The sequence below is a fragment of the Manis javanica genome, chromosome 3, assembly GCF_040802235.1.
Source record: "Manis javanica isolate MJ-LG chromosome 3, MJ_LKY, whole genome shotgun sequence".
NCBI classification, from domain to species: domain Eukaryota; kingdom Metazoa; phylum Chordata; class Mammalia; order Pholidota; family Manidae; genus Manis; species Manis javanica.
The window spans coordinates 171,276,405-171,420,583 of NC_133158.1; the positions used below are offsets into that span (position 1 = coordinate 171,276,405).

General features: G+C 45.6%; 2 protein-coding genes across 5 annotated transcripts; both read left to right on the forward strand.

Annotated features, from left to right (window-relative positions):
- The first annotated feature begins 15,950 nt into the window (after positions 1–15,950).
- Positions 15,951–29,442, forward strand: LOC140848283 (transmembrane protein 108-like). The gene is given in 5 exon segments (XM_073230494.1): positions 15,951–17,246; positions 17,248–17,578; positions 17,581–17,838; positions 23,175–23,326; positions 28,149–29,442. Coding segments are annotated over 5 exon segments (2,160 nt in total). The 3' UTR covers positions 28,272–29,442.
- Positions 29,443–32,194: 2,752 nt separating this feature from the next.
- On the forward strand, positions 32,195–90,398 carry LOC118973275 (phakinin). Of its 4 annotated transcripts, none has more exons than XM_073232402.1 (7): positions 32,204–32,735; positions 60,560–60,642; positions 65,777–65,933; positions 66,931–67,092; positions 81,320–81,469; positions 87,904–88,124; positions 90,138–90,398. In XM_073232402.1, the coding sequence occupies exons 1-7, from the start codon at positions 32,247–32,249 to the stop codon at positions 90,139–90,141; spliced, it is 1,266 nt and encodes a 421-aa protein (XP_073088503.1). In that variant the 5' UTR covers positions 32,204–32,246; the 3' UTR covers positions 90,142–90,398. The 4 variants fall into 4 exon arrangements, with proteins under 4 accessions (XP_073088504.1, XP_073088503.1, XP_073088501.1 ...); XM_073232400.1 differs by lacking the exon at positions 90,138–90,398 and adding an exon at positions 89,316–90,131; XM_073232401.1 differs by lacking the exon at positions 90,138–90,398 and adding an exon at positions 89,316–90,131 and having other exon boundaries at positions 81,341–81,469.
- Positions 90,399–144,179: the final 53,781 nt, after the last annotated feature.

The window sequence follows — 144,179 nt, forward strand, 5'->3', positions numbered from 1 at the left end:
AGAGCTCTTCATACACAGTCCGTCACAACGCATTGCCCACACGTGTGTAGGGAGCCAGCCAACCAGGGCCAGGTGAGAGTCCTGGCCACAGGAACCTTCGCTTTCTTCACATCCTAAAGGTCCTATTCTCACTGAGGAGCCTCCTGGACCAGACCCCAAGCTGCAGGACTTCAGGCTCTGGGAGAGTAATTTTTATTGCATTAACAAGAACCAAGCACTTGGCGAGAGCCTGGGCTTCACTGGGGCATGCTGAGTCCCTTCACAGGGCTGCCCTACCAGCTGCCCCGACAGGAAGTCCTGTTCGTCCTGCTTCCTGCCCGCTCTCATGAAAACCTTCCAAGAGGATACGCCTTGAACCAGGAAGACAAAGCTGGGGCTTGTCTCTGTAAAACCCAAATCTCACCCAACCCTTTAGAACTTTGAAAGAAATGAAGGCTGATTTGCGGAGGTAATCAGGAATGGAAGTGCAGTGATGGGCACAGATGTGGGGGAAGGTCTTGGGGAGGCTCTGCAGGAAGTGGGTTCCAGCTCCGCTTCCCCTGCCTCATTCTGGCCTATGGGGTGTGCGTTCATTTGAACCGGTTAATGTTAACCACTGAGACCAAGTGAACACACACACACACATGCACCCTGAACTGCCACGTCACAGGACTCACATCATTTATTGCTTCCTTTTGTTGACATTGTCATCAAAGAAATAAGCTTCTATAGTTTTGTGGTCAACATTCAGCTACAAATAAATGTATGAAGTTATTTATTCTTCCATTCTCACGTTTTTCAGAAAACACTCTGTTCCTCATACGGGTCAGACAGTGAACTGGGTTCCAGGGCTCCAGAAGTTCGCGAAGCCCTCTGGCAGCTTTCAGTTCAGACGGAGAAACCTATAGAGAAGACACTGGCCATTTCCATTCAGGGAGATGGGGGCTGGAGTAAAGGTTAGGCTTAGAAGTCACAGGCACATGAGGAGGGACTCCTAACAAACTTAACTAATTTGCCAAAGGTCTCACAACTAGGTTAACAGAGCCAAAGTCGAAACTGAATCGTGCTGACCTCAGCCCCATGCCTCCCCACATACCCTGCCTGAAGGCCTGTGTGGCGAGAAGGCCCCCAGTGTGAATGGGAACAGAGTGCCCTGGGAGCACTGGGCAGGAAGCCACCGATTCTGTCCAGAAATATGGAGGGATCTTGAGCTTGTCAAGACAGAGTGACAGTGAAGTTGGGTCTTTAGAGACGGATGCTTCATCGTCTGGCATGAAAGGATCATGGGCAGAAATTGTGGTGAGGATGGAGGTATCCACACGTGGCACCTTAGATGGGGTCTCTGTTTCAGGAGCAGGGCAGTCCAGCCCCACGCTGATTACGCGTAAGCTGTGATGTCGTGCAGCCTGCTCCCTGGTTCAAGAAAGTTGTGACTGTTACATTACATGGGGGACCCTGACCCCTCAGCTGGAATTTGAACACGTTTAAAAACTGTGTTCAGGCTGTTCATCTCCCTGACCATTTCACCTCCACACTTCACACTTTGACTCTGAATGCAATATGTTATAAGGTGAGAATCCGAGGGAATAAAGATGGATGTGGCAATAGTCATGGAACTTTTTTTCCCTTTCTCTTGCTCTAAGTAGGCTCCAAAACATATCAGTAGGTAGGTTAAATCAGAATTTACCCCCTAGGTTAGGATAGACCTGAGGAGCCAGAGCCAGTATTAGGGCAGGGAGGGCCAAGGCCCCTGGCCCCAACCCCCATCCTGCCTGCTCACCCCCCATCTGGGGACACATGACCTCATACCAGGGTCTGGGAAAGTTGCCTGCAAACCTCCCTCCATCTATATCTGCTTCTAGGACCCACCCCATGGACTGTCCCTCACAATGTCCCTTGTGTCTGACCTTAAGGGAACATTTTTTAAAATAGCTTTTAAATTTTAGAATCGTTTTAAACTCACAGAAAAGTTGCAAGAGTTCCTCTATACCCTGCACGCAGTTTTCTGTTAGTAACATCTTACATTACAATAGTACGTCTCTCACAGTTTGGGAAACAATATTGACACATTATTATTAACTGAAGTCCACGCTTCAGATTTCCTTCATTTTTCCCTAATGCCATTTTTCGGTTCCAGGATGCTGTCCAGGGCACCGCATTGCATTTAGTCGTCGTGTCTCCGTCAGTGTCTGTTGTCTGTGACAGTTTCCCAGACTTCCCTTGTTTTGATGACCTTGACAGTTGTGGGGACTGGTAGATATTTTGTAAAATGTCCCCAGTTGGGAATTTTCAGGTGTTTTCTTTAGGACCAGGCTGGAACCACAGGTCTGGGGAACGGGAACAGCAGAGGTAAAGTTCTGCTTTACAACGAGGGTGCTTACGATCCCCATGACTTCACCGTTGCTGGCTTCTCCACTGTAAAGCATGGGACATTTTTTATGAGCCTTTTCTTTTAGTTTGGGGAAATACAGGGCAGTCCGAACTGGTGCATTTGTGTTCTTCCCCGTGATATCAGCAGGATACTCCCTGAATATTAATGATCCTGTTATTTTGTTAGAAGCTGAGTTGCCCTTTTCATCCATCTAATTCTGACTCTCATTTTCGTGTGGGGAGTCCTGGGAGAACCCCTTTGGTGTGAGGACTTGTGCCCTGTCATAGCTTTCTTCCCATCCAGAATGGCAGCTCCCTGAAGGGAAGGGTCATACTTCCCTCTGTGGTGGACCTGCCACCTCCACTGTGCTCCGTCTGCCCCCACGACTGCAGAGTGCGTGTGGGCCAGGAGGCTGCCCGGCACTCTCAGTACGTGTCTGTTCCTGTGTTCCTCTGGGGGAACTTGTAGCTGTAGGTCAGAGGAGTCATGTTGCTATAGAAAGAGGCCAGAATTAAGATGTTGCCCTTCCCTGGAGTCTGGGCAGGAGAGGAGAGTGAGGTGCCCAGGTCAGAACCAGCCTGCTGAGGTCCAGCACGGAAACACTCCCATGTTTAAATCCAAAATGGTCCCTGGAAGAGTTTTAATTTCACTTCTAATAGATGGTATTCCAGTCACAGCTGCTCCCTAACAAAACACCCCAAAACTCAGTGCCTGAAAACAAGGGTAATCATTCATTTGCCCCACCTCTGTAGCTCGGGCAGGATCACTAATCTCTGCCCCACCGAGACTCAGCAGACAGAACCTGGTGACCTGGAAATTCCCCTCCCAGGATGGCTTCCTCCTGCGGCTAGCAAGCCGGGGCTGGTGGCATCTGAGAGTTCAGCTGGGACCCAGGGCCAAGGGCCCCAAGTCCTTCCCATGGGCCCTTCAGTGGGCTCCTTGGGCTTCCTCCCGGCATGGTGGCAGGCCTCTGAGAGTGAGCGCCCAGGTGTAAGGACTAGGAAGCAGCCACACCACCTCTTATGGCCTGATCTCAGGAATCAGGCAGCCTTACTTCTGCCACAGTCACAACTTCACCACATTCAAGGGCACGGAACAGAGACCTCACCTCTCAGTAGGAGTGCCATCGTCACATTCAGCAAGAATGAGTGGGTAGGGATGGTATTGCACTGGTTATTTTCAGAAAGTAAAATCTGCCACAGCTGGCTAGTGAGTTTTTTAGGAGGGTTTCTTATTCTTCAGTAAATATTTACCCTAGCCAGGTGCTGGACTGGCTGTGGGGATATAACACTGCACGAGACACAGTCCCTGCCCTCTGGCAGCTTAGGATTCAGACAGAGAAATGTACAGAGAAGATGCTGGCCATTTCCATCTGGGGAGCTGGGGGCTAGAGTATGGGTTAGGCTTGGAAGTTACAGAACATGAGGAGGGACTCCTCACAAAGTCTTCAAGACCCAGGAGGATTCTAGATGGACAATGACCCAAGTGGAGCCGAATGACTTTGGCTAAGAAGCTAAAGCTGAAGAGAAAAGGCAGGAGAGTCACCCCAAATGTTGCTGCCTTTGGGGAATGTTTAATTTTCTTAATGTGGTCATCACAGCTGTTACTATTGTTATGTCATTGCTTGTCTTCATAAAGCATTCTTTTGCTCACATAGGACACTTTTCTGGACCAAAAATCTCTCAGCCCCTGGGGTCTCAAGCAGCTAAGGCCAGAGACGCCCGGGTTAAAATCCTGGTCTTGCTACATGGTAGCTGTTTGACCTTAGAGAAGTAACTTAACCATTTGTTAGCATGGAGAAGGTGGGGGATTCAGGCTGTGTGTGTGCACATATGTGTGTATGCATGCGTGTGTGCTCACACATGTGCATGTAATTCTATGTTAGGAAGCTGTGGTCTATCAGTCTCCCAGAACATCAGCACAAGGTGACTTCATGAGACCACAGGTGTGTCTGGGTACCTGGGCTCCATTGCATATGGTTTTCTTGCTTGCACATACAGATTGTCCTCTGGGAAATAATTCCCATGGACCTCATCAGTCCCGCTGTGATCTCCAGATATTTCTGGATCCCACCAGGTAATGGCCTCCAGTAGCTTTAAGCACTAAGCAGAACCTTCTGTCCTTTAACCCTGCAATTGGAGGCATGTCCCCAGCACAACTTGATGGAAGGGAACGTTTGGAACGTGGCTGCCTGGAAAGAGGGCAGCAGCAAAGATTTGCACCCAAAACTCCTCAGCTTCATAAAGAAGCCAAGACCACAGGCGTGAGTCACCTCTTAAGAACAGCTGTGTCCAGCTCACCCTGAAGCCAGTGATGCACCTTCACTTCTGAGGGAGACCACACTTGGAAGAATGAGGAGTTCATGTTTGATCTTTAGAATAAAAGGGAACATTGGTGTTCAGAGGGTGGCCCACACTAGCATACTGGGCCCCAGTGATGTGAAGAGAGCGCTGCGGGTGTGGAGCGCGGGCAGGGTGGGCGGGGCAGGGAGCGGCCCTAGTGCTGTGCAGCCGCGTGGCCTGGGTTAACTATTTCACTTTGGTAGGCCTCAGCCTTCTCATCTGTCAGGTGAAGGAGTCAAACACCAGAGTGTCCTAACCGCCCTTCCAGTTAAAGGGCAGTAATCCTGAAATTAGAAAAGGCAAGATGGTAGCTTATTGCCCCTGTGAAAAGCAGACTCCCAGATGTGCCCTGGACATTGCTTCCTTTTATTGTTGAAGTACCAGATACAGAAGTAAATCCCCAAGTGTCCCGGTCATCTGTTGCTGCAAAACACACCACCCCAAAACAGTGGCTTAAGGCATGAACAATCGTTCACTCTGTTCGTGAGTGCTAAGGGTTGCCTGGGCTCAGGTAGGCGGCTTTCTCCCGGGGACTCCTCTGCAGTTGCAGTCCCACCATGGCTGGGCCGGGTCATCTCCGAGGCTTCACCCTCATGTCGGATGCCTGGCTGGGGCTGGAGCAGTGGGGGCTTCTAGGGCCTTCCTCTCGCTCTCTGTGTGGTCTCTCCCCAGGGTGGCCACATGGCCACTGGACTTCCCACATGGGGCTGAATCCTCAGGAGGAAGCTGCAGAAGCTGTGTGACCTTTTCTGCCCTGGTCTGGAAATCATGTAGTGTCACTTCTGGCCCATTCTGTTCCTCAAGGAGATCACAGAGGCCCCCCAGGCTCAAGGGGAGGGGAAGAGACTGCCTGGTGGAAGGAGTGTCAGGGAACATGCAGATGCAGTTGTCCATCACACCAAGCATCAGCGCCCTCTTAGCATTAAGGGATGGCTTAGGGACTTCTCAGACCCCTGTGATTCTGATGCAAGGGTTTCAAGGCAATGGAGAAAATATTTGGCAGCAGAAACCTACTTTAAAGGGGAAGAAACTTCTACTCAGAAGAAGATACTTAAAATCACAAGGAAAATGAGATAAAGTTCTGTTCATATCACAGAAAATTTATCTATGTAACAAGTATGTCTTGTGTGAGTGTAAGCAATTTTAAGAGAAAAAGAATGCAATTAATTAATTAAGCAAACAACAGTATACATGAGATGCCAGAACTGCGGAAGAGGAGAGAATTAAGGCAGGGATTTCCAGCCCTTTTATGGTACTACCACAAAACCCCATTACCTGCAAAATAAAGTAAATTAACTGGCCTGTTAAAAGAACACCAAATGGGTGTCATATGGAGCCCTGAAAGGGAAGGAGAAGCAAACAGGCAAGAAAGGAAAAAGTCAAAGACCAATAATAGAAAATCAATTCCCCAAAATTGTGGACCGTTGCTTTGAAGGTACAGAACAGCCTGGGGAAGGGGGGGACAGCCTGATCTGTGAGGGAAAGTGGCCAGCAGCATCAGGCGCTGGAGCCAAGCTGTCAGGGTCAGGCCAAAGCTGTGTGAAGGGAGGCCCGCTCCTGACCTGTCTGTGCTGCAGTCCCTCCGTTACAGCAGCTAGCTAATAACAGTATGAGCCTTGTGGGGTTCTGATGAGGGTTGACTGTGTCCAGAGGGATTTAGCCCTGAGGGCAGTGTGGTCTCCAGGAAGCACTCAGTCATGCTGGCCACTTCTCTCCCCACCAGTCCCCTCCTTGCCCAGGCCGGATGTCAATGCCATGCCCAGTGTGGACTGTGGGCAGCCAACATGCCTTGCCAGTGGGTTTCAACCCCCAACAAGTTCGCTGTGGATTCAGTGCAACCAAAGAAGTGACACTAGAGCGTTTCTTTTTGGTGAAACAATTTCTTACCTGGCTTGTTCTCCGGCGGTAGGTTGAGCTCTAGCGTCTCTGCCTCTGCCCAGAGCACTGGGCCGAGCTCTCTATATAGCGCAATAATAGCTCATTGCCTACAGGTGTGGAAGCGGTAGGCTAGCAACAGGCCAGTTACATCATCAGGTGGTTTAAGTTCAGCGAGGATCCTGGCCATAGGAAGCCCAACTTCCCCACACTCCACCCTCCAGGATTCTCAAATCACAGTCCATACCCTCTCAATCTTCCGCAATGGTCCCTGTGCAAGAAAGCTGGAGCTGTAACCAGATTCCACAGTAGCAACAGAGGATAACAGCAACTCAGAGATAATAACAAAAATTAAGGAACAACAAGATTTTGATACAGGTAACAAAAATTATAATAATCTTTAAGCCAGAGGAAGTTCCCAATGCACAAAGACTTTAGGGGAGATAAGACACATGTTTTAATGACACCAACATAGGCAAATCTTGTCCACCAGGTAGGATGCATGCAAGAGAGTGGTCCTGTGATGGGACTGCAGCAGGAAGGGGGTCCCTTCCAGGTCTAGTATACCATACTATTATTCCTTTTCCTGTGGGGGTTACTGAAGGTTCTATATATAGTGCTACTGGAGGTGCATGCACTGGCCAGAATGATAAAACAAAACTCCGCAGTAAGATGCTCCTACCTTCTGGCCATTCAGGATATACTACTATGATCTTTGATGGCCACTCTGCTGTTATTCCAGGAACACACCGGAGGCCAGCTTCCAGGCCTTGTCCCCAAGGTGCCAGGAGAGCCAGCCATCATTGGTCCATGTGTCAAAGGGTCTAAGGCCACATCCACTCAATGTAGTCTCCCAGGTTCATTGCACTTGGTGGTGCAGAAGATATTACACTGGGGGCCAAACCTCAGTTTCAGTGATTCTTTCTTGGTTTGTACTTGCAGTTGTATAAGGAAGGCAGCCGTATGTGTTAACATGTCTATGGGGCTCAGGGCTCCGTTTCGGGGTCTCTCATTCAAACACCATAGCATGGTCCATAGGTGGACTGACCATACACTCAGACTATTGGTGTCTGACTTCAGTCTGGATTTTAACAAGCTATTGTGCCTACCTATCATGCCTGCTGCAGTAGGATTGTATGGCACATGAAACTTCCATTTGATTCTCAGCTGTCGCACCCATTCTTGCAGTGTATGTCCAGTAAAATGGGTGCCCTGATCACATTCAATTACCTGTTGTCAGCCTTCAGCATCAAAGAGATGCTCCAGGCCTCTTTTGGTCATCTCCTGGTCTGCACAATGGGTAGGAAAAGCAACCAGAAGTCCAGTAGCTGTGTCCACATAAGTCATCGTGTACCGATATCCTTCTGACACAGGCAGAGGCCAAATATAGTCTATCTGCCACCTGACGAGAGGTATAGGCCCCTTAGCTATTGTCCCATGTTGCTGTGGAACTCGGTGTAAGTCCCTTTTGGAGCACACGACACACTCCTGCCGGGCTCTATTAACTTCTTCAAAGGTCACGGCAAGCCCCACTGACGGGCTACAACCCACACTATCTTTTTCCCCACATGCAACAAACGCTGATGTAACCATTGGGCTACATCAAAGGCAGGCTTTCCTTCTAACCAATATATCTGGGCCAATTTATCTGCTTCATCATTTCCTGGGGATGCCAGTGGCAAACGACCTGGTATTCTGTAATTATTTTAGTCTGACCCCAGGTCCATAAGTCTTGCCACAATTCTTGCCCCTAAAGGGATTGGTGATCAACCAGCCAGATGGCATGGTACTGGGTTGATAGCCACAGTGTCAAGTCCTGATAGACAGCCTAGCTGTCAGTGCAGACAACTAAAGGGAAGGGCTCCTGGCTGATCACAAGCCACATGGCCCAGAACTCTGCCCATTGGCTGCTGCTCTTCCCTCCACAATCTTCCATCCATATTATCTCAGTCTTAGGATGGAAAGCTATGGTCCTCCACTTTGGGGGCTGCCCACGGCTGGAGCCATCTGTGTACCATGCATCTTTGGGTATAGGGGCTCTTCCCTCCCTATAGGGACTCTCTGCTACTAATGGTTCGACAGCAAGTTCTTCCTGCTTTTCACTAGTGTGTGTCACTGGCCCCAATAAGTGTTGGAGTTCTTCACTCAAGGGGCTACTAGAGAGGGCACTCCGCTGCTATAGGTGTCACCTCACTTGGCCAGTGTGAGCATTTGTGCCACACCACTCCTTGGCTTTTGGGTCCAGTCTCATACCCACCTCAAGATGGGATAGGTGGTTATTACCTTTACTATGGCCATTCCAGTGATGGGTTCTGTAGCCAACAAGGCATGATACACAGCAGCCAGTTGTTTTTCTTTGAAAGTGTATGATACCTCTGCCCCTTTTCAGACCTGTGACCAAAATCCAATAGGTTTGCAAGTTTGTTCAAGCCGCTGCCAGGGTCCCCAGCCATAACCGTCTTCAGTCACATGAACATCCAGCTCACAAGGCCTTGATGGGTCTGTCACACTCAAGGCCTACATGGCTTTGACTGCCCATTTTGCTGTAGTAAAGGCAGATGCACATGTCTCATCCTGCTTCTACCTGATGCCCTTTCATACCAACCAGTATAAGGGTTTCAGAATCTGTGCCAAGTGCAGGATAAACACTCTCCAGTAGCCTAGAAGACTCAGAAACTCCTGTAGTAATGTTACAGTTGCGGGAGTAGGAAAGGCCTGGACTTTATATATAACTGCTTCTGGTATAACTTTGGTCTTATCCAACCAGACAACCCCCAAGAATTTGACAAACAAACCAGGTCCCTGAATCTTGGTACTGTTCACAGCCCATCCTCTCTCCTGTGAATGTTGCAGCAGTCTAGGTACTGCAGCTTCTAGATCTGAAAGAGAAATGGGCGTGAGCATGACATCATCAATATAATGGTACAGCCACACCATTGGTGGTTTCTCCCATGTAGCCAAGTCCTGGGCTACAAGTCCATGATAGATGGTGGGGCTGTGGAGATATCCCTGTGGAAGGATGGTGAAAGTCCATTGCTGTCCTTCCCATGTAAAGGCAAACTGTTCCTGACTTTCCTGCTCAATGTCAATAGAAAAGAAGGCATTAACAAGATCTACCACATAATGGTATGTTCCTAGTTCATGGCTGAAGGTATCCATCAAGCCTGCAATAGAGGAGACAGCAGCATGCATAGGGGGTGTGACTTTATTCAGTTCTCTGTAATCCAGTCATACGCCAGGAGCCATCTGGCTTTTTTACTGGCCACACTGGGGAATTGAAAGGACTATGGGTGGGCTTTATAACACCTACCTTTTCCAGCTCCTGGAGAATTTCTCCAATCTCCTTATGCCCTCCAAGTAGTTTGTATTGTTTGGTATTAGTCACCCACTGAGGCACAGGCAAAGCTATGGGTGAGTGCCTTAGCATGTGCCCTCAGAACTGCCTTCACCACAGGTACTCTCAGTCTGAACTCACCTGCAGTGGTCTGCAGCCATAGACCCCGCAGGATATCAATCCCCACAATATACTCAGGGATTGGAGATATATACACAGTATACTCTTTTGGGGGTAGATGCCCTATTTCCAAAGGGCTTTGGGCTTTGTTTCACTCTGATAGCCTTACCCCCATATCCATCTATTATAGTGGGGGTCCTGGGGAACCACTCAGGGTTACCATGAATCAGTGAACATTCAGCCCCTGTGTCCACCAGATCCAGGACACGTTGTTTGTTCACTGGGAACCAATGGATAGCTATTCTACATGTGGCCTCCAGTTCCCCCATGGTCCCTAAGGGCAGATACTTTGACCTTCCTGGCAGTCAAACCATGTTCCCCAGTCATCTTCCTGTGCGGGCTCAGGTGTGGTTGGCTCGCTCTCCAGCAGGAAGTCTTGCAAACACACAGGCTGGACTCATGGCTCTGTCTCTGACCTCTGCCTCTTTGGTCTTAGTGGCTGGAACTGCAGCTCTGGTTTCCATTGTTGCCATACCTCCAGTAAGATCCTATTGGACTTCCCATCTAATTTCCTTTCATCTGCTCCTGCCCATATTAAATAAACCCACACCTGGGTCCTCGTAACATTTTATACAGCCCTTTAAATTCTTCTTGTGAATAGAAGACCTTATTTCTTACCATGTTCTCATTGCTTCAGCCTCTCCTAAATCTGCTACTGTATGTGTTACCTCGCTTATGGGATGCCCTAACTGAGGGGAGGAATGGCCAATAGAGACCCAAAGAGGGATGTGGGAGCCATTTAAAGCACAGTATTTCTCATCCCAGTAGTGAAAATCTCTTCATCTTGACCATAATTCTCTGGACTATAGATAGCATTTCTTATGCCTAGCTTTCGTAACACCTGTTGGAGCTCAGGATACATCTGCCATCTAACAGGAGAGGATGGTAGATCACCCTGATTGGGCCACACAGCACAAAGTGCAGCCAAAAACCAGTCAAGGAGGGAGTGACTCCCTTGGGTCTGATTTGCATTTTGTAATCACTGCCTCAAGGCAGGCTTTACTGTCAGGGAAGGCAGCTTTCCCATCTCTGAACCCGACAGAACAATTCCATCCACCCCTAAGTCCCACAGACGCAGGAGCCAAGCTGATATTGACTCCAAGGGCTTCTGCCTAAATGGGAGCCCAAATCCTCCAGCTCAGCCTGAGTATAGCAGTGGACCATAGAGTGCTCCACGACCAGGGGAGGGGGCTGCTCCTCTCCGTGGAGAGCTCTCAGCTGCTGAGTCTTTATGTTCTTTACAACCACTGGGTGTGCTTTCAATACAAGAGGGGTCTGTGCTTCCAGCACCACCACTTCATCCTTCCTCAGGGCCTCCATTTCTGGGGCTGATGGCACCTTTCTATCCCCTCCCCCGAATGCCTCCTCTGCTACAACCTTTACCTTTTCTACGGTGCCTCACAGCAATGCTACCTCAGTCTTCAGCAGCTCTCTTACCTTCACCTCAATGCTTCGCAGCTGGTGTTCTTGTGCCACCTCCACCTGTGCTTCCCTTAGGAGTTGGTCTTTTTCCTTGATAGCTTTTTTCTACTTCAGAACACCTGGCAGTGCTGCCGTCTCCTTCTGTAACGAATCTTTTACCTCTTCAACAGCACCTCATTGCCAGCATTCTCGTGCTGCCTCCTCTCGCATCAGTGCCATTTCCTTCTTCAGGGAGTCCACAGAAGTTTGCAGCTCACATTCTCCTGCTGCCATTTCTTGAGTCTTTTTCAGGAACATGTCCTTCTCTTCTGTAGACTTTTTAATACTGTGAGAAGCAGCCAATCCACAGTCCCCACTGCCTCACAGGCACTCTCTCTCAAAAGACCTACTTACTTTACCAAGGGCCACCCCTACTTCCTCACATATCACCTCCACTTGCCTTCAGTCCTGGGGTGGGGCACAGCCCTCCATGAGGCAAGCCACCTCAGACCACATACCCATTGGGGGGCAATCCACTCTCCCCATTCACAGGGGCAACCCGCTGAAGCACCCCTCCCATAAGGGCAGCCTGTCTTTTTCCTTGGTCAACAATGAATCCTGCCGACTTCGCCAATTGTCTTGCCAGTGTGTTTCAGCCCCCAGCAAGTTCGCTATGGATTCAGTGTGACCAAAGAAATGACAGTAGAACGTTTCTTTGGAGGTGAAAGAGTTTATTACCCGGCTTGTTCTCCTGGTGGTAGGCCAAGCACTAGTGTGTCTGCCTCCGCCCAGAGCACTGGGCCGACCTCTCTATACAGGGCAATAATAGCTTATTGCCTAAAGGTGTGGAAGTGGTAGCCTGGCAAAAGGCCAGTTACATCATCAGGTTGTCTACCTTCAGTGAGGATCCTGGCCATAGGAACCCCACTTACCCACAGAACCAAATAACCAGGAGGAGGGTCTTTCCCTCCCTTGGGTTCTGGGCTCATGCAGGCATTGGAATCTAGGGAGGAGGAGGCCTCCCTGTGACATCTGGACACCCAGCAATCTGTGGGTTTTCAACCCCAACACTTGTCCTTATTCCAACACACTAAAAATAAGTTCCACATTTAAAGCATGTCAAGCTTAATTTTAGTTTTAGTCTCTCTTACATATTTGGAATTAGAGCCTCCAGAGGCCATTATGCAGATCTATTCAAATGAGATGCAAAGAAGCAGTAGCCCCAGATTGTGGGGAGGGGAGTGAGCAGGCCAGCAGGCACAAAGGGCCTTGAATGAAAATTTCCATGTTAGGGGATCCCGGGTTGAAGGCCTGCTTGCACAGTTATTGTGACAGTGTGTATCTCTTGCATTCAAGGGACTGAATTAACCATTTGTGCCAGGAGGACAGGTACACTCTTGTCTGATTTCTACAGTGAAGGTGACAGGTTGAAGGGGTTGGCAGTGCAATGCTGTAGCAGTTTTTATGATACAAATGAAAAGTCGTTTTGAAATAATGGCTCTGGTCCTGGCTGTGTCCTCAACCAGCTGTGTGTTCTCAGCCAAGTCACATCACCCCTTCCATTACCCCTCATGTGAAATGAGGGCATTGGATTGACTTACCTGGAGAGCCCTCTCACAGTGGCGACTAAATGTCTTCCTCCAGGTGAAAACCCTTTGCCCACAGGATCCAATCATTGTACCAAAGGTTTACTCAGAAGTCCAAAGAAGAAAGGGCTGAGAGGTGCTTTAAAAGTCCTTCCAGAGGGAAAAATAACTTTGGGGGAGGCTTTCCAAAGAAAAGAAAGGCAGCCCTGGTAGAGGCAGACACACTACGTCCTACAGCAAGGCTTGTGGTCACACGCTAGCCAGCTGGGAGGACGTTAGCCCCTGGCTGCTAATAGCAGGAAGTCAGGAGACTTCCTTTCCCTAAGTATTTTAAAGACCAGGATGCCTGAGCCCTCTGCCTTTGGAGCTACAAAAGCTCTTCTGAAACAAGCCCTTCTCCCACCCCCTGGCCTGCTGCTGGGGCCAGTCGCAGTCTCTCTAAAGGCTCTGTGCCGCTCTCGATGCTGTGGCCTTGGTCACTGATCTCTGATTGTATCAGGTGCATCTGGTGCTTCACCCCAGGAATCCTCTGGGCCCTGAATTTTAACTCCAGCTGTCACAGCAGCCACCAGCTGGGCACACGCATAGCGGGCGTGGCTGCTGGTAAGGAAATGCTCTTCTCACACCGACAAGGTGAGGTGCGGTCTGCTCCACTCCTCAGAGGTCCACAGCGAGTTTCAGTTGCCCACTCTGATCAGCTCATAACCTGCCCTCTAACTGATTTTCCCTGTTCCACTCATCTCAGACCCCATGGCTGTCCACTCAGATCACTTCCCAAAATAGACTATCTGCACAGGCCTTAGTACCTGCCTCTTGTTTCCCTGGGAGAATCTCTAATGTTAAGACCCTGGTCTGAGCCCAGGCTGCCTTAACAAAGTACTACAGACTGGGGAGGAAAGAACAGAAGGTTATTCTCTCACAGCTCTGGAGGCTGGAAGTCCAAGATGAAGGTTCTGGCAAGACTGGTTTCTCCTGAGGCCTCTCTGCTTGGCTTGCAGATGGCTGACTTCCGGCTGTTCTGCAGCTTCCCTCTGTGCACAGGCGCCTCTGGGGTCTCTCCACGTGTCCTGATCTCCTCTTCTTATAAAGACACCAGTCCTATTGGATTAGGGCCCACCCTAATGGCCTCATTTTAACTTAATCACCTCTTTAAAGGCTCTGTCTCAAATACAGTCACATTCTGAGGTGCAGGGGGCTAGGGCTTCAACATACAGATTTGGGGGGAACACAATTCAGCCTATAACAGCACCGGTACTGAACCAATGCATTTGTGAGCCAAACAGAGGCTTGTTAGAGGATGTCCCTCAAAATATCAGAGGTCACGACCACCAGCCCTAGGAAGAGATTGTCCCTGTGGTGGTAAATTGCGGGAGAGGGCTTGGAATAACGCCTGAACCCGTGGAGCACAGCGGCACATTGTCTGCTCTGAGGATGCAGCGTCCCCTCCTTTTCTTCCTTCTGCATTACTGATGGTAGTTGATGAGGAAAAGCATATTTTGGATACAGCTCAGGTTTTATATTTCTGCTCCTGTGGGCCTTTGAACATGTTACTTAATCTCTCTGAGCTTCAGTTTCTTACCCCACCAAATGGTTGCGATGATTAAATCAAGCGTGAAAGACTGGGCCAAGCAGGTGCTCAGTAAACAGGTTTGACTTGAATAAACAGAGCACCCTGTTGATGTATGATCTGGATCACAAATGAAAGATTAGAAAAATAGGTTGCTTAGGGCAAATCGTTTGTCCCAGGGATCATGGGTTCTGTCATCTCTGTTCCATCTACTGTCCCCCAGGCTGCCTCCACCCACTAGTTTACAAGTGCTGCATGAGGGGGATGGGCCACTCCAGGACCCCACCCCATACTTACTTTGGACATGGTGATCCACAGCCTTGTTTCAAACACATTCCAGGAGACAATCTGCTTCCAGAAGCTCAGCAGGGCCCCTGCCTCCCCTGTCTGCAGCTTCACTGACTGCCCCAGACACTTCGGAATCACTGTCAGGGGCCCTGCTTTGGAATCTGGTCAGGGAAGGAGGCGCCCAGAGAGTTAGCAGGTAGAGACAGGTCGCTACTATTGTCTGGGCAGTTAGCAGGGCTGAAGGGAGGGCATGCGAGTGACCAAGACAGGATTCATATGAACAAGGAGGAGTTCAGAGGTCAGAGTCAGGCCTGAGAGGTCTGTCAGGCCATCCTTTGCAGTGGAAACCAGCTCCTCCCAGCCCATGTGTTAAACAGGGGTGGCCAGGCTTCTAGTCTATAATCTGAAAAGATCCTACATCTCACATTTATATGAGGTATTATTTTTAAAGATAGGCACATGCTGTTGCAATTAACACATATTTGGAAGTAGTTTTAAATGTATAGGTTTTTGTCCTTGTGCATTTTCTTAGTGAACCAAAACATACACAACTGACCGTCATGCAAAATCCGTGCCTTTCTTCTCATGCATTAAAGGGCTACTCCTCCTCAAAAGGCTGGGGCCTCCCCAGTGATTTTCCACAAAGTTCAGACCCGTGGGCACCATGGGAAAAGCAGTCCCCACTGACAACCGTCATGAAGCCAGCTGGCATTGTGGAGCCCATCTTCTCTTCCAGGCTCTGTGCTAAGTGCCTCTGGGCACTGGTCTGGTCCCCCTCTGGAGCCCTGTCCCCTGCTGCCTGTCCCTCTCCAGTAGCACTGGGACATCTCTGCCTTGTTTTAATATTGTTGTGGGTCTGTGCCAGCTCACCCAGGCCCGAGGCTGCCCTGGGAGTGTTTGTGTTCTCCAGGGTTGGGGAGAGGGTAGACCCTCCTTAATCATTTGGTGAGTGGGCCTGAATGGACAGAGGCTGTCCGTTTGTACCTGTGTCTAGTTCGTAAGTGGAAGATGCAGAAGGGCCTGGGAGATGGTCAGCTCTGCCCACCTAAGCCTGTCTCATTTGGCTCAGGGGGGTTCACACAGAGCTGCCAGCTTCCCTGAGATCCAGCTGGCCTTGAGCACCCCCTGGCTGCAGGGGGACAGCAGGCGCCCAGGGGCTGCAAGCTTTCCTCCCAGGCCCAGCCCCAGCCTGTTCCGGGGAGCTGCCCTTGGGCAGGCACTGCTGGGATTCCCGACCCCTTGGGAGAGGGTGGGCCTGGCCGGCTTAGCTGGCTCTGGCTGCCCCGGGGCGAGGGTCTCTCCCCAGCAGCGCCAGGTGGGACCCCCAGACCCTGAGTCTGGTGAGGGCCGAGGAGGCCGTGTGGGCCTCAGGGATGCCCCTGTCGTGTCCTTTGAGTCCCCGGAGCTTTGCAGTTTCAAGGCAAGGGACATCCCGGCTCTGTGCCGCGCCTCAGGCATTTCAGCGCTCCTCTCTGTCTCCCTCTCAGGCTTCCTCCTGACCTTGGCACTGACCGAAGCTCTGGTATTTGCCGCCCCGGAATCATCTCCCAGAAAACCTCCTCAGGTCCTCCCCTCAGGCACCACCCCGGGCACCATGGCGACAGCACCTCTCGGCTCTTCCAGACACTCATCCGCGGCGGCCGGCCCCACCTCGGCAGGGACACGGAGCTCCCAGCCCAATGGATCCGCCTCCCGGGCAGCGGCCCCCACGGCAGTAACCCCGCAGCCAGACGGACGCCCTCCCACACACAGCGTCTCCGCTATCCTGGCGACAGCAGCCGCCCCCCGTTCTGAAGGCCCCCTTACCACAGGGCCACTTCCTGCCTCCTTGGCACCCACATCCTCCCGCTCAGAGAGCCGTCCCCCAGGGGAGGCTGTGCCCCCTGTCCTGGTGACAAAGCCCGCAGGAGCCACGAGCCGCACCACCACAACGCCCACCCGGGCTACCACACGCAGGCCGCCTCGGCCCCCCGGCTCTTCCCGAAAGGGGGCCAGCGGACCATCTCGCTCTGTCCTGCCTGTACCCAGTGGCCACTCTGGGAGGAAGGAAGGCCAGCGGGGGCGAAATCAGAGCTCCACACAACTGGGGCAGAAACGGCCCGTGGGGAAAATCTTTCAGATCTACAAAGGCAACTTCACAGGGTCCGTGGAGCCCGACCCCTCCACCCTCACCCCTAGGAATCCACTCTGGGATTACACCTCCTCGCCAGAGCCCCAGACAGTGGCTGCAGCCACGGCACCCAGCAGGACCTCGTGGGCACCTCCCTCCACCACCCTGGTGCCCACAGAGGACACGCCAGGCCTTAGCGGAGCAGACCAGGGGGACGGACGGACCCCCCTTCGCCAGCCAACAAGGGGAGCTGGATGCCACAGCAGCCTCAGGTGCCCCTGCCAACCCACAACCTGCCCCAGTGCCTTCTCAGCACCCCCGCGGTGACCTGCAAGATGGCCCCAGCCACAGTGACTCCTGGCTTAATGTCACTCTTGACACCAGCAGACCTCCATCTGCCAGCTCTGGGGTCTTTCCAGGCGCCACAGGGCCCCCCCTGGCTGCCTTTGGTGCCAGTGTTTCAGCCCCTTCCGAGGGGCTTCCTCAGGGAACTTCCTCAACCCCACATACCCCAGCCCTTCCCCCTGGGGTCTCAGAAAGCACTGTTAACCAGCCAAGGGGGAGGCTATGGCCACCCCCACCATGACCAACAGGGTATCCAGTCCCCTCTCCACAGTGGTGTCCACAGCCACAGGAAACTTCCTCAACCGCCTGGTCCCTGCTGGCACCTGGAAGCCTGGGACAGCAGGGAACATCTCCCATGTGGCCGAAGGGGACAAGCCGCAGCACAGGGCCACCATCTGCCTGAGCACGATGGACATCGCCTGGGTGGTCCTGGCCATCAGTGCGCCCATCTCCTCCTGCTGTAAGTGTCTCACCCTCCCCATACCTCCCTCCCTCTTTCTCTCCTTCTCCCACATCAGCGTGTCCCTCTCCAGAATTCCTTTGTCCTGGAGTTGGGCATTTCTCACCCACCGGGCTGCACATCTTCCCAGAATCCCAGGCAACGAAGTGGCAATTCAGAAGCAGGGCTTAGCCCTACCCCTAGGCCTTGGCTGTGCCGTCCATGGCTCAGATGCCCTCAACCAGACAGACACAGCTCCCCGGAGCTAGGGGGCCCTGCAGGTAGGACAACTCTGTATTGTGCAGAAGGGAACACCAAGCTGGAGAGGTGACATGGCTCACCCGGGACCCCAGAGACAGGAAGAGGCCAGGCCAGGATGAGTGCCCACATCCCTGTCTTCTGACCCAGAACTCCTATCATGACACCTTCCTGCCACCCTCCCCCACCAGGGCAGCCATCTAAAGCCTGCAGTGACATGGCACCAAGACACCACCAGTGAAAGGCGGCTCTTCCAAATTTCCAGCCTCCCAGTAACAGAGCCCCTCACATGCCTCTCTGCCTCCACACCCATCTTCCTCACTGTCTTTCCTCTCCTTCTCTCTCTCTTCTCCCAAAGAACGAGGAGGAGACAAAGGTTTTGCCAGAAGTTCTGTCAGCCTTGGCAAAAGCCGTTCTTGTAGCTAAATTGAGCTTAAGAGTCACGTGTGGATTCAGCTGTTCTGTCCCGACCCCCCCCCCCCACCGGGTTTTATCTGCCCATAGGTGTGTGAGCTGCAGGCGGTGCAGGCCCGCCGTCCCGTGTGGCTTCCACGGGTGCTGGTGGAGAAGAGCTGTCCCTAGGCCACCACCCCCAGCTGCTGCCTGTCACTCCTTTAATGAGGAGTCAGGAGGCCTCCTCCCTGACATCTCCATAAAGAATCTGCTGTGGTCGCTCAGAACCTTAGGGCTTCCTTTACGTTCTCCCCACATACTTGATCCTAGATCCTTAGAGTTTCTCTGATAACCTCAAGGGGCTCCTTCCTAGTGTCAGCCCACCCCACCAAATGGAGTTAGCATCTGGCACCCCCCGGAGCCCCGCCAGGGGTGAGACCCTCCTGCACCCCTCCATCACTGGACAGCCCATTCTCCCTTGGCCCCCCATAAGACGTTGTCACCCAGTTCCCTTGGGGACCTGAAATTTTCCTCCTTGTCATGTCCTCTATGGTCCTAAGTCACGCCCTCTGGCACCACACAGAGACAGTCCATCTACCAACCCCAGAAACGTGTGGAACAGCTCTCAAGGGTGATCTTCTCTTTCCAAGCTACCCACTGTTCCTTCAAGTCTCTTCAAAGGGCCACACTTCACTGGCCCTGCCCCACACTGCGCCTGCCCCTCTGGGTGGCCTTCATGTCACCCCAGCTTCCCCAGAAGGGAGCAGAGCATTGCGCATGCCCAGCCAGGGCAGAGGAGAGCGGGTGGTGGTTCCTTTGTTCTGGACGCTGTGGTCACATGCGTGCAGCCCACGCTGGCGTCAGCTCTGTTGGTTATACTGGCTGTCGTGTCCCACCACGGGCTCACCCTGATGTCAAAAGCAATGAGCTCCAGAAGCTTTCCACAGAGAAGGCTTTTAAGCCAGGTCTCCCGGGCTTTCCTCAGGCCCTGGGTCATTTGAACGAGATCGCGTAGGAGGAGTATGCTTTAACAGGAACACAATTTCTGCTTGGCGTCGTACTCCAGCAAGATCTTTCTAAGTCTAGATTCTGGATTCTGTCCAGGAGCCACCTCTCCCAGTTTTCTCCTTCTAGTTGATAAGCAAACTTCCCATGTCAGAAGTGGGGAGCCTGCCTCTGCTCTCGGACCCAATGCAAGAAAAGTGGAAGTGTTTGCAGGTTGCATAATTTCATTCTTTCAGTAAGTGGCTTTATTGACTCTTATAGAAATACACATGTATTCTTAAAACTGCCCACTTCTAAAACAGGAGAATGATAAGAAAATGTAGCAGTATTAGTCAGTAAATTATTAATAACGATCCTATTTGAGAAGCAACCGCATTACAGACAGCTTTCTAATTTTCCAGTCTTGACGTGTGTCTAGAGGCTCTAGTTTACAAAGTGAGTTCCCTTTTTTTTTTTAATCATTCCATCCTTAAATCAGACTGGCCAGAAAAATACAATAAAAATACAAACAAGCAAACGCAGTGCACAAGGAACGCACCTTACAGGTGGGGAGTAAGCCGCCAGGTGAAGTAGTCACACCAGAGTCCTGATCGCACACGTCAGCCCGGGTCTGGTGGCTCTTTGTCCGACTCAACACAGTATTTTGCTTGTGCCCTTTGTGGCCAGGCACCATGCCAAGCACCAGGGAACTGAGGTGTGTGATGTGGCTCCCTCTCCAGCTCCAGAGCCCTCTTCCTGCCAGGGACGCCCCCTTTCCCTGAGCTGGGCAGCAGAGACATCTAGCCTTTGCCCCCACAGGCCACATCCGCCTGGGTTTTGCAATTCTGAAAAGACCTCTCCAGCCTTTTTGCCAGGTATGACTTTGAAATGAGATCAGATCCTACTGCAAAGCCAGAATACCCATGGGCTGCGTAAACCATGCCTAATAGTGTGAGCCTAGACAGAGACGAGGACACAGCTTGGAACTGCACCTGGAGAATGCTTCGGGCATGCTGGGAGGAGCCTTCGGGCGCCGAGGTAGAGCACATTACTCTGTAAAGCAATAAACGAACCTTTGTTCAAAGTGGAATCTTGTAGCCCTGTGGAGCTGCAGACACCACACCTCCTTTGGTATCTATCTTGCCTTCCCACCATCCACGCGGGAGGCTCCCCTCAGCTTTCACTCACCAGTCTTCCTGTCTCCTCCCTTGCCACTTCCATGTGCAGTTTCTTGACCTTAGTCATGGCCCTGACTCCTGTGGGACCATCATTAACCCTGGGAAGGCCCTCATGGGAAAGACTTTAAGATAAAAGAATACTCGTCCAGCTTCAGGACGCTGTGCCCTTTCAAAGCACAGGTGAGCAAATCAAAAGGCTGTCTTCCTAGCCCAACCCCATCTCCTCATCAGGCGAGCAGACCCCTTCCAGGCCTAAAGGGCCCTTGCTTCCAACATTCCAGACACCTGCACATACCCTACAGCTCACTCGGCAGCTCTCAAGCAAGGGTCTCCTCCTTTGCCAGTTTGCCTGATATGTTAGGGCGGTCTAGGTTGGTAGCAAAGTGCATGCATACATTTCCTCATGTCTGGCTTTTCAGCCCAGCCCTGGCTGTGCTTTTCTCTGGCCAGACTTCAGGTGGCCAGAGGTGCTGAGCAGGTGGTAAGTCCCCTGCTTCTGGGGCAAGCAGGGGGTGATCACAGCAATGCTCAGGCCCGCCCAAGAAGGGGTATCATCAGTTCCCCTGCCCTTCCAGGCACCAAGCCCTACCGAGCGGCCCGAAGCATGTCTGTGTGCCAGGACTAGGAAACGCTTTGTCTCCCAAGCCCTGCCAGAGAGCAGTTTCAGATGTGCTGAGAACCAAAATTGATTGGAGCCAGGCCATGTTCAGCTGGGGCAGGGGAGCCATGTGGCTCCTGAGCCCTCTGCTGCCACCCTCAGGACACACGGAGCCCACCGCCTCCTGCTGCTGGGACCTGGCATTGAATTGGTCCTCGCTCACCACTGTCAGCGCCCTGGGTTTTCGTCAGGAGGTCAGGCTCCACGAGGCTCCCTGGTCTACCCTGCACGTGCCACATCCATTCTTGGGAGTCCTCAGCCAGCCTGTCTGAAAAAGACGGGGACCAGTGGAAGGTGAGAAACAGAAACAAAGGCAGCAGCGGGTATTGTTCGTCAGCAGCCCACACTGAGCCTGCCCCAAGCAGAGCAGCACCTCTCCCTGGCCCTGGGTGTGTGAGGGCGCACTCGTACCCCAGAGCGATCTGTCTTCCCTCCAGACGTTGAGTGCATGCCATTCAGCCCAGCATTCAGAAAGCTAACACACCCTTGAGCCCACACGGTTCTAGGCTATTTTAGTTGTTTTGTGAATGTTAGTCAAATCTGAATGTATGTATGTGACTCTTACTCACAGGCCCAAATGACTTCATAGTTATCATATAAGAAAACCTGGGTCAGAATTACTCTTTCCAGTGAAAAGAGTAGAGGGAAGCTGGGACGAGGAGGAAGTGTGAGCACAAGGCTTGTCTCCTTGGGACTTATGAACACCTGGAGGGGGAGATGGGGGCACAGCCTCAGGGCAGGGTGCCCAGGGATGGCACCCAGCTGGACCCACACTTGCATCCCTCATAGCTCTTCACGGTGGCCCCCGGCCAGCACCTCCGTGAGCTCCTTCAGGCCCAGTCCCACCTGAGGCTCCCGTGCTCCCTACCTTCCCTGACTTGCAACCTGCGTGAGCCTCTGGAGGGGACGCCTGTGGCAGATGGCGTGTGTTCTGGAATCCGGCACACGGGACAGCAGCCCCGCCCTCCCGCTCACTGTCGTGGGGCATGAACAAGCCCCTCGCCGTCGGCTCAGTGGTTCCTGACCTGTGCAAATAGGACTGGTGTCCCCTGTGGTAGTGTGGGGCCTTCGAGAGGCAGGTCCCAAGATGGGATCAGGCCTGCAAGAGATTGACTGATGGCCAAACACCCATGAAGTGTAAAGGAAGGGAGTCTGCAGGGGAGCCTCAGGCTGCAGTGCAGGCCTGACCCCGGGGGAGGGTGCTGGGCAGGAAGGATGACTGGGAAGGAAAAGTCTTGGACTGCAGTGCAGCTCAGAGAACGATCCCTCCTCTGCGCATCGCTCTGGCCTCATCTCCAGCCGTGCTCCCTGTGCTCCACTGCAGCCGTGCTGCTCTTGGCTCACACACAGCAAGCTTGTCCCCACCTGAGGGCCTGTGCACGCGCTGTTCTGTCGGCCTGGAGTGCCCTGCCCCCCTCTGCACACGGCCAGCTCCTTCCACATAGTCTGTTCTCAGCTCTAAGCCCACATCCTCGGGGAAGCCTCTCATGATGACTCCAAGCAGCCTCCCCTCCAGCTCCCCTCCCTTGTCTCTCTCACTTGCCTGTTTTATTTTCTTTGGAATATAAAGGTATGGCTACCTGGATTAACCTTGTTCATTCACTTTTTTTATTACTTACATTTAGTCTGAGCCCCCCTGCACCATTCCTGCACACTATGAAAACAGGGCAGCCCCGTCTTTTCTCCCTCCCCACCTCCCCAGCACCTGGCACAGAGAAGGCATTGCACATATATACATACTCGTTGAACGGACAAACGAGCAGATTAATGAAGGGGTGAGTGTCCGAGTGTGTGGCCATCACAGCCCCCCGGACACTGGCAAGTGTAACTTGGCAGTGCTGACCACGTGCTTGCCCTCCCGCCCCCTGACTGGACTCTCCCCACAGCCGTCTTGCTGACAGTGTGCTGCCTGAGGAGGAAGAAGACGGCCAACCCGGAGAACAGCCTGAGCTACTGGAACAACGCTATCACCATGGACTACTTCAGCAAGCATGCTGTGGAGTTGCCCAGGGAAATGCAGTCCCTTGAATCCTCTGAGGTAAAGGACCCAAAGCAAAGGGCGCCCCTGGAAGTGTGGGGGAAGCGCCGCTTCTATAGAGAGCGAGGAGCATCTGCTCATTTCTGAGGCTCCAGGCCCCTCAGTGTGCAGCCCACACCCAGCAACAGGGCCTGAGGAAGGCCGGCCCACCCCAGCCCTCCTGGGTCAGGGGCTGCATGTAAGCAAGAATTCCCAGTGCTTTCCGCATAGGCGAGAGTCTGGGAAGCGCTGTTCTTGGGACTTTGGTTTCTGGGAACAGGTTCAGTTATGGGGCATGCTCTCTGGGGACTGTGAAAGTGAGAGCTTCTCCCAAGGGGCCTAGATTCCAAGATCTACAAACTCTAAACATCATTCAAAAACTGGGGGAGCCTGATTCAAAAACAAACCAGGGGAGATACAAGGCAGAGTTACACATTGCTGTGGGGACCTAGCTGAGTACAGCCTTCACAGTGGGGGTACTGGGCCCTAAGCAGATGTCAGCACACATTCCAGCCAAGGAAAGAACCACCTGTGTAAAGGCTGGGGGGTGTGCTGGACGTGGCGCATCGTGGGAGAAGAGAATATAATGGATCAGGAAGTGTTTGCCCAAAACCCCTGGCAGGCCAGGGAGAGAGCTGGGCCTTGAACCCAGGTGTCTCTGACTGCAGAGTCGTGCCCTCTGCATTCTCACGTAAAAGGTGGGGCAGAGGCCTGGGTACAGCAGGAAAGGTAGACAGATTCAGATGGCCTGGAATGGGGTTGAATGGAGTTTGTGTGTTCGTCTTGGTTAATGAAAATTTGTTGAAAATTGTGAGCTTTGTGTGACCTAGATTTAGAAAGGTTGTGTTGAGGGCCTGTCTATGCGTGGTCAGTGAACAGTTGGAAGGGAAGGGAGGGTGGCTTAGAGGAGCTGAGATGTGTGAGCCTGGGAGGCAGAGCCCCTCAGCCCCTGCAGATCCCCCCACAGCGGCCGGGCTGAGCTTTTATACACACGGGTGAGATCACAGCACTCCCATGCTCAAAACCCTTCAGCAGCTCCCCATTGCTCTTAGGTTAGAGTTCAAGCCTTTTCCAGGCCTGCGAGGTGGGCCTGGCACCAGCCAGCTCCCCAGCCTTACCTCACCAAGCAGCGCTTGTGTGCTTCCGTTTGCTGAGCTCCAGCCACACTGGATTCCCTTTCCTTCCTGTGCGGCACCCAGTTATGTCCCACTGCAGGCTGAGTGCTGGCCACCCATCTCCTGGGATGTCTCTGTGCCTCCCTAGCCGGGCTTCAGTTTGGTGCCTCCTGCCCGGCATTCAGGCCCCATCTGGCCATCACTCCCCCCCAGGGGGCCCTTCCCTGGCCTGCCAGGCCGGGGTCACCCTCCTGTCTCATGGCCTCGGCTCCTAATGCGTTTCCACCAGGCACCTATCAGAGCTGTAGTCACGCAGCGGCTGCTCTGATCCTCGTTTACCGCCCCTGCCTCTAGAATCACAATTGCTGCCATGTTGCCAAGGCCAGGGGCAAATTCTGAGCACTCATCCTGCCCGGGGGCCAGACCACGGGCCAGTGCCCTTCATCTCCTCCTCAGTGGTCCTCGCGGACTCCCGGGGCCCCTCCCTGATCTCTTCTCCCCCACCTCCCACAGCCACCCCTCAGCCCCCATCACGGGGTCCCTGTCCTTCTCCTGACATTTATTCCCTGGAGCGCCCAGGCCAGATCCCCCACTGTTTCTGTCTCCTGCTGCTTCCTTCCTTGACTCTAAATACCGGCTCTGCAGGGTGACTGCCAGCCTCTGTCTCTGGCCTTGGCATCATTCCAGGGCTCCAGGCTCAGACCGAGCCACTACCGGCCTGCCTGAGGGGCATCCTACGTTCAACCCAAGGCCCAACTCTTGGCCTCACCCTCCCTGCCCACACCACAAGCTCGCCTGGCATCTCTCATGCGGATGGCGCTGCCGGTACCTCCTCCCCGCTCACACCCCACACCCCACACCCCGTCTGCCAGCAGATCCCACGTGCTCTGCCTGCAGACAAGCACCCCTTGCCCCCTGCACTGTGGCCTCCCCTGTCCAAGCCGCTGTCGTCCCTCACATCACAGACTGCTACAGGAGCTTCTGAAACAGGACTCCCCACAGCCGCCTTCCCGCCCGCAGTCTGTCCCCCACACAGCCAGACGACCTTTGCGGGCAGGATCTCATGTCAGCTGTGGCCCCGACCTTCCAAGGGCTCCTCTTCACACTTCGAACGAAATCCAGATTCCTTCTACCGTGCTTTCCAGGGCAGGCCCTGCCCACCTCCCCAACCTGCTGCCACACGTGGATCACGCACTCCAGACATACTGGCCTTTTGTTCTTCCTCCGACATAGGGAGCTCATCTACAGCTTAGCGCTTTGCCTTTGTGCTTATCTGGGATGCTCTTCTCCTGGCTGCCTCCATTCCTTACTTCCTCCAGGTCTCTATTCCAAAGACACCTCTTCAAGGAGGCCTTCCCTGACTGCTCCATACACATTAAAGCTCACCCCCACCCCCATGGGTCTCTATCCCCTTCACTGCTTTGTTTTTCTTCAGAGCACATCTCAGCCCCTGGCATTTCACTGTCCTCTCCCTATTGTCCTGTCCCCTGCTAGGTCATAAGCTGCCTGAGGGCAGGAGCCATGTTTGTTCTGCTCTCTGCTCTACCCCAGTGCCTAGAACAGTGCCCAGCGCATGGCGGGTACTCGTAAATATGTATCACATGAAGGAACCACAAGTTTCGTTCTCAATTTACCCATCACCCAACCCAAAGCCAACATGCATGGCTATGCAATAAAAAATTTTAACTGAAGGACAAACAGAGGGACAAGCTTCATAAAGGTGTTGACTTTAGCACAGTCCAGGCACATTTTCTCAGTAAGTGTCCCTGAGAACTGTTACCGTGAGTGAGAACATGGTAACTTGGCAAAGGGACTGGCCCCACTTTGAGTGTGGGTGGCCAATCCCCAAATTCTAAATTTCTGATATTCTCTTTGCAAACTGGTAAATCAAAGCCAAAGGACAGTGCTTGTGAGCACACTATAGAAAGGTCCCTGCTTGTAGAGCATCCCAGGAATCGCTGCCGCCCAGAGCACCAGGCCCACCGCGGGACAGAGGCCGGAGGCTGCAGAAAGGGGCAGCCCCAAGCAGCCGTGCTCCCAGGACCAGGGGGCTGCAGTGCAACCAGCAACCCAGAGCTCAGTTGGCCTCAGGGTGCCGTTTATCAGCATCCCTCCCAGCAGGCCTGCTCCCCTCACCCTGCTTTATTCAGAGTAATGTTGTAATCTGCTCCCACCCCCTGGCCCAGGCACGCACTGCATGCCACCCAGTGAGGGTCACAGGGCACATTCTGTCCCATGCAGGTCCCCAGGCTGCGCTCACCACCTGCCCTGCAGTGGCCAACTCTGGGGGCTCCCAGTGGAGCTCCCCCCATGGCCTGCTCCCCTTTGGGTTGTTAAAAGCAGCAAAATACAAATCCGGGCTGTATGGGCAAAACGGTGCCCAAAAGGGGCTTAGGAACTTTTCTGTTTGTGCTCTTCCTGCTCTCTTCCCCCTTTTCTTCTTCTTTCTCCCCTTAGTTATTCCCCAAATAACTTGCTCTTTTTTACGCAGTGAGAAGTCCCCGTGGGGCTCACCTCTGGTGAACACTTGCTTTGTGAAAATTCCCATAGACCAGCCAGATCTCCAAAACTGCCCTCCACAGCCCGACCCGGAGCCCCGGGGAGAAGGGGCGCTTCTGTTCCTCGCTGACACCCCCCGATTCTCCTGGCTCAGGGGACTGGCCCCACGTCCACTCCTTGGGTGGCCATCAAACAATTCCAGACCCTGAAGGAAATTTTTGTCTTCTAAAAATACATTTTACCAACAAACTGCCTTTCTTCCATTCTCTCATTATCTGTATAGCAATATGTACTCTCAAATATTATATGTTTTACTTAGAAATAAACTTCAGAAAATTCACTGTGGCTTCTTAAAGTGAACATGTCTGAACAAGTCTGAATTAAGCCAGGGTTGCCAGGCCGACTGCTGACTCTTTGCCCTGGAACAGCCAGCAGGTTCTGGACTGCAGTTGTTCCGGAGTAGAACAAGCTGACTTTCTTTTCCCCCAAGTTGATACCTGGGCCTGAGTCTGAGTGCAACCATTTAATGGCTCACAAATGCTTCCAGGCCTTGATAGCTGAGGCCAAAGTGTTCAGATGACCTGGTCAGTGATTTGCCTATTTCTAAGCTTTTCCATGCCTGGGGCGCTGTAGATAGACCAGTTTTCCACTTACCACCTATTGTGCAATCACTTGAGAGTCTAATTCGTTCACTTCAGCACATCTAGTGCTATAAGAAATGGGGCAATAATGCTGACCAAGCTCTGGGAGGATTTGGGAGGGGGAGAAATGAGCCCTTGAAAACTCTGACAGGTGGGTGGCCGGAGAGGGAAGAGGTGCACAAGGGTAGGGTGTGTTCGGGGAGGACAAGCAGCCAGGTTTCCCAGAGGTCTGTGAGAAAGAGGCAGGAAGGAGGGTCTGGGTCCCAAGCGGACCAGGTTCTGCCTGCTTGTACAGTGAGCCACACGCCGTGTGTGACAGTGAGCCCTCCTGGGCTTTCACAAGGGGGACAATACCATCTCTGGCAACCTAAGGCGGGAATGACTCAGAAAGCAGGAAGTCTTTTTCAGAAGCTGCTGTGAAATCTGAAGAAGATCCCAGAGGGCTCTGCTCCTCAGCACTGGCGGGGAGGGCGACGGAACATTCACCCAGGAATCCTGGGTGGCAATAAGTGCTCCCGTGTGTGGCTTCTTTAAGAATGGCCGCCTCGTGAATCCCCCAGCTCATGCCACCTCCCCTCTCTCCCCCAGGACCAGCTCTCAGAGTCCCGCTCCCCAGCCAATGGCGACTACAGAGACACCGGGATGGTCCTTGTCAACCCCTTCTGCCAGGAAACACTGTTTGTGGGAAACAATCAGGTACCAGAGATCTAACTGCTGCAGCGCCTGCTCTGTGGTCCCCCACCTTTGTCTCTAAGTTATAAATATACAAATATATATTGTAAATATACTCTTTGTGTAACCCTGAATTAATGAGAAACATTTTCAGCTTTTTTTCCCCTAAGAATTGTCAACATCTTTTTTATAAGTGTGGTTTAAAAAAACTTTACAGAATGACCGTGGCTTTATAAAATAAAAGTATTTCTAAGCAAAGCAGTTGCATTCATTGCTTCTCCTTACATCTGTCCTTGAGCACTCAGGCGTCCCAGCAGCCCCAGGCAGGTGAGAGAAGAGACTGCCCTGTGAAGTGGATGTTAAAATGGTCAAGGGTGCAGCCATTTGGGTGCTTCTTAAAGCTCCAGGTCCTCCTGAGTCCCATTTCCTCTCCCTGTGTGTGCACACCAGTGAAGGGGACCCGGCCACCTGGAGACTGGCAACTCTCGCACAACACAGGAAAAGGGGGCATCTCATCTCCCGGGCGGCTGAGAGCGCCGCAGCCTCACCAGGGCACCCCTGGCTGCCGAATGTAATTTCACCCAAGTTATGGACGGTGGGCAGGAGGGGCGCACACAGCCCCCCAGGAGCCCACAGAGGACATCAGGCGCCCCAAGGCCATGTCCCCCTACTGGGACACCACATGGCAGGAGGCTCCCACTGTCCTCACAACAGGACTGCCTTTCTCTGTTGAAAAAGGCTCCCCGTTACGCACATCCTCTCCAGCACCCATGTCTGCATTAAACACTCATGCCTTTCTCTGGAGGGAGTTGAGGTCTGGATCCAGCCATGCAGCTTTAGAACGCCTGCTGTTCTTCGAGGATCCAGTGTTCATTGGGATTCAGCTTCATTGCCTCAAAGCGCCATTTCCTGGTGCCCACGAGGAACATGTTTGTGTGCAAAGCCTCGAGGTCTGGAGCTGTCACTTTCTAAACCTCCTGCGATCTTAAAACATTGGGATTGCCAAAGCAGACATCACTACATCCTCCCTCGGCACTGCAGCCCTGCTGTGGTCCAGCAGACGAATGTGGATGGCATCCACCTCCTGCACCGGGGGTCTGCCGGTGGCCTCCACAGCCCATGCCGTGTCCAGCTCGACCAGCAGGTCAGACCTCCAGAGACGGCTGCTTCCCTAGACAGTGGCTGGGACAGAGATGACTGCTTTGAGACTTCCTTTCCCTAAAAGAAAATAGTTTGATAGCATATTTTGAATATAGATGTTCTTATAGTCAGATTGGGAATTGAACTTGAATGTTGATTCACATGTTCGTATTGTTGCTGTGGTCTCCTTATCATAACTTTTTCCTTTCTCCCTACATTTCCTTTAAAAAAAAAAGATGGCCTTCAAAACTGTGTGTTCTCAATGTTATTTGAACCTCTTTAACATGAGTTCGGTGGTCGTCTCTCTTCAAAGACTCTTAGCCCACCAGGAAGCAAGTGTTGCCCTGATACTTGTTTTCCAGCGTGCTGCTGTCTGACCTTTTAAACCTCTCATAATATTTCTGTCAAATGTTGCATTTAATGTATCAATGTGTGTGTGTGTATAGAAAGAAATTTGTTTGTAAGATTTATATATAATATATGTAATCAAAGATACATATATATATATGTGTGGAGGTACGACTTATTCCTTATCTACAGAATTCAGCTATCATGGATATATAAATAAACTCATTTTACTAGATGGAGGATTAAGTTGCTGATACATTTTATATTCTTTTTCATTTTAAACTAACTTTAAAGTCTTTCTTAGGCAACAATACCGCCTAATGTCCACTTGTGTATTTTAAACTATTTTAACAATACGTTGAATTTTCTGAGCACGAAGACCTTGTAGGATTGGCAATTTATCCTTTGATGAAACAAATCCTTTAGGACATGTTTGTGATTTCTCTGCAAAAGAGGCATCTCTCTTCAGATCTTTGGAGACATCGGTGTCACCTGAAGTGTAGCCCCTCTCCATCACCCCCTCCCAGGGCCTGGGGCTTTGTTGTAAGTATCTCTGGGTCAGAGAAATCTGAAGGTAACCTGGCTACTGAGTGTCGCCATGCTGCAAAGAATAACAGCGCCTAAACGTGACACCGTTGCAAACAACTTAATCAATAGCTGGAACCCCTCATTTAACCTTGGACATTACATCCTGGAATTCCTGCAGCTCCTCAGGACCCAGTAGATGTCACTTGTGTTAGGAGGCTGTGGTTATAATAGTCTCGAGGGCACATGGGCCCCTAAGGTGCACCACAGGTGGTGTTCACAGCAAGAATGCCACATCTAAATAAACAAAGGACACTGCCAGCCTTTACTAGATCAAGTTGGTTCCTTATCCTGTCAGTCAGATAACTAACTAACACTGATGTTTATCGTACCCTCTGTCAGCTCAACACACAAAGAAGAAGGGAAGAAACCAAGAAAAAGGAAGCATGTGTACTGATCAGGAAGGAAGAGCACATAGAACATTCCAGGAGGTGACCGGGGCTTTTCTGCCTGTGTGACCTTGGGTGGGTCCCCTGTCCTCTAGGTGGTAGGAGACGGGGTGGGGTGGGGGTCCTAGATAAATAACTAGACTAGGAGTCAGAGGCCTTTCATCCCAGCTCAGCTACTTTCTGGACAGGCGACCTCAGGCAGGTCACTGCAGCTCTCAGGGGCTCATCACATAAGGAGACTGACCAGTCATAGCTCACGGGGTGAGCCTTCGGAGCTGTGCAGTGCCCAGGCCTGATGGCAGCACGCTTGTACCTACCTCCTGCGGGAATAGAGATGGCAGGGCAATCCAGCATGGAAACCGAGTGCAGCACCGGACGGGCTCGGCGCTCACTGGCAGCAGCCTCTCCCCTCCTCTCGGTTCAGGCACGTTCCCGCGGTGCAGGGTCTGCAGTGGACATCGGTTCTGGGTTTTGGTTACTCGGTTTCTCTAGAGTAAAGCTTAAATGCAGTAGTACTAGGATCCACTTTGTTACCTTGGGGGCTGGAGGATCCTTTCTGGGGCTGGACAAGTGATGGAGGTGCATCCGTGACAACACGTCTCAGAGGATGCTTACGGCAGGAATTAAAACCCAGGGAGTACATTCAATCTTAACTTGGAGTACCCTACACAGCTTGCTGGAAAACCTTTCTGTTTTTATTAGTTTCCTGGAAAATAGGCAAACTGAGTTGTAGGAAATGGCTGGAGTGTATTAAGTGCCCACATGTGTGGGTCGTGGACCTATCTGAAGTCCCTTGTCTGGTGCATTAGAGAGGTAGACCCCAGACCAGTGCAGGAAATAAGGTCCAAAGAGGTGAAAGAATGTGGCCAAGGTTAAGCAGCTGATGAACTGCAGTGTTTCAGGGAAGAAGGATGCTAGGGAAGGACCTGAGCAGCTGCCCTGACCAAGGAAGGGCGAAGGAAGCAACAGGCTTGGTCTGTTTCTCTTGAATCCCTGGAGCTGCCTCCACCATGGTTCGTTCACATCCACGTCCCTCTTTCCCTGCAAGGACACACGTGCACATTCACACACTGACACACAGCCCGTGTGAGGATGTGGGAAGAGCTGAAATCAGCCCTGGAACTCCTGGATTCAGTCCTGGTTCAGCCACGCCCTGAAATTGTGATCGGAGCTGTCTGAGCCTCATTTTACTCACCTGTGAAGTGGGGATGCTTGGTGCCTGCCTTGCCCCCTCAGGCACTGACAGACACAAACCCAGACGAGCCACCCCCACAGCCTGGACCAACCCAGCCTCCCCCACCAGTGGCAGAAAAATCTGGGCGGTCAGGCCCGTGAGCCTGCAGAGAATGCATGAACGCCTCTCTGCACAGTCCTGGGTGGACCTTTCAGCTCAGTGAATGATGAGAACTCATGGAAAACAGCAGACAAAGCAGCCGTGGGGGTAGGGGAGCTTCCAGAGAGTCACATGACGGGGCCACAGGGATGCTGGGGCTGGAAACCAAAAGCCACTGGACTCCACAAACCCACTAGGCACAGCAGAAGCAGGGCTGTGATGAGCACAAGGCGAGTGGTGGTGGACATGCCCACAGGGGCCAGCTCCAGCATGCCCCTCCAGGGGCACAGGGCTTCCTTCAGGGGAACACAGTCATCGTCCTCCCTGGATAGCCCCTCGGCCTCCAGGACCAGTGCTGTGGGTGGTCTGGTCCGAGCACCCAGAGTCTATGCAGGGATGGTGCCCAATGGGTGCGCAGGTGGCGTGGATGCCCGTGTGACTCGCCGGGCCCTAGGCATCAGCACTGTCTTCCTACAGGGCCTGAGGAGCTCAGGTGTAGCCACAGTACCAGCTCCAGGCCTGGAGAGGGGCCTCAGTGCCGCTGAGGACCTGGGGGGTTGCCTGGTGCAATACATGGCCAAGGTGCACGCCCTGGACAAAGTCACCCAGGAGCTGGAGGCACAGCTGCGCAGGCACCTGGAGAGCAAGGCCGCGAGCTCTGAGGGCTGGGGCGCCCTCAGGGCCTCCTGGGCCAGCAGCTGCCAGCAGGTGAGTACCGGGGTAATGCCAGGGGCTTTGGGTGGGGCTGGGAGAGGGTGCTCACAGCTGCCTGTTGTACCATCATCTCTGGGAAGGACCATGAGCAAGAATGCTGAGGCAGGGGAGTGAGTGGTCTGAGGCCAGGGAGACTGACCATGGCCCTACCCTTTCTGCTCTAACTGCTCATGACCATGATAATAGTAACAGTGGCCACTATTTCCTGAGGTGTTCTGGGAGCCTGTGCTGTCCCTCTATGTTCACAATCTTCTCTAATGTCCAAAGCAAGGCTATGTGGCGGCTCATTCATTGATGGCATGTTTCCGATGAAAACCTGAGGCACAAAAAGGTTCAATGATTTGCTTCAGATCGTGCAGCCAGTAGGGGGATGGGGCCGAGACTTAAGCCTGAACTTTTCCAGCCCCAAAGCTTCCTTTGTCCCATCACCCAGGGCTGACTCTGTAACATGTGTGTTAAGAAGGGTTCTCACAACCGTCATCACATGGAATACCATTGAACAGATGGGCATTAAGAACGATGGCTGCGTGGAGGTGTGTGCCCCGTATCCATCTCTAATGGTGCAGTCCCAGAGAACCAGGGGCCACACGGGTAACCGGCAAGTCCCCACTACCCACAGCAAGAAATAAAAAGGAACAGTTGAAGTTATTAGCATAGCTTATTTAACTCAATATATTTTAAATATTATCTCAACATGTAATGAATATAAAAAATATTAATGAAAGCATTTACATTCCAATAGAATTCCCCGTGATGACTGAAATGTCTTGTATCCAAACTGCCCAGTCTGGAAGCCACACATGACTTGGAACATGGCTAATGAGACTGAGAAGTTGAAATTTTTATTTCATTTTCCTTTTTAAATTTAAATAGCCACCTGTGGTGAGTGGCCATGTTACCGGACAGCACAGGACACGGGTTCATCTTCCTCCATTGCTTGGGCAGGACCTGCTCTCCAGGGTGACCTCTGCAGGGTGCTGAGCTGGCCGGCTTGTCTGGCCTGCAGCCTGGGGGCCTGCCCCTGGGACTCCTGCCAGCACTTCACTTCTCATCAGGTCTCTGCAGGCAGCTGGCTTCTCTCCTCCTCTGCCCCTCAGCCCCGGGGTCCCTCTGGGCTAAATCAGCCTCTAACTCAGCCAGGAACTGCCAGCTCAGACCCCTGTCACCTTGGGTCACAGAGGAGTCGCAAAGCTGCATCCGTGCAGGCAGGGTGATGTTGAGCAGACACACTCAGAGGCTCTGCACCGGCCCCTCCTGCCCCTGCCACCCCAGGATGCGTCTCCTTCGCCATCAGTCTGGCCTGGCTGACAGCACAGTACGCAGGACACACAGAGCCGTCCTCTCAGCTTTCCCCTGGAGCTGCTGCTCCGCTCACACCCATCTGTGCATGTGGGATCCATCTCTGAGCAGCCCGAGGTCCCAAAGCCATTAAATCTAAGCCAGCCGTTCCTCCAGGATTCTTTCCAGTCGTCCTACTCCAAGTATGTGTGTCTTGTGGACCATCAGGCCGCCCCTAGATACTCCAATGTCAGCATCTGCTGGACAATTTCTTGCATTCAGATGCTGCACAGACTTCTCATGAGAAGTCAGGCATCCCAAATTTAGGTCAAGAAGTATGGCTACTCCCCTTGCTCCATACTCAACAGATACTGACTTAGTCTGGCGCCAGCTAACGACAGGGCCTTGGGCAACTTCTCAACTTCTCTGAGCCTCAGTTTCCTTAACTGTAAAATGCATATTATGAAGCCATGGCTATTCCAACAGGTCCATAGATAATAACATGCATGGTTCCTGCCTGCAGGTGGACCACAGACTGGCACCTCCATTGTGAAGCCCTCCTTGATCTTCTCTGATGATCAGCACTGTGCCTGAGGCCTGGGCTCAAGCTTTCAGTGACTGAGCCCTGGATGGCTAGAATGGCAGTTGGGCACCGAAAGAGAGATTCCACCTGCTCTTTAGCATGGGCAACAAGTGGAGAACCCAGCGGGGCCTCCCTCCCTGTGAGGAGGTTGGGCTGGGAAGTCCATTTCATGGCTCTCCCTCAGGTCAGGCGGGGGGAGCAGGGGAGTCCAGACCAGGTGACAAGCATCATTTCCTCTTATGTTTGACACTTGCATAGATGTCTGAGGGAAAAACTGCTTTCTGGGAGGGGGAAAAAAAAAGAAAGGTGGCCTCTACCCTCCTGGCTAACACAGGAAGCTCCTGGGGCCACTCCAGAAGCCGGGCCCCTCTGCCCTGGAATCTTCCCACAGCCTCCTGCCCCAGCTGAGACTTCTCACCCTCTGGCTATGAGGAGCCAGGCTTTCAGGTAAACAAGGAACAGGGGCAAGAGGGGAGAAACGGAGGCCAACATTGTGAGCAGAGTGTCACAACACATTTGGAAAGCAACGCTAAGTGTCGGGGGCGTGGAGCTCACATTTTCACCGAGTCAGGAGAGCAGTGCTGGGGGAAACCTTCTCCATCCTGACCCTGTATATGTCTGTGAGCCCTGGAAGAATTAAGGGCAGAGTCAGGGTCAGCTTCATGGACATGTAGCCAGTACAGTCCTGTAGGGCCACGTGCTCGGGGTTTAATGCTCTTCACTCATCACCTGGACGTTCTTAGAACCTTATCTTTGAATTTTGTTTTGCAAGTGAAGTCTGATGGGACAATGGAGCTCGTGTCAAGGACTGAAAGGGGACCCATCTTCCCCACTGTCTCTCTGGTATGCCTTCTTGGGGTCACAGCTGCCTGATCCCATGCCCCTAGAAACCCCAGGCCTTTCTGGCCCTCCTTGCCCACCCCACCCCAGCAGTGCCCAGTCACAGACTCAGGGGAGGCCAGGGTAGCATCTGTGGTGGAGCATAGGCCCAGGGCTGGCACTGCCCCACTGAAGTTGGCAGGCAACTCAGGGGCGGAGGGCGAGCCTCTTGCCCACCCAGGACCCAGCCACCTACAGAGTGGCACTGAGCTTCAGTACTCTTGGGGCCACTGTCCTCTGTGGGCTGGGGTGGCCAGCTTGTGGGAGAAGGAAATGCCTGGCCTGACTTCCCCGCCGCAGGCTAGGACATGGCACAACAGTCCGGTGGCTGACAGGAAGGGTGACTCAGCAGTCTGTGGGCCACACGGCACCCCAAAAGGTGGGGTGCAGCCCCTGGTGCCTATGAGGGTTTGCACTTGCCCTTGAACACCCTGTGCAAGATCCAAGGGAGGGCGAGATGAAGTCGCGGAGATTGACTGGGACGGGTAAAGAGAAAAACCATGGGGAAAGGACAAAGCTTTGTATTTACCACCTATAAAGGCACTATTTCCCCCTGCTTTTTGAACAAGATGCTCCACATTTCATTTTGCTAGAATCCACAAATTATGTAGCTGGTCCTGTTTGAGTTAATATATATGAAGTTCCTGTTCAGTTGCAGGCCTCTCTCCTGGTCCTCAGCTGTGTTGGACCCTATCAGCCACTTCTGCTAAGCAATAAAAACAGACAAAACAGGGAGAAACTCACAGATGGTGGCCACAGAGGCCAAGGAGGACCTGACACTGCCCACTGCTCGGACAGAAAGCGGCCCTTCCCCTTTCCAGTTTTGCTGATTGATCCTGACCTTTCTTACCAAGCAAATGATGCTGATAATAAGCTCTGGCCACAACATCAGACCCTTTCATCCTCAGACAGGCCAACTGCAAGCGTGAAATTAGGCAGCTGCCCTGCCTGGGAGTTCCATAAAAGGGAGCCAGGACAGAGGAGGTGAAGCCCCAGAGACTGAGTCCCAAATCACACGGAATGAGCTGAGGTCAGGGCCACTGCACTAATACAGGGAATGCCGAGCAGGCTAGCAAGGCAGCTATGCTGTCAGCCAAGCCACAAGGGACACTAAAGTGTCATTAGAAATGTAACTATCAGGGAAAAATGTATTCAGGAGAATTCCTCTCAGGGATACTGATGTAGAATTTTGGAAGAAGTATTTGGGGGGAGCAGGGGAAGGGGAGGAGGCAGGAAGTTGCTCCCACAGATCTTCTGAGGCCCATGTGGAGCAGTGGGGTCAGGGCGTCCAGATAATGAAAAGTAGTGGGGGGATGAGGGGTGCTTCAAAGACTGAGGATTTTCAAACCAGAGAGGCCTGAGATCAAACTCAGGTCCTGCATGACCCCGAGGCAAGTCCTTCATTGATCTTGCTACATCTTGATTTTTCATCTGAATGAGGCTGTTTGGAGACTGTCCCAATATGATAAAATATTTCTAAGAAAGAAATACGAGAGGATTTCCCACAGAAATTGAGAGCAAGAAAAAGATGCCACCATCTCTACTCCTACGTAACCTTGGTCAGAGGCAATAGTCAGTGAATGCCATTAGACAAGAGAACGCAGTGGGAGGTATAAGAATTGGAAAGAAAGAGAGAAAATCTTGGTCTTTCTGGAAAGCCTGACAGGATCCACATGAAAACTGTACAACAGTAAGATAATTTAGTAAAGTAACAGGTTATAAAATAACAGTAAAGATACATGACATTGATATATATAAACAAAAAAATACATAATGGAAGGGCAAATCTTATTTATTACACCAAGAAATAAAATGAAATGCCTCTAAATAAACTTAACAAGATATGTCCAAAATCTCTATGAGACAATAATAAAACCCTCTTGAGAGACACACTGGAAAGAAATACCATGTGTTTGAATGTAGACTCAAGAAAGATGTCAGTTCTCCTTAAGTTAATTTATAAATGTAGTGCAATCCTAAATACCATTTTAAAATACCATAGGGCTTTTTTTAGAACTACAAGGTTTATTATAAATTTTGTTTGTAAGAACAAAAAGGCAAGAATAGCCAAGAAATAAAGCTGATGGAGCAGAGCAGGGAGGGAAGCAGCAGTTCCCCCGGACATCGAACCCCCAGGAGTCGATCATCAAAGCAGGTTCCTACTGGCACCTACGAGATGGGGAGACCAATGGAACAAAATCCAAAACCCAAAAGTAGGCCCTGCTGCCTATGGAAATGTAATGTTTATATGCGTAGCATTTGAAACCAATGGAGGAAAGGATGGATTTTTTAAAAGTGGTATTCACACACCCGAACAGTCATAAAGAAAATCATACAGTCGGATCCATCACTCACTGTACCCTAGGTCAATTCCAAATGTATCCTAGATTTAAATGTACAAAAGGAAACCATACAAGTAGAAAACATGGGGGAATTCACTGGAATTTTTTTCTTTTATATAATTAGGAAATTACAGGATATACTTTTCCTTGATACAATTCAAAATCTAAAAACAACTTTGATTACCAAAAATATTTTTAATTTTGCGTTACAAAATAATACCATAAGCAAAACTAAAAGATAAATGACAAATGAGATAGAAGTGTGCAACTTAGAACACAAAGGGTTAATATCCCTATTTTATAAACAGCATTTAAATTTGGGAGTTTTAAAATAAAAGCCAACAACACACTCATTTTCAAATAGGCTAGAGATATAGACAAATAGTTGGCATAAATATCAGTGAAAATGACTCTTAACTGTATCAAAGGATGATCAAATTCACTTATAATAAGAGAAATATGAACAAAACAGAAACCTACCCAAGATACAATCCTTTCACCTATCAGACTGGCAACATTCCAAAAGTGTGTCGATCTGTTTTGTTGGTGACGTGTTAAAGAAACAGCCAAGTTCATACAATCTTGATGGGCAAGAAAATGTTATAATACTTATGGAGAAGAATTTGGCAATATCTAGACCAACTGTGCATGCACTTAGGCATGTGTGACTTGACCCAGCAGTCTCACATCTGGGAGTTTCTTCTAATGACACACTGGCAAAAACAGGACCAGGAAGAATGCACAAAGCTGTTCATTTCCATCATATCTATAGCAAAAGGCTGGAAACAACCCAAATACATATCAATAGGGGACTAATTGAATAAACAATAATACATCTACAAAAGAAATAAGGAGTAGCTCTTTAACTATTAGGGGGTGAAGATATCCAGGCTATATTGTTGAGTTAAAAAGGAAGGTGGAGAAAGTATGTATTTCATCCTATTACTATCTAAGAAGAAGGAATATGAATATATACATACATATTTGCTTATAAGGGAGAAACCAAACCAGACATGTCTTTTAAATGATCACTTACAGGAGGAGAGGGAATAGGATAGAGGGAAAGGGAACAGACATTAGAAATCTTTAAACATACCTTGTTGGGTGGGAATGACTCTGGAACCATGCAAATATTTTACAGAATTACAAAAAATTTAAATCTTAAGCAGGCCTTAAAAATCAAAAGGAAAAGGAAACAAATAAGTCCTGTATCAAATTGATGGTATAATCACATAGAGAACTAATCAAGTGACTTTTTTAAACCACAGTAATTTGTACAGCCCCAGTGGGGATGCAAAAGAGTGCTGCAAAAACAATCTTGAATCATTTCCAGTCATCGCATTGATGGTGGTATTTGGTATTGTTATTCTGACACAGGTGTGTGTGTGTGTGTGGATGCCTGTGTACTGTGGGATAAAGCAAGAGTAATTCAATTTGTATCATTGCGAATTGAGACCTTTAATGTGGGTGAAACGGGATACAATTGTAAGACTGATAAAGTTTAGTGACAATTTGAATTGGAATTATCAGTATAAAATCATGATGTATATGATCCTAAAATTAATATATGTCCATTTCCTAGCTCTAACTAGTGAAAAGACCTAGAAACAATGGCCAACCTAGTGGCAATGTACATTTTTAGCCCTAGATTTGGTCTCTACCTACCATCTTTCACTAAAAGAACATAGGCTCCTTAGAGAAATGGCTGTATCCAGGTTTGGGGGCAGAAAATGTACAAGATAAGTCTGAAACATCTGGTCATACCAAAAGCAAGGATGCTATAAGGAGATGATAGAATCATGTCAAAAGATTTAGGAGCCAATTTGAATAGGTTCCCACTAATCAAAGATGGCTAAGTATCAATAAGACTATTAACTATGATGAATTGAAACACAAAATAATATGCTTAGATCTGAGCTCAGTATAACACAATAAGAACAACAGCAAAAACTCCCAGTAAATAGTTCCCATGGAATCTGCTGGGAACCAATTCATTATTTTGAAAACTGGCAAATAAAGAGAAAGAATCCTACATTTTTCCTGCCTTTCCTACAAGACCTGTAATAACATCACAGTTAAAAAAAAAAGAATTGAAGATAGGAAGTGTCTTTTTTAAAAGTATTACAGCTAAAAATCAAATCATAATTGGAGGTAAAATGGAAGTTCCTATGGCCAGGACCCTCACCTGACCCTAAACTATTTGATGATGTAACTGGCCTGCTAGGTCACTGCTTCCACACCCTAGGCAATAAGCTATTCCTGACTGAGTCACTATATAAAGAGCTCTGCCCAGTGCTCTGAGTCAAGACAGAGATGGAGTAGATTACAGACCTGCAGACTCCTGGATGCAGACGTGATTCTGGTGCTCGACCTACCACCAGGAGAACAAAGCTGGGTATAAACCCTTTTGCCCCAAGAACGTTCTGTTCTCATTTCTGATTTCACCGAATCCATCGTGAACTTGCCCAGGGCTGAAACCCTCAGGCAAGACAATAATATAATTATTCATTTTAATTTATAATTAATAGTAGTTATTAAAATAGAACTTGAATATTACCACTTTGCAACCATATATAAAATAATTGGTCTAGGCAAAAACAATCACTAAATGCCTGCAAATAGCACAAGTGTCACCAAATATCACAAAAAGAGGTGTACCTGCTGGTGGAGAGCACCTCACCACCTATGAATAGTCTTGCCAAAAAGAAAGAAACTGAATGTGATTAAGCCTCAATATAAGACTACTAATTTACCAGAAATACAGAGGTCACATGAACATGTTAACTGACACCACTGCGATGAAAGCAGCAAAATCCCAACAGAGGAAACTACAGGACCAAACACCAAATTTTTTCAACAAGCACACATTGCAAGGGGGATAAAGAGAGATGGGAGGGTGTTTTGCCTGAAGGTTTCAGCCCTGGGTAAGTTCACTGTGGTTTTAGTGAGACCAAGAAACTACAATGGAATGTTCTTAGGGTAAAGCAGTTCATACCTGGCTTTATTCTCCCAGTGGTAGGTGGGGCCCCAGAATCATGTCTACGTCCAGCAGCCTGCAGGTCCATGATCCACCTCTGTCCCCACCCCCACCCACAGCACTGGGCAGAGCTCTTTATATAGTGACTCAGTCAATGATAGCTCATTGCCTAGGCTGTGGAAGCAGTGACCTAGCAGGCCAGTTGCATCTGCAAGTAGTTTAGGGTCAGGTGAGAATCCTGGCTGTAGGAAGTTCCATTTTCCCCACAAAAGGGAATCTATAAATTAAAAGAGATAAAATTGACATGTCAACCCATTGAAGTGAACTTTATTTGAACCATCATTCAAACAGCTGTTAAAAAATAGATTAGACAATTGAGGAAAGATGAACTGAGTATTTGATGATATTGAGGAATTGTTATTAATTTTCAGGTGCTATGTTATTTTTAGATTTTTGAAGTTATGTGTTCTTTAAAATCATCTTTATAATTTAGCAAAACATACTGACATATCTGAGGAAGAAATACTCTATCAGAGGCTTGTTCAAAATAATCTGAAGCAGAGAAGAAATGTGAAATGAAATAGGCTGTGCATTTGTGCTCACTGAAGCTGGGTGATGGGTGTATGGGGGTCTGTTACACCATTCTTTTTATGTTTCTTTGAAATTTCATAATAAAAATGAAAATAGAATATCTGCCTTATAGGATTGCTCCATGGTATTAAATGAAATAACGTGTATAAATTACTGGGTACATAATCAGTGCCCAATTAGGTTTGTGGAACTGAATAAATGGGAAGATACAACTTGAGTAGTAACAGAGACAATGTGTTCACATGTATGTATTTAAGAGTTGTTCAAGCCACACATGGTGCAGTTTAGACAACAGCATGGGTATTGACTGGTCCTCTGCAAAGTTACCCCCAAGAGGTAGAGACTAAACATAGGACCCAAAGAGCATGCCAGAAGATAGCCCTTCAGACCATAGGTTGTGAGTCAGGACCAGGCATGAACATCAGCAGGAAAATCTATATGATTTTCCAACTGTCAAAGAGAATTTTGCCATGGCCACTTGTTAAAATTGGCAAGACAGATTTTATTCAGACTACTTGCAGTAGGGGAGAGAGACTTCAGAATAGAACTGAACTCAGCTCCACCGAAACAAAAGGCAGAAGCATTTTAAATGCTGGGGTGTGCTAAAGGAAAGATACAAAGGGAGGTTGAGGAGGGGCTGGTCTGTGTAATTAGGCCATCTGTGTTTGTTAATTGGTGCTTATTCAGAGGAGAAACACACCTCTCATACCTTTATAACATGCAAATTGGAGAAAGGCGCCCACCAAACTTAGCATCATACCCTCCCACAGGAACTGGAGGTAGGGGAGCTATCTCCCCAGATGCTTGCATTTCACAGAGATGGCTCCCACGTCCTTGAGGAAACGTTCTGCGTTGTAGAAGATTTATATCTCAAGCATGCAGAGGATTTACAATTTCAAGTTTCCTAAAGTCACTGCCTAGGAAAAGTGAGGTCAGGGGCCTCTTGTCAGGTTTGACAGTCATTTGGCAGCATTGAGCTTTCTGAGGCAGACAGTCTAAGGGGGCTGGGGTCATCCTAGGGACATGGTCCAGAGCTAGTAGAAGCATGCCAGGGTCCGGTCAGCTCCCTCAGTGGGGAGCTGGGTAGCATCTTTTATGCCACAAGTCTTACATTCTCACCACCAAGCACTAAGCTCTCTTCAGTCACTGCCCTGCCGCTTCACCTCTCCATCCCAAGACCCTGGCACAGAGAGGGTATGTCATGACACCCAAAAGGCAGCCAACAAATGGTTGGGCAGCCAGAGCTGACTACATAAACAGAAAGCTCAAGGGTCCAAAGCAGAACCTGAAGTCAGAGGTGGAGAGCTTCTTGAGAATCCCACCTGAGAGGCGAAACACTGGGTCACCTGAATGTCTGATGTAGCTAAATGACACCGCGGAATCCTCTGTGGCTGGAGGAAAAGAGCAAGGGAACTGCTTATATGTTGATGTGAAGCTAGCACCAATATATATTTTTGAGTAAAATGACTGCAAAACTCCATCTACATCATGCTACTGTTGGTGTTTAAAGAGGTGGGAGGGCAGGCTCTCTCTGGGCTTATGCAAGGGGCCTTGGCCGCGATGCTTCTAAATCAGAAGGCTGGGTGACTGTAGACCAGGTGAAGCAGACTTGCTTGGGAAGATGTATTTTTTTGCACTGTTAGAAGGTTTAACCTAAAAACAGGAAAAAAAACCCTGAAGCGTCTTGGGGTAGGGGCAGAAGGAGTACCACAGCTCCACAGAAGCATGCCGCCTCTTCACAGTGCTGCATGGGGCGGGTTAGAGGCTCATCTCAATGGCCTCCTGTCAAGACAAATACCCAGCAAAGGTAAATGCCCATGAACTAAAGCAATAAGAATGACCTTCTAGTGGGCTACCCTCTCCAGAACTAAATTAAAACCTAACCCAGGTAGCCAGCACAAGTGCCCAGGATAAACGTGGTGGCTCTTTACAGGGAGCTATTGAAATGGTGGGTGAGCCAAGCAGAACATTATTGGGGTCCCCAACACTCCCCCAGGGGCTTATGCTGAGCCACCGAAGTTGAAGACTCAATTTAGGGAAATAAAACGTTGTTTATGGTCATCTGGCTAGGGAAATGTACATAAAGACTCATTTATCTGATTGTAAATGAGCTGGTTGGGCAAGCTGACTGCCACACATGCATCATTATTCAGCAGAAATGAGAAGTTACTTCAGCTGTTATCAGTAGGCACTGAAAAGCAGTGCCCAGGGGCCGGGAACCATCACAAAGCCTAGCTACTATTGGAAAATGACTTGTAGATTTTATTTATTTATTTCAAGGACCAATGAATAACCATCTAAGTAAGTCTTAGGGAAAACACTACAATATGGAGAGAGAGATGAAGTTAGAAAGGGCCCCACCCAGCAGGCTCCGGAAGTCATGCAGGAGGCAAGTCCCTGCCTGAGTTCTGACTGCCCACACGCCCAGCCGCATCCCAACTCCCTCCCTCCCGCTCAGCAGCTGCCCTCTGGGCACCGTCGGGGCCTGTAACTGTGCTTCAGCCTCATCATCTCCATCCCCACTCTGCAGGTTAGAGCCCATTGCAGGCCAACTCTGAGGAGGGAGCTTATCTGATAGAGGAATTTAGTGTTACTTATCTGCCAGGGAAACTGGGCATGTCTCTTAACTTCCTAGTTTATCTGCATAATGCAGGTGAGTTGGTCCTGGCTGGGACACTAACTCAATGAGTAACTTGATCTGCATAATATAGGGACCAACTCTGTTGCGTGTGCATGTTGTTGCGGGAGTAAATGAGACAAGGAGATGAAGCCTGGGGACACCCCGGGAGGTCACTCTCCCTAAGGAGCGCCACCTGGGAAGTGAATTGTCCCTGGTGGTATTACAGGGCGCCTGCAGAGGCCCAGCAGTAAGCCCAGGGCCCTGGCGCAGCCCCGCAGCCACAAGGCAGCCCCAAGGCACTAACTCCAGTGGGCAAGTCTAGCAGGTCCCTGAATTCTAGGGATGTTTGTCCAGCTCCCCTTGAGGGGCACAGGTGCTCTGAGAGTTCTACAGTTTCCCTCCACTGTCTCTGAGCAAAATCATGTACTTGGGTAGGCTCGTGAGGATAATGCTGTCCACACTTTCGCTCTGAAGTGCAGTCCTCAGATACGATGATCATGTCTGCCTGACACTTGTATGTGTCAGCAAGGACCTTGACTCACTCTTTTTATTCTCTCAGTAATGTCTGTGTGGCCCAGGAAGGTGAGTTCATGCCCACTGTCTTATTCTGGGGCTGCCAAAGTGCCAAAGCACCAGGCAGGGCGGCTTAAACAGCAGAAATCTGTGTCCTTGTGGTTCTGGTGGCCCAGGCCTGCGACCAAGGTGTAGGCAGGATTGTTCCTGCTGAGGCCTCTGTCCTTGGCTTGTCAATGGCCTTCCTCTCTCTGTGCCTTTACTTGCCTTCCGTCTGCACACCTGTGCCTGGATTTCCTTTTCTCAGAAGCACACCAGTTGTGTTGGATTAGGCCTCACCATCATGGCATCATTTTAACTTAATCAACTCTTTAAAGGCCCTGACTCCAAACACACTCACAGTCTGAGGTCCTGGGAGCCCCAGCATATGAAGTTGAGGGGGACACAGTTCAGCCCGTAACACCCATTTCATAAACAAGGCAACAGGCCCAGAGATCAAGTTACTCACTGAGTTAGAGTCCCAGCCAGGACCACCTCAGTGTTGCGTCTACCCCCAAAGCATTATGAAAAGTCATCTATAAGACCGGTGTCGGTCCTGCCTCAGACTGCGGACCTAGGGTTAAACGGGCCGCAGGGCGCTGTGAGTGCCCCCTGCGCGATAAGACAGTCACAGCCGCAAGGGCTGCTCTCTGCGAGGACTTCAAACTCTGGGATGGGCCTCCTTTTTCTCCTTTTCTCTGACCTTTTAATTTGGAAGCAACTGTCAGGAGCAGTGACCGCTCCTCGGCCAAGCACGCTTACTGGAGCTAACTGCTGCGGCCAGGACAGGAGGCTGAGTGCCGTCCCGCCTGTCCAGCAGGTCAGCACTGGGACGTGAAGGCCGGATAGCTTTGCTGCCAGAAACGGTGCAGGCCCCCCCCACCCAGGATTTCTATTTTTCTTTTTCAGTCATTTTAATGCTCAGAAAAATGTGCTGAGCAGTTGGCCCTTGAGGCAGATCATCTTTGTCTGAGCGGAGTTCAGGAACTCCTGAGCAGGCTGCGGGCAGTGGACACGTGCACGAGCAGGTGGAGTCCTCCCCTAAACTGCGTGCCTACATCAGCGCCGCCACTGACTTCCAGGCTGGGAGCCCTGCCCCCTGCATGGCGACCACCCCCCACACCTAGTTTCAAGGGCTACTTGCAGAGCTGAGAGCTCATTATAGGGGGTGAGAGGTCATGCCCAGTGGGGGGGGGCCCGGGGCTGAGCCCTGCAGGTCCTGATTCTGGGGGTGAGGCGTGTACCTGTTAAAGCCAGGCAGACCACCAAGAAAGCACTTACAGGTGGACAGAGTCAGGTTTATCAGCTTGCTGCAGCAAGTGAGAACTGGAACAACTGGGTTATGAGGTGTGGGTCTGCGCTGGGCCATCTGGGGGAAGGTTTCAGAACGGGGACCTGGGCGCCATTTGATGCTGTTGGGACTTGGCGGCAGCGTGATGACTGACTGTCCTCCAGGCCTTATGCAGGAGACGGGAGGAATGAAGCAGGCACAGAGCTGTTATTAGGAAATAGGAGTCCCTCATCTCTCACAGGGAAGAGGGACGCCGGTGTGGGAAGCTGCAGCGTGTCCTTGCCTCTGTTCAAATGTGATTATGGCGGGATCTCGTCTTTGCCTCTTCCCACCTGGATCACAGGGTCCCTGCCTGGTCACCACCCGTGCTCTGTGCTGGTTCTTGTACAGGTGAGAGTCCTATGGCCTAGCAGTTAACTACCCACCCTCAGGGCTGTGGTTATACCTCCCCGGCCTGAATAGGGCCTCCTTGGCCTTAGCGGTGGGGCAGAGGCCTGTGAACACAGAGCTGGCCTGTGGGTCTCCTGCCTCACACATAGCTGTGCAGGGCACCGAGGCGAGGTTTCTTGGGCTGTGCTGACTAGAGAACGCAGGGACCGCTCTGTGCCTCAGAAATGCTGAGCAGGTAGGCTCTCTGGGACCCACACTCCTGCTGTCTGCACCACTCCCCCAGATGGCCAGCTTGGCAGCTGTGCACCTACACAGTGAACGAGGTAGAATGGATGCATGGATATAGGCCAGGTGGTGGCCTTACAGAGCCAAGTCCAGGCCAGCTCTCTCCTGACCAGAAGTGAGGCCCTGGCCCAGTTACTAGCCCCCTAAGTGGACGGAGAGTGAGCCCTCTTTCCTAGGATTGCTGTGAGGACTCTGAAAGGCGATGCAGGTAAACTAGAATGTAGGCTTCAGGAGGGCAGGAGCTCGGCTTCAGCCCTGACCTCTCTTTGGCACGCTGCACAGTGCCTGGAACACAGTAGATGCACAATCAATATTGATAAAATTGACAAATGGAATTGCCCAGATAATCCTGCCACAGTGCTGGAGGCTGGGAGCTGGAGAGCTAGTGGCCACCGGGGTCGGCTCCTTCTGAGGCTCTGAGGGCAAGTCTGTTTTCTGCCTGTCTTCTACCTTCTGGTGGTAGCCAAGCCTTCGTGTTCTTGGCTTAGAGATGAAACACCCCAGTCTCTGCCTTCATTCACCCTGTGTGTGTGTCCAAATTTCCCTCTTAAAAGGACACCAGTAGCCTTGGCTGGCTCACCCTAATGATCTCATCTTAACTAATTACATCTCCAAGGACCCTATTTCCAAACAAGGTCCCATTCACAGGTACTGGGGGCTAGGAGTTCAACACATCTTTCGGGTGGTACCCAATTCAACCCAGAACAGGAGCTATTGCTTTTTCACATTATGGTCCTGATTTCCAACATTTTATCCTCTTCCTCAAATGTCATTTAAAAAGATCCCAGAAATACCAATATTTCTGCACCTAATCAACTTCACCTTCACTTCCCTTTGCACTTGAAATGAGATCCCAAATCCTATCAAGCCACACTGAGTTTGTATCTCAGAAAGGAAAGCCATCATTCAGAGAGCCTGAGAGAATACTATTCCTATAGTAGAAACATAGTCAATGTCACTATATTGCTGTGTGACTATGGACAAGTTGCTTCACCTCTCTGAACCTCAGTTTCCTCAACAAGTAAATGAAGAGATTGGCTCAAACTGACCTCTCCCTGAGACACACAGGGAATAAGCCAGATTCGATTTTATCACTCTGGTGAACAGATAGTCCCCTGATCTTTTTCTGGCACCCTGTGCAGTGTGGACACAAAGAGCCCCAGTACAGCTAACACCCACGTCTGCCTTCATTGCTGGCTGCTACCTGGTTCTGTGCCAGGTAACAAATCCCTGTCTCTGCGGCTCCCTGACTGTGAAGGGAGCAGGTGGCAGCCCAGGCCTCTGGCCATAGACCTTCCTGGCTCTGCTCCTCACTGGGCAGCAGATGAAGCCTTGAGGGAAGACACAGCCCTCAAAGCGCCCTGCTGCCTAGTCCTCTGCGGCTCAGCTGGTGCGCTGGCTGTGACTGGAATGCTCGGGCGTGCAGGCCATCTCCTTCATTTCCGAGGGTCAGGGGGTGGCCCAGGCCCCAGCATCGGTGAAGCGGCAGATTTGCTAATGCCTACACCCACCAGAATATATCCCCGTTCTTTCCAGCTGGCTGTGAAGGGAGAACTTGGCTAGGTGGGGGGCTGCTGCAAGAGTGCAAAGCCCACACCTGATCCAGATCGCCAACCAGGTTAAATCAAACCACTGTCAGCTGGAATTCCCAGCTTGAACAATCCCCAGCATCATTTTAAAAGGGTCAGAGATTCTAAAGACTCAGACGGGAGAAGTCTGGCATCTACAGCTGGTGCTGGGTACAAATAAACCCTCCTGCCCCTTCTCAGACACACTGCCGTCGGGGCTGCCATCGCCCTCTGCCGTGACCTGGGCCTGCGGAACACAGAGACCCGCCAGAGCAAGGATACGGCCTGACCCTCCCTGAGTCCGCACGCGGTGCAGTGCCTGGCATGAACAGGGCGGGAGGGAAGCAGGTGGGCAGGCAAGCAGAGACAGTATGTCACAGTGATTAATGGCACAAGCAACAGAGTCCAAAAGAACTGAGTTCCAGTTCTGGCTCTGCTGCTGACTGCCTTTTGACCTAAAAGGAATCAAATTTCTCTGAATGTCAATGTTCTCATCTCTAAAATAAGGAAATATTTATTCCACAGGTTTGTCGTGGGAATTAAATAATTCACTTAGAGCACTTAGCCTAGTGCCTGGCCGTGGTGTGCACTCAATAAGCTGTGGTAGTAATTTGGGTCATTGTTTGTAGTAGTGAAATGATAATAACTTCTCGGACCGCATGGCCCTTCTCTACCGTCTGCCCAGCCCCCTCCGCAGTACCTGGGGGGACGGGATCAGCATTTGCTCAGGGTTAGTCACGGGTGAACCCTTGGTGTCTCAGAAGCATCCCACCCATGACAGTGGCCTCCAGGCGAAACCAGAGCAGCTGGGGAGCCCCTTGGAGATGGGGGCGTCCCAGCTGCCTCTGACCTGGTTCTCTTGGTAAGTGGCGCCACCTCCTGGCTTCTCTGGGAACTGTCTCCATACCTAGTCACCCAGCTGCAAAATGCTATTTGTGTAAGTTCTAGATGCCTATAATCAACTCCTCACTGCAGAAGCCACCCTGACTGTGAGAGGCCAGTCATGCAGTCCAAGCTGTCCTGCAGTCTCTCTGTTCATGTCAGTGTTTCCACCACAGCTTCCAATTTCCTGAGGATTATAAACCAACCATAAAATTTCAGTTTGCTCTGAGACTGCCTATATTATCCAGTATGTCTGGTCATATTCCCTCCTGCTTGCATTTGTGATGGAAGAATCCACCCTCTCCTTTTTCTTCTTAGTTGCATTCACTGTGGCTTCGGGTTTTAGGTCAGAACCTGCGTTTGGAGTCAGGCGTCCTGTCTCAGCTCACAAAATACTTCACCCAGGTCCCTAATCTCTTCACCTGCAGTTTCCCTATCTGAAAAATGAAGGAGAAAATTACACCTGCCACCATGGCCCTGACCCTTTTGAAATTGAAGGAGAATAACGTGAGTGGGAAAAGGCCCTCCATCAGGTCGGCAGCTCCTCAGTCGGTGGGTGTAACCAGCGTCACACCTAAGTACAGGTCTTTAAAGAGGCTGGCCTGCATCAGCCCTGCCTCCTTCCTCACCAGCAGTCTTGACAGGGTGACATCTGCCATGGGGGCTGCTGTGGGGCTGCCACAGAATCCAGTTTTATTATGTTCATTCATCAGGCATTGAACATGGGTCTGCTCTGCACCAGGCACTATATTTAGTTCAAATATTAAAAAGTCAAAATTCTCAGACTCCAGGACCTGGACGTCTAAGAGGGTGATGAGTAAACACACCAGCGTGTTGTTGAGCCGTGCTCTGTGCCAAGCACGGTGCTGGGTGTGCAATGAATGCCAGCTGTACGTCAAGCAGGAGGGACTCGTGAGGTATAGAGTTACCTTCTTCCAAGGTCCCTTTTAACATGCTCAGTCGGAGGTAAATACTGTTAGAAAAAAAAAAAAAGGACCTGGATGATACCACAAATGGTCTCATAATTTTTGGGATCACTTGTAGGTAACTAAAAATTCCATGCTGATTTTAAGTCACAAAACAGTCTCAGTTCAGTAAACAGAACATCTAGTCAATATATTATTCAACACCATGACCCTCGTTTTCTACCCCACCACTGCCCCCAGGGAGGGCCCCACACCTAGGAGGAGGGGCAGGCGGCCATGGTGGGCTCTTTCCTGCTGTCTCCCAGCCACAGGCCCCGCTACTGTTTCTAACCAGCCAGGTGTAAGCAGGAAGAAAGGAGAGAAGAGGGCAGGAAAAGTCTGCCTTGAGAGACACTGATGTAAGGTGGTTTCATACTGTGTGGGTCTCGCTACATTAAACCAGATTCGTTTTCTTGGGGACCCTTTACTGGATTCTTCTGAGACTTCCCTGCAGGACCAAGTGCAAGAAGGGGGAGAGGCCCTCCTTCCTCTGCTGCCTGCCACATCTCCTCACCCTTGAAGGCTGCCGTCTTGGGTGGGGCTCTCAGATGCGTCCAGGACAATGTGCCTGTGGCAGGTTGCACTCGGCTGCCCAGGATGGCTCCACTGTTAGGGTACCAAAGAGGCGCGTGGTGGCTCCCCAGTCCCGACTCAGGCAATTTAACATTCTGCTAAATACATTAAACACATACATTTCTTTCCATCAGGTGTAGCCCTCAATAGAAAGTTTCCTCGTCCCGTTCTACAGACAGGGGGTCCTTTAGAGCATCCCACATCTCCAAGTAACAATGACAGGGTTTGAAGCCCTGTCTCTACAGTCAGGGCCCACAGTTCTCCATGAGTCCTTGCTGCTGGGCTCTAAGGGGCAAAGGACCAGCCCTGGGACAAGCCCACACACCTCTCTGTGGTTCTTCATTTTGTATGACCTCCGAGAGCCCTTTGCATTCTAAAACTGTAGTGAAATTTCTGAGTTGAGGTTTCCTGGAACAGATGACAGAGACCTCTGCAGAGGCCATGTCCTCCTGTGTGGGGGCAGCCCTTCACTCCCCACTTTCTGCTCTGCAACCCTAGTCTCACATGGGCGTGCACCTTGAGCAAGTGTGGGGGAGAGAAAGAAATGCCATTCAAATGGTGCTGGCATTCTGTTCCCTCCATGAGGACGTGCCCTGGACCGAGCACGAAACTGAAGGCATGAATTTGCATTCTCTTCAAAGAGGCTCATTTCCCACGTGCCTCTCCTGAGGAGAGGATCATGCCATGCTGAGCATGACACTGGTGTTTCAGAGAAGGAACCTTCCAGATAATGTGACTCCTAGTTTAAGTCACCTATTTCATCTGGAGAAAAGCCCCAACTGTGGTGGACCTAGTGACCTACTGTGGGTCTCCACGACAGCACCCGTCCAAGGGGTTTACAGGGATAATCGGCCCTGTGCATTTGCAGTGTCCCCTAACGCCCTTGACCTTGGCGCTGCAGACAGGCCTCCGGTGCCTTACAGCCCACAGCACCCAGCATCTCTCTACTGGTCTCCTGAGAAGCTCACAGCCACCCTGTGGAGTAAACACACCAGTGTTATTACCCCATTTTTACAGATGGGGAAATGGAGACTCAGAGATGAGAAATTCCATGTCTAATCAAAACCAGGAGTGGAACTTCACTTTCCCATTCCAAGTCTAATACTCGGAATTCTCTCTTTTCCTTGATGGTGTTCACACAAGACTCGTGAGTGTTTCTCTGCCCTGCCCTATTTCCCTCTCCGTTCAAATCTCATTCCCAGAACCACCTCCCTGGCCCCTCAGCCAGGCCCCAGTGGAGAATGACGTGGAGCCTTGAACACAGGAAGAGTGGGCATCCTCTGTAATTCCTTCAGTAGGTATTAGCCACACCCACCCTGCCAGTCCACTGAAGTGTGCCCCTGTCCCATCCTGATGAACTGAGGTTGTGTGTCCACATAACAGAGATTCGTTCCCTTCATTTCATCAGCCTGGGTCTGCATACCCAGGCCCGGAGGAAAGCATATTCATTCCCTGATTGCCTGTAAGGGCCCACTAGGTTCCACAGGAGATTAACAAAGCTAACATTTATTGAACACGTACTGTGTGCCAGAATTCATTCTGAGGTTCTTGCATATTTTAACTCATTTAACCTCACAACCACCATATGAGGCCCATACATTTATGACCCCTTTTTTAAAGATGAGGAAACTGAGGCAGACAGCAGTTAAAGAACTTTTCCCAAGGTCACACAGCTAGGAAGTGGTAGAGACGAAATTTTCACTTTGGGTGGTTAAATTCCAGAGCCTGTGTGCTCAGCTCCACTGTGGACAGACTGAGCCTCAAAGCACCTGGAGCCCAGACGGCTTCCGGGATGAAGAGCACGAGGCCGAGAAGAGGACTTGGTTTAGATGGAGTCCCAAGAGCAGGGCCCGGGTCTGGTTTCTTGAGCAGGTGCACTATAGTGGTGACGCGTCCAGGGGGAACCTGTGAGGGAGGGGCCAGCAAGAGGACCACCTCAGGCCATCTTCCAGCTTCAGTGTGACCTCTTTGGGGGTCTGAGGAGGCAAAGCTCCAACCTAGAGGTGCCCTGACCCCAAGCAAGGGAGCTGGTTCCCTACCCTCACCCCAGCGATCGTTCCTGACAGGCTAGTCCAGGGAACTGAAAAGTGTGTGCAGGTAGCCCCAGGACACTGCTCCAAAGGACGCAGTGCTGACCGGGAAGGGACAAGCTGGGGAACCAGGGGGCACACAAACGTGGTCAAAAAAAGAAATCCAAGGGAATCTGGGGGAGTGCCGGCTGCCACCCCTGAAATAGGAAGGAGGCATTTGCAATTCAGTTTAAGCCTGTAGCTCCAGGCCGGCCGAGGAGGTTCCCAGCTCTAGGCAAGGTTACTACAGATGTAGCGAGACCCAGTAACAGCAACGGAACATTGTGGATAAAAAGGGGCTCATACCGTGCTTTATTCTCACTGCAGTAGTTTTGAGGCCCTAGACACCCCTCCACCTCTGTCCCCGCCCCTGGCTCAGCCTCTGCTCCCCTCTGCCCTTAGCACGGGGCAGAACTCTTCTTACAGTAATACGGGCAGTAATGGCCTGTTGCCAACAGGTATGCGACCATGAGCCCGCGCAGTGGGCTAAGTATTACCTCACGGCATGTGCACAGTGGGTATCAGGTGAGGATCCTGGCCGTGGAACTTCCGTTTCCCTACAAAGCCTCGGCAAGTCCCCAGTGAGCATTGTCTTCTGACATTGGTCGGAGCCCAGGAAACAATTCTTGTCAGAGGGCAGTTGGGAGAACCATTTCTGCAGCACCCCCTTCCCGTGAACACAAACTGGGGCTCAGAGAGCCCGAGCCGTGGGCACTGAGTGCACACGACCGACCCCAGCTCCGCGACCCCGCCTGCTGTCCGCGGTTTTTGGGGGCCAACCTCTCCCACCAGCCCGCTCTGGTTGCGGGCAGGCCCGCAGCATTCCCAGCACTGCGCTCCTTTGCTTTTCCCCGTTATTTTACCTTAGCTCATGTTTTTCTTCTTAATCATGAAATATCCCCAACATATGTAGAGAGGTACCCCACACCCACAATTGTCAGTCTTAATGTTATTTCCTGCAGACATTTTCTTTTTTTTAATGTGAAATCAAAGACTTATATTGAAAGCCCATTCACTCTCTATTCTGATTCCATTCCCTCCCCCAGAGGCCACCACCATTCTGTATCTGGCACTTGGCATTCTCACCAATGTTGTTCCAATTTTACTATATATGTATACAAGCCCTTTACAGGATTATTTTGCATAATTTTAAGCTTTACATTAAATTATATTATGCTGTACATTATTCAGTGTTCTCCAGGGAAACAGAACCAATAGGATGTTTAGACAAGGGGGGTGGGGATGAGGATTTATTTTAAGGAATTGGCTCCCAGGGTCAAGGGGCTGGAAGTCCAGGACGGAGGTGTCAGCCAGGTGGAGACCCAGGAAGAGCCATTGCCCCATTTAAATCCAAAGACCTTCTACTGGCAGAATCCTCCTTCCTCTTTCCTGTCTTCTATGAAGGCTTGAAACTGATTGCTTTGTGACAGTATGGAATGAGGCTCAATCACCTTATGGAAGACAATCCATTCTACTCAAAGTCCATTAATTTAAATGTTAATTTCATCCAAAAGCACCCTCACAGAAACATCTAGAATAATGTTTCACTAAATATGTGGGCACCATGGCTCAGCTTAGGTGACACCTAAAATCGACCATCACATACTATTTCCTTCTGCAACTTGCTTTCTTCAGTCCTTATTTGTTTTAGAGATTTCTCCATGTTGCTATATATAGCGTTTCATTGTGTATATGCCATAGGTTATGAATTTTTCTGTTGATGGATGTAGGTTGCTTCCAATTTTCTCTATCAAAAACAGGAGAGGGCATAAACCTGCTCAGGTCACATGGGAGAGTTTCTGTATAGGTCAGAGGTAGGCAAATACAGGCAGGCCCCCTATTTGTGAATAAAGCTTGACTGGAATGCAGTCACACCCATGCGCATCCTAATCACATACTGCTGCTCTCATCCTACAAGGGCAGGGTGGTGTAGTTGCCACCAAACTGTCAGCCCACAAAGCCTAAAATACTTCCTGTCTGGCCCCATACAGAAAAAGTTGCTGACCTGCTCTAGGTCAGTACCTAGGAGTGGAATTGACTGTGGGCCACATCAGCATTTATGCAGCATTGGAAAATCACTCCCCACAGTGGCTACACACATCCACCCTCCCAGAAGAGCGCATGAAGGGTGTGAGAGCTCTCTTTCTTCATATGCTCCATCCCAAAGGTTTGCCAGCTCACTGCTTATGAATTCTCACTGTTACTCCCCGTTGGTTCTTCAATCATCTATCATTTATTCATTTAACAAACATCTGTTAAGGGATTACTGTGTGCCTGGTACTATCATGTTAAAGCTGCCCCATTTTACAGGAGAAGAAATGGAGCTACTTAATATTAGAGGCATGGTCCAAGCAGGGTGGTAAGGCAAGATGGTTGCATGTGGCTTTTGCAGGCCCTCTCTGGAGAAGCTAGCCCTGTGAAAGACACTCGAACAGCTGACAGTATTTTGCAGGCCTGAGGGTGCGCAGCTGAGAAATACAACAATTTGGCAGTCAGCATATAACTTCTGACAGTCAGGGGCACCTACACCGTAATTCTTAGCAGAGAGGGTCTATATTTTATACAACAATCCGTAGTTTTATAATTATACTGGTTTTTGGTCTTCCCCTTTGACCTCAGAATATAAAACATCTGTGATTATGAGCGAGAGAGTGTGTGACAAAGAAATTGTCCATAATTGATACAGTGAGAAATAGAGCTTTATGACTCAAAGCTACCAAGATAGCCAATAAATGAAGGGAAAGGGAGGTGGAGAGTGAGTGAGCTAAATCTTCATTTATTGGTTGGGAAGTCAACAAATAATGTCTGTGGCTGATAACCCAAGCAATCAAGAAATTTGTACAAATATGGGACAAGCTCTGGACAAGAGAAAAGCTGAAGCCGACGGGGAACAGGACACAGGAAGAGGAGGAGCAGGGAAACCTCGACTGATGAGGTGGGGAGACGGGGTGTCATCATTCTCGTCCCTCCCTAACTCTATGTATAGTTTTATATAGTTGAAATTTCCCATAGTAAAACCTACTTTTTTTTTTTAATGGCAAAAATGAGGTTGGGCTGTGAAGTCAGACAGGTACAGATTAAATTCAGCTGCGCCCCTCTGGGGGCCCTAAGTACTGTTGCCTTCATCTTTTCTAAAATTTTTTTAAAAATTAGTTTATGGCTGCATTTGTACAAATGTGAATAATTTCATTTTTCAATTAATATAATATATTAAAGCATTTTCTTCCACTAAAAAAATTAAATATATATATGAAATAAATAAATTCAGCTGTGCCCCTTAGTACTGGGCGCAGGTTAACTCTCTGGGTCCCAGTTTCCTCATTTGTGTAATGGGAAGAGCTAATATGTACCCATTTTGTACAACCATTTGCATCAAGTGTAGGGATTAAACAAGAGCGTGACTGTGAAGGGCTTATCAAGGCATAAAACATAGTAAAGGCTTTAAAAACACTTGGGCTGATTTGTTCGGTTGCTTCTCTTTGGGGTTTCATGACGTTTGGCTCTAAATTTTGAGATCTGCCTCCTGGGCACTTTACGCTTAGGTCCGCACATCCGTGTCCTGCCTTATATGTCGGCCTTACTTTGCTCTCCTCGGCTAGCCTTCTTCTAGCCTCCTTCATCCACTCAGTTCTGTGTTCACCTACTCACTGATTGGGTGCCTGTGCACCAGACACGAAGCTGTGTGCTGAGGAGGCAGAGATGAGAGACTGTCCCTGTCCCGGGGACACTTGGCTCAGTCGGGGTGGGGGACAGAAAAGATTGCAATAAAATGCCTGCAGTGGCAGAGGTACCCACAAGGGTCTCGGGGGTACAGAGGGTGCCCACTGCAGACTCAGCTGGGCTTCCAAGGATGAATAGGAGATTACCCGGCAAAGAAGGAGCGCATGGCGACTGGGTGGCATGGTTAGGTACTGACATGCAGGGGTAGCTGCATGAGTCCAGGTCTGCAAGCTGGGAAGAGCTGAGCCTGTTCAGAGAAACAGCTGAGTTCGTAGCAGGGTTTGAAGAAGAGAGAAAGCTAGTGCGAAGAGCAAGGCCCAGATGGCGAGGGTTTAATCAAGAGCACACCCTTGAATAAAATGTGAGTTCAAATTTGCACCTTCGCAAGTTCATTCCTGTAGAAAGGGGGATGGCAGGTTGGAAAGCAGTTGCTCCAAATCTAGAAAAAGAGAGACAGAGAGGTCACAGAGGGAGCTCAGGCGGCTGCCTAGAGCTTCACTGTATCTTCATGTGCCTGGTGCTCAAACCTCAGGTTTTATTAGGGCATCTGTAGAAAATCAGGCCCTGAAGGGTTGGCTCACCACAAAGAAATCCTCCTGACGTAAACACAGGACTACATACTATTATACAGGGGTGATTAAACATTAAGTGGCCAGCACTGGTGCCGAATCTCCAAAGACAGCCCTTTTATCTCTGGGGTAGCTAGTTGCAGGCTGCAAGGTGAGCCTAGAACCTGGCACTGGAGTGCATGGAAACGCTTCCAGGGAAGTTCAGGCCTAAGGAACTCTGTCCTTGTCAAGAGTGAGGGCCACCTCCAGGGAGCGGAGTGTTCCGGATTGCCTCAAAATGGTGGCTAACACCACTCACAATTCTGGCTTCTCACTCCATTCTCACCTGACCCTTCTACAGACATGCTTTCTTTGGCCAGAGTACAGTTTGAGCATGAGACCAGGTTTATTTGCAATATAGACTCAGAAGTGCCCATTATCCTGTCCTTCTGAAGAGCCACCCTTCGCCCTTGGGTGTTGCTGATTGTCACTGGATTCCCAGTGGCTTTGACTGCTCAGGGAGGAACTATCTTGGAGATGGTTCAACATCTCTATTACTTTATGATGTGTTTCTTAACTCCACTCACAGATACAGTCTTAACTCACTGTGCTCAGGCATCATATTTTACATCCCCAGGTAACAATCAGCAGGTTAAACCAGAAAGGAGGTGATTAGGGCTTGAGCCAAGGATGGAGAATGGAGCAGGAATGGAGGATGGCACATCGATGAGGACTTAACAGTGTTTTGATTTGGGAGCTGAAGGACAGGGAGCTGCTGAAGGTCAAGTCACATCAGACCCAGGCAGGAAGGTAGCCCCCCCAGGTGGGAGCCAGGCCTCCCTGCCTTGGGTCTCCTTGAGGAGGTAGCGCTCTTGCTGGGCTCCTTCTTCCAGCGGACACCTTCTGCTGCAGACACTGTGCTAGGATGGACCCAAAGCAGAACAGAAAGGCGCCTGACCAAATGGAGTTTATATTCTGGTGGTAAATGAGAGGTAGTAACTAATAAACCAATAAAAAATAATTGATAATAACTACAACCTGAGGTAAGTGTTTTTCAAAAAGCTACCAAGGCAGAGAAGGGCAGAGTGAAGGGAGTTTCGGCCTTGGTTGAAGCGATGGGGACGGGGGAGCCTCCATGCCAAGAGGAGGGAAGGAGCAGTCCGGGCAGAGGAGTCAGCGCATGTGAAGGCCTCGGGTCGGGAGAGAGGCCGCTGTGGGCCAGAAGGACCAGAGGCCAGCAGAGCGGGAGCCCTGGGCACAGTGGGAGGATTGACAAGCACACAGGGCCTTGAAGGCCACTGTCAGAGGTCTGGATGTTAGTCTGAGAAACACCTCTAGGTGTTTGATTTAATCAGAGCAACATGATCTGATTCTAAGGGTTTAGGAAGATCATTCTGGAAGCAGGATGCAGAAAGGATTAGAGGGAAGAACAGATGCTGCAGAGTCTAGGACAGCATAACAGCAACACGCCAGAAATGCAGGGAAGTAGCCGGGTTTGAGATACGCTGTGGGGGGTCGAATCACCCAGATTTGGTGTTGGATTAGATGTGGGGTGAGGGGAAGTGAGATGTCAAGGCTTCCAGGTTTCTGGGTTTCTGGGTGGATGTTGGTGGTCTGTGACAAGGGGAAAATGGGGTGGAATTTAAGGGCAAAAATCTAAAATCCCCCTGGGGGTCATGTTAAGTTTGAGATGTCTGAGAAGCAACCAGTAGAGAAGATGTCAAGGAGAGAGCAGTAGGCAGGCCTGGAGAGGAAAGTCCCGGGCTGGAGAGGTGAATGGGGCTGTCCTCAGCACGTGTTTAAACCCACGAACACAGATCGGATCGTTTAGGGATTCAAAAATCAGGTCCCAAGGCCCAATCCTGAGAAATTCGGTGTCACGGAAGCCACGGGAGGAAAGTGCGTCTCCCGCGACGAAGGTGCTGGCGGCCCGGGCGGCATAGCCGCCACCGTCGCGGTGGGGAGGCGGGACCCGTCGGGTTTGGGAGACAGATCGCGACTTCTGTTCATTTATGGCTGGAAGTGAGTCATGCCGAGCGTCCATCCCAAACCTTACAGTCACACGAGCGGGAAGGGCTTCCGGGGACTGTGCACCTGTTCCCCACCCCACCCCGCTCCTCCCACGCCTGCAGCCCTGGCTGCTGGGACGCCAGAGTCTTTAACTGCAAATAAGACACTAACTGTACCCTGGGTCCAAATGAAACCCCTTTTTAAAATGCAGCTGTCCTTCACATTTTTTAAAAACCGTGATGGTCAAATCTCTCACATGCCACCTCCAGCTCTTTATTTTAACAACCACGCCCCCAGTGAGGATGAGTAGGAAGGGAGAAGATCCCCATCACAGCACCAGTGACACGGACTTTTCAAATTAACTGTGGAGGAAAAGCTGAAAGAAAAAGAAATCCAGCCCCGTGACGGCGGTGCTCGTGTAACCGCCTGCGCCGCCAGAGGAAGCGGGGCGGGAACAGGGCCGGAGGCACCCCGGGCTCACCCAGCCCGCAGGGGGCCGCTGCTGCGCCAGGACAGATGACAGTGCCGGCCGGGCCACCACCGAGGAAGACGCGCTCCGCGCCGGCCCTTGCTGATGCCCCCTGGGCGGCTGGTGTGACCGTCCCCACCAGCCCAGGACGGAGGGGGCAGCGCCATCTTCACGCCGTGGGCGAGGAGGCCGGATCTCAGAGCCGCCCGCGTACCTGCCCGCGCCGGCGAGCGGAGGGGCTGGCTTTGAGAACAACCCCCACCTGCCTCCTCTCTGCCCTGACTCTCCAGTAGGGAATATTCCTCTGCCCCAAGTCATCCTAGGTGGCCAGGGGCCACCCCTATAGTCGAGAAATGGCTGAAATGACTCAACTATCCAACCCTAAACCTGACCAGCCCCTTACCCTGCAGATCCGTCCGTTCTCGTGAGAAGCTCAGTCGATGCTCTTACCCACACTTTTGTCTTGCCCCTTTTGCTTCCTGGCTGACCCGGGTGCTTCCCCACGTGGCCTGCCTGGTGTGGCTGCCCCCCCCCCTCTTTGGGAGCTGTGGGTAACGAAGGATCTTTTCCATGTCAGTCATCTCCTGATCTTTGGCCTCACCATATCTGAATAAAACCAAAATCCCAGGTGCACTTTAAAGCACCCTTCCGTGGGGCTTCTGGGAGATGATCCCCAGGCCTGGCACAGGGGAAGGCTGACAACTGCTCACCGGTGGTCCCACCATCCATCCGCACCCGTGTTCATTAAGCGAGTATTGACCAAGTGTCTGCCACATGCCAGGCCTTGGGTAGACACAGCAAGGAACAGACGCTGTCCTGGGGAGGAGCCACGCCAGCAGTGAGAAGGGGCTGCAGTGGGGAGGCCGAGGAGCCCAGGGCTGGGCTGCGCCCCAGCTGTGTGTGAGGGCAGTGCTCCCTCTGGGTGAAGTGGGGTCATCTCGCGCTGTCCCACGTCCCTGAACTGGAACACCTGGTCTTCCGTCTGCTCCCGCCCGGCCCCGGGGCCCCTGGGGAGCAGCAGCCTCAGTGCCCTCCCCTCCCAGTTCTTCCTCGTCCCACTCCTGTCTCTGGCCTCTCACGCTGGAAGTCCCCCTCCTAGCCAGTAAAGATCTGGAAACTCACTGGCTTTACGTTCCCCCAGGGCCTCTGAGCCCAGCAGAGTCCGCGGGAAGTGAGGGAAGACCCTGCAGTGACCTTGTGTCCCTTGGTGTGTGTGACTCTCCTAGGTGGGCGAGGCAGTCTTGGAAAACGCCCGGCTCATGCTGCGGACAGAGGCTATCCAGGCGGGCGCAGAAGACTTTAAAGAAAGGTAACGTCTACAGCAAAGTGACAGTCCCTCTGCATCCCCAGCCTCCTGGGCAACCAGGAATGCCGCTCTGGCCTCTGCAGCACTTGCCCCCAGCCACGTGGGGAGCCAAGGGGAACAGGAGAGGCCCCAGAGAATCCTAAGCCAAGATGGCCCGGCTCAGACCTTCCTGTAGACACAAACGAGGCCCCAGGGCTCAGAGATTTTTGCCAGTGTCACTCAGAACAGGGGCTCTCAAAATCTAGTGTGCTTTAGAATCACCTGGATGTCTTGTCGGAAACAGACTGCTGTGGCCACCCACCCCCTCCAAGAGCTTTTGATTCAGTAAGTCTGGGTGGGGCCCAAATTTTATGTTTCTAACAAATTCCTGATGATACTAATCCTCCTGGTCGTGGGGCTACACTCCGAGAGCTACTGGTTTACAGCAGTGCTTCTCAGTCATGGCTGCATATCAGAATTACCTGGGCATTTAAAAAGGCCAGCGCGAGCCCGGTGACTCATTAAACCAGAGTCCCAGTGTGTGGGGCGCAGTACTCAGTATTTAGAAAGCTCACCAGCCTGGAGAACAACCTCTTTGAAGTCTAATAGAGTGTTTCCTAAAATATGGTGTGTATATGGCTGATGAAGATTATTTTAAGTGGTATAAGGATGAATATTTTATTTTTAATAGTTATGTATTTATTTTTATAGTCATTTTTTATTTATGATCCATGAAACTTTTTTTCCACTATATGTATGGTAGCAATTTAAATTTTATTTAATATAAAAGCTTTTAAGATTTATTGACTTAAGATGTCCTTTTTAAGTAGATAAATTTAAGGAACAGTGTAAAGTAAATAATGATACAGGAGATATGCATCTCACAAAATCATGAAGGCAAGTGAGTTTTGTGCAACACTGATCAAATGGAGAATCAAAATGAAGATGACCCTTTTATGAAGGAGCAGCGATTTTGAGAATATTCTGTGGGAAAGGCGTCCTGCATGTTGGGCAATTTGGACAGGTGATGAGATTGTTATTCAAGGGAACACTCCTAAATTGCTACAAAGAGGAAAGGCATGTAGTTGGGAGTCTTTGGGGAAGACCATGATTCAATGTCCTTCTTATCTGAGGGTAAGAAGAATGTTGTGATGAAACGGAGAATCACCACCATCTATCTCTTCAGACACTGAGTCATGTCCTTTCTTTAAAACCAAGCTTCTCCACCTGCTCAAAGGATCTCCATTAGTAGCCTTTCTGGAATCAGGGAGACAGTCAACCAGCCAGGCCTGCTGTCTTGACCAGGACTGTGATAGCAAGGTCACAGGAGCACAAAGCCACCATCCAGCCACTGACAGCTTACTGGGCAATTAAAGCTACATGCCAGTAGACAAAACCGTTTGTCCTAAATTGTATGTTGAACTGAAGTATGAAATTAAAAGAGGACTTAACTATAATTTCTTTTACTCATTCATTTGCTACATATTCACTCATACATATATGCCTTCATCCAGCCATTCAAGTGAGGAGAATGTAAACTCCTGAAAGCAGGGGCTGGGTCTGCTGTGCTCCCCATTGTATCAGCAGCACCTGTAACAGTACCTGCCAGGCACAAGGCAGAAGCTCAACAAATATTTGTTGAAACAATGAATGAACGAATGAGACAAACAGATGTTTGAATATCTGCTGGGCCTCCCGGCAGGTGCTGGAAATGAAGTGGGTCGGACCTCGAGGAGCTCATACTCCAGAGGCAAAGTCAGAGGAGTGCTCAGACAAGAGCATTTCAGTGAGGTTGTGCCGTGTCTGACATGAGCAGAGGTGAGGCTGGGACATGAAGTCCTGCCTGGGAAGGTTGACCGAGCACTGATGCCTGATTTGGGACCTAACTAGGAGCTGACCGGGCAAATAAAGGAGGGAGACCTTTCCAAGCAACGGGGAGAGTGTGTGAAAAGCAAGAGGTCATGAGAAAGCGTGGTGAGTTAATTGAATTCCAAGGAGTTCATTGTAACGGGCATATGTGGGGAATGAGGAGGGACAACCCATGCAGCTGGCAAACCAGGAAGGACCCAATCCTGGAGGACCACGTCAGCCACACCAAAAAGCTTGAAGATCTAAAAGCAGAGGAGAACCACAGAGGGGTTTAGCAGTGGCTCACTGACCAGTTAGCGTTAAAGGGCGCTTTGCATTGGTGGAGAGGAGAGGCAGCGCGAATGAGCAGCAGGGGGAGAGAAGCACCGCTGGAGGGCCAGGGTCTGTACTGGGAGCAGTGGTTGGAAAATAAGGTGAGAGCAGATCATCGAGGAGCCAGAGGACGACATTTAAAGCTTCCGAGAAGAAGGACTCCCGTGTGGTGGAGGATGGTGCCCTGGGGGCAATACTGCTTCAGGAAGACAGCTGGAGTATTGTTATAGCTCAGAGCCTGCTTGAGATGGCAGCAGTGGGCAGACTTGTGGGATGGGTTGAAGAAATAATTGGCAAGATTTGACAGTTACCTACATATACAGCCTGAAAAGAGAAGGCAGAGGTAAGTTGTAGATTTTCAGCATGGATAATTTAGAAAACTTATAGTTCTTTTGACTGAACTACAGAATTGGGGAGGGAAAGCTTGTCTTAACTTCAGGAATAGGTAATGAATTTGGTTTTGAGCAAGCTGGGTTGAGTTGATGGTGGAGCAACCAAAGCAGAAACTGTGGGATGCCCCTGAAGGTGAGCCGGAGTGACCCGCAGGTCTGGACGAGAGGGTTACGGTGCTGCGAGCAAATGCCTAATGAAGACTGAAGGATGGAGGTGGGAGGGAGAGGGCCCAGCAGTAGAGCTGAATGCTGACAGACACCTTTAGGGGCAGCCCAGAGCTATGTCAGACCCTCAGAGGACTGCCAGAGAGCAATCTGATGCTGAGTGGAGCACCTCCTGGAAGGGTCCATACTCCTTAGAAACGTGAGCAAAGCAGGACTCCAGAGGCACGAGGGGCCTTTTCCAGCTGTGACCAACAGGGCCCATGCTGGTGATATGGTCAGGTTTTCATTTAAAATGGAAGGACAGGACTTCTTTCCAAAGGGACTAGATGTTAGTAAGAACACAATTCTTCACAAAGAATACATTTCGGTGGAAATTTTAATCCTACATATAGAGAACAAAAACATGCTTCAGCAATGATCCCCTGAGTGCAGATTCAAAGTCCAATGCTGAGGGCCCTCCCTGGCCATGGGCCACAGGGCTGTGATCTTGGTTCCCTGCCTGACTCTTTTTAACTGCTGTAAGGAGCATGAAAGCAGGTGTGGCAAGATGGCCAAAGATACAAAGTCAGAAGGGCTGTGAAGAGTAGAACGACAGAATCAGGACTCAGAATGATCACAGCACATTGGAACAATGGGACAATGAAACTGAAGGAGATTAAACATGAACCCCTGCTTTGGGGTTCAAATACCAGCTGCAGCCAGAGAGGACAGGGAAACTGGGCTGAAAGCAGCTCTTGTGAAAAGTGCTCAGGGATTCCAGTTGACAGGAGACCTAATGTGAGTCGGCGGTACATACAGCTGGTCAAGATCAAATGAAGGAACATACAAACTAACAGAAACTCAGGAAGCACGTCTCAGGCCCATGATGAGCAAATGGGAGGATTTAAACAAAGGAGCAGGCGGTCCCGCGGGGCTCTGCACTGACCAGACGCATCTGGAGTTTCGCATTCCGCTCTCTGTATCACGTTTCAAGAAGGATGCAAACAATTAGAGCATTTCTAATCTTTCACAAATATATCTGAAGCCTGGGGCTGGTGCAACGCATACAGAGATGGAAAGGTCAATGTCTGCCCCCTCGATGATGAGGGATATGGAAGCAAATTTATATGAAGAATGGAAGGAGGAACTGGCCATGTTTAACCTGAGGAACAAAAGGCCTGGGGAGGCGTAGGAGGGGAATGGGAGAGTGATACAAGGTACAGCTTCTGAATATTTGCAGGACTGCAGGAAGGAAGGGATTAGACTGGCTTGTGAGTATTCCAGAGGGTGGAATGCAGACTCTTAGAGGAATGGAGATGAATGCTCTTAAAGGAAGAAATCTGTAATAATTAGAGCTGTCCAAAAATGGAATGGTGGCCTTGAGAGATGAGGAGTTCCCCATCACTGGAAGTATTCAAGCTGAGTTTACATGGTCACCTATCAAGAATGCCGTCAAGGGATTGTCACTGGATAGGAATTTGAATAGTTGCAGGCTAAAGTCCCTAAAATTCCAAGACCCTAAAATGCTTTCTGGAGTGGGAGATGTGAGATTTCTCCCTTCTATGGATCGATGAGGGTAACATAAAATTTAGCTGAGTGGTACAGTGGGTGCAAGGCCATGGAAGGAAAGAAATGACACTGGGAGAAACTGGCAAAGATGTTGCATAGTTTCTAGGAAGACGACCCTGTGCAAACCAGAGATTGGAAGAACTCAGAGTGAGCAGCTTCAGACCTGTGTCCATGTGTGTACACTTGTGCATGAGTGTGTGTTACTGCATAAATTGCAAGTTTTTAAAACTCTGGATATTTCACATATGAAGCCGCTGAAGAGAAGCAGCACACACCTCCCAGCGAGCAGTACAGCGGAGGAGCAGAGCGGTGGCACCCTGGAGGTGAACGTGAGAGAATGTGCTCCAATGCCCAGCTCTCCCTGCCACCCACACCTGGTCCTCGTCCCCCGTCTACCTCCCTCACTTGGCTCCTGAAGGCACTGGGGTTTACAGCCACAGTCCTGGAATCTCACACAGGCTCTCTGGGGAGCAGCAAAGGAAGGGCTCTTTGGGGTCACCGGCACGTAGCCTGGTACTTAGGACATTCTCAGTAATGTTTGTGAAAGGATCCTCAGATGAAAAGGATGACGAATTGGAACAAGGGTGGTGCTGGGTCTGAACTCCTGGAGGCCCTTTCCCTAGAGCTCTGTGCTTCCAGTGCCCCATGGGGCTAGCACCCCATTAATCAAGGTTATCAGAAGTGGCTGCAATTGCTTTCATTTTAATAAATCAGCATGTAACGATTGCATTAACAGTGCCCTCGAAGATGTTGCAACAGTGACTTTTAACATTTGTTGCCTATTACATAATTGCCTGTTAGTAACAATTATAATCTGATTAATTTTTCTTTTGGGTTCCCTGGCTCTGCTGATTAAGTTCCTTTATCTGCAGATATGAAAATGAGCAACCATTTCGGAAGGCAGCGGAAGAGGAAATAAACTCTCTGTATAAAGTCATCGATGAAGCAAATTTTACAAAAATGGATCTGCAGAGTCAAATAGAGAGCCTGAAAGAAGAGCTTGGCTTTCTGTCAAGGAGCTATGAAGAGGTAGGCGGGGCAGGGGTGACGGGGCTTCAGCTACAGGACCAGAGGCTCTCACCTGTCTGGCCAAGCTCTGCAGCGTCAGTGATGGCCGCTCATCTGGACCTCTCCAGGTCGTTTGTCCCGGGCAGCAGGGAAATGCCAGTGAAAAACCTTCAAATCCTCATAATGGGTCAGGCTACCCCAAGAGTCTCACACTCAGATGGATTTGGGGCCACACTGGTACCCCCGGGGGGACAGTGGGTCTGGGGAGTGGCGGGCCCTGTGCTGAATTGCAGGAGGCCTCCCCTACCTGAGACGCACTATTTCAGATCTTTTATTCCACACTGTATAGGACAAACAAAATAATCCTGAGAGCAGATCTAGGCTGCAGGTTACACTTGTTTATTAATAGAATTAGGTCAGATCATTGAGTGACAGTACTAAAGGGGACCTCCGATGGGGACACGGCCCTGTTTCCCCAGAACTGCACTGATTCTGAACCACTGAATCTAAACACACATCACTGTCCGACTGGAGCTCTAATGTGCTTTCAGTAAGAAAAATCAAAGCCCACCTGACCATGTTCATGTCTGGAACCAGGAACCAATAAGCCCATTTCCTCCTCTTCTTAACTGAGTAGGTTGTCATCACTGTCCCACAGGAATCCTTTAGAGACTCCAAAATTAAATTTAAATCACTTCTAGCATATTTCCAACTTTATGAAATTCTTAAGGCTCATCTTGCTGCTGTTGCTTACTCCATGTTTTTATTTCATCATTTATTTATTTATTTTGCTGTTTACTTTGGGTGGACCTGGGCCAGGAAGACCAGTCTAACAAATGCATCCTTGGGGAGAGAGCGTATGGCACCTGTGCTGGACTGGGAAAAGGATCAGGGACTTTAGCAGCAGCAGAATTAAAAGAAAAAGTATCCCCCACAAAGCTGGGCTTCTGCTGGCCAGAATCCTGTGCCTCTTCTTTCTCCTGTGGAACTCACCTGAGGTGTATACTGTCATTTTCAGGATGTGAAAGTGCTGTACAAACAGTTGGTAGGGTCTGAGCTGGAACAAATGGGTGTCCCCACTGGCACTGGTCTGGAAGACATCCTTGAGACGATCAGAATTCACTGGGAGAGAGATGTTGAAAAGAACCGGGCAGAGGCAGGAGCCTTGCTCCAAACCAAGGTAAGAGGCAGTACCAGCACCCTTCACTCTGCACCGTGCAGACGGAGGCCTGCCAAAGACGAAAAGCAGTCAGTGTGCAAAAAAAGTGCCATGGTTTCAACCTCATTAGACCTAAAAGAAATGCAGTTTAAAATGATAGCTTGTTTCCCTGTCTAAAATGCAGAAAATGTTTAAAATGGTAATACTCAATGCTGGCAAGTATGTGGAAAAGTGGGTTCTCTCCTGTATTGTTGGGCAGTGCAAGCTAGTATGATGTTTTTGACTAAGGGACTTGATGACAAATGCCCACACCCACCAGCTGAATAATCTGAACACTCTCCTAAAGAAATAATTGCAAATGCTGATTAAGTTCACATCCAAATATACTCACAGAAGCATTCATTATAAGGGAGGGAAGCCTGGGGAAGAAAGACTAAGCCACACCCTAACCATGCAATGAATTATAAGTCAGTTAGTAGAAATTATATTTATGAAGCATTTATAGCAACATGAGAAATGCTGAGGCAATAAGGTAAATTGGGGGGAAAAAAGAGAGACCAGAATGGACTATACCAGGGGCCAAAAGCTCTTTCTGCAAAAGACCAGGTAATAAATATTTAGGCTTCCTGGGCTAGATGGTCACTGTTGCACCTACTCAACTCTGCCACTGTGGTGTTAGAGCATTATAGACAAAAGGTAGCAAATGAGTGTGGCTCTGTTTCAATAAATCTTTATTTATAGATACAGAAACTGGACAGGATTTGGCCTGTGGGCTGTAGTCTGCCAACCTCCAGTAGATAGAGTAAGTGGGGCAAAGCATTCAAAGAAAGAAACTGGGTATGAAGAAAAGATTAGAAAGAAAACACTAAAATATATTGGTAAGAGCCAATAGTCTTTGATCGAGGGACCTATTTGACATGTTGAAATGTTATTCCCTCTTTCTTGTTTTTGAGTATTTCTTGAGTTTTTTGTAAGTATATTCATGGAGGAAGAACATATTTTATTAAGCCTCAAAAACAATAAAGGACTTAACAAGAAAATAGAACATACAGGGTTTGTTCCTCCCTTCCCCATTCCCCACACATTGTGATTGAGGGATTTTTAAGCAGAGGACAGAAAGAGCAGAAGAGGAAGCAAAGGGTGGAGTGTGAGAATAAGGTAGCCGTTTGAGAGGAGGCAGGCCCGCTGTTCCTGCGCCCTGGGTCACTGCTCAGCAGGTCTCAGTCCTCCTGGCTGCTCAGCAGAATTATTTCAGAGCACTTTAAAAAATGCTCATGCTGTGGCCCCTTCCAAGACCAGCTAAATCGGAAGGAAGAAAGGGACTTTTTTCAGCTCTGCAGGTGATTCTAATACACAGCCCTGGTTGAGAGCCGCCGGCATTTATAAATGCGCTACCCTGAGAAAACCAGGAGGGACTTATCTGTTCATTCTGCTCCAGGGCCCCCCAATCCCCTGCCCCCAAATATCAACAGGAACCCACCCAGCAGGGTGCCCCCCAATTCTGAATCCCCCAATTGTTCTCCAGCCCAGAAAACATCTTTCCCTCCCTCGCTTCTCCATCCTCTACCCGTTTGCAACAGCATCTTTTCTTTCTTACCTTCAATTCCTTGGGCCAGACCAGTACAAACACTTTTTGTGGCAAATTTCACTGGGAAATTCCACAAAATGCAGCCCCGGCCCCTCCAACCACGTGAGAGGTGGAAATAGCAGAGGTGAAAGTGAAATCGAACCATAGATTTGATTTGGGTACATTGCTTCTTTTTTAGGAGACTCATGAGTATTTATAACTAAAGACCCTAGAGAGTATCTAGTTCCATTCCCTCATAAGAGAGGTGAGGAAAACTGAGACCCCGAGAGGGCAGCTGATGTCCTGAGGTCGGTCCAGGGACCTCTTGTCCACATGGCGCTGTCACTTCTCCTCGGCTCTGTTCCCAGAGCAAAATTTCAGCTGCGCAGAAGTTTTCAAACTTGTTTCTGCCCCAGCACTCCTGGGATGTACTCTGCACTGCAGTGATTATTTCTTTGGGAAAGCAGGGAGGGGCACTGCAATTAACAGAAATAAATCCTGCATAGTATGAAAAAGAAAAAAACCTGGTCATTGTCACTCACACCTCACCCTCTTGAGAATAATCACCAGCCCAACAGTAATTCAAGCATTAATTCTGAACACATTCAAGTTTTTTTAATAGAGTCATCAGCAAGCTCGATCTCAGCGAAAACAGTACTTGTTTTAGTGTGGCCAGTGCTGCCTGGGCCTCTTGCAGAGAGGTGGAGTTCAGAAAATATTTGCAGAGTGAATTCTTCTGATCATCAACAGAGATCAGAACTGACAGCCAGAAGTCCTCCAATAAATAGTTTTGTCAGTTGCAGTCATGCCCTGGGGCCTGACATTTGCCCATTGCTAGCACCTCTGATTGTCTCTTGGCAGCAAAGCATAAATGGGAAATGGCTTAGCACACACTGCTTTCGAAATCTTTTGCAGAGAGAGTGCAAACATGTATTTAATTACCTTTCAGCACAGGAAGGCTGGAAACTAATTGACATGATTAATTTATGTCTTTGTTTAGGTTTCCCTTGAAACTGATCCTGAGACAAATATTGTAGTGGAGGTAGTTTATTTGGATGTTGGCCATGGGAGGGGGACCAAAATATACCAGTAGGGGAGAAGCAGAGAAGGAAACCAAAAAAGAACGGCATTCTCCAACCAGCAGCCACCGTGGGAGACTGGAGCGCGCACCCACAGGGGTCCTGCAGAATGCAGGATGGGAAAGGAGGGAAGTCTTCTTCCATCTGCTAGCTGAGTGACCTTTCAAAGGCTCCAGAGAAAGCCCTCAGGCAAAGAGGTGCAGGGTCTGGCAGTGGGAAGGAAGCTGGGGCACTAACATGTAAGGACTGAGGGATAAAGGTAGATAACATCAGCTCCCTCTAATCTGCCAACTCCTCTAAGTTTTTAGACAATAAAGGCTTATAAAGAGGTTCTGGCTAGGTTCTCCTCCCCGTGGCATTGTAGATGTCGGGATCCTTGGTGGTCCAGTCTTCAGAGCTTCTCAAGTTGTATGACTCAGTGTTTGGGGGGATCCTGTTGGTCAGGGAATTTCTGGAGGATCTGAAGGCCTGGCCTTTCCTTTTCCGTTTGTCAGGATTACCCAACTCAGGGTACTGGGGATGCTTCGGGAACCTCAGCCGGCAGGCCACTCCACTCTGCAGACCTCCTGGGGGGCCACAGAGAACATTCCCCTGTCCACCACCAGCAGCCTGACAAAGGCTGCCTCCGGGAGCACTGCAGGGCCCTCTCATTTGCCTGTTTCCTCGGATTCAAATGCTGAGATGGTCCCACTCTGCAAGGTGACAAACAAAAAAGAGAGTCCTGAAGGCAGCACTCGACCATGACTTTGGCCGCATTAAGATCTCTCAGCACCCTGCTTCTCTAAAACTTCTGTGGGACTTGTGGGTGCACTGATTCACTGCATCCGTCATGGCTAAAAGATGTAAAATTCAAAAATGGAACTGATAACCCTGGTGGGGACCTTTGACATCCTTTCTGTCATTCAGCACTCACAGCAGTCTCAAAAGCAGGAGCTATTGCTATACTGTTATCCCCATTTCACAGATGTGTTCGCTGCCGCCGGGAGGGAAGGCCAGGAGCAGAGAGGCAAGTCTGAAGTCAGGTTATTGCCACTAAGTTTTTCTTTCACAGATGCCACTGTTTGAAAACGCCTTTATCATTAGTAGGAAAATGATGTCCTGGGTTACCAAAACTGGTGTTCTGGGACCCTTTCAAGAATATTATGTAGTTATTCTCTTTCAAGTCAGTGTCAATCCTTTATGAGACACAGAATCACATATTTCTTCCAGCCAACCTTTTCCTCACAATGTGCAATCCTGCTGGAAACAGGGCCACCTGCAGGTGAAGGCCTTCCGAAGTTTCTGAACAGAGCCACTTAGGGTTCAAAGGTGGACCTTTCCCACTTCAGTTTGCCCATGGGCAGGACTGGGGGCCCTCCCACAAGGTGGCAAGGTATATTCATTTCCTATTGCTTTGTGACCACTTACTGCAAACTTAGTGGCTTAAATGCTGGTTATCTCACAGTTTGTGTGGTGGGGAGTTCAGGTACAGCTTAACCGGGTCTTCTGTTTACGGCCTCACTGGGCTGCAGTCCCAGTATCAGCTGGGGCTTTGTTCTCACCTTCTGAGCTCATTCAGCGTGTTGGCAGAAATGAGCTCCTTGCAGTTCAACGCTGAGGCCCTCCGCCCTGTGGGCTGCTCCTCTCCATGGGCAGTTTGCCACATAGAGGTTTCCTCTTCCAAGACCAGCAGAAGAGCACCGCCCTTTCAAGGCTTTGCCCTGATTAAATCAGGCCCACCCAGGATACTCTTCCTTTTGATCAACCCGAAATTAACTGATTTAGCACCTTAATTACATCTGCAGAACCCCCTTACCTTTGACATATAATGCAGCCTAATCATGGGCACAGTACTGGAGGCAGAGACCAGGGATGCCATCCTAGAATTCCGATTGAGGCAGAGAACTAAGACTGCATGCCTCCCCGGCTCCTGCCGTCTCATCTCACCTGCTCGGTGGACAGCACCGCCTGCAGCGTGACTTCTCGGGAGGAGTCCAGGTCCTCTCTTCCTTGTCCGGGTTCACAGACTGGGCACTCCGCTCTCTCACCCTAAACCTGGCCCGCAGGCTTCTCCCAGGGGGGCAGGCTCAGTCTTGCCTTCTCACCCACTCCGTGGACCTCCCTTCCCCAGGAGGCCTCTGCCCCCTCATCCCTAGAAGCCTCTTTTGGTCAGTGCCGCCTGGTGACGTGTGCAGTAACCAAAGGCTTATTCCGTTACCAGCACAAACTGGTGGGGTGGGCGGGACGCACTGATGAGTGAGAACTCAGCCGCTTTCTAGACCCTAGGGGCCAGACATTGCATAGCAAATGAGACCCTCCGGTGCTGTCTGCCCTGCCAGGAGGTCCACACTCCCCTCGAATCAGTTTAAGGCATTTGTGGTCAGGAATATGGTCTGAGCTGTGACCATCAGGCCTGAAACAGTCAGGATGACAGATTGTGGAGATGGTTAGGCATGAAGAGAGGTGACCGGGTCGAGGTGAACTGTGAGGGTTCCCAGTTATGGGGAGCCTTAGAGCTGGAAGAGACAGTATAGACCGGCTGGAGTGGTCCCCTCTCACAGAGGTGGAACTGTTCTGTGATCTGGGCCGCATTCTGAGATGGTGGCGACTGGACACACAAGGTTATTGGGTGCTTGAAATGTGCCTCATACAACTGAGAAACTGAATTTTTTATTTTATTTAATTCTTGTAGCTACATGTGGTGAGTGGCTACCATACTAGACAGCATAGGTCTAGGTCTACCCATAAGGAGATGAAAAATGTTGGATAACCTGGGTTACCAAGAAGACTCAATATTTTCTAGGATATATGAAATTGGATTAAAATGGATTTCTGTTTCTCAGCTGAGGTCACTGGCTTATAGACTGCAAGATGGCCTGATGTGGTATTGCCTTGATGGCCAAGGGGGAGAGTTCCTGTCAAGGAGAATACAAAGTGCAGAACGCCTGAGGGCACCTGTAATCTCAGCGTCCCTGTGTGGTGGCGAGAAACTAGTCCTCTGTCTGTGACATGATCCCTGCTGGCTCTTCAGTGAAATAAGCCACAGTTATTCCAGTGTGTTTGAGCAGCACTGAAGGGGAGTCACCTAGCCATTTCCACACTGCGTAGTATGTCCCAGAGCAGCCTTGGCAAAAGGGCCCAGCTTGCTTTAGGGGCTTTTCTTATTTACTTTGTAAAAGCATTTTTGACGTAGAATACCCTCACTCGGTTCAAAATCCAAAACGTACAAAATTATATACAATGACAAGTGACGTCCAGCCCATGTCCCAGCCACCCAGTTCTTTTCTGTGGGGGACAATCCATGTTATCCCTTTCCTACATGTTCTTTCAGAAACATTGTATGCATGTACAAGAAAATATGTATATATTTTCTCTCTATTTTTACACAGATAGTAGTATTCAGAACATACTACTTTTTAGCTGCATGATACTGAAGCACAAGGGAGCAGCAAACTGTCCTACAAGCCCAATCTGACCCTGCCTGTTTTTTTTGCAAAAAAAGTTTTATTGGAACACAGCCATGCTCATTTGTTTACACATTGTCTATGGTTGCATTTACAGTTCTCCAGCAGAGCTGAATAGTTGCAACAGAGACCATATGGCCTGCTATGCCTACAATATTTACTACCTGGCCCTTTTCAGAGAAAGTTGCCAAGCCCTGTTCTAGCTAATGGATATCCCAGGAATTATTTATCCTGTGCCCTACTGGTGAATATTCAGGTGACTTCCAATCTCTTACTATTATAAATTAGGCTGATCCCTCACTTTCTATATCCCTCATTTCCCAATCTAGAAATGTATCTGTTGGATAAATTCATAGACATGGAATTGCTGCACCAAAAAATTATGTGCATTGGCAATTTTGATGAGTATTCCCAATTTCCCACTGTCAAGATTGAAACAACTTACATTCTCAACAGAAATGTTTGAGCATGTCCATTTCTCCACATCCTCAGCACTACTGTTCTCACACTTTGTGATCTTTGCCAATATTAGGTGAATATGTTTTAAAAAATGGTTTTTCAGCATAGTTGCATTTTGCATTTCTCATGTATGGGAAAGGTGGAACATCTTTTTACATGCTGAACTTCATCCATCTTTGCTTTTCTGTGTACTCTCAGTTCATACCTTTGCCCACTTCTACGAGGTCATGGACTCTTTATTACTGGTGTGAAGTGCTCTTTGTACATTAGAGAAATTAGTCCTCTCTCTGATATAAGTTGCATTTCCGGTTTGTCACTTGTCTTTTTATTTAATCACCGTAGTTACAGCTAGCTTTCAAAAGATACTATTAGTCAATAAGGACAGGTTATTACAGGAGCCAAAAAGCCGGGATCTGGTTCCTGTTGCTGTATGATAGAGCCGTGTGGCCAGGGGGCCACGTGGGCAGACCAGATGGTCGTTACAGGGGAAAATCAGGAGACTGCCTCATTGAGATTGGTGTCCTTTGCCTCTTTTACCTACCCAGCATTGCCATGTATGTTGTAGAGGGCAATCTCAGACCCTCATCTTCTGCATTGTGTCTGCAACCAGAAATTGGCCTACAACCAGTGTTTGAGTGCTGACCTATATAGGAGGTCACCCAACATTGCACCCTCCTCCTCACACCTTCTGCCATGGAATCTGCACTCCCTCCCCCATTCAGATTCCATTTGTCAAGCCCAAACCAGGGGTCCAGCCCTGCTCTTGGTGCTATGGACCCAAAGCCCCAGGCTTCAAAGAATGCCTGTTCCTGGCCAACTGAGTCTGCTGATCTCAAAGCTATCTTAGGTGTTCCTTAACAGTAGCTCTTTGCCATGAAAAGTGTAGGGACCTTACTTCTAAAATAAGAGATTTGCAAAGATCAAACAACCCAAGTCTCTGAGAAATTAAGGTAGTGTAGTTCTTATTCAACACTTAGCAGCCTCCTAGAAGGGACAAAGCAAAGGAAGGAGTCTCTTTAGGAATGGGATGATTTCCATGAACCAGAACAAAAATACTGTCATTTAGACTTCTCCAATAATTACTTTAATAAGAAAAATGTATTTTTCTCTTCAAAATCACACTCATTGCTGAGCCTTTCTGCTGCTTTCATTGGGAGGGTTTGCTTACTTATGACCAAGGAGGGAGCAAGCCCACAGAGCCGTGTGCTTCTCTCTGCTTTCCTGGGCGGCTTCCATCGAGGCTGGGAATTGGCCCTCCACCCTAAAGAGGACAGCTTCAGCAGCCAGGCAGTTCATGTGCAAAGTCAAGGACCTCGGCTCAGCCCAGCCAGGCAAGCTCCTCTGCCATGCTGGCATTTCACAGAGTGAGACGTGTACTTCTTTTGAATTCCCACTAAGGAGAACCTGTGTCTCAGGGGAAGGCTGGATGGCATCTGGTCTTCTCCCATATAAACCCTACATCTGGCTGGGGCAGGTCACGGATGTGTGTGCTACCTGTCAAAGCCATTCTTAGCTAAATAATAAGTCTATGATACCATGTGACTGTAAAGTGGCCTACAACCATTATAATAGTGATAGCTAACCCTCCTAACAAAAAGAAAATTTGATTTAATTCCATTCCTGGTACATTCTCCTTTTCTGTAGTCCCTGGCAAGTGCCTGAGACACATTGCAGACCTTCAATAAATGTTGGTTACGTCTTAGCTGTGAAAGGCCATGTTAGGTCCCCAGTGGGAATAGTGCAGAGGTAAGAAGTTGTCCCTGAACACAAGGCACCTACCGTCCAGGGTGGGGTTTGCTGGGCGCAGGAGGGAGCCAGTGGATAGAAGGAGCACTCTCTTACATGGCAGACGAGAGTGCCAGCAAAGTGTTTACTGGGCATTTACCAAGTGCCAGACAGTGTTCTAAGCACTTGACAGGCCTGCAATTTAATCTTCCCTAATATGAGATAGGTATCATCATTTGATCCATTTTACAGAAGAGGAAACTGAAGCACAGAGAAGTTAGGTGACTTACCCAAGAACACAGCAAGTGGCAGAATTGGGATTCAAATCATACTTTCTGACACCAGAACCAACACTCTTAACTGTTAGGCTGACCCAGACAGATCACATGGAATGGCTTCTTTTGATTCATTTTCTGTTTTTAGAATGGGCAGGTGACATCTCTTGGAATGTGAGGTTAGGAGGCCTTTGTCTTGAGGGACGTAAAGTTATGCCAGCCTTCTGTCATGATCTCTCCAAAGCTGATTCCATGCCCTCCCTGTGGGGTAAGATTCCTCTGTGACACACACGGGGGACTTTGATCCCCAGGGAGCCCACTGCTTTCCCCTCCCGCACCATAGTGACATAATGAGGTTAGGATGAGCCTGTGAGTTCTGGAAGCTTCTATGCAGGGCACCTAGCTGTGATCTGGCAGAGCTGTTGCTCACAGCTGCAAAAACCAGAAAGCTCAAGGGGCTTGCTGAAACCCACACAGCCACTGCCCAGGAAAGGAGAGTACATTGCATCCCAGAATGCATATTTCCCTGAGCACTCACACCGGACACATGTCCTGCGAAGAACACAACTGCATCGTCACTGTCTGTACCATGCCTCCGAAACTCTCACTGTCCCCTCACCCTACAAAGCAACATTTCTTCCAACTCCAGGTCATCACCAAGGGTTTTCTGGGGACCTGCCATGCTAATCAGCAAAGTGCGTTGCGTTTGTAGGTGTATCTCTTTCCCCTTCATTGAAGACTCTCAAATACTGCATCCTGACTTACCCACAAACATGCTGCTTTCTTCTCTCCTATCCATCCTTCACATGCAATAACATGTAAATGTAATTTAAATTTTTTAAATTTGAAAATGTTTATCATATCCCAAATGTCAACATGGTCTCCTGCCCCAGAAATACAGATGGAGTGCAGATATGGGCAGCCTGGCTCCCACACAGTGGAGCCAAGATTTCATGCTGGTTTGAAACCCTGGGGACCCACGAATTTCAGTCTCATTACCCCTCCCAGCAACTGCATGGAGCACCTAAGCACAGTCCTACCTTCCTATCCTCAGGCTCTAGAATCACACACCTGTGTGTGAGGAGCAATCTGGAGGCACTAAGTTCAAATGGAAACAGAATTAGAATTATTATAAGAACCAGAAAGCATAAATCTAAATACTTATGAGTTAAAACAATTGTCTCCAAGTAATGGACAATATCACTTGTGATAGCTGATTTGAGAAGATATGGGGCATGATATACATGATATTTAACTCATAGTGATCAAATTGATTTTTTTCTTTTACTCTTAATTTAACTGTAAAAGAAACTTTCCATTAGGTACTAGTAGGTCATTAATCTCCCCTTATACTTATTAATCTCACTTTTCAGCAAAGAGAAAGCAGGCTTTGGGACTCAGCAACTTGGCAGGCAACACTTGCTAAAATGTAAGGTTGGTTTGTTTTAATGTTATTAATTTTTAAGTTATCTTCTACCCATGGCAAGGGATACTTTTATCAGTTTCTCTGGCAATCTAGAACTCTGCACCATGGACCAGGCATCACATGGGAGTTTTAAATGCAGAATCCTGGGCCCCACACAGGGTCCCCTGAATCAGAATCTGCATTTTCACACATCCCCCAGATGATGATGCTGCACACTAAAATCTGAGAACTTACCCATAGTTTCCATTTTGCACACATTTATTTACAAGAAAAGGTGAATTGGTTTAAATTAAAACAGTTTGAACTATGTAAAAGTATGTCAAAAACCCATGCTGGTCTTCCAAGAATGTTTGGAAAATACTTGGGTCCAGCATTCGTCTCTCCAGACCAGCATGCACCAGTGAACCAGTGAATACAAGCCACTCATTGTCTGGGTTGGGAGGAGGGACAGTCCATGTGGAGGACTGTGGCTGGAGCCTTGGCCAGCAGCTCTACCCCAGACCCACCCACTAAGGCTTTGGAACTTGCCCTCCATGGGGCTTGACTTCACTCACGCCCAGCTCTCACCCATAGTGTGCTGGTCACATTCCACAACTGTTCTCTGGGGGGAAATGAAAGCTACGTGTTTACGTGGCAGTCAGGTTCACAATACCACTTAATGTAACATAGAAGATTCTGTTGATGTTTTTCTTTAGATAGTTTGAGAAAAACATCAATTTTAAGATAAAATACTTTTGATTTTTCATTTGCCCCTATATTCAGCATGACTTGCTGTTTCTTGCAAAATCTGGCAACTATCTTTATAATTCTATCATCAACAAAAGTGTCATGAAATCAGACTACAGAAAAATGCTTGATTATTGATATCTACTAAGCAAAAAATCACTCACATCAGTGATGAATGAGGATGGCTCTGAGATGAGTTTTGGTTGATATTTTGGTTGATATTCACTCATCAATCCATGTAACTTTGTTGAGAATCAGGTAATAGTTTTCAAATACTGGAAGAATATTCCCTCTACTTTTTGTGCTATTCACAATGCACCAGCTACAGACATGGCCCACTTTTTTTTTTTTGAGAGGGCAGCTCTCATATTTATTGATCAAATGGTTGTTAACAACAATAAAATTCTGTATAGGCGGGTCAATGCTCAATGCACAGTCATTAATCCATCTCAAGCCTAGTTCTCTTCAGTCTCCAATCTTCTGAAGCATAACGAACAAGTTCTTACATGGTGAACGAATTCTTACATAGTGAATAAGTTCTTACATGGTGAACAGTACAAGGGCAGTCATCACAGAAACTTTCGGTTTTGATCACGCATTATGAACTATAAACAATCAGGTCAAATATGAATATTCGTTTGATTTTTATACTTGATTTATATGTGAATCCCACATTTCTACCTTTATTATTATTATTATTTATATTTTTAATAAACTGCTGAAGTGGTAGGTAGATGCAAGATAAAGGTAGAAAACATAGTTTAGTGTTGTAAGAGAGCAATCGTAGATGATCAGGTGTGTGCCTGTAGACTATGTGCTAATCCGAGCTAGACAAGGGCAATAAAACATCCATGGATGCAGAAGCTTTCTGTCAACACTGCGGGGGGTGAGGTTCTAAGCTTCACCACTGTTGTTCCCCAATTTCTCACCTGATGGTCCCCCTGCAACTGTGCCTATCTTAGGTTGTTCCTCCCTTGAGGAATCTTACCCGTCTCTGGCTAACCAGTCATCTTCCGGGGCCATACAGGGAAATGTAAAGTTGGTAAGTGAGAGAGAAGCCATATTGTTTGAAAAGGTTAGCTTTTTACTTCTTTGCAGATTTATGCCCTGTGGCTTCTATGCCCAGCACTCAGACATGACCGACTTTTAAGTTTAATCTGCATGATAAATGTTTTCTGCATGGCGTTCTTAGGTCTGCACAGCAAACAAAACAGTAATTCAACCCCTGACTTGAAATGCTTGACCATCTCGATGGTGTAAATATGCTTACCAGGGCTGATTTCAGACTCATAACTTGGTGTAAATGAGTACAGAGTTGGGAAGAGATGTTCAGAAACTGTGTTCTTCTCACCACATGGGTACCACCGATGTAAACAACTTCCATAGCATAGAGAATGATAAAGTGTAAGTGATTAGTGAGTGATGTGTTTTGAGTACTTATTACCATTTTTTAATATAACTTCTTTAATGATAAGTTGATACAGTTTAATGGTTAATGATAGCTGTGTTTAACAACCAGCTTACAGAATTCCTGAACATTGAGCACTGTGAGCTGTTTGAAGCCAGCTCCAGCTCTGGGCTGCTCTGGCCACTCTGTAGTGTTGCACTTCCTGACCCCATTCATTTGCCAGAGCACCCCCTCTCCTGCCTCCCACCCAGCCACCCAGCCCATCTGGCCAGGCCCCAACCCCAAAGACAGGAAGAAAAATGGGGCTACTTATTATAGGAGTACTTGGCAGACAAGTATGTTTTAGAGTGATCCACCTTCACTTTGGGGAAGACAAGTCGGATTGCAGGTGTCCTGGGCTGGTAGATGTGCGGAGACAATGACATTGAACACTGGTTAAGGGCAGAGCTCTGGGATCTGCTGCTACACTTCCATCCCAGCTCCATTCCTCATAGGCCATAAGATGTCGTGGAAATAACTCAATCTCTCTGTGCCCCCATTTCCTCATGTAAAATGGGAATAATAATGATATTTGCCTTAGTGGAATTGTAAAGATTAAATGAGATAATGGACTTAAAGCTGTTGCAGTGGGCTTGACACAGAGCAAGTGCTTAACCCATATTAGTTATCAATATTATTCAGTTCATAGTGGCTTTTACAAACTCGTTTATTGACTAATACTCCTTTTTATGTACAGAAAATATATACATCCAATATTTGCATGCTTTTAAGGTTCTGAAAGCTTCCATATGCACGACCTGATGGAAACCTCCTAGTGGCCCCAGGAGGGAGTCATCGTATGACTATCATTCTCCACTCATTGTCATCCTCATTCCTTGGGCAAAGGTGAATGGTGACCCAGGGCCACACAACCATGGGCTGGCCAGTCAGAGCTGGGCCACAGCTTCTGTTCTCCTTCAGCTGGTCCCAGGCCTTTAATGGGCACTTTTGCTGAGCTCTTTACAGCCCCCGAACAGCATGAACTGGAAGAACTATTACTTAGTTATGAACTTCTTGATCTGCAGTTTCTTAGCCAATTAGATTGGACTGTTTTTGCATAATTCTTTAAGTATTCACGTTTAGTAAAACTGGTCAATCCAGAAAGCCAGTAACCTAGGAGAGAAAGATTTTTGTCCCTACATCACTGGCTTGGAGACATCTTATCATTCTGGATTGAAGATAAATGAGGGTGATCTCTCATTTTCTCCCTTTTCCCCATCAAAGAGAAGGAGTAACAGTGACCTGCTCCCTTGAATGTACAGAGAGGAATCAGACTATGTGCAGCCTCCTCAGGGAGAAGTTTCAAAACACAGACCTTCCCGGGGTGTGCACATATGTGGCCAGGCTGGTTTTTATAAGGAAACAGGAACTCTCAGATCAAGTTGGATAACTCCTGGTTGGAAGGAGGTGTAGGGCAACTGGGACTGTCTTACGGTGCTGCAAAGCAGTTCCAAGCTCCCTTACGGACAGTCTGACACCATCCATCCACGTTACAGACACCTCCCCTTGGGACTCAGCAGTTCCACTGAGGGAATTTACCTCTCAGGGATGCTCCCATGTGTGGAAAATGAGAGTTTAAGATTATTCTTTGCACCATTGTTTGTAAAAGGCAAAAACTGGAAACAATCTAAGTGTCCATCAGGGGGAACTTCAAATTATTAGCAACCTCAAAACAAAATATTACTATGCAGCCATTAAAAAGACTGTAAATTTATCTATTTGTACTGATAGAAAATAATTTCTAAGATATGTTAAGTACCAAAGCAAGGGGAGGTGCCTGTCCATATCTATTTATAAATATATAAAGTATTTCTAGAAGGGAATAGCATTGAAAACAGGAGAACTGGACATTCAGAGCATGGGGAAAAGAACTTTGTGCTACACATCCTTTAGAAAAATCTTTCGAATTTTATTGTTTACATGCATTACATGTTCAAACTAAATAAGTGTTTGTATACAAGTCGGTGCAGGTGCCTATAGAAAAAGAGGGATTTAAAAATCTGATGGCTGTTTGCTCTGTGTCAGAGGCAGTGGAGTAGTCATTGGGAGGTGTGAGAGGGAAGGCGGGGCCCGGGCTCTCCGTGTATCCCTGCTCACACAGAGGCTGGACTCCCCACGCCAGCAGGTGGAGTTGGCCTGCGTGGCGCAGACCCAGGAAGAGAAGCTGGCTGCGGCCGTCAGGACGGAGTTACACAACACTTCGTGCCAAGTGCAGAGCCTCCAGGCCGAGACGGAATCCCTGCGGGCCCTGGTGAGTGGGCCAGGAAGAGCCCTGGCATTTCTTGTGTCATTTTGACTGTCAACTGTTGAACTGCAGTCATGCGGCTGACAGTTTGCAAGAGCTCCCCATCTCACAGTCCCGAGGCCTGAGAGGATCATCAGACACTGAACGACACGTGGGGTAGGCACCGTTCGTGTTCTGCAAAATACCCTTCACAAGGCTGCGCTGTGAATCTTAGTTTCGCCCAGCCCAGCCCTCAACCAATGACTGACTGACAGGGAGTGTTGAAAGCCCAGCCCACTTGCTTCAAAGTGGAACAGGCTCCAAGGTGTAATTCACAATCCTGAGCTCTTCATGGGCTGCAGCTGTATCCAGGCTCCAACTGAGACAACGTCCTGGCCCAGCGCCTTCCCCTGCCCTATGCTTTCCTCAACACCCCTCTTCCCGAAAGCAACCCCTCAATTATTTACATGTACCAGGATCCCTGTCTCCAGCTCTGATTCTGGGGAACCCACAAAGACACTGAGTAAGCTCCTCTGACTCACTGTGGTTTGGGGAGCAGATCTCTTGCACTAATTATTATTGTTCATCAAAGTAATTATTAAGAATACAGCAATCCGCCCTCTGGTCCCTGGGATGTACTGAAGTTCTGTTTGGGTGTGAAACACAGTTCTCCCAGATGCACTCTCTAGGAGCCTTTGTGTACTGATTCAAACCGCATGCGTGTGGTACACACCGAGTGCATGAAGAAGGTGGTTCACCCCATCCTTGTATGGCTGAGGGGCTCTGGACTCCACTGCACCCTGAGAAGTCCCTCTCCCATCAGCTTCAAGCCTTGGGGCTGTTCAGACACCATTGCTGGCGCCCCTTTAACCCCCTCTCCACATTCATCCTCATCTCAATTTTGCCACTCAGATCAGTTCCATCACCAAACCGCCAGCACTCCCACCCCCTGAACCCCCAACCTGCCACCATGTTAGCTCAAGTATTCGATCCAGCTGGTTTTTCAGTGCCTGTGTCCAGGGTCTTCCCACCACCCTGCAGTTCCTTCCAGTGTTCTCAGTTCACCTGGGTGCACTGTCCTCTGGCCAACAGGGTCACGTGATACCTGGTCAGCTCTGGGAAGAGGGTCAGTCTTGCCCTGACGTGACACAACATGACACGCACCTCTTTGCTCCGTGTTTCTCCCACTCACTGTGACGGGATCTGGGTCAGTGCAAGGGGATGGAGAAAAGGAACTGAAGGGAGAAAAGTGAGGAAGCTGCAGCCGGAAGTCATGCTCCTTTACTCAGAAAATTGAAAAGGATTCCATTATTTATTCAGAGTTATACAAATTTTATACTCATCAATATAACCCTTGATCCTGATCCTAGGGAGGCTGCCTTTTGCCCAACTTGTTTTAGGCACGGTAGGGGCTGCCATTTCTCCCCATAACTCCTCGTAGCTGCCAAAATTGCCACTCTGCCAGTAATAGAAAGTTCCAGGCAAAACGTTGGGGTCATATCCTCAAGGCCCCTTCATCCAAAACAACTCTGGATAAATCGCATCTAGGTGGTGGGTGGCCCATCACTCAGCACATGTTCTACACACGTGTTGAGGGCCCACTATGTGCTAAGCTTTCCCTTGGGCAGGCCCTGGGGGTGCAAAAGGGAATTGGATGGTTCCTGTCTTCTAAAAGCTCATAACCCGGTTGGTAAAAGAAAACCTGGGCACATATGACTGAACACAGCAGAGGGTACTGTTCCCCAGCGCAGCTGCTCCCAGCTGTCTCCATTCCCGGCAAGGACACAGCCCACCCTTACCTCTGTCCCTCAGCCAATGCTGTCCCCTGCGCATCCTGCAGGTAAGTTGAAGGTCCCCAACATGAGGTCTCTGGATTCTGTTTCTCACTTCAAAATATCTGTGAAGCTTTACCCACCCTCGCCTCCCTCCAGGTGGCTGCACCTGTTCCCTGTGGACCACCTGGGGCCCGCCTCTATCTGCTGTCCTCTCCCCTCTGCATTCTCAGTGCCCCTCCCCTCTGGGATCTCCTGGAGGTTAAACAGAATGTCTTCCTTTGCTGGCTTTTCCAGAACCACCCAGCTTGAGCTTCATTTCTTGCCCAGAACTCATCCTTTCCTCCCTGCCCTGTGCCCTTGAGTGTGTTCTTCCAGTGGCTGGAGGGAGATCCTCCCAACCCCAGCCCCTCTACCTGCTCCTCCCCTCACACACTTGGCACAGTTGAAGTTGAGGTGGGAGACACAGAAGAGCTGCCCCAGAGCCTAGACCTAGATGCTCACCGCACATCGGGGGTGATCCCGCCCACCTGCCCTGTGGTGTGCATGGTTGTATCAGCTCATCCACTGAAGCCCATTAACTCATTGAGGGCAAGGACCATGTCTAATTAGTTTCATGTCACCAAAGCACTTGGTACAGTGCCCAAAACACGATTTCTTCAAAGTGATAGTAAGAGCATGACTACATGTGTTCTCTTACTGGACCCTTGAAGAAACACTGAGTAGGAGGCTGACTGTGACAGCCATCCCACTCTGCAGAAAACTGTGGGTCTGAACACAGGTGGTGTAGGAGAGCCAAGCCCCAGGGGCTCTGCCCCCCACTAGCCTGCGGCGGCCCCCGGGAGCAGGGCTGGCAGGCGGCCTCTGGCACCTTGAATCCCGGCTCTTCCACTCGCTAGCGGTGTGACCTCTCTAAGACTCAGTTTCCTCACTTACCAAGTGAGGATCTATTCTTGTTATCACATCGATCTGCTGTGTTGTGGCTTCAGGCACAGTAATTCATTCACTTATTCTGTGATTTAGGCAGAGTTCACAGAGGTAGCTCTTCCCTGCTCCACGTGGCATCTGCTGGGGCTGGAGCACCCAAGAACAGCTTCTTCAGCTCACATGTCTGCTGCCTCAGCTGCGCATCTCTTTTTCTCTCTCCATGGATCTACCTTAGACTTCCTCATATCCTGGCAGACTTATGTAGCTGGACGTCTGACATGGCATCTGGCTTCCCTCAGAGCGTGAGCACAGAAGCTACCAGGCCTCTCCTCACCTGAGCTCAAAGTCCCTGAACATCGCTTTCTGTTGGTCAAAGCCGTGGCAGCCAGCCCAGGTTCCACGGGCAAGGAAATAAACTCCACGCTTCGATGAGGCAGTGGCAGGGTCACACGGAGAAAGCACGTGGGAAGGGAATGACTGGTGCAGCTGCCTTCAGAAATGAGATCTGCCACTGGCCCAAAGTAGAATTCCCCTCATAAAGTCATGGGGTGACTAATTAACTTGCGTCAAGCCATTAGTACAGTGCCTGGCACAGAGAGTGCACTCACTAAAGGGTATTTATTATTAATTATCACTATAAAATTATTATTATAACCACTAGTATAGTAAACACACATTGGCATTATCTGCTCCCCTCACTTATACCCCATGGTGCTAACTACTGGAACAAATGGGAGAAGAACTCTCACCCCAGCCAGAAGGCAGGAGCAGCGACATGCTGGTTGTGCTTGGAACCTGGGGCTGGCTGCCTGTCCCGTGCTGGCTCTGCTGGATCAGAGCTGTGGTCACTGTTCTGTTCACAGGGCCTTGCAGCCAACGTTAAGAGCACAGCCTGAGCCAGCATCAGCAGCACACCCTCCTACCGCTTTCCAATACGGCGGAGCTCATCCCGCCCTCCGTATCACTGTCAGTCAGAACAACCCGAGCTCACACAAGGCCCCACAGGTTACGTGAGCCTCAGACAGCCACGCCGGCCATGCTTTCAGCCCCTTTGTCAACAAGGCACCGTTTATATTGGCAGCCACGCACCGCCAATGATGCTTGAGGCCTACTGAGCTCTGTGTCCAATCAACTCAAGTCAGGAATGGAATTCAAGGCCAGAAATCACAGAAAGTCACTATTTTACTTTTAGAGGACTCAGCAATTCAAGGAAGTCATTTCCAGTCTCTAGAGACTGGGGAGTACGTGGCTTCTGTGATCTCAGTCTGCCTGCTGGTGCTGGGTCACTGAGGCGGCTAGGCCAGGATACCCACAGGCACTGAGGCTCAGGCACTGGTGTGAGAACAGGATGTCAGACATACGGGGGGAAGTTGGACGTGCGTTCTGGAGGACAGATGGAAGAAACCCAGGATCTCTGACAGGGGTTCTCTTTAACCCAGTCCCTGGGTAGTAGGTCCAAGTCATGAGAGAAAAACCCAGGCCACATGGAGAAGTCACCTTTGAGCATGGAGCAAAAACCACAGACAGAAAATCCAAGTGTGATTCTGTGCAGGGTTTTTCCACATCACAGGTGTTACAGGTCCAGTGTCAACAACCACCACTCACAGACCAGAAAATGTCCTGATAAAGGGGCAAAAGTCAGAGAGATTGGAATGAAAGATTCCCCAAATCCAGGTGGCCATCTCTGCACCCGCCCTGCCATTGAGGGGCTTCCTGATCTCACCAGCAGAACAATAAGCTCAGACCAGATACTGATCTAGTTTTTTTCCCACTGATCACACTTTGCCACCTGTAAATGTACCTGGGATGGGAATCTGGCTCAACATCCTCATATCCTATGGAACTAAGAAACTTTAAATAAGATAACATGGTGGCCCTTGCTTACCAGCAGCCATGATTCAAGACACCATCATGACCAAGAATCTTCCATTTCAACCACAGTGGCCAAAAGGGTGTGAAAAATCTGCTCCTGGGGGACAGGGTACAAAAGCTTGATTCATCAAGATTTGACTCAATCCAATTTAGGAAGATACATATTTGTTTCTTATGTGTTATATAAGAAGGAAATTTGTTTATGTGTTTTAAAAAAAGCCAGATGCTGAATTATATGTGTACCATAATTACAACTATTAAAAAATACTAAAGACAGATGCACACGGATTTTTAAAGGTGTTTATTAGTCAGCCGTACAGTTTGCAGGGCTTGGTATATGAGAAGGTGACTTTCCAGATTAACGGGAAGACAGACAGGTAGGCAGTAAGTGTAACCATAACTCAAGTGTTGTCATCCTGGGCAATACATTCACACAGGAGCACCCACTCTGTGCCAGGCCCTGTCACTGGGTTTCCTGCTCTCAGAGCTCACCATCTGGTAAGGGAGACGTGCCTCCAAGAAGCTCAGCCCATGAGCCTAAGTTCAAAGGCATGCATGTGCTTGGGCAGCCATGGAAACCCAGTGGGGCCGCTATCCCAGCCTGGTGGCAGCAGGGGCAAGAGAGTATCAAGGAAGGCTTCCCAGGGGAGGTGATCCTTGACCTTGGTTTTAGGGATGAGTAGGAGTGAGCCAGGTGAGGAGGAGGAGGAGATGCGCTTGCAGATTTGGCCTCAGGCAGAGCACAGCAGCTGCTGTGTAGCAATGCAGGAGGAGGAGGAACTGGAGGCTGTGGGGGGGGGGGGGAGCGAAGAGGCTACTGAGGGGAGCCCGGGTGAGAGGAGCAAAGCATTGAGCCTGGGCCTTGGTGGCTGGAGAAGATGACACGTATGTGCTCTTCAGATTCTACAAGAAGCAGGACTCAGTAAGGATTGCACTTGGAAGGGAAGGAAGGTCGGGGCATGTCTTTCCCAGCTTCTAGTTCATGTGCATTCACCAGTTGAGGCAGAGGAGAGGAGGCGCCCAGGGGTTCAGAGGAAAGCCCATGGCGCCATCTGGGACACCTTCATTTGAGGGACCCATGGATGGCAAACAATTCCAGGAAAAAGCTGAGTCCTGAATCTGGGCTCAAGGAGAGGTCTGCGTTGGGAGAGTCACTGCGGGAGTCGTGGGCAGAGAAGACTGGCATCACCATGTGCGAGAGACCAACTAACGCAGGCCCCGGAGCACAGCGCAGAGAGAAACAGGCTCAGGATGGGGCTGGGGAGCCCACAGTGACAGGCAGCAAGAGGAAGAGGAACTAGCCCAGATGTGCCACTAAACCGTGGAAGAAAGAATGCAGGGTCTATGAAGGCCAGAGACGTCCGTTCTAACTGCGGCCGAGGGGTGCCGCAGCAGGGGCGTCCTCGCCCCGAGATGGAGGGGGGTCCGCGGTGGCGTGAGGGAGGGCCCGGGGGGGTGAGAGATCCCGAGCAGAAGGCCCAGCGGCAGTTCGGAGAGCAAGACTGGAAAAACAGCCGCGCACGGCCTGCTTGTGTGTGTGTGTGCGCGCGTGAATCTCGCCCTCCCGCGTCTCCCCTCGTTCTGCCCGCCCCTTTCCCGTTCGCCCTTATCATACCCCATCTGTCTCCCCCTCCGTCCTTCCCGCCTCTCCTGCCCCGCACCCCCCGCCCGCGCCGCCCCGCCGATCAGGAGGGGCAGTTAGACCAAGCAAGAGCCCGGCCTCCCGAGGAGGTTTCCCTGTCCCCTCGGAGCTCCGGAACACTGGCAAGGTCACTGCCCGGAGACCTGCACAGACCCCGCGGGGGCGGGCCCCTCCCGCTGCCCCGCGCGCCTCCTCCTCCCAGGGCTGCCTGTGCGCCTCGGAGTTGGACCACGTTCCCTCTCTTACAGAAACGAAGCCTGGAGAACACCTTGCACGACGCCCAGCACTGGCACGACGTGGAGCTCCAGAACCTGGGAGCGGTGGTCGGCAGGCTGCAGGCGGAGCTGCGCGACGCGCGCGCCGAGGCCGAGCTGGGGCAGCAGTTGCACGAGCGTCTGCTGGCGCTCAAAGGCCAGCTGCAGAGCAACGTGGCGGCCTGCCACGCCCTGCTGGACCGGGAGGAGAGCGGGTACGGCTCTTTGCTCCTTAATTATAAAAGGAATACATATTCATGGGTTTAAAAAATTCTTAATTTCAAACACTGTAGAAATAATGAAGGTAAGAAGTAAAAATCACCCCCAAACTCCCCAGCAGACACATACATCTCGACTCTCACAGCGTGGCTGTGTCCTTCCAGGGTTCCTCTATTCCTTCCTACATACATTTATGTATTCCTGTATGCATACAAACACATGCTATACACGCATGTATGCATACATATATGGGTGTGTCTGTATATATTGTGTACAGGTGTACACATATGCCCACATAGACATACATGCATGTGTTCACACATACTGAGCACATATGCAGTATCCTTTCAGCTGCAGGTAACAGACCCTAATTAATGGCACAATGAACTAATGCTCCTGAACTTTTAATGTGTGGCAAGATACCCAAAACCTGAGTATTTTTTTAAAATGCAGATTGTGCTTCAGAAGGTCTGGGGTGGGGCCTGGGACTCCTCATTTCTTACAAAACTCTCAGGTGATGACTAAACTGCTGGCCCACAAGCCACTGTTTGGGCATTAAGCACATGAGCATGTTTATTTAAGAGTTCCAGACATAAGGTGGTCTAGGTGGCTCAGTAATTTCATTAAGGTCCCAAGCCCTGTTCATCTTTCTGACATACCATCCCTGATACACTGGCTTTGTGTCTTCATCTTTGTCACCCTGGCTGGCAAATGCCTGTCACCGCTGCAGACACCATTCCCTCGTTCATGTTGAGAGGAAGGGAAGGGACGGGGGGCAGAAGAAGGCTTTTCCTGTGTGGCTCTCGTCTTTTATCAGTTTAGGAAAAACATTTTGTACATGCCTCCAGTGGCCTCTCCCTTATGTCTCTGTGACCAGAACCTGCTCACATGACCATGCTTACCTGCAGGGGAAGCTGGGAATGTAACTATTTAGCTTTTCTAGCCTCTATACTGGAGGATGTGAATGCCAGTGTACATCCACATGTATATGTATGTATGTGTGTATATGTACATATATGTATATACATGCACACACACATATATATGTATATATTTAGTCTTTTTTTAATGGGTAAAGATTCCAGGAGCATATGCCTAAGCCTGGGGGCTTAGCTTCCTTCCCAGCTCTTTAAGTAAATCCAAATCTTTATTTTATCGCAATTTTATATCTCCATATTCCCATCCAGGTTCCTATGTGTGGCATACATTGCCTAAGGAACGGAGTATCAGCTCTAAGAAACAACCTAAAGATAATACAGTCCAACCCCTTATGATCCCAGAGCAAATACAAGGTCTCAGAGCAGAAAAGGATTTTCCCATGACCACATGGGAGGTGGAGACAGAGCCCGGCAACAGGAGGAAGAGCAACCAGCCCAGATGTGCTACTGACCCGGGAAGGAAAGAACGCAGAGTTCTCCCGGCTCTCGCCAATGCGCCACGTAATGTCTCTTTCCTCAGAAGGCAAGACAGCATGCGGAGGCAACCTAACCCTCCCTCCATCCAAATGGAAAATATGTCATCCAGCTCTTTCCAACTGCCTTTTTATTGAATTGATTTCTGCTGATTATAAAAGCTAGATGTTCCTAACAAAGCTGGTTTTTTAGATACCTATGAACATCTGAATAAATACCCAAAATTGTTTTGAACAAATACAAAAAGTACTGTTAGGCTGAATTTTCTTCAAGAACATAAGAACTCCATTTAGTGAGTGCCTACTATGTGCCAACACAGTCTTAAGCTCCTTTTACCTTCATTTCTACCCCAAATCCTGCTAGGACTACATCATTTTCCCCATTTTACAGACAGGAAATAAAACCTTAGAAAGCTGAAGTCATTTGCCCATGGTCACTAATAACAAATTGAGCAGAAGTCTGAAACCCAAACTGTCTTGTTGCACAGGCCAATTATTTCCATGAGACACCTGCCTTTCTATAGTCCTACTGTGATAGCCTTACTAATTCTCATCATCCAGGTCTTCTGTTGCTCATATATAGTGTTTGTTGTTTCAGCTAATGAAGAAACTTCCTCTTTTCATGAAGAAACTGCTGCCTTCCTCACCAATTGACCGATGAAGTTCCTTGACAAGCTCCCACGTCTCTCCATCCATGTCCCCCCACTCCTCACCCCACTCCAGCTGGCTTCCCTGGTTGATTAAGTTTGAGCTGAAAACCTTCCTGGAAGTGGGGAGGGTCTTTCTGCCTTCATTTAAGTAGTCTGTAGCTTAAGCAACCTCCCTTGCCCCTCTTCAAATAAATGCTTTGTGCACTGCTTCCACTCTGCCCACCTGGTTCACCTTTCAGGTGGAGATGGGTGTCACTTTACCTGCCTGGCCTGTGCTCATGGCGCCATTCACAAAGGCTCTGGAAGGGTCCTTGAGCAAGGTCCTGCCTGCCTCATCATCCACGGGCCAGCTGCTCTCAGGTTTACCGGTGGAAGTGCGCTGTTTGGTCAAGAGTTGTGCTCATAGTCTGCAAGACTGCCGCAATTTGGGACAAAAATACCACCCTCGCTACAGGGGGAGATGGGATGGTGTTTCACTGCGTGTTTCATAATTATAGGCATCCTGGAGCATTCCGGCCTCTTTAATGCGCTCTGCATGGCTATTAATGTGCAGACATACACATTTCACTGCTATGGCAAAGCACCTCTCAATCAGTTTAAAGGGAACTTCAGTTTAAGTCTGGGGGATTGATTCAGTGGTGGTTGCCTACCCCACTTGCAGCCTCAGATTTTTCTTTCAGGGTATTTCCCTGCTCTCTCAGAGCCCATCCTAGTCAAACATAGTTCACGAATCTGCCACCCACCCAGGTAAGACTCCCCTGCCTTCTGGTTAAAACTGAAACCACCACCTGTGTTCTACCACAGGCTGTCACTGCCTCCAAAACCACACATGTACACCACAGCCCAGCCCTAATTTCTTCTTTCCTCGAGCTTCTGGCAGTCCACCTGTCAAACACAATTACAGATAAAAATATCTATGTTGAGTCTTTGTCCTCATAAGCTGCTAACCCAGACAGAAGGATGTGTCCAATATGGGCACATTTGAAGACACCCTCCCCCAAAGCCTGGGTGCCAAATAGCTACAGTTGACATAAAAAAAGAAACCTTTTTTACCCCTACAAAAGCTTGGAAGAGAAGGAAGGCAAGAAATAGAGTCTCCTGGTTGAAATTTTGCCAACTTGTTTTCCTTTTTGGCTTCCAGGATCAAAAAAGTATATTAAAAAGTCACACAGGCAGGACAGCTATTTACGGTTTGCACGACACGTTTACATAATTGTTTGTTGTTTGAGACACAGAAATAGTCAAGACACCACCTAATGCTACATTTTGTGAAGCACCAATCCCCTCCATGGTTGCACACTCCCGGGGTGCTGGGCACAAGGGCCACCCAGGAGATGGGGTGCACATGCAGATGGATGTGCCATACACTGAGGCCTGCTTCTTTTCTTTCTTATTTGTTACAATTAATTTTTTGCCCCGCAGCCACAACCTAAATCCCTAACCTAAACAGCTGGAAGGCCGCTAAAGGTCAGCCATCAAAAGGAGGTACTTTTGTGTCTGAATGGCAGTGCGTTTTCCAGAATGTAGAAGCTGTTCCCGGCACTGGAGGAAGGGGAGAAAGGATTTGCAGACCCTCGTGTTTCCACCTGGCAGCACGCTGTGCCAGGCCACAGGCACTCGGCCTCTTGTGCTCCTGAGCTCAAAAAGCAGCTGCAGTATCTCATGAAGCTGATCATCCTTTGGCAGGGATAGCCAGGGCTGACCAGTGCTTCCTGTTCCCAGCAAGGGCTTCTCGCTGTTTCTAATAAGGTTTCATTACCAGGTAGGAAAAGGCATGATTGGCCATGCCGACTGCACCAGGGCCTTAGTGAACTAAGGTTGCCCTTCACAATGTCCAGTAAAATTATACTCTGGCAGTGGTCCGCTGACAGGTGACCAGGGAGGCTGCTGCTTGGGCTGGTATTGGGACGGAGCATCTGTTCTGGAGCAGACCAGAGAAGGGCTTCGGATGGACTCGTCTGAAAGCACAGACCAGCTCTAGTCCCAGACCAGGTAACTCCACTGGCCTCGGGCCTGGCTCCTGGAGCACAGTAAGTGCCCAGTGAGGTTGTGAGAACATCCGTGGGCTTTCAGACCAAGGTGTCTGAAGGTGTCTCTCACCATCTCTTAAGACTTCTGAGCACCTACTGGGATCCAGACATTTTGTCCGGTTTTTTTAGGATACCAGTAAAAAAAGACAGTTTCTGTCCTGGTTGGGGACTGTAGGTGGGCACATAAAAGGGAAAATGAAGCAAATCCGGCAGAACAGTGCATTACAGTTTGCATGACTCCTTCAGATAATTCAGTTTATCAGAGAAGGCATGAAAATAGACATCCAGATCCAATCTCTGTTGACTTTCTATAAGATTATTTATCAAGAAGCATTAAACACCATGCTGGCCTCAGATTATCTCTCCCCCACATATATTTTTTCTCCTGATTGTTTGAGATCTATACTGAGATAATAATTGAGCACTGTAGAAGTTTAATGTGTGCATGATGATTTGACATACATGTATTATGAAATGATTACTACAATGTTAATATCCGTCATCTCATATGCATACAAAAGTTGTTTTCCTTGTGAAGAGAACTCAAGATTTACTCCGTTAACAACTTTCATAAATACCTCAGAGCAGTGTCAGCTAGAGTCACCCTGCTGTACCTCACATCCCTAGTGCTTATCTGGTAACTGGAAGTCTTTACCTTTGACTGCTTTCCTCCAGTTTCCCCCCTCCCCCCTCCATCTCTGTAACCACAAATCTGATCTCTTTTTCTGTGTTTTTTTTTTTTTTAAGATTCCATATATAAGTGAGACCATACAGTATTCCTCTTTCTCTGCCTGACTTATTTCACCTAACGTAATACCCTCAAGGTCTACCCATGTTGTTGCAAGTGACAAGATTTCCTCCTTTTTCTGGCTAAATAATGTTCATTCATTCATTCATTTATATACCACATCTTCATCCATCAGTGGATGCTTAGGTTGTTTCCATGTCTTGGCTATTGTAAATAATGCTGCATTGTGCAGATATCTCTTGACATAGTCTTTTCATTTCCTTTGGATGTATTTCCAGAAATAGAATTGCTAGATCATACTTTTAATTCTTTGAGGAATTTGCGTACTATTTTCCATAGTGGCTGCACCAATTTACAATCCCACCAACAGTGTACAAGGGTTCCTTTTTCTCCACATCCTTGCCAGCATTTATCAATGACACTCTCCATTCTAACAGGCATGAGGTGATATCTCGCTGTACTTTTGATTGACATTTCCCCAGCAGTTAGTGATGTTGAGCATCTTTTCACGAACTTGTTAGCCATTCATGTATCTTCTTTGGAAAAATGTCTGTTTAGGTCCTTTTCCCATTTTTAATTGGATTTTTGTTTTTTTTGCTATTGTGAGTTCTTTATATAATTTGGATATTAATCCCTTATAAGATATAAGGGACTGCAAATATTTTCTCCCATTCTGTAGGCTATCTTTACATTTTGTTTATTTTACATTGTAGGGATTTTTCAGTTTGGTGTAGTCCCACTTATTTCTTACCTGTACCTTTGTGCTCTAGGTGTCATATTCAAAAAATCACTGCCGAGACCCACATCAGGGAGCTTTTATGTTTTTTTCTAGGATTTTCATGGTTTCTAGTATCACATTTAAGTCATTAATCCATTTCAAGTTAATTTTTTGTGAGTGGTGTAAGATATGGGTCCAGTTTCATTGTTTGATACATGAATATCCAATTTTCCCAGCATCACTTACTGAAAGGACTGCTTTCTCCACTGAGTGTTCTTGGCTCCCCTGCCAAACGTTGAGTTGGCTGCATGCATGGGTTCATTTCTGCACTCTCCACTCAGCCCCACTGGTCTTTGTATCTTTTTATGCCAATACCATGCTGCTTTGATTATTCTAGCTTTATAAATTAGCTTGAAATCAAGAAGGGTGTTGCCTTCTAGTTTGTTCTTCCTTCTCATAAGTGTATTGGTTATTCAGTCTTTTGAGATTCTATATAGATTTTAAGATTGTTTTTTCCACTTCTGTAAGAAATGCCATTGAAATCTTGATAGGGGTTGCACTGAATTTATAGATGGCTTTTGGTAGTGTGGACATTGTAACTGTATTAATTCTCGTAGTCCGTGAACAGAGGATAGCTTTCCATTTATTTGTGTCGTCTTCAGTTTCTTTCATCAATGCCTTGTAGTTTACAGAGCAAAGCTCTTTCTCTGTGGCTAAATTCATTCCGAAGTATTTTATTGTTTTTGATGCTATTGTGCCACAGATATTCCTTCATAAACTTTTACATCATCTTTTTATTTTGAGAAATGTCAAAGTGAATGGTACCTCTTTGGGGGCAATTCTAGCATCTTTTCTAGGGTTACTGGACTTGGCAAATAAAAATACAGAATGCCAGGTAAATTTGAATTTCAGCTAAACAATGAATAAATTTTTAATAGAACTGTGTCCCATGTATCATGAGACATGCTTCTATTAAAAAATTATCTGGCAGCCTTAATCATATCAGACAGAAACACTCTATACTTCATATTCCCCACATAGTTACCTGACCTAAAGTGACACATGAAGGTTTGTCCAGCATCTCTAGCCTGGGTATTGTGACACACGAGAAGGGGAAGGGGTGACCTAGGCCATGTCCTTGCCCATTCTTGTTTGGAAACTCAGTCTCCTGACTCAACAGCACAACAGGTCCAGTCATGTTCAAGAAATTACTCATCTGGTTAAATGAAGAAATAAAGCAAACTATTTTCTCAGCTGAAGCAACTGGCTAGATTGGATTGAATAGACTAGTTATTCTGAACAATAGGTTGTGCAGGAGCTGGAGCAGGTCTCAGCATAGATGTGCTGTGTTACAGAGTCAAGAGAAAACCCAATTTTCCTTGTCATGTCCAAGAGGAAATATTCTTTTTCCTACTGCTCCTCCTGAAAATGAAAGGTAATTCACACCACAAGAAGTCAGGTTTTCTGTGCAATCCTGGGAGTGGACACAAAAGCCATGTTGCATTTGATGAGAAGGGGCTTTGCAAAATGGATGAGAAAAAAACTACTGGACTTCTTTGTACGAGTCAGTGGCACTTTGCTGTTTTTTTGTTTTGTTTCTACAGCTGAAGTTCTATTGATGGCCTGGACAGGAACAATGTGTAGATGAGGTTCACAATTTTAAACTAAAAGCCCTATTTGGCAGAACTGAAAGGAGAATTAAGACAAGCTGTTGCCAGCTCCTTTTATGATAAGCAGTGGTGCTGTGGGTGCTTGGACAGGGAAACAGAAGGGCAGGGATGGGGGTGATCAGTACCTCACCATCTAGCTACTGGTGGCCAAAAGAAAAGCGGCAAAGGATGCATGTAGAGTGACAACCTGTCCTGGAGAAAGGAGATAGTGATTTTACATATTATTTTGGGAATTCAGTCTTAGCAGTTCACCTGAGTAACCATCATGCACACTAGTGGAAAACTCTTTCCAAGATTAGACCTTCTTCCTCAAGAACATTCATGCAGCTCCTGGTTCATGTCAACACCCCTCCAGGTGCCCAGGATATGGAGATATGCAAACTATGGACCTGCCTTTAAATAATCTAGATCAACACTGTCCGAGAGAAACAGAATGCAAGCAGCCATATGCCTGATTTAGAATTCTCTTATACATACATTTTTAAAAGGTGAGGAAAAACAGTTGAAACTAATTTTAATAACACATTTTACTTATTTCAGTGTATCCCAAAATTCCATCATTTCAGCATGTAATAGAAATTTTTAAATTCTTAATGAGATATCTTACACTCTCTTTTTGGTACTAAGTCTCCTAATCTGGGGGTGAGAATTTATGAATGTGGGTAACTGTCGAACCACTGTTGTGTTCTTGTAACTAATATAAGATGGTATATCAACTATACTTCAATTAAAAAAATTAAAAATATAAGAATATATAAAGGATGTAGGGCCCTATTTGAAGAAGTTCCTAATATCCAAATATGGAACAACTTGAATAACAAAATAAGTAACAATAATAACAGTAACTCACAGCCAATAGAGTAAATATCCATGGATTCATCCATATTAACATAAATAACTGAATACATAAAAAATGGGGAGGAACAAATTCTTCCATGTAATAGTATCCCAATTAATTGCTGTAGAATGCATGGTGGAAAAAAATAAAGCAACATGAGACCAGTGCCTCCACAAACTCCACAGCAATTGTGGCAGGCAAGAATCATTAATGGTTTCCAAAGCTAGTGAGCAAAAGTATGAAGAAAAGAATTGCTAGGTTTGCTTAGTTTCAAAGCATGTTCCCATCAGATACCCTTCATTTATAGTGGGAGGAAGACTTTGCATCAGCAGTTTCTAAGACAGGTGGACTTCACGTGCTTCCTGCTTTGGAATTCTGAAAAGGACACATCATCACCTCTTTTGTATTCTTGCCAATTTTGTATAAAAACTCAATCTAATGATAAGACATGAGACATGCCAAAAAATAAGGGCTAGTATTCTTCAAGTGTCAAGACCCAAAAGACGAGGAAGGGCTGAGGTCAGAGAAGAAGAGAGATGACAGCTATGTGCAATGCAGGATCACTGACTGGATCCTAAACCAAAAAAGAGCATTAAGGGGAAACCTGTTAATATTTGAATAAGGTCTGCAGATTAGTTACTAGTATTGTATTTGTGTTAATTTACTGGTTCAGTTATTGCACTATGATTATGTAAATGGTGTTGTCACTAGGGGAACCTGGTTGAAAGTTTTACAGGAATTTTGTACTGTATTTGTAACTTCTCTCTAAGGCTATAGATGTGACAAAATAAAAAATAAGTAAGAAAAATACATACTTTAACAAAAGCTCTATTTATTGGTTCTAGAAATGGCTAGTATATGTACAATGGTGGAAATGACCACCTAGTATTTGGATAGATGGCTTGTTGCATGGTTGAGGTATATTAAATTTTATTTTTAAGGCAAAAACATTAGTAACCTTTCTCTAAGTGATTGTGTTACAAGTGCTGCCTCTCTAAATTGCTGGATATACTTTTGAGAAATCTTGGCCAGAATCAATTAGGGTTGATAATCAGTAGCTTTACAAATGCATAGTCAATAAGAACCTTTTCTGTGAAATTTGTCACATCATTTACCAGATTCCTGATAATATATGTTCTATTGCTGTTAACCTTAAATAGATTGAGAAAATGTCTCTTCTGAGTTAACTATACTATTAAAGAAAGACTTTAATTCAGTTCTTTAATTTAGGTTCAGTTTTTCCATAACCTTTATAATGTGAAGATAAAAACAAAAACAAAAACAATGGAAACAATTACCACAGAGCTGTTTTATTGTGAAGATGATTTTCAAATATAAATTTCTTAGAAGTTGTACCATATTACTGATCTTTTAGGCTGGTATGTAATTTGTGGCAGATTTAGAATTCAGGAAAATCCCTTGCCCTTGGCTATTTCCTTGGAGAGAATTCTTTAGCCCTTATACCACGCCATCAAAGGCTACTTCCTATCTCAAAAGCTGTGCTTACACTGTCTTGAGGTTTGCTTTCCTCTGTCTTCACCAGCCGAACTTGAATCGGCCTTTACTTTTCCATTTCCATTCGTCACCCTCATTACTTCTCCTTGATATCTCCCCTTCTCTCTGCCCCCAACCTTACATGCCCCTTGGGTAGTATGATCAAGGGACCAACCGCAGTGATTTACACTTACTTCACAGCTCAGGTCCCCCCCCTAAGGTGTAAGCTCCTTGAGTCTTATTTGAGGGCTGAGTCTTGTGTTTAATATCCCTAGTACCCTAGTACTTAGGAGAAAGTACATAGTAGATAAGCTGGAATTATTTGACAGGGAAATGAGTAAATGAATAAATGACCTGGGAGAAAAGAATATGAACGTTAACTGTGAGGTGATAGATGTGCTAATTAATTTGACTGTGGTAATCATTTCACAATGGATGGGTATATGTAAAATCATCAAATTGTATACCTTAAATATATACAATTTTTGTCAGTTTTACCTCAATACAACTGGAAAAAAATAAAATCTATTCTGCTTTATATAAGCAATAACTCAAAAAAAAGAAAAAAAATGCAGAAAAGAAGTTAAATTCAAGAAAGAGTAAAGTAAGCCCAGGTTACAAACTTATAAAGTTTGTCAACCTAGGCAAAATTCTAAAATGCCTCCCTGGACATAGTTTTTTAGTATATTTCAGAATTCCAGGTATCTAGTATAATGCAGTTAGATTGCAGTCAATGCAAAAGGAAATGATACATTGTTGTTCTCAATTCAGTGCACCTTCATTCCACCAGGCTAATTTACAGGAAGGCACACACACACCTTGCAAATTTAGGACTTTTACCAATCTGCAATTCTGGCGATATCCCAACTCCATTTCAAAATTAATCTTACCTAATCCCATTCCCAAAACAACAAATTACTTTAAGAATAATATTTGTCCTTTCTATCTAACATTTACACCTAATAGAGTGGCCTTAAATAAAAAACATATGTAAAATGAAAATTATTAGTTATAACAGAGAAATGAATGAAGGGAAATTTGTTTTGCTTTGCTTGTACTAGAAGGAGGATGTCTACTTGACCTAAATATAGGATCCTACCTACATCTTTGATGATGATCAGGACACATTTAGCACTGATGTATTTCAAGAAATGAGAAGTTACTTTCATAGGATTTTGGATAATTTCTAGTTTTCCAAAATACCTTTTATTCTTTACCACAATCTTAACCTTATTTATTTTATAGCTCTTTGAACTATGTCTTACACCTTGTATGCTTTTTTATTTTTATTTTTTGTTTACTCAAAGATCCTCAGCTTAAAATTATGTATTATTTTCCAGGTCCCATCTTCTTCCTTGAGTTCAAATTAATAACTAGTATATCCTAAAAAATCCACACACAAAAGTTTGAATCACTTCACAATGGTATAAAGGGCATATCAAAGTGTGGGCAGGGGGTTTGTTTGTGTTTATACAGAGGATTGAAGACTAATTTGGCTACCCAGAAAATGAATTAAGATACAATATGAAGAACTTCCAACATCAACAGTCTCTGGAAGAGTCATTCCAGAAGATGATCATCAAAAAACTTCAACAAAGATCCTGTTGTTGTTGCAGTTGTAGCTGCATTCATTCCACCGGTTCCTGGACTTGCCATTGGAATGAAGAAGGAGATACCTAAGTTGGCCTGTGCATACAGTAAAACAACAAATTTGACTGGATCTATACTGTTGGAACTCAACCAAGAATTAGGAGAAGTGCAAGTTGCAGTGCTCCAAAATCTTGCGACTATAGACTATCTACTGTTAAAAGAACATACGGGATGTGAACAGTTCCCAGGAATGTGTTGTTTTAATTTGTCTGATTTTTCTCAAACTATTCAAATTCAGTTAGACAATATCCATCATATCATTGATAAGTTTTCACAAATGCCTAGGGTGCCTAACTGGTTTTCTTGGTTTCACTGGATATGGCTGGTATTTGTAGGTCTGCTTTGGTTATGTAGCTGTATTTCTATTATGTTAATGTGTGCACACAATTTAATTAGTAATTTAAAACCTATACATGCTTACATTACACTACAAGAAGATATGTCAAAGAAATAATCAATCTTCCCATGTTTTCTTCCGCCTGCTACTTCTATAGCTTCTCTTCTTCCTTCATAATTACAACCCCTAAGTGGAATTCGTGCCTCATATAGAAATTACTGAGTATCATAATTCTTCCAAGTGGTAAAGATAACTCAAGACAAATGCTGGGCATACAAGCCACAGGGCATAAATCTGCAAAAAAGTAAAAAGCTAACCTTTTCAAACAATACTGCTTCTCTCTCACTTGCCAACTTTACATTTCCCTGTATGGCTCTGGAAGATGACTGGTTAGCCAGAGACGGGTAAGATTCCTCAAGGGAGGAACAACCTAAGACAGGCACAGTTGCAGGGGGGCCATCAGGTGAGAAATTGGGGATCAACAGAGGTGAGGCTCAGAACCTCACCCCCCGTTTTGAGAGAAATCTTCTGCATCCGTGGATGTTTTGTTGCCCTTGTCTAGCTTGGATTAATACTTAGCCTATAGGGACACACCTGATCATCTACATTTGCTTTCTTACAGCACTAAACTATGTTTTCTACCTTTATCTTGCATCTACCTACCACTTCAGAATTTTATTAAAAATAATAATAATAATAATAATAAGGGAGAAATGTGGGATTCACATATAAATCAAGTATAAAAATCAAACGAATAATCACAATTGACCTGATTATTTATAGGTCATGACGCATGATCAAAACCGAAAATTTCTGTGATGACTGCCCTTGCACTGTTCACCATGTAAGAACTTATACACTATGTAAGAACTTGTTCACTATGTAAAAACTTGTTTGTTATGCTTCAGAAGATTGGAGACTGTTGAGAATTAGGCATGGGGTTGATTAATGATTGTGCATTGAGTCCCCTATACAGAATTTTGTTGTTAACAACCATATGATCAATAAATATGAGAGATGCCCTCTCAAAAATAAAAGAAAAAGTGTGAATCAGTAAGTAGGTTAGTTGCTAAGAAAATCTCGTTCAGTATGTCATTCATATAGGGAGTGGGTTCCATTTAGCCACTTTTTTTTTTCCAGGCTTATCCCTCCATAAATGTAAGTTACTCAGAAATGTCATTTTAAGATGACTTTTACAGAAAATGCATACTTTAACTTTGTACACAATGAATTTCTGTATGAAGTTCAGTTGACTGAATATTATTGGGAGACTTTTTGGTTTAGATTTTGATTTCTGTAGGTAACAAAAAAGAGTTCCAACTTGAGAAATAGGGAGAAACAAGATGTGTTCTGTTACGAAGTTCATAAATGGCTCTATGCATTATTTATAATTCTTTATTCATACACATCAAATGCATGTGACTCTGACTCTATCTTTTCAAATTAACTGAGAACTTAAGTTATAAAATATAAAGATATTGAATTTCTAGAAAGTCACCTTTAAAATCTCTAAATTTCTGATTCAAATTTTATTCTAAAATTGTCTTTTCCTTTCAGTGACTTTTTGTGTAAATGGGTATCCACTCTAGATTTTACATAAAATATTTATTTTTAAACTGGTATCATGAAAATACCTAACTAAACCTACACATGCACATACAAACATACACACCAAAAAAAGGGGGGGAAATAAAGTGTGGCTACTTTTTATTATAAACTCAATGTAAAACCCTATGGATTATTTTACTAGACTCTGGACTTGACAGCTCTGTAATAGCTACTCTAAATATATGAGTCCCACTCAAGTGCTATTTTTTGCTTGCTCAGGCAAAATCATATGCTTTACATAATTGGAAACACAGAAAAGTGTTTCGAAATATTTAATTGTAAGTTTTAAATATTGAAAATACCTTAAAGGTACTATGGTTTGCAAACACATTGTTTTCAAAACACAACTCTTCTTCCTCCCCAAGTTCCACAATTACTGTAGAACTAATCAAGAATATGTACATACAGGGAGAAATTCCTCTCTTCCCTTTAAATTAAGGAAGACAGCCATATAAATATCGCCAAATTTAGGGCATTTCTCTTTGATACACTGTAGACTGGATTAGATTGTAGAAGGATGTGGTCAATTTAAAAATCACCTGTTACCACTGTTACATCACAGGCATATCAGTGAAATTATGGACTCTGAACAACACAACTTAAAATAATATCAACAGCTAGAGTTGGAGTAGGGAGTGAGTGGTTCATGAGGCTAAGAAAGTTCAAAGAAGACTATTATTTGTCAAGGGTAAAAAATGTGTCACATTGTGTTTGACACGTTAGAGAATGGCTTCATCTAAAGAGGAGAATAAATTGTATGAAGATGAGGGTTTTATCCATAGGGTTATTCATGTCCTGACTAATGCATACTCCATTTTGAAAACTAGATCTCAGAACTAGCAAGTATCTGAGCCTTGAATGCAAGAGATCTCCAAACCGATTTAAACTGGGGGTGGGGCTAAGGGATGTCCCATTTCTGTTATTTAGCTATGCATTTGAAAGTCTCATTTTAAGATAATGTATCCGAAAACAAACATTAATAAATTTATGTACATAATGTAAGTATATATATTCAACAATGAATATGTATAAAAAGGAAAAGGAACAGTGTTTTAGTCTCTTAGTTGTTTGAAACACAAACTCTCTTTGGCTAAGTGGGAAAAGGCCTAGGGTTTTGGAGGACCATAATACAGTTTGTAGAACTTGTAAAAATGCTACAATACCTGTCTTGGAAAGTGGACATGGATTCTACTTTCCAAGGAGAAGAGAGAGGGAAAATCTAGATATGTAGCTTCCCTAGGGAGAGGTGAAGGCTCATTTCCCACTAAGACCCATAAAAGGTGAATTTCTACCCAAATAGTAAGAAAGTTAGGAGCTAGAGAGCTAAATTCTCAAGGCCTTTACAACACCCATGTAGGAATAGGGGGAAAAACAGGTTAACTAAAATAAAAGGAAGAAAAATCAAGTTGGCCTCAGAATTCTCTGAAACATATAATAGAAGAGGACAATGTATAGAATTTTGGGATGAAAAGCTTGAGACTCAAGATTCTTAAACTCTGCCAAGTTGTCATTCACAGGACAGCAAAAATCCATTTTAAAGTACAAGTGTATCTAGAAACTATATAACTACACCTTTTGTGGAGAAACTACTTAAACAAGTTATATAGCCTACCAAGAGATTAATTAGCACAAAGAAATGCTATCAGTACTGAAATGTATAAACATAGAATTAAGTTATAACCTTCCTAGTCAATAATTACCTTACTAATTTAATTATCAAAAATATTTTTTCAAGCAGAGTCAAACTGATAATCATTTAAAGAACACAAATAATGTAAAACTGTAATAACTTAAAATACATCAGATTATAAGAATAACATACAAGATGAAAGAAGGAAGATATAATTTATTCCCAGATAATAGATGGAATTTTGTTATTTTGAAGAAGAAAATAGAGAAATAATTATATATATATAGTACTATATGCTATCTTATAGTACTATATATATATATAGTAATTTTACGTATAAATATTTTTTGAAAAAAATGAAGCTAATCAGTGGCTGGAATAAAAACAGATTTTTTTTCCAAAAATCTAGACAATATAAACAAAAGTATAATAAGCAGAGCAAAAGCTCATTATAAAAAAAGAACTGAGATCCGAGGCTGTCCCGCTCGCGGGACGCTTCCGCTGGGACGGGGCGGGGCGGCCCCGCAGGAGCCAAACAGCGAGCCAGAGACGTGGGCCGGGCCGCCGGGCGGCTTGGGCGGGTCTTACCTCAGGCTCCGCCGCGGTGGCCACCACAGCCCGCTCCTCTCTGGCGGAAGCCGCCTCCCACCCTCGGCCCCAGGGTCAGGCCGGAGGTGACGGCACAGGCCGAGGGCACGAGGGCACGAGGGCTGATGGTTCTCGGATGGCTCCGGGAGGGTGGGCCCAGCTGCCTCAGGGTCTCGGAGAGCGGCCGCCGCGCATCCCCCGCCCTGTCAGGGAGACTCCGCCCGACCTGGGCAGGAACATCCCCCGCCGCGCCCCGCCCAAAGAGCACGCGTTGGACCGCTGTCTCAGCCGCTCCCGCCGCCTCCGCCGGTGCCCCGGGTATCTTCGCAGCCGCCTCTCACAGTCCTGGCCGGAGTCGCAACAGCCACGGGAAACTGCCGCTGCGCCCCCGGTCCGCTCCGGCCCGAGCCCTTCCAAGCCCGCGCACGCGGCCCCGCCCCGCGCGACTCCGGCTGCAAAGGAGCAGGCGCGCGCGCACTTACCTCCCACGCCCTCAGCCGCCCGCCCGCCAAGCCCCGCCCCGTCCCCGTACGTGACGCCGCCGGCAAGTAGAGCATGCGTAGACACGCCCCATTTCGTCCGCGCCGGGCTTCCCCGCCCAAAAATTTTTTCCTCACCTGACGTCAGAGCTGAGCTCTCTGCCTAGGTTCTCCCTCTAACTGGAGAGGAACCTCGCAAAGTTGTGGTAAAAAAAAACACCAAACTCATTAGCATGTATAGTGGGGGGGGGGCACAGGGAGGGCTGTGCAACACAGAGAAGACAAGTAGTGATATTACAGCATCTTACTATGTTGATGGACAGTGACTGTGAACGGGGATGTCGGGTCGGGGGGACTTGGTGAAGGGGGGAGCCTAGTAAACATAATGGCCTTCATGTAACTGTAGATTAATGATACCAAAATAAAATTTAAAAAAAGAGAAAAAAAAAACTCTTGGTTTGCGACCGTACTTTCGCTTTCCGGCCAACACAACAGTTGCTTGAAGGCTGGTTGAGGTGGTGAGGCCCGAGGCAGGTTAGAAGCCGCCTCCCCACTTCGGTGCGTTAGTCAGTGTGTCCCGGCAGGGGATCGCCTTGCTGCTCACGCAAATCTAGCGTACCCGTGCCCTCTCCCCAGTTCTGGCGCACGATTCTCAGCGCCGCCTCTTCTAGCCCCAGCCGCTTTCCATATACACGCCCCCTCCCCTCACATTTCCCCGCCCCCGACCTCCGTTTCCTAGTCTTCCGTTTTTCCATTCATTCCTCAGACTTCGCAGAGGTTTCCGTGTTTTAGTTTCCAGAAAGTCAGAAACCAATTAAGTAATCTCAGCTTTCTGAAGTGTTGTGTTTTGTGGGAGACGATGAGAATCCACAGGGGTAGTAAAGTTAAATTATAATAGGAAAAAAAAGAGCAGGATATTGAGCATAGAAGAGGGGTCCCGGATTGTGTAGAAGCACTTGAGGAAACCCTTTCCAAGGTGATCTCTGAATCGCTCTTGTATGAAAAGGCTAGTGATCAGTAGCTGATCAAAGAAATGAGAGGAGATAGAAGCAGAGAGAATGACGGGTACAACAGCGTGTGAAAGGATTGGCTGGAAGAGTAAAGTTAGAGTCATAAAATACAGCTGGTGGAAACCATACTGGTGTAGATTACCATTTAAAGAAGCATCATTGTGAAGGATGAGAGAGATGAAGGGGGAGAATGTGGGCCACAAAAATGTTTTCTTCAAAAGTGGGAAATTTAGGCATTAAAGTGTACCGTGGAACCGAGAAGTGGACAACTGATGGGTGAGGGTGGCTAATTTATAGCATCAGGAGCACTAATGGAACTCAGCCTGGAATGTACAGTAAAATCACTTGGGAAACTACTTAAAAGACAAAACTAATGCTTTTGCTCCACCCAAGACCGATTAATCAAACTCCGGGGTTAGTACCCAGACATCAGTTTTGTTTTGTTTTTTAACTCCTAAGGTGACTAATGCTGAGAGTTGAGAACCAGTAAACTAGAGAAGAGGAAAGAATGGGAAGTGGGGAAGAAAGGAATTGTCTCAGTAACATTAAGATGGGAGTTATTTGGTAAGAGAGTTGGGGATGGAATGAGAAGTTGAGCAGAGTGATGAAAGTTTTGTATAACTGCTCTGGGAAAAGGGAGGGGGAGTCACTTCTGCCTTTCCCTACAGCGCAGTTCCATCCCTCAGTGTTAATCAGGTTCACCTCAGTTAGGGCTGCTCTCTTTCTTCTCCCTTTCTTCCGTCCAGGATTTATCAGCTCAGGATCCGGGCTTAGAGCTCGGGAGCATCCTCATTTCTATTCCCAGAAAAATCAGAAATAAGACAATTTATAAGATTCAAAGACCAACTTTACTCCCTTAGAGACTACACACAATGTCCTGCCGGTTTAGAACCTCTTCTATTATTTATTTTGTCAACCATTTAAGTTAGGAATGCAATATAAAGATTTAAGATATAGCCCTATTAAGACCATGTAGCAATAGGGGAAAACCTTTAAAAGAATTCACTTGGCAGGTAGAGAGGGTCTATGTAAGACAAAGCCGAAATCAGTGCATGGCTATCTATTAACTAATTAATCTAAAAACCTGTCTGCCTCCAGATAAGAATTACTGTTGTCTTGCTATGACTGGAGTTTAATAAGAAGAGTAGGGGTGAGGCAGAGATAAAGATGATAAAGTGGGTGTGAACAGATTAAAAGGAGCCTTAAATTCCATGCTAAAGCTTTCTTTCAGATTATATACTGTAAGCAATTAATAGGTATGAATAACAAAGGTAAAAATAAAATAACCTCTTATATGCCATGGACTTCTTTGGCAGCTTGCCTATAGACCCTATCTCAGAATATTATTTTTAAATGTATAAAATAAAGTACATAGAAACACAAATGAAATAAATTGTATTGAAAGTTTGATACTTTCAATACATGTGTGTCTTTATGCATTAAATAACATCTGCAGCAGGTCTAATTATGTAATTTCAAAATCGTGATGATTATAAACTATGTTTGGAGATATCTGTAGCAACATTAACGTGGTATGAAAATACCATATTTCTACTGGTAATAAAGACGTAGTGACTGCTAAAAAAAAAAAGAACTGATGAGAATGAATAAAATGTGTCACACAAGTGAAATTAAATAGATGATCTAAGTTTGGGGAAAGAAAACCAAAATCAAAATTCAACTCTATGCTATTTAAAAAACAGGATCAAGCAACTAAGAATGTTTAAATATAATGTAACTCAGCCAAAATAAAATATAAATAAGTGGGGAGGATAGTATTTATGCTAGCAAATCTATCTCAAACAAAATAATGGAATAAGAGCCATCATTTTATATAAAGTGAATCATTCTTAACATAAATTAACATAAAAATACATAAAACACATAAGAAAAAAATGACAAAAGCATATCATCAATGTAATTTAATATAATTCTGTCATTCCATGGGAGATCAAGCTGTTGGATTCTCTCAGAGGAGGACGCCGCCCCAAATCACTCACGGAAGGCGTCTCTTGATGCAACAAGCAAGAGGAATTTATTCAGGAACCAGCTAGCTGGGGTCCAAGTGTCAGCCCGACGCAGCGGGTCTCAACAAGGACCCCAAGCACTCAGAGCCAAGGGTTTATATAGCATTTTCAAAGCACTTAACTCATAGTAATTTTCCACAGCTATACATTATTCTTGCAAGACATACATCCTGGGGTTAAGCAAGGGCAGGATAAGACTACTCCTCAATGGTTAGGGAGGTTCTGCACAATAAGCTTGGTATGTAAGATTAACTGACCAAGGTTAGCTGATCAAGGGTCACAGCTGCCCACCACCCAGTGCTCATGATTAACTTGTTTTTCAAGGCCTTACCCAGGCCCAGTTTTTTTTTTCTTCCTGAGTCACACCCTCAGAAAATGGTTTCTAGGTTTCTAAGATTGCTATGCTTATGCTAATTTACTAATCTTACTAATGCTTAGATTCTACATTTCCCCACTTTCTTTTGACCATTCCAATCATGGAATGTTTGTTTCTTCCTGCTGTGTGAGTGAATGATACTGCGGTCTCAGCATTAGCACCTGAACAGCACTCACTCTTTCCCTAACAAAGGCTATTAGCCGGTTTAAGATTCAGGGACCTAAAGTGAGAAGCAGTATGAAAATAAGCAAGGGCCCTGCCAGGGTGGATATCAGGGTTGTAAACCATGGGAATTTAGTAAACCAGGATTCAAATTGCCCTTGGCTGGCCTCTCGCTCTCTCTTCCTTTGATCTAGCCTCTCTCTAAGTTTAGACATTGAATCTCTTACTATTCTGGAATGGTCTGCATAAAAGCAGCATTCTTCTTTCAAGGCTGCACATAATCCTCCTTCTTTTAAAAACAGCAGATCTAGTCCTCGTCTGTTCTTCAGTACTACTTCAGAAAGGGAAGTTAGGGATTCTTCAAGTTTAGTAATGGATTGCTCTATAGTCCTCAAATCTTCATCAATAGCTGTCCTCAGTCCCTCATAATGTTGGTTCCCTTGGGTAATAGCGGCTGTCCCCGTTCCCACTCCAGCTGCAACTCCTACTCCTAATAATACAGCTAGAGTCAGCGAGACTGGCTGTCTTCTATATCTATGTCTGGGTTCGAACTCTGTTACAAATGAGAAATCTTCATGATACATCGCCTAGGCACTAGCTGGACCATAATACAAAAATCGCGGGAGGAAATGAAGGCGGAGGTGGAGACACACGGGGTCAGTCCAGTATTACAAGCCCACCACCCCTGGGGAGGAGGGACTAGATATCTGTTTTCACCTGAGGAAGCTACGGGTATGGTTTCATTACACAAATCTTTATGAGTGGGAGGAACTGTGCCTAGGCATTTCCCTTTTCCAGTTACTTCGGTCAGAGTCAGCTTCTTGTGGCTGTCCCAACTACAGATCTCGTGACTGGTTGGATTGTTAAAGCTGCCTAACAACCCCAATCCTTCATAATAAGGAGGTCTGGAGGAAAAACATAACCAACAGGATTTGGTAGTATTAGGGTTGGTGGTGTTTAGAACCTGGAAAGCCCCCTCAAGAAGGTTGAGGAGGCGTTGTCCGGTGCCAGGAAAGGGGCCAGGGGTGGGGATGGTAGAAATGGAGGCAGACTACCAGTGGCACTGGAGTCTGCTTCGGGGTTGGGGTTGGGAGACGCAGCCGATTTCTTAGGACAGTGTTAGGTCCTACTGGGGCACCCGGAAGGGTCTCAACTTTTAGTCTGATAGTAAATATGAGGCCTTTGTCATATCCAGATTTATAGTATCTAAGTCCCCACTGTCGTCCAGTGACCCATCCATCATACTGGTGTCCCTTATCACTGCGGGGTGCGGGGACGGCCACCAGGTCTTAAGGGGGGCAGCCTTAGAAACAGACCACACTGTGTCTCCCGTCTGAGAGTAAACCTGCCATGTCAGCAACCTGGGTTCATGGGGGTTGGGGTTCTGGAGGGTTGGAAGTAGCAGGAGCATCAGAATCACTAGTAACATAATTATTTTTACACAAACGAAGCTTGAGGGGGTTATCAGTCCGAGTTACTCACCAATCCGGGTCCGGCTGGGGTGCTTTTTTCAGATGTGAAACGTGTACCCAGGAGGAGATGCCATCTACTTTCACAGCTGTGGGAGTGGTCAGGAGGACGATGAAGGGTCTTTTCCACCGAGGCTCAAGATTCCCCGTTCGGTGTTGCCTCACGTAGACAGAGTCTCCCACCTGGAACTGATGAGGTACTGAGAAGTCCTCTGGCCGATAGGCTTCCCGGATGGAGGCCCACACTTCTCTCTGTACAACTTCTACGGCCTGTAACCTTTCAAGCAGAAACTTATTAGTTACACATTCTGGGGATGTATGGAGGTGAGCCGATTTGAGCAGAGCCGGGGCCCCAAACATTATCTCAAAGGGTGTTAGTCCAAAATGGCCGGGAGTGTTCCTGACCCGAAATAAGGCGAAGGGAAGGAGGACTAACCAATCACACAAACCAGTCTCTATGGATAATTTAGTCAAGGTCTCTTTTAGAGTTCTATTCATCCTTTCTACCTGTCCTGAGCTCTGGGGCCTGTATGCACAATGCAATTTCCAATCTGTCCCCAGGATCTTGGCCAATCCCTGACTTACCTGGGCAACAAAGGCAGGACCATTGTCAGAGCCAATTACCTTTGGGATCCCAAACCTGGGAAATATTTCTTCAAGGATCTTCTTGGACACCGTCTGGGCTGTCTCAGTTTTGGTGGGGAACGCTTCTGCCCATCCTGAAAAGGTGTCTAGGAAAACTAGGAGGTACTTATATCCATACTTAGCAGGCTTGATTTCAGTGAAGTCAACTTCCCAGTAAGCTCCTGGCCGATCCCCTCGAAGCCTCTTTCCGTATATTACTTGATGTTTGTTCACATTTACCAATTGGCAAGGAACACAATTTCTTACAACCTCGTCTGCCATTTCTCCCAAGCCAATGACATGATAAGGGGAGTTTCGAACCAGGGCTTTTAGATTATTGGCCCCCAAATGTGTGAACTGATGTAGTTGCCTTAAGTATTCTCCTGCCTCTCTCTGGGACAGGATATTTTTCCCATTTCCTGACTCGTACATTCCAAGGGGCGAGGATTTTTGGAACCCCAACTTGTCCATCCGAGCGAGATCCTCTGGTGTATACTGGAAGCTCTTAATACATGTGGCTTCGGGTATACCTGGAGGGGTAAGATATCCATTCCCTGGGCTGCTTGTTTCGCGGCTTGATCCGCCCTCCTGTTTCCTTGAGCTATTGGAGAGTCACTTTTCTGATGCCCAGAGCAATGTATTATTGCTACTTCCCTAGGCCTATGGATGGCTTCCAACAGATCTAAGATTTCTTGTTTGTTTTTAACATCTTTCCCGGCAGAAGTTAACAGCCCTCTCTGTCTATAAATAGCCCCGTGTATATGAGCGGTGGCAAAAGCGTATCGGCTGTCAGTGTAGATGTTAAGTCTCTTACCTTCTGCCATCCTTAGAGCCTGAGTCAGGGCGACGAGTTCTGCTCGCTGTGCAGAAGTGCCCGTTGGGAGTCCGCTGGCCCACACGATCCGGTCATCATCCACTACTGCAGCTCCCGCGATCCTCTTACCTCCCATGATATAACTGCTCCCGTCTGTGTATCAAGTCAGGAGTCCCGGTCCTTCTAGGGGCCGATCTCTTCTTTCCCCGGATTGTAGCCGGGTTTAGTTCCACACGATCCCGGCGGGTCCCTGTCTCCTCAGCCAGGATTTCCTGGCAGGTATGGAGTACTTCTTTCCCCGGATTGGGGAGTAGAGTAGCCGGGTTTAGGATGGCGGGCGGGGCAAATTCGACATCCATCTTTCGGGTGGTTGCCGAATTACACTTTCCAGCGCATGTGGAGCAACCACAGTGAGTTTTTGTCCCAGAGTTAGTCAGAATCCTTAACCAAGAGGACCACGGCCACCACTACTCTCAAACAGGCGGGCCATCCGCTACTCACTGGGTCCAATTTCTTTGACAAGTAGGCGACAGGTCTCTTCCAAGGTCCCCATTGTTGGGTCAACACTCCTCGAGCCACTCCGCTCCGTTCATCCACGAAAAGGACAAACGGCTTAGTCATGTCTGGCAATGCCAGAGTGGGTGCCGACAGGAGGGCCTTCTTAATATCATCAAAGGCCTGCTGTTGTTCAGATCCCCAAACAAACGGGGCCGCCCCTTTGGTTAGGGGATACAGAGGGGCGGCTAAGATAGCATATCTGGGTATCCACAGTCTACAAAACCCTGCCATCCCCAGAAACTCGTGAACCTGGCGTGGAGTAGTGGGAACTGGGATCTGCGTCACAGTCTGCTTTCGGGCTTCAGTAAGCCACCTTTTCCCTTCTCTCAGGGAATATCCCAAATAAGTCACTCGTTGTTGGCAGATTTGTGCCTTTTTGGCAGATGCCCTATACCCCAATTTAGCAAGTTCAGTCAAAAGGGCTCCAGTGGCCTCTTGGCAAGCTTCCCGGGTAGGGGCTGCTATTAATAAGTCATCAACATATTGTAACAAAGTTACCTGTGGGTTGGAGGTTTGGTAAAAAGCCAAGTCCTGATATAAAGCCTCGTCGAAGAGGGTGGGAGAATTCTTGAATCCTTGTGGCAAACGAGTCCAGGTCAATTGCCCAGTAGTTCCTGTGGAAGGATCTTTCCACTCAAAGGCAAACAGCGGTTGGCTACTCTGGTGCAGGCGCAAACAAAAGGAAGCATCTTTTAAATCCAGGACTGTATACCAGGTGTTTTCCGGGGCCAGGGAGCTTAGGAGATTATAAGGGTTTGGCACGGTGGGGTGAATGTTCGGTGTCCTCTTATTAACTTCTCTTAAATCTTGCACTGGCCGATAATCTCCCGTTCCTGCTTTTTTCACAGGCAGCAAGGGAGTATTCCATGGGGATTTGCATTTTACTAGTATCCCCTGTTCTATGAGCCTCTGGATATGGGGCCTAATTCCATCCCTGCCTTCTTTACTCATTGGATATTGTCTCAGTTACTGGTAAGGCTGAAGCTTTCAGTTCTATGACCACAGGGGGCTGGTTCTTGGCAAGCCCCATACCCGCCGTCTCTGCCCAGGCTCCTGGGAACCGGTCAAGCCACTCCTGACTAATTCGGGAGGGCTCTGGTTCCTTAAAAAGGCAGTATTCGTCTTCTAATCTTATGGTCAGGATACTTAGGCTCAAAGGTTTTTTTCTCCTGATTAGTCACTTGAGGTTCCTCAGCTTGAAAGGATATTTGGGCCCCTACTTTGGTTAAGATGTCTCTTCCTAACAGGGGTGTGGGGCATTCCGGTATGACAAGGAATGAGTGGTTTACTCATCCCACTCCTAAGTCTAATGTTCTTCGGGTGGTCCACGCATATTGTTTCTGGCCCGTAGCCCCGATCACCCAAGAGTTTCTGTCAGAGAGGGGGCCCTTAGCTTGAGTTAGTACAGAATGTTGAGCACCGGTGTTTACCAGAAACTCAACGGGTTGCCCCTCCACTTTCAGGGTTACCCTGGGCTTGGGGAGGGGCTCCAAGCCCCGTCTTCACTAATCTTCATCTTCTAGCAAAGACAACACCTTTTTCGGAGGCCTCTGCGGTGGCTTTTTAGGGCATTCTTTCACCCAATGTCCCTTTTCCTTGCAGTATGCACATTGGTCCTTCTCTAAAGGGGGCCGGTTGCCCAGGTGCCCTGCCTTACTAGTTCTGCCACTAGAGGGCGGGCGTCCCCTTCCTTCTACCACTGGGGCCAAGATCCTTGTTAAATTTTTCTCGTGCTCTCTGTCCCTCTTTTCCTCTTTACTTTCTCTTTCCTTCTCCTTCCTCAATTCCTTCTCTTCCTCAGTCTCTCTCTTATGATAAACTTTCTCAGCCTCTTTCACTAAATCTCTCAGCGACAAATCTTGTAAGCCCTCTAATCTCTGAAGCTTCTTTCTGATATCGGGCGCTGATTGCCCGATAAAAGCAAGAGCCACTGAAGCACTGTGCTCCTCAGAAGTGGGGTCAAAGGGAGTATACCGCCTGAAGGCTTCCATCAGGCGTTCTAAGAACACTGAGGGTGCCTCAGTGGCTCCCTGACTAACCTCTCTTACCTTGGCCAAATTGGTGGGGCGCCTTGCGGCCCCGCGAAGACCCGCCACCAGAGCCTGGAGATAGATGGTTAGTCGCTCCCTACCTTCTGGAGAATTAAAGTCCCAGTTGGGTCTGGTCAGCGGGAACCCCCTTTCTATATCATGAGGGAGTTGCAATGGTCGTCCTTCAGTTCCAGGCACGTTCTTTCGTGCTTCCAGGAGGATCCTTTCTCTCTCCTCTGTGGTGAAGAGCACCTGTAAAAGCTGCTGACAATCATCCCAAGTGGGCTGGTGAGAAAACCTCAGGGACTCTATCAGTCCCGTTAGTCTCTGAGGCACCTCTGAAAAAGGAGGGTGGTTAGCTTTCCAGTTGTATAAATCGGCAGAGGAAAACGGCCAATATTGCAGAGGTTGGAAAGGCGGGTCCCCTTCCTCTCCGAGGATGGGGACCCCATAAGACCGGAGGAGAAAAAGACCTGGTGGGTCCAATGTGGCCCCTCGGCAGCGCCAGGTTCCCTGGGCCGGTCCCGGAGCTGGCCCTATTGCCTCGGCACCAGAGACTGGAGGCATCGGGGGTGCCGGGGCCGGAGGCGCCGGGGCTGGAAGTGCCAGGGCTGGAGGCGCCGGGGCTGGAAGTGCCGGGGGTAGGGGCACCAGGGCTAGAAGTGTCGGGGCTGGAGGCGCCGTAGGGGCAGGAGGGTAGGGAGGGGGATCATCAACCATGAGCAAATCTTGAGTGTCAGGGTGAATTTTGGTAGTCTCTTTCTCCTTGCTCTGAGGTTGAGCCTGGGCAACCAAGACTCGAGAGCCCATTTTCTTTTGCACCCAGGGCTTTACCCAGGGTGGTGGATTTTCCACCAACTCTTGCCAGACCACAATGTAGGGTTGCTGATCCGGACGCCCCTGAGAAGAATCCTGGAAGACAACAGCTTTTACCGCTAGTAAAGTGGGGAGATCAAAAGTCCCCTCCGGGGGCCACCCAACATTTAAGGTGGGCCACTCGGAGGTACAGAAAGTCTGCCATGGTCTTTTCTTAACTTCTACTGACAAATTATGTGCCCTCGCCCTTACTTCCGTCCAATGATCTAACGTCAGACTAAGGGGGGTCGTCACTGTCTGTCCCATTGTCAGTATAACAATTATTAGACACGTGAAAGACACAAAAAACAGAGACACACAGAGATCAGACACACAGCGGCCACTCTTTGTTTTCTTCAGATTTCTGACCAAAAACCGAAAAGAATCGGTGGGTTGATACTCTTGACGCCCGAAAATCAACCCTATCTCATCAGATTCACCTTGCCAAAAAAACAGGTCAGAGGCCACCAGGCGTCCCTGGCCCTCTAATCTCTCCGAGGTGTCCCCCAGGGTTGCAGCCTGCGGTGCTCCAAGTACGTCTACCGACCGCGGTCGTGACCCCTTTACGGAATCGGGACGACTGCCAGACAGAGGGTACCCCTTTCAGAATTCCGACCGGTCTCACTGAAAAACAGAACACAGAACACAGACAACTCAAGGTGCCACTAATCTTACCTCTTCCTCCAAGGGCGACTTTGGGAGTGAAGCGGGGTGAGCGCACGATTCCGGACGAGCCCCCAAATGTTGGATTCTCTCAGAGGAGGACGCCACCCCAAATCACTCATGGAAGGCGTCTCTTGATGCAACAAGCAAGAGGAATTTATTCAGGAACCAGCTAGCTGGGGTCCAAGTGTCAGCCCGATGCAGCGGGTCTCAACAAGGACCCCGAGCACTCAGAGCCAAGGGTTTATATAGCATTTTCAAAGCACTTAACTCATAGTAATTTTCCACAGCTATACATTATTCTTGCAAGACATACATCCTGGGGTTAAGCAAGGGCAGGATAAGACTACTCCTCAATGGTTAGGGAGGTTCTGCACAATAAGCTTGGTATGTAAGATTAACTGACCAAGGTTAGCTGACCAAGGGTCACAGCTGCCCACCACCCAGTGCTCATGATTAACTTGTTTTTCAAGGCCTTACCCAGGCCCAGTTTTTTTCTTCCTGAGTCACACCCTCAGAAAATGGTTTCTAGGTTTCTAAGATTGCTATGCTTATGCTAATTTACTAATCTTACTAATGCTTAGATTCTACAAAGCTAGCAAAAAACAAAAGACAAAACATTGAAAATTGAAATATGTAATGACAGTCTTACTCATAAATATTGAACTCTGTGTCCCAAATGACACTCATCTTCCTTTCAACTACTAAGCAAATGTTTCTCAAAAATCAATAATGTGTTAGTTTCTGTATCCACCCAAATAATAAATGAGAAGTCAAGTCATATAAGCAATAAAACTAGAAATGACTTTTTAAAAAACTAATCATTATTTTTTCTTAAAAGATAATCTCTCCTAAATAACTCTTGGTAGAGAGCTAAATAATAATGTATATTCTGTATGATAGTGGGTGCATTTATCCTATAATGTTTCGGAAAACTCAAGGCAATCCATAGCAATAAATAGTGCTGTTATCAAGTGATTGTATGACTGTATAACTGGAATCACAAGAGAAACAAATGAAAGTGTTAAAACTAATATGAGAGATCAATATAAGAATATGAATAAAATGTTATCCTATATGCCAATGATTTTTAATGCAGTGTAGGCATAGACATTTATATTCTATACTTAATTCCATTATTTGAAATCAATAGATTTCAATCTATCTAGGAGATACAGATTTATTGTTTTGATTGACTCAACTTCTATTAGCTTGTTTCATTTTGTTCATAATAATTCTTATACTAAGCTAATATTTCATCACTAAATTGATCTGGTGAGTTCTGGGGCACTTGGATTGGGAATTTTTTCCTGCAAAGTTATTTTGCCTTTTATTTTTCTGTGCACATAAGAAAACTGTCAACTAGAATTCGTCATATTTATTATTATTATTATTCTCTGATTTGGTGCTTACAAACCATTCAATAGTACAAATTCACACTCATGCCCACAAGGGAAGCATATCGTTTGAGATCCTCAGGGTTCCAGATAGGATTTATTATATGTATCATTTTCACACGATACTTAGAGCCACAGGAGACAAACACATGTGTGCATACATACACATATACACACACACAGATGTTATATAAATTAAGGGTAATTCTTTTCCATTTTTAAAAATTGAAGTATAGTCAACATATTATTATAAAAGGTTCATGTGGACAACATAGTGAGTTGACATTTATGTACATTTTTAAGTTTTACCTTAATAAGTATAGTAGTTACCATCTGTCACCATACCAAGTTGTTACCATATCATTGGCTATATACCCATGACTTTTATACCCATGACTTATTCATTTTATAACTGGAAGTCTGTACCTCTTGATCCTTTTCACCTATTTTGCCTATCCCCCACTCCTCTCCCTTCTGACAACCATCCCTTTACTGTCTGTATTTATGAGTCTATTTCTGTTTTGTTTGTTTATTTGTTTTATTTTTTTTAGATTCCCCATAAAAGTGAAATTATAAGGTATTTGTCTTTTTCTGTCCGACTTATTTTACTTAACATAATGCCCTCTAAGTACATCCATGTTGTCGCAAATGGCAAAATTCCATTCCTTTCTGTGACTGAGTAACATTCCATGTATAAATATATCTTTTTTATCTATTCATCTATCAATGGGCACTTAGGTTACTTCCATATCTTGGCTATTGTAAATAATGCTGCAATAAAAAAGGAATGCATATATCTTTTTTGAATTAGTGCTTTCATTTTCTTTGAGTAAACACCCAAAAGTAGAATTGCTGGATCATATGGTAGCTCAGTTTTTAATTTTTTGAGGAACCTTCATACTGTTTTCTATAGTGGTTGCACCAACTATAGAACACCCACCAACAATGTGCAAGTGTTCCCTTTTCACCACATCCTTACTAATATTTGTTGTTTCTTGTCTTTTTGACACTAGCCATTTTGAATGGTGTGAGGTGGTATCTCATTGTGGTTTTTATTAGCATTTCCCTGATGATTGATGATGAAGAGCATCTTTCATGTGTCTGTTAACCATCTATAGGTCTTCTTCGGAAAAATCTCTTCAATTCCTCTACCCATTTTTAAGTCAGATTATTTGGGGCTTTTGCATGTATCTGTCCAGTTTTCCCAGCACCATTACTTAAGAGACTGTCCTTTCCCCCAATTACATATTCTTTCCTCCTTTGTTAAAGATTAGTTGGCCATGTAGTATGGATTTATTTCTGGGCTCTCTGCTCAGTTCCACTGATCTATCTGTCTGTTTTTGTGCCAGTACCATACTGTTTTGATCACTGTAGCTTTGTAGTACTGCTCATAATCAGGGAGTGTTATACCTCCAGCCTTGCTCTTCTTTCTCAAGATTGGTTTGGCTATTCAGTGTTTTCTATTGTTTCATACAAATATTAGGATCAATTGATCTATTCTGTAAAAAAAAGTGATTGGTATATTGATAGGGATTGCACTGAATCTGTAGATTGCTTTGGGCAGTATGACAAATTTAATAATATCAATTCTCCCAATCCATGATCATAGAATATCTTCCCATTTCATTGTGTCATCTTCAATTTCTTTCACCAGTGTCTTATAGTTTTCACAGTACATGTCTTTTACCTCCTTGGTTTAACTTATTACTTTAGATGTAAGGCTAGGTTGTTTGTTTGAAACTTTTATTGTTTCTTGAGATAGGCCTATACTGCTGAAATCTTCCCTCTTAGAACTGTTTTTGTTGGGTTCCACAGCTTTTGCACTGTTGTGTTTCTGTTTTCTTTGACTCCACATATTTCTGAATTCCTCTTTGATTTGTTTGTTGATCCATTGGTTGTTAAGTAGCATATTACGTAGCCTCCATTATTGGTGTTTTTTTCCAGCTTTTTAGTTATGATTGATATGTAGCTTCATACTGTGTGGTCAGAAAAGACACTTGATATGATTTCAATCTCCTTAAATTTACTGAGATGTATTTTGTGGCCTAAGTGTGCTGGTAGGTGGGGCCAACCCTCAGCCTGGCTGCCAGCAATGGCCAGGTGGACAACTGCTAGCATACTGATGGGCAGGGCTAGCTCTTCTCCTTTTGCAGGTGGTAGTCACTTTGGTGGGGAACCTGCCAGGCTGGGTGTAGAGGTCCACAGAGGAACACTGATGAGGAGAGAGTAGTACTGGCAGGTAGATGAAGAGTGTCAGAATTGGCTTCTGCAAGCATTCAGTCAGGTAGGGAGAGCATGACAAATGGCATCCACTGGCCCCTTTCCCCCCAGAGAAAGCTCCCACAGACTACCAACCCTCTGGCACATGCCCCAGAGTTAATCAGTAAATCTCCTTTCAAGCTGCTGCTTCTGCGTTGGTTTCAGACTGACTGACAAAGCATGCTGGTCCAAAAGCAGAGACACAAACTCCCAAGGCCTGCCAGCTCTCCCAGAGTTAAGCCCCACTGATTTTGAAAGCCAAACCCTAGGGGAGCTCATCTTCCCAGTGCAGATCCCCAGAGCCAGGCGGCCAGGTGTGCCAGGCATGAGAGTTAATCCCTTCTCACTTCCATACTTCACTGCCTCCCACTTACAGGTCATGGGGAAAGGGTTTACATCCCAATTCATTGTGGCTCTGTCTCTTACATGCCTTTTGATGTAACCTTCTCTTTGTCATTAGCTGTGAGGTCTGTTCTGCCAGTCTTCAAGTCCTTTTCAAAATTTTTTGCAACATATGGTTGCTGCCTTGGTGTGTACCTGGGAGGAGATTATCAGTGACAGTCCATGCTGCCATCTCCCCAGAGCCCCTAGAAATGAAGGTTAATTTTTAAAAAGAAATGTAACTGGACAACCCTATCCCCAAATGAAAGAAAATATTTAAATATATAGAATTAACATAAAAATAAATTTATATATATGATGGATGGTATTAAATTAAGTGAAGAATATGCAGAGAAAAGCTGGACTATGGGGCATAACTGGATAAGACATCCCAGTACTGCAATGGTGTCATTTTTCTGCAAATTTTTCTATAAATTATCACTGTCAACTCAAGATCTTAAAGAAATTCTTTACAATTAATCCAGTAAAACTCAATTTAATTTAGAAGAACAAGGAAGAAGTCTAGAAAATATTGAAAAAGAAAATGATGCATAGGGGCTTTACTAAAGATATAAAGTGCATTATAAGGCCAAGATAATTAAAAGAAAGGCATTTTTACCAGAACAAGCAGACAGATCAAAGGACTAATATAAACTTCATAAACACATCAAAGCATATATGAGAATTTACTAGGTGATAATGGGAGAATTTCAAATGTGTTTAAAGGAAGAAATCATTAAGTGCTGCTTAATAATCACTTGAAATCACTTGAAAAAGAAATGAAGAATATAGTTTACATGTTGTGCCAAAATAAACCAGGCTTTTCAAAAGACTTAGATGAAAAATGAAGTAATAAAAATACTTAAACATTGAAATAACCTTGAGAATGGAAAAGGTGTTTTTAAGCATGATATCCATGGTACAAATGAAAATGACCAAAAAGTTTGATTACATAAAAATTTATCTCCTTGTTAAAAAAAAAATGAAAGTCAAAGAGCATAGAGAGAAAAAGGTTGCAATAAACTATAACCTCTTTAAACAAATGTGGAATATATGATATAAATAAAAAATTGATGAAGGACATAAACAACTAATTCTTATAAGAAGGCAAACAAATTAAAATGATGGAAATATCCAGAGTATACTTCTGAGAAAGGAGAACTGTGTGTCTGCATACTGTGTGGAAAGCAGTATAAATCGGGGGGAGGGGAGGAAAGGAGAGGAAAATTTGATGATATATGGTCAAAATTGTTTTTTAAATGTAACTTGTGGTTCAAAACTTGTGCTTCTAAGAATTAACAGATGTGTGGAAGTAGGTGCACATCAGAACACTCACCAAAGCTTTTCAATATTAAAAAACTATGAACAATCTAAATGTTCAAGTTACAAAAATTGTTAAATATATTGCCGCATGACATAATGGGATATCTGAAGCTATTAAAACTATGTAGATGCATTTATTTAATCAGAAGCCTATGTGATGTTTTCATACACCAAGAAAAAATACTTTAATAAGTTGCTTTTTGCTGATTCCATGTCGTGTATGGAAATTGTAAATATGAAACACCTGAACGTGTATCTCCCATTGTAAACCATGACTGTCTTTGAGTAGAATGACTATGAATGATTCTTCTTCTTTTCTTCTGTATATTTTTTAAGTTGAACACACAATTACTTTTGTAATTTAAGAAATGAAAAAATGCTTTTAAAAAGGAAAATGAAGAAGATTGATAGCCCATGTATGGCTGTGTTTAGATGCTGGTTTCTTTTAATTGTGTGTCATAGCAAAGACACCATTGCCAATGTATGTGCAATGCATACCCAAGTCCTTATATCAAACTCTATTTGTAAATTTAAGGTTGGAAGATCTAGTGAATATAAAATTTTATATTCATGAGTCATTCAAGGGACACTTCTGTCTAATCCACTTTTACAGACTGTCAATCACTTACCCCAGATTTTATTCCCACTTAAATGATTTAATTTCAAATCTACAGTCTTATAGGGAAACACAGAGTACTTTATAAACCTAAATAAAGGATAATTAAGTTGTCAACAGTATTTTTTCTCTTCCAACATAGGCAGCTAAACATTCAGGAACATTTTCAAGTCATTCCGGTGTGATTTTATATGGAAAGTTGACTATTTTCTTAGAATTTAGTGCTGTTATTGAAATTGTTATTTCCTTCCTAGAGCTGCAAGGAAATAATTTTAAGAAAAAATATTTATTGTATGGAGATCTCAAGTAGTGCTATAAATGATTTTACAATTAACTTAGAATAGTTTGGTATAAAGTTGACAAGTGTATTGGATAGTTAAATCCCTTTTGAAATGCGTGATCACAAAAACCCCAGCCCTGATAATGAGTAAAACTTAAATAGACTACTGGGTTTCCTGTCATAAATATGAAAGTACTGGAGTTATGGAAACAATGTTTATTGGGGATATTAGCAAATATATTAGAGAAAGATCACTGGTGACATTGTAAGTGTTTTTTGTGCCTCTGCTAATTGAAGCTGTCTTTTTGGAGAAGAGAAAAGGAAATGATTTCGTTTTTTTCTTGACTCAAGATCAAGAAAGGAAAGGCACACATGCAATTGTCTAATGGGTCTCATAAGATAGTTTTATATCTTTTTTGTTTGTTTACTATTCATGTGTTGAAGAAATTTAGACAATTTTCCTGTAGAGTTTCCCGAGCTGTTACTTTTCCCAGTCGAAATCTCTCAGTTCTGATCTCTGAACGTCCCTTAAATTACTAGTTGTGTCTAGGGTTGGGTGGCCAAGTGTGATTAGTTTTTTGTTTGCTTGTTTATTTTACTGCCATACTTCATAAATGGTATGTGTTCTTCCAAGAAGAGAAACATATCTCTTTTTATTATTTAGTGGCCAGGGATGTGCAGTTTCATGAAATCTTTAAGGACTGAAAATGTGGTTATAAGGAGACATGTCCCCTCATCTGTTAACCCAGAGGTATAACTTCCTTAAGAAAGCTGAATTAAATTTGGTTCTTTCTCTTTATTTACCATTTTTCCAAAAAACAAGCTGTTTTCCTGGCATCCTTCAATTTTGACTGTCATAGATATAATTATTAGCCCAAATTTTCCACCTCCAGTTATCCATGCTTTTTGCCATGTGATGACAGATTCTCCCAATAAAAGCAAAGTGTATTCTCTGACCCCTTGACTCTGAATCCAACTATATGATTTCTTTGGGCCAGTGGAATATGAGCAACATAGATATGAAAGAAGCAGAGGAATTAAATGGATTTGTACAGTTGGGCTCTCTTTACTGCCTTTGTCAGCAACATGAGAACGTGCCCTAGGAGACCTGCTAAGCCAAGGAGGTGAGAAAGGTGTGAAAACCCTAACCCAGCCCACACCTTGGAGCTGAACACAGTGAAACCCACCCTAGATTGGTTAACCCCCTCCAACCAGCATATATGCAAGAAAGAATAAGCAATAAAAAATGATTGTTTTATTCCACTGAGTTTGTATGTGATTTTTATGCAGTATTTTTTGACAAGAATAACTAATAAGCTTGCCAGTAGTTTTATTTGTTCAAATTTTTTATTATTAGTATCATTAAGGACTGACTTGTGAATTAAACATTTCAATCATTTGCAGTTATATTCTTGAATTAAGTTTCAATTGTCTCAAATGTAGATAGACATTGAGAGCATCTTCATATTGACTAATGTGTCCTTTTGACATAATTCTAATGGTATCTATGGGTAGTCTAGCACTCAAAGATTATTTCAGTACTGTATCTTACTCAAATAATAGAAGTTGTAAAGAATTAAATGTGTGTAAGCAAGTCTGGTCAAGTTCTGGTTATTTTTAATAAAATGCTGAAGTGGTAGGTAGATGCAAGATAAAGGTAGAAAACATAGTTTAGTGCTGTAAGAGGGCAAATGTAGATGATCAGGTGTGTGCCTATGGACTAAGTATTAATCCAAGCTAGACAAGGGCAGCAAAACATCCACGGATGCAGAAGATTTCTCTCAAAGCAGGGGGGGTGAGTTTCTGAGCCTCACCTCTGTTGATCCCCAATTTCTCACCTGATGGCCCCCCTGCGACTGTGCCTGTCTTAGGTTGTTCCTCCCTTGAGGAATCTTACCCGTCTCTGGCTAACCACTCATCTTCTGGGGCCATATAGGGAAATGTAAAGTTGATAAGTGAGAGAGAAGCCATATTGTTTGAAAAGGTTGGCTTTTTACTTCTTTGCAGATTTATGCCCTGTGGCTTCTATGCCCAGCACTTGTCTCGAGGTATCTTTACCACCTGGAGGAATTATGATACTCGGTAAATTCGATATGAGGCACGAATTCTATTTAAGGGTTGTAATTAGAAAGGAAGAAGAAAAGCTATAGAGGTAGCATATGGAAGAAAACATGGGAGGATTGATTATTTCTTTGACATATCTTCTTGTAGAGTACCTTAAGTATGTATAGGTTTTAAACTACTAACTAATTTGCGCTCACATATTAACATAATAGGAATACGGTGACATAAACAAAGCAAATCTATAATTACCATCCATCTCCAGTGAAGCCAAGAAAACCAGTTAGACACCCTAGGCATTTGTCTATGATATGATGGATATTGTCCAACTGTACTTGAACAGTCTGAGAGAAATCAGACAAATTAAAGCAGCCCATTTCTGGGATCTGTTCACCTCCCATATGTTCTTTTAACCGAGATAGTCTATAGTCATAAGATTTTGGAGTGCTACAACTTGCACCCCTCCCAACTCCTGGTTGAGTTCCAACAGTACAGATCTGGTCAAATTCGTTGTCTCACTGTATGCACATGCCAGCCCAGACATCTCCCTCCTCATTCCTATGGCAATTCCAGGAAACGGTGGGGTGGATGCAGCCACAACCGCAGCATCGCCCGGATCCCTGTGGAGACTTTTTGATGATCATCCCCCGGCACAAGTCCTCCAGAGAGTGCTGATGCCGGAAGCTCCTCCTCATATCGTATCTTAGTTCATTTCCTGGGTATCCAAGCTAGGCCTTGATCTTCTGCATAGAAACAAACAGACCCTTTGCCCACACTTTGACATGCCCTCTATACCACTGTGCAGAACTCATTGGAGGTCAGCACACAGGAACTGCTTTTTTTTTTTTATTAAGAGAAAGGAATATTATCAGAAAAGAGTACCTCCATAGATGATCATCTGACACCCTTTAAGTGATCAACATTAAGGATAATTAAAGCATGCATTGATCTTTGATTTACGAATAGTTTTATCCTATCAAGGAGTAATCCCCCTTTTCTTTCTTTCTTTTTTTTTTTAATCTTTAATCTACACTTACATGAAGAATACTATGTTTACTATGCTCTCCCTTATATAAGGTCCCCCCTAACAACCGCATTACGGTTACTGTCCATCAGCTTAGCAAAATGTTGTAGAGTCACTACTTGTCCTCTCTGTGTTGTGCAGCCCACCCTCCCCTTTCTCCCTCCCCCCCATGCATGCTAATCTTAATACCCCCCTTCTTCTTCCCCCCCCTTATCCCTCCCTGCCCACCCATCCTCCCCAGTTCCTTTCCCTTTGGTACCTGTTAGTCCATTTTTGGGTTCTGTAATTCCGCTGCTGTTTTGTTCCTTCAGTTTTTCCTTTGTTCTTATACTCCTCAGATGAGTGAAATCATTTGGTATTTCTCTTTCTCCACTTGGCTTATTTCACTGAGCATAATACTCTCCAGCTCCATCCACGTTGCTGCAAATGGTTGGATTTTTCCACTTCTTATGGCTGAGTAGTATTCCATTGTGTATATGTACCACATCTTCTTTATCCATTCATCTACCGATGGACATTTAGGTTGCTTTCAATTCTTGGCTATTGTAAATAGTGCTGCGATAAACATAGGGATGCATCTGTCTTTCTCAAACTTGATTGCTGCATTCTTAGGGTAAATTCCTAGGAGTGGAATTCCTGGGTCAAATGGTAGGTCTGTTTTGAGCATTTTGATGAACCTCCATACTGCTTTCCACAATGGTTGAACTAATTTACATTCCCACCAGCAGTGTAGGAGGGTTCCCCTTTCTCCACAGCCTCGCCAACATTTGTTGTTGTTTGTCTTTTGGATGGCAGCTATCCTTACTGGTGTGAGGTGATACCTCATTGTAGTTTTAATTTGCATTTCTCTGATAATTAGCGATGTGGAGCATCTTTTCATGTGTCTGTTGGCCATCTGTATTTCTTTTTTAGAGAACTGTCTGTTCAGTTCCTCTGCCCATTTTTTAATTGGGTTGTTTTTTGTTTGTTGAGGCATGTGAGCTCTTTATATATTCTGGACGTCAAGCCTTTATCGGATCTGTCATTTTCAAATACATTCTCCCATACTGTAGGGTTCCTTTTTGTTCTATTGATGGTGTCTTTCGCTGTACAGAAGCTTTTCAGCTTAATGTAGTCCCACTTGCTCATTTTTGCTGTTGTTTTCCTTGCCCAGGGAGATATGTTCAAGAAGAGGTCACTCATGTTTATGTCTAAGAGGTTTTTGCGTATGTTTTATTCCAAGAGTTTAATGGTTTCATGACTTACATTCAGGTCTTTGATCCATTTTGAGTTTACCTTTGTATATGGGGTTAGACAATGGTCCAGTTTCATTCTCCTACATGTAGCTGTCCAGTTTTGCCAGCACCATCTGTTGAAGAGACTGTCATTTTGCCTAGTATGTCGATGGCTCCTTTATCAAATATTAATTGACCATATATGTTTGGGTTAATTTCTGGAGTCTCTAATCTGTTCCACTGGTCTGTGGCTCTGTTCTTGTGCCAGTACCAAATTGTCTTGATTACTATGGCTTTGTAGTAGAGCTTGAAGTTGGGGAGTGAGATCCCCCCTACTTTATTCTTCTTTTTCAGGATTGCTTTGGCTATTCGGGGTCTTTGGTGTTTCCATATGAATTTTTGAATTATTTGTTCCAATTCATTGAAGAATGTTGCTGGTAATTTGAGAGGGATTGCATCAAATCTGTATATTGCTTTGGGCAGGATGGCCATTTTGACGATATTAATTCTTCCTAGCCATGAGCATGGGATGAGTTTCCATTTATTAGTGTCCCCTTTAATTTCTCTTAAGAGTGACTTGTAGTTTTCAGAGTATAAGTCTTTCACTTCTTTGGTTAGGTTTATTCCTAGGTATTTTATTCTTTTTGATGCAATGGTGAATGGAATTGTTTTCCTGATTTCTCTTTCTATTGATTCATTGTTAGTGTATAGGAAAGCTACAGATTTCTGTGTGTTAATTTTGTATCCTGCAACTTTGCTGTATTCCGATATCAGTTCTAGTAGTTTTGGAGTGGAGTCTTTACGGTTTTTTATGTACAGTATCATATCATCTGCAAATAGTGACAGTTTAACTTCTTCTTTACCAATCTGGATTCCTTGTATTTCTTTGTTTTGTCTGATTGCCGTGGCTAGAACCTCCAGTACTATGTTAAATAACAGTGGAAAGAGGGGGCATCCCTGTCTTGTTCCCAATCTCAGAGGAAATCCTTTCAGCTTCTCGCTGTTCAGTATAATGCTGGCTGTGGGTTTATCATATATGGCCTTTATTATGTTGAGGTACTTGCCCTCTATTCCCATTTTGCTGAGAGTTTTTATCATGAATGGATGTTGAATTTTGTCAAATGCTTTTTCAGCATCTATGGAGATGATCATGTGGTTTTTGTCTTTCTTTTTGTTGATGTGGTGGATGATGTTGATGGATTTTTGAATGTTGTACCATCCTTGCATCCCTGGGATGAATCACACTTGGTCATGGTGTATGATCCTTTTGATATACTGTTGAATTCTGTTTGCTAATATTTTATTGAGTATTTTTGCATCTACATTCATCAGGGATATTGGTCTGTAATTTTCTTTTTTGGTGGGGTCTTTGCCTGGTTTTGGTATTAGGGTGATGTTGGCTTCATAGAATGAGTTTGGGAGTATTCCATCTTCTATTTTGTGAAACACTTTAAGGAGAATGGGTATTATGTCTTCTCTGTGTGTCTGATAAAATTCCGAGGTAAATCCGTCCGGCCCCGGGTTTTGTTCTTGGGTAGTTTTTTGATTACCGTTTCAATTTCTTTGCTCGTAATTGGTTTGTTTAACTTTTATGTTTCTTCCTTGGTCAGTCTTGGGAGGTTGTATTTTTCTAGGAAGTTGTCCATTTCTTCTAGGTTCTCCAGCTTGTTGGCATATAGGTTTTCATAGTAGTCTTTAATAATTCTTTGTATTTCTGTGGAGTCTGTCGTGATTTTTCCATTCTCATTTCTGATTATGTTGATTTGTGTTGATTCTCTCTTTATCTTAATAAGTTTGGCTAGAGGCTTATCTATTTTGTTTATTCTCTCAAAGAACCAGCTCTTGGTTTCGTTGATTTTTGCTATTGTTTTATTCTTCTCAATTTTGTTTATTTCTTCTCTGATCTTTATTATGTCCCTCCTTCTGCTGACTTTAGGCCTCATTTGTTCTTCTTCTTCCAGTTTCGATAATTGTGATGTTAGACTATTCATTTGGGAGTGTTCTTCCTTTTTCAAGTGTGCCTGGATTGCTATATACTTTCCTCTTAAGACTGCTTTCGCTGCGTCCCACAGAAGTTGGGGCTTAGTGGTGTTGTTGTCATGTTTCTATATATTCCTTGATCTCTATTTTTATTTGTTCATTGATCCATTGATTATTTAGTAGCATGTTGTTAAGCCTCCATGTGTTTGTGAGCCTTTTTGTTTTCTTTGTAGAATTTATTTCTAGTTTTATACCTTTGTGGTCTGAAAAATTGGTTGGTAGAATTTCAAGATTTTGGAATTTACTGAGGCTCTTTTTGTGAGCTAGTATGTGGTCTATTCTGGAGAATGTTCCATGTGCACTTGAGAAGAATGTATATCCTGTTGCTTTTGGATGTAGAGTTCTATAGATGTCTATTAGGTCCATCTGTTCTAGTGTGTTGTTCAGTGCCTGTGTGTCCTTACTTATTTTCTGCCCGGTGGATCTATCCTTTGGGGTGAGTGGTGTGTTGAAGCCTCCTAAAATGAATGCATTGCAGTCTATTTCCCTCTTTAGTTCTGTTAGTATTTGCTTCACATATGCTGGTGCTCCTGTATTGGGTGCATATATATTTAGAATGGTTATATCCTCTTGTTGGACTGAGCCCTTTATCATTATGTAGTATCCTTCTTTATCTCTTGTTACTTTCTTTGTTTTGAAGTCTATTTTGTCTGATATTAGTACTGCAACCCCTGCTTTCTTCTCACTGTTGTTTGCCTGAAATATGTTTTTCCATCCCTTGACTTTTAGTCTATGCTTGTCTTTGGGTTTAAGGTGAGTTTCTTGTAAGCAGCATATAGATGGGTCTTGCTTTTTTATGCATTCTATTACTCTGTGTCTTTTGATTGGTGCATTCAGTCCATTTACATTTAGGGTGACTATTGAGAGATATGTTCTTATTGCCATTGCAGGCTTTACATTCGTGGTTACCAAAGGTTCAAGGTTAGCTTCTTTAGTATCTTACTGCCTAACTTAGCTCGCTTATTGAGCTGTTATATACACTGTCTGGAGATTCTTTTCTTCTCTCCCTTCTTATTCCTCCTCCTCCATTCTTCATATGTTGTGTGTTTTGTTCTGTGCTCTTTTTTGGAGTGCTCCCATCTAGAGCAGTCCCTGTAGGATGCCCTGTAGAGGTGGTTTGTGGGAAGCAAATTCCATCAGCTTTTGCTTGTCTGGGAATTGTTTAATCCCGCCATCATATTTAAATGATAGTCGTGCTGGATACAGTATCCTTGGTTCAAGGCCCTTCTGTTTCATTGCATTAAGTATATCATGCCATTCTCTTCTGGCCTGTAGGGTTTCTGTCAAGAAGTCTCATGTTAGCCTGATGGGTTTTCCTTTATAGGTGACCTTTTTCTCTCTAGCTGCCTTTAAAACTCTTTCCTTGTCCTTGATCCTTGCCATTTTAATTACTATGTGTCTTGGTGTTGTCCTCCTTGGATCCTTTCTGTTGGGGATTCCATGATCTGTTCAATTATTTCCTCCCCCAGTTTGGGGAAGTTTTCAGCAATTATTTCTTCAAAGAGACTTTCTATCCCTTTTCCTCTTTCTTCTTCTTCTGGTATCCCTATAATACGAATATTATTCCTTTTGGCTTGGTCACATAATTCTCTTAGTGTTGTTTCATTCTTGGAAATCCTTTTATCTCTCTCTATGTCAGCTTCTATATGTTCCTGCTCTCTGGCTTCTATTCCTTCAATGGCCTCTTGCATCTTATCCATTCTGCTTATAAATCCTTCCAGGGATTGTTTCACTTCTGTGATCTCCTTCCTGACATCTGTGTTCTCCCTCCGGACTTCATCCCATTGCTCTTGCATTTTTCTCTGCATCTCATCCCATTGCTCTTGCATTTTTCTCTGCATCTCTGTCAGCATGTTCTTGATTTTTATTTTGAATTCTTTTTCAGGAGGACTGGTTAGGTCTGTCTCCTTCTCAGGTGTTGTCTCTGTGATCTTTGTCTTCCTGTAGTTTTGCCTTTTCATGGTGATAGAGATAGTTTGCAGAGCTGGTACGAGTGACAGCTGGAAGAGCTTCCCTTCTTGTTGGTTTGTGGCCCTTCCTCTCCTGGGAGAATAGCGACCTCTAGTGGCTTATGCTTGTCAGCTGTGTGCAGATAGGGCTTCTGCTACCTGCCGGTTTGCTATGGAGTTTATCTCCGCTGTTGCTGTGGGTGTGGCCTGGCTGGGGCTGCTCCTCCAAAGTGGTGGAGCCCCGTTGGAGGGGGAGTGGCTGGGAGGCTATTTATCTCCGTAAGGGGCCTCTGTGCTCCCTGTTGCCCAGGGGGTTAGAGTTCCCAGAGGTCCCCAGATTCCCTACCTCTGGTCTAAGTGTCCTGTCCTGCCCCTTTAAGACTTCCAAAAAGCACTCTCCAAACCAAAACAACAACAGCAACAATGAGAGAGGGAACAGAAAAAAAAAAGAAAAAGAAAAAACGCGATTTTTTTGTCCTCAGGCGCCCGTCCCAGCACCCGCTCACTGGTCCTGCTGCCCTGCCTCCCTAGCACCGGGGTCCCTGTCCCTTCAAGGCTTCCAAAAAGCACCTGCCCACCGGTCCCGCAGCGAAAAACGGACGATATTCTTTGTCCTCAGGTGCCAGTTCCAGGCACCCGCTCACTGGTGCTGCTGCTCTGCCTCTCTAGCACCGGGGTCCCTGTCCCTTTAAGGATTCCAAAAAGCACTTGCCAAAAAGAGAAAAAAAAGGGGAAAAATGCACGATTTCCTCCGTCCTCAGGCGCCGGTCTCAGGCACCCGCCCACTGGTCCCGTAGGGAAAAACACACGATATTCTTTGTCCTCAGGCGCAGGTCCCAGGCACCCACTCACCAGTCCCGCCGCCCTGCCTCCCTAGCAATGGGGTCCCTGTCCCTTTAAGGCTTCCAAAAAGCACTCACCAAAAAAAAAAACCACTCCAGTTTCTTTCCACCCGCTGGGAGCCGGGGGGAGGGTCGCTCGGGTCCCGCCGGGCCGGGGCTTGTATCTTACCCCCTTCGCAAGGTGCTGGGTTCTTGCAGGTGTGGATGTGGTCTGGATGTTGTCCTGTGTTCTCTGGTCTCTATTTTAGGAAGAGTTTTCTTTGTTATATTTTCATAGCTCTATGTGTTTTTGGGAGGAGATTTCCACTGCTGTACTCATGCCGCCATCCTGGCTCCGCCCCCCAAAAGTTTGTACATCTTAATCCCCTCAACTATTTTGCCTATCCCCCAATTTCCCTGCCCCTCTGGCAACTACCAATTTGTTCTCTGCATTTATGACTCTGGGTTTTGTTTTGTTTTTGTTCATTTGTTTTGTTTTTTTAGTTTCCACATGAAGTGAAATCATATGGTATTTGTCTTGCTTACTTAATAACATTTCATTTGTTGAAATAAATAAGCTTAATTTTTAAATTTATTATTATTTAGCATAATACTGCCAGGTCTATCCATTCATGTTGTTGTAAATGGCAAAATTTCATTCTTCTTCATGGCCGAGTAAGAGTCCTTGTGTATATGCACCACATCTTCTTTATCCATTTAACTATTGATGGATACTTAAGTTTGTTCCCTATCTTGCCTATTTTAAACAATGCTGCAATAAACAGAGGGGTGTGTGTCTCTTTTCAAATTAGTGCTTTCATTTTCTTTGGATAAATGCATGAAGTGGAATTCCTGGATAATATGGTAGTTTGATTTTTTATTTTTTGAGGAACCTCCATTCTGTTTTCCATAGTGGCTGTACCACTTTAAATCCCAATCAGTATGGCATAAAAGTTCTGTTTTCTCCACATCCTCACCAACACCTCTTATTTCTTATCTTTTGATCCTATCCATTATGACAGGTGTGAGTGATATCTCATTGTGGTTTTGATTAGCATTTCCTTGATGATTAGCGATGTTGAGCCTCTTTTCACGTGTGTTCCTGGCCATCTGTCTTTGGAAAATGTTTAGATCCTCTGTGCATTTTTTAATTGGATTATTTGTTTTTTTTGGTATTGAGTTTTATGAGTTCCTTATATATTTTGGATATTAACCCATTATCAGATAATCATTTGCAAATATATTCTGCCATTCAGTGGGTCACCTTTTTGCTTCATTGATGATTTCCTTTGCTTTGCAAATATCAGAAATGTATATATTTGGCTTTGACTTATTATGTTTATGACAGATTATCTTCTTGGGACTTTATAATTCCCCAAATACATTACAGTAGCTCAAAGAATCATAAATGAGAGGTCAGTGAAGGACATGTCCATTCTTTTTGATATTTTTAAAATGTAATGCAGCACTTTGATTAATGATCTTATTTTCTTTATTTTACCTTTTGTATCAACCAGCCATAGTAAAAATTTAGTTCTTACTATTTTATATAAAATACTTTATTTTTCCTTGAAATGAAATATTATTTGAAAAGTTTTTACTAAACTAAACTTGTTCACTAAAATAATACTCTAATTCTTTGCAAACCAAAATGATTTCTTAGCAATTAAAATAACTCTTAAGGAATTTCCAAGTTACAAGGCTTGTTTCAGGTTGACTATGGCCCAAATATAATTGGATAACTGTATGACAACATTATTTTCCTGATTTTTTAATCAAATTCCAGTTATCTAAAATATCCAGATTTAAATAACTGAACAGCCCTAACCAGAGAGGAGAGTCAGTCATAAGCCTGGATAAATCTGTTGAAAATATTATCATAATAATTTATCATTAGATCAATCAGGCTTTGACACAACATCTAATATTCATACAGTTATTGTCATCATAATGTTAGTCATAATGTTGTTCTTACTGTAATTTCAGTATGTCTAATGATTATGGTAGGCTTTTAATATCTATTCACTTTTCTTCAAGAATTTTAAAAAGACAAATATTAAAAAAATTGAAAGTCTGGTAATTTTTTGTCATATGTCAGGAAACCGTTAGTGTCTTAAGGTAAAACTCGAAAGTTTTCTTCTCTATTTCTAAGAGGGAATTATCTTTCCATACTTTGAACTTTCATTACCTCATGTCATTTGTCAGTGGCTTATTCATATGCATGCCTTATCTCACCTCCTGAAATTTAAATTCTTTGAAAGTAGGAAATATTTCCCAGAGCATCAGGTCTAATGTCTTGCATGTAGTAATATTCATGAAATATTTGTTGCATGAATGAAAATCAATTAATGGAATTGTGTTAGTGAAACAAAAGATGATAATGTTATCTTTATCTGATAAACAACTCTTTAAAATATCCAAATGCAGTAAATGTGATGTTAATATGTTTCAGAACATGTGTTTCCCATTTGATGCTTAGATTGTCAGGTGCTCATGGCTTATTAATCCTGTAGCTGATGAAATTTGAAAAGGAGAAGTCACTAGTGTATTTTAATATTTCTCAAAAACATTATTTCTGAGGTTTCTCCATTGAATAATTCATAAAATAATGAAATAGTTTTAAAGTAGAAATGCCAAGGGAGAATAGAACATGTCTACATTAGAGAAGAAAATAATGATATAATTAGAAAATAAAAAACATTAGTCACAGGTGAACATTTACATACTTATGAGTCTTAGTTATTCAGTCAACAAATACCTGGGTTTGATGAAATGATGAAAAAACAGGTAATTCCCTTTGAGGAATTCTCATTATCAAATGAGAAGGTGGAAATAAAAAAACCTTAGTACAATATGATGAGTAAAGTAAGTTCTGTAACAAGATGACTAAAAAGTGCAAAGGAATTCTGAGAAGCACAGAGGTAGTTAAAAATGCTTGGGGCATAAGTACTGTCTTTTATCTGTTTTGTTTGCCAAGGTAGTCACCATGGGTGGTGACTCACGGGATGGTCCAGCTGGAGGGAACCCTTGAGACAGGACTAAAGTTCAAGCCCATGAGGCACAGATGCAGGAGTTGAGAAACTAAGACATTAAGGTCACCCAGTGAATTAGTGGATGATGATAATGTTAGAATAATTAAAAATTTCTAGAACAATTATAAAGATTTGGGGATCATTCAAAGCACAGCAGAGAAAACTATAGAATGCCCTCAGAAGTACCTTCTACCTATAGGGATTGCTCTTTAGGAGAAGTTTTGTAGCTGTTACTGGTTTACCCAGAGGTAGCATAGAGCATGATGAACTTAAAAATTGGATGGAAGAACAAAGATAAAGAAGAGCATCTGGAAAATACTGGCCACGTTTTGTGTATGGCCAGAAGAATCTCTTTATTGAAAAACCGACCAGTTACTCAACTGGCATTTGCTGAGCATAGACTAGAATCAGCCTAAAAATTCTTGACATCCCTCTGGCTCTGAGTTTATGCACATGTGAGGGCAATAATGCTGTTCCAAATCTGTCTGATGCATGCCACATTGGAATCATAACTCTTATCTCAATCGTAGCTTCAGAAGTATTTATGTGATAATTTAACGTCTGTTTCATTAGTTCACCAGAGCTGTCATAACAAAATACCACAGACTGGGTGACTAAAACAACAGAAATCTCTTTCCTCACAGTTCTGGCAGCTCAGAGTTCAAGATCAAGGTGTTGGCAGATTAAGTTTCTTCTGAGGTCTCTTTCCTTGGCTTGAAGGTTGGCCACCTTCTCACTTATTCTCACATGGTCTTTCCTATGTGTGTGCAGGTGATCCTGTTGTCTCTCTGTGTCCAAATTTCCTCTGCTAAGGACACCAGTCAGCTTGCACTGGTGCCCCTAAATGTCTTCATTTTAACTTAATCACCTCTTTAAAAGGTCCTATCTTCAAAGAAAATAATGCTCTGAGGGCTTCAAGATATGAATTGGGTCAGGGGGGACACAATTCTGCCCATTACATGTCTTTTGGTTAGGATGTAAAATTCATGAGTCTATGTACTGTGTTTCAGAATCTAGTGCTATGCCTGGCATAGCCCAGATGTTCAATATTATTTTTGAGTGAATGAATGAATGAATCAAATGAATGAAGTTGACCTAGGAATCAGAAAACAAAAACAAAAACATTTTGAGGAGATATTTGAAAAGGATATCTGGAAATAAAAATGTTGAGAAGCTTGCTACTTTTGTGTTCTACAAACTATATATGATATTAGAAGCTATCAATGATTTTCCCTCCCATGGGACTTATCTAAAGAACAGTGTTTAGATGGCAAAGGAATGCACAATTCCATGAAAAAATATGGTGGATGTAGAAGATGCAAATAACCTAAGAAAAAGGGGGAAAAAATTGTGGTATTGCCCAAGTTGGAAAAGAAAGCTAAAATCATGTAGATGAAGAACTGCCGCATTTTTTTTTTGGAAGACCCTTATCACCTATTTACAGATGAGAAATATTCTTCTCTGGAAATAGAATGTATTTGTGTCATTTCTGCTTTAAGCTGTAGTACATAATATTACCATTGGGTGTTCAGTTAGCTGATGTGCAAGATAGTCCCTTTTGAGGCTGAAAATGGTTCTGTGTTATTCACAGCCAAGTATGTACAATCCTTTAGGTGCAGAGGAGACCAAGCGTCCCAGAAAAATGCACACAGCTTTCAGTAGCTGGATAAGAAATCCTCTGGGTGAATTGAAAGTATTGTTAAGATTCTATCTCATCATACACTTCTTTCTGTTTGTAATATTTTTCCCCTTTGAAGAATATATTGACCATCATAAAGATTTGTCTTAGGTGTGTTATCTTTCTCATCCTTCTTACAGTCTCATCTTCCATTCTCCTTTAACGTGTGTGCTTTAAAACTAGTCACACTTTACTAAGGTAATCTACATAAGTAATAAGAAAATTAATAGGAACAATGAAGAAGACTTTCATGATTACAGAATTAGAAGAGTTGGATGTAATATACCAAAGGAAAATCGCCAAAAACAACTTTGCTTATAATGAGCAGCAATGTTTATGAGAGCAGCACTTTATTTCTCTAATTTGTGGATCTTTGATTCTTCAAAGATGTTTTGGCAATAATTTCTATGTTCTTATAAGAAGTATCTAACTATATACAAAAAGACTGATTTTGAACCTGAGTTAAAGATACACCTGGAAACTACACCAAATCTAAATGCTGAAATGGGGTTAGAAGTGATATAGTCATCGATTCAGAGATCTCAGTTAGAAAAAATGGCATTACCACTAATGAATTGTGAAGGAGATAGAAATATCTCTAAATTATAGTTGAAAAGTATATGTCAGTCACCCTTGCCAGAGATAAAACTCAGTTATTTCTCCAATACCTAATAGAAAATGATTACATAAGACTATTATCTAAAAAAGATGTGATTGAAGTGTATACAGTCAAAACCATGGGGGGTAGATTTTATAGAAGTGCATCAGACTTAACTAATTAAAACATTAGGTTATTTGGGGGGATTTTATAATATTTGTGGTATTTGACACCTTTGAAAATATGTACTTTGTTGGGTATTTCCTCATTCTAAATAGTATTTACTTTTTATCTTTTTATATTTGTTAGCATTTCTCTTTGCTTTCTTAAAGTCAGCTCTCCAAATTGCAAAAGCCTGAGGCACCTTAAAGCTGGGAGCCATCCTTAGAATGAATTTACTTTATCTCAGATGCCATCGCATCATAGGGCTTGTTGCTAGAATTTTTTTCTTTATGTTGAACCCAAACTTTTCAACCTATACTTTTACATAGATCCAATCTCAATCTTCAGAGACCAAATAGAATAACCTTAATCTTTCTTCCAAAATAGACATATCACTCTTTACTCTTCCTTATTTTTGCTGGAAAGTACCCTCAGTTCCATCATTGCTTTTCATATAGAAATGCTAAATTTGTCTCTTTTCAGTCTATGCTTGATTATGGTTTTAGTCAATAACACTTTAAAATGTGATATGATGAATTCATAATAGAGTCATAAAATGCTGTTATAATATAGTATTTCTGCCAGCCCACTTTAAATACTATTCATAATATAACTGAAAAAAATAAGATTTTGTTGGTGAGAGGTATCCCCACAATTAACCTCTCTCCAGAGTTAAATTGACTAATTAAGCAAGTATCCGTTTTTAATGATAATCTTATTTTCATTAAATCAGGTATAAATCCACCATTATATTCTATTCAGTTTTCCATAAGGAAATCCTCTAAAATACAGATGTCCTATGCCTGCCAAATTTCTCTGCATTGCAAAAAATAAAACCCTTTCTTAAAGGAAACTCTTAACTCTGTATAGCTTATCTTAATGTGCTCATTTTTATTTTCAGTAATTTTTTTTCAAGTGCTCACAAAGTACATTTTAATAATACAATATGTAACCTTATCTAGGAATAGTGTTATCCACGTTTTGGGGGCTTTTTTTTAACAGGAATTTGCTTCCTTCATCATATTCTGAATGTTAAAATTACATTGTTGGGGTATATTCATCCATGGATCTCTCCTGCACTTCTTGCTAAGGCTGGATATTAACAGTATAAAGTCCTAACTGCTTTTACTTAGGTAGTTTCTCAGGAATGTGTTTGCAGGAAGCAACTTTTAAGGATGAAGTAATGTCTTCCCCTGAGACAAAGATTATTCTATAGCTTGCTGATGCTATAAAGTAGTGGGTTTCTTCGACTCAGTGTTCCTCTCATGTAAGTCACTGTGTGCACAGGCATCCACTGCATTACACTTACTGGAAATGGATCTTGAGAAACTGATAGAAACATTCTTCTGGATACAACTTTTGCTCTGAGTAATAAAGTCTTTTTTCTCTGACCCAGGAAACTCGTGTCTTCTGGCACCATGCATGATACCATGGCAGAATAACTTAGCAGCTTGTACATAGATCAGATCTCAGACACTTTAAAGTTTGTAACAGACATTTTTGCTCATCTTCCTTTTCATCCACATTTCACAATTTCTCAGAGAGGTTAATAATGGCAAATGGTAGATTTCTGATTTAAAAGGGTGGTGGTAGCCATTACTTTCTATTTTCTTGGAATCATCTAAATGTTTCAAGGAAAAAGTTTTTTGAATTTTGGGTAAAATTGGGAGACACATGTAATTGCAGCCTCCAAATACATGTAAAAATTGCCAACATCACCCAAGACTGAGCAGAAGTCCTATAGGAAGAGATAAAGAGCCTTCAAGAGCAATGAGCGAGCCAGCAGCAGTACATCTCAGCAAAACTACTCTTCCTGAATAGGAAAAATGAGGCAAAACTAGTAAAAGTTATGCATTTTATGTTTGAAAACATAAAACATGCAAGAATGTGGGAATGAGCTAGTATGGTGTCAGAAGTCTATGAGAAACAAATTTGGCTTTTAAGAGGTGGTGATACCTAAACAATCACCCAGAAAAGTAGCATATTTAAGAAGCTCTCTGTGGCAGCAAGAAAACAAAACAAAGCAAAACAGTGGCTTGTAGAAAGGAACAAAGCTGGAAGACTAGACTATCCCTTGTACCCTCACACACGTAAGAAAATCCAACTCATGCAATGATGTGATTGTTAAGAAAGAACAGCACAAATGTAATAGCTTGATAAGGTTGCATTGTCTAAAGTTAACATAAATATGGTTATACGCATACACACAACATCTAGGTAAGGTATAATAGGAAAAAAGTTCTCTTTTAGAATAGAAATGAGGTAGAATGTTTGGGAATACCTAACACAATGCAAGTTTTATATGAATAAAACTTCAAACATGCTAAAAGATTTGAAAGAGAAGGATATACCGTGCACTTTGTAAAGGAAAACTCCACGTGATAAAGACATCAATTTTCCATGAATTAATTTAAAAATTAACCAGTTACTCTAAAACAATAACTTTTTGTAACTAGATAAGCTGATTCTAGATTTCACTTAAAAATTAAAGAAAGCACACAGGAACTCTATAAAACTCTAAAAAACAGAGCAGTTAAAGAATGTGTTCTACCCATAATTAAAATAGAGCCACAAAAACTCTTCAGTATAGTGTTCTAGAGTGAATAAACAAACAAGAAAACGGGACTAAGTAAAACCATAGAAATACATGCTAAATCATCCAGGAATGTGTTTTAAAAATAAATTTATGGAGAGAAAATGAACTATTTAGGAAATAGTATTTGGATATCTACATAACTATCTTGAAACAAAGTAAATTGGACCCTTATCTCATACCGTAAACAGGATAAATTCCAAATGAATGAAAGACTTAGATGTTTTAAATAAAATAAAATCATAAAAGTTCTAGAAGAAAATATGAAGAATTCCTTTATAAATGTGGAATGGGAAATCTTCATAACTATAACTAAAAATTCAGAAGTCGTAAAATCAACTAGATGAAAAAAAACCCTCTGCATTGCATAGAACACCTAAGCAAGTCAAAATATACATTACATTTAAAATGTTTTTTGACATGTCTAACATCAAGAGATTACCTTTTTTAGTTTTTAAAAGGCTCCTAAAGATCTAAGACTAATAACTTAATAACTAGTAAACATTTCACAGAAAAGGAAATATATATTTTTCAATTAGCTTAAATCTACTTTAAAAATGCTTATGCTCCCTCATAATAAGATAATTGAATTTGTATATTGAAGTATGATAACTATTTTTACCTATTGAGTCAGGGGGAAAAACTCTAAAATTTGGTACTATATTCTTTTGTCTCAGCTATAGCGAAAATATACACTCTTATGGATTGTAATGAGAATTCAAGTTGATACAACCAAATCTGAATGTGGAAACAACTGAATTCCAACTTTAGGGGGGAAAAAAAGAGAAATGTTATAGATAAACAGAGACTTTAAGAGACATATGAACAAGTGGAATGTATAGATTTGTTTGAATAGTGATTAAATAAACCAATTGTAGAAATTAGAAGGGGAGGGATTGGGACATGACCTACATTTTAGATTTATACAAATGAGTTATTACTAATTTAGCTGTGTGTGATAGTGGCATTGTTGTTATACAAGTAAATAAATAAATAAATATCCCTATCTATTAGACATATATACCAAAGTAGTAACTAATGAAATAATATAACAGATTTGTTTTAAAATAGTCCAAGAAAGAAGTAGAAATGGTGAATGGATGAGGCAAAAGTGGCAGACTATTGATAATTATTGCTGGGACTTAATAATACTATCCTTTCTCCCTATATTTGCTTTGAAAGTTTCCATAATGCAAAGTAGAAACAGGTAAGAACAAGAAATCTCCTTATATATGTATGTGAAAAGATTACCAAAATACAATGAAGTTTGCAGATACTAAGTTGAAAAAAGAAGTATATATACTATGTTACCATTAGTATAAAAAGAAAACGGATTAAAATGTAGATTTCTATTTAGATTCCTACTATGTAGTGAAACATAAAGAAACTGGAAGGTTACTTAACCTAGTTGAAGTGGTTAGCTATGGAAGGGAACAGGGTAGAAACTTAAACATAATATGAATTTTACTTATATCACACAAATAAACAAAAGTAAAAAGTGGATTGTTAAAATATACATATAATTGTGAAAACTGAAGCCTAGTTAGACAAAATCATCTACATGAAATAAAAGTACACTTTTAATTGTGTACCTTTGTGCATTCTAATATTTAAATTGTGTTCAAGTGTAGTTAAAAAATGAAATACAGGACAATTCAAATATAAGCAAAACGTAAATAAAAATGATAATTGGAGTTTTGTTCTTCATGCTTTCTCCATCACTTTAGATCCATTTAATCATGATGAGCATGCTAGACTTACCATCTCTGCTCTCCGAGTTCAGTAGTTCACTAGAACTTCTTTTTCACCTAATTTAGAATTTTATAAAATTCTAAAAAGATTAGTCATCATAACAACAGCTTTTAAAAATACATGTAATAATTTTTTTAAGAGATATCTTCTCTTTTTAAAAGCAGTTGTTGCAACTCTGTTACCAGTGTTTATTCCTCTCATCTTCCATTCAACAGAGTTGAAAGAGTTTCTACTTTAATGAGTTCCTACTTTATACTATATTCTGGCAATATAAAATCAATGAGACTAGATTTCTGTCCTCGGTTTATTAAGGGAGACAGATGTGAGCAAGTAATTATAATACAAATAAAAAAAGAACAAAAGTTAGAGTTGAGTAATCCGGCTTCATTCTTGTGGCTAAAATCACCACAATCTCCACATAATAATGTACATATTTTATGTACTTTGGTCTCCTAGATTTGAACTTCCCTGTCATATTCTGACATAACTAAACCATATGCTCATCTTTAATATCTCCTCATCTCTGTCTTTCTTTGTCCTTGTAAAGCTTTGAACTCCAATGGTTCTTTCAGCTACAGTTCTTCCTTTGTCACGGGAATCATATGTGACTTCTTTTGTGACTGCCTCTCCTTTACCACTTCCCTTTTAGCAACTTGCTAAGAGATAATAGTCAACATTTTTTCAAATTTTTGAAACTGAGTTCCCATAATCTAACTTGTCAGTGTGGATATGCCTAGATTTGCCCCATTATCACAGACTCTAAAACAGCTACTGTGATTCTCCAACATCCTTTATTTCCATTTCATACATGGGCTCTTCCATGATGTAAATGTTAGGGCAATAGTAGTAACACTATCTTTCTCAGAGGCAAAATCTACCTTCTCATCAATTAAAGTGAAAAATGTGTCAACTCTCCTGCTTTTGCACTAGATAGAAACTGTCTACCTGGTTGAAATGTCCACCAGTCCTGTATCTGGCTCTGATTCGGTGTGGCCATCTCTGATGTGCCCATGCCAGTTATTTTATCTTTGCCTTTATCTTCACTAGTTTGTCAGGACATTCCTGTCCCACGTACATGAATTTTCATGCAAATATATGAAATGAAATGCTACTCATTGTTCTTCCCTAAACTGTTTTCTGAATATATTATACCAAAGCTTTCAAGATTTGGAGTGTGCTTTTCAACATAAAACATATCAAAAGGAAGGCCAATTCTAGAATGAGGAATAATGACTTTCAATATGATTCTCTTTCCTATGTGCTGACAAGTTTTAATGAGCATAAAATCAGCTGGGGACCTTGTTAAAATGCAGACTCCCATTCTATAGGTCTGAGAGAGGCTTAGAGTCTACAATTCTAATAAGCTTCCAGATGAAGATACTTCTATAGTTAGTGGAGCTTTCTTTGTATGGCAAAGTTCTTCCTCATATAAAAAAGTGCATACTAAATATAGTAATTAAACAAAAAGCACTAAAATAATATAAAGAGTACACATGTGAATATATACATGAATATACTAACTGCAACACTGTTCTTTTTTATATTAAAGACCAACTTGTCTGCCGTCTCAGTATACACTTCTAATGTGATACTATTAGTACTTAATCAGTAGATCAATAAGTCACTTATAGCCAGAAATCCCTGAAATGATACCTGGATATCTTATATATTTCATTTTAGCTTTAAACTTATGAATGTACATTCAGACAATCTTTTCATGTAGGTCCAAGATTTTTTTGTTGAGTATACATTCGCTAATCTTACCCCACCATACCCTAAAGTATTGACTAAATATCTATAATCATTTTTTTAAAGGGCTATAAACTACTGAAATAATCTGAGTGGAAAGCATTCAGGAAACTCAGCATTTAGGTACTCTCATCATTGCCTTGCTGACAATTAATCCAGCAGTAATGATTTTTAGTAATTATCTGTTCTTGAGAATTACCATAGAAACAAAAACTCTTTTCACCTTTTTTCAAAAAAATTAGTTTACAATTTTTGGTCCACCGCTAGTCCAGTCAGGCTCCCCCTTTTGGGGAAGAAGCAGATCAATGCACATTAGGAAAAACTGATTAAAAGGTACAGTCTAGGATCACCAGACATCTAAGGAAAAGTTATAGAATAAAATAAAAGGCCAAAATAAATAAGAGAACATCTACACTGAGAAGAAACAGATGTTTCAGGGAATATGACAATAGCTAGCAGCCTAGCTAGGTAGATATAAAAAGATCTAGATATAACAGCAGAGAAAATAAAGAACATATTGCTTCCACAAAACAAGAATGTAACTCCATAAAAAGGAAAAATTATAGAGAAAGGAAGCTCTTAGAAATTTGAAATATGATTACACGGTTTTAAAATCTGTAAAAATACTGGAGAATAAGATTTGATGAAGACATTCAGAGCAAAAAGAAAAAATACAAAGAGGCAGACAATATAAAAGGAAAGGTGAAACAGAACAATCCAATAGAGCATCAAAACAATCAGTTGAAAAATAAATAAAGAGACAAAGGGAAGAAATTATGGAAGTTAATTTCCCAGAGCCAAAGAGGAAATAGCTTCAGAATAAAGGAGCTGTGAAATGTTGATGAATTAAATGAATGATGTAATAGTAACAAGAATAACTAACACTCTATTTATTATATGCCATTTTCTGTTCCACGTGTTTAGTCCTCTTTTACTGGCAGGAAACCTGAGGTTCATAGAGTTTAAACCATTTGCTCAGTGTTACATGGCTAGTGGGTAATGGAGCTGGATTCAGGTATAACTCTGAACCTCACGCTCTGTAACAACATTGCAATAGGTCGGATTTCATCGCCTCCTAGTCTCCCCTGCTTGTGTAGATTATCCAATCAACCACAGTTTTGCACATCTACCAGTCTCCTTTGAAGACTAAAACATCCATGCTAGTACAAAAATGGCATGCCTGGCTTCTCTTTCTGTGAAAACGGGTTCTTTCACAGGACTCCCTTTAGTTCCCACACAAGTTGGTCATAAACAGGCCACCAGATACCACCACGTAAACTAATTCAATATAGATTGAAATCTGAATAATTTTCTCTTTTTATTTTCACTGCTACCTATGACAGTTATGGAATGTATTAGGCGCAGTGGGAAAATCTTTGTAGAAATTTGATAAGCCCATATTATGGCTGGTCAGTTAAGATAACCTGATAAAGAATGCCATTTCCCCCACTTGGAATTATATTCAGCATTCTAGAGTAAGTGTTTTCTTTGTATTATAACAACAAAAAGTTAATATCTACTGAGCACTTACCGTCCCAGACACCAAGCTAATGACTTAATATATATATATATATATATATATATATATATATATATATATATATATATGTTGGATTGTATATATATATTTTTTAATAAATTATATATATATTTAATATATATATATTCTATATATATATAATCTTATTATCATCACCCTGTGGGATGATGTAGGTCTCATTTCATGACCATTTTACAGATGAAGGAACTGAGATATTGCTTAAATTTCCTGAAGTCTCATATGTGGTAAAACTAGGATTGAAATCCAAAAATTCCTATGCAAATACTACTTATTAGCACTGCTTGATATTGTCTCTAATAAGTGATTTTCTTATAAATGGTTATATAAATATTCTATTAATTGGATGTTCGAGAAAGAAAAACTTTGGGAAGAGGCTCTAGGGAATGATATATATATATACCCTACAGAAAAATGGTGCCCATTTATAGGTATTTTTAAATAGAAATGATAATATAACTTATTCCTTTCCTTGGCTATCTTTCCTTACCACTCTGTATATCTCTCTGGGTTATCTTCATGACTGCGAGAACACTTACTGTACAGAAGATAACATTTACCATATCTTTATGTCTACCAACTCACTCTCTCATGACCTTCAATCCATGTATCCAACTGTCTCTTACATAATGCTACTTGCATTTTTCCCACATACCCAGACTCTTCATATCTGGTATCCCTTATCTCCTATTCCAATCCCTCCATGCTATTTTTGTTCAAGTAAATGATGATTTATCCTTGTTGACTTTCTCTGCATCTGATTCATATTCTGTAATCAATCAAATTAATTCTTGTTGATTATTACACATATCTCTTAAATTTATCTATTCACTCTAACATGTAGTTAGATGTAGACTATTTTCTGTCTTAAATCTAATATACCTACATTCCTTTTTTCCAAAAGTTAGGTGAACCTTCTAAATACAAATCTTAATCTAGTAATCTCCTTTGATGTCAACCTAGTCCTTTAAACAAAGACATATTTCCTGAGTGTGGCAAGACAAAACAGAACAAGATCTCATAATTCAGCCACTTCCCACTCATTTTGCCACATGTTTTTCATAACTCCCACTCTCCTGCATATCCTCTTAAACCCAGTGTTAGAGAAACATTAAATTATTCAAA

Excerpts from the sequence above, each read along its gene's own strand:
- LOC118973275 (XM_073232400.1), top strand. The coding sequence starts at position 32,247 with ATGAGCACAAGGCGAGTGGTGGTGGACATGCCCACAGGGGCCAGCTCC. Across the intron at positions 67,093-81,319 it reads GAGCCTTGCTCCAAACCAAG|AGGCTGGACTCCCCACGCCA; the intron begins GTAAGAGGCAGT and ends CTGCTCACACAG. Across the intron at positions 88,125-89,315 it reads CTGGACCGGGAGGAGAGCGG|GTTCCTATGTGTGGCATACA; the intron begins GTACGGCTCTTT and ends ATTCCCATCCAG.